This window comes from Chenopodium quinoa, unplaced genomic scaffold, assembly GCF_001683475.1.
Source record: "Chenopodium quinoa cultivar QQ74 unplaced genomic scaffold, ASM168347v1, whole genome shotgun sequence".
NCBI lineage: Eukaryota > Viridiplantae > Streptophyta > Magnoliopsida > Caryophyllales > Amaranthaceae > Chenopodium > Chenopodium quinoa.
The window spans coordinates 444,996-588,580 of NW_018743434.1; the positions used below are offsets into that span (position 1 = coordinate 444,996).

General features: G+C 36.6%; 12 protein-coding genes and 1 pseudogene across 14 annotated transcripts; 6 read left to right on the forward strand and 7 right to left on the reverse strand.

The window, feature by feature from the left end:
- Positions 1–491: 491 nt before the first annotated feature.
- LOC110739099 lies at positions 492–1,163 on the forward strand. The gene has a single exon (XM_021919552.1). The coding sequence runs from the start codon at positions 492–494 to the stop codon at positions 1,161–1,163; it is 672 nt and encodes a 223-aa protein (XP_021775244.1).
- Positions 1,164–11,469: 10,306 nt separating this feature from the next.
- LOC110739146 lies at positions 11,470–16,406 on the reverse strand. Of its 2 annotated transcripts, none has more exons than XM_021919610.1 (6): positions 16,187–16,406; positions 15,842–15,912; positions 14,498–14,603; positions 14,175–14,307; positions 12,101–12,247; positions 11,470–11,883 (listed from the first exon to the last, which is right to left on the reverse strand). In XM_021919610.1, the coding sequence occupies exons 1-6, from the start codon at positions 16,261–16,263 to the stop codon at positions 11,872–11,874; spliced, it is 546 nt and encodes a 181-aa protein (XP_021775302.1). In that variant the 5' UTR covers positions 16,264–16,406; the 3' UTR covers positions 11,470–11,871. The 2 variants fall into 2 exon arrangements, with proteins under 2 accessions (XP_021775302.1, XP_021775301.1); XM_021919609.1 differs by having other exon boundaries at positions 11,470–12,007; positions 16,187–16,400.
- A 1,160-nt stretch (positions 16,407–17,566) lies between these two features.
- LOC110739147 (single-stranded DNA-bindig protein WHY2, mitochondrial-like) lies at positions 17,567–22,908 on the reverse strand. Its single transcript, XM_021919611.1, has 8 exons — positions 22,545–22,908; positions 21,520–21,638; positions 21,322–21,407; positions 21,158–21,247; positions 20,131–20,225; positions 19,968–20,041; positions 19,303–19,391; positions 17,567–17,995 (listed from the first exon to the last, which is right to left on the reverse strand). The coding sequence occupies exons 1-8, from the start codon at positions 22,574–22,576 to the stop codon at positions 17,879–17,881; spliced, it is 702 nt and encodes a 233-aa protein (XP_021775303.1). The 5' UTR covers positions 22,577–22,908; the 3' UTR covers positions 17,567–17,878.
- An 8,579-nt stretch (positions 22,909–31,487) lies between these two features.
- LOC110739148 (RNA-binding protein 24-B-like) lies at positions 31,488–36,978 on the reverse strand. Its single transcript, XM_021919612.1, has 6 exons — positions 36,277–36,978; positions 35,384–35,528; positions 34,132–34,280; positions 33,031–33,063; positions 32,227–32,521; positions 31,488–31,724 (listed from the first exon to the last, which is right to left on the reverse strand). The coding sequence occupies exons 1-6, from the start codon at positions 36,484–36,486 to the stop codon at positions 31,684–31,686; spliced, it is 873 nt and encodes a 290-aa protein (XP_021775304.1). The 5' UTR covers positions 36,487–36,978; the 3' UTR covers positions 31,488–31,683.
- A 4,065-nt stretch (positions 36,979–41,043) lies between these two features.
- Positions 41,044–43,903, reverse strand: LOC110739149 (DNA repair RAD52-like protein 1, mitochondrial). The gene is made up of 4 exons (XM_021919613.1): positions 43,423–43,903; positions 42,831–42,868; positions 42,644–42,738; positions 41,044–41,560 (listed from the first exon to the last, which is right to left on the reverse strand). The coding sequence occupies exons 1-4, from the start codon at positions 43,752–43,754 to the stop codon at positions 41,417–41,419; spliced, it is 609 nt and encodes a 202-aa protein (XP_021775305.1). The 5' UTR covers positions 43,755–43,903; the 3' UTR covers positions 41,044–41,416.
- Positions 43,904–45,019: 1,116 nt separating this feature from the next.
- On the forward strand, positions 45,020–56,627 carry LOC110739150 (annotated as a pseudogene).
- A 1,802-nt stretch (positions 56,628–58,429) lies between these two features.
- LOC110739153 lies at positions 58,430–62,007 on the forward strand. The gene is made up of 3 exons (XM_021919616.1): positions 58,430–58,826; positions 59,618–59,789; positions 61,709–62,007. The coding sequence occupies exons 1-3, from the start codon at positions 58,634–58,636 to the stop codon at positions 61,800–61,802; spliced, it is 459 nt and encodes a 152-aa protein (XP_021775308.1). The 5' UTR covers positions 58,430–58,633; the 3' UTR covers positions 61,803–62,007.
- A 97-nt stretch (positions 62,008–62,104) lies between these two features.
- On the reverse strand, positions 62,105–65,764 carry LOC110739152 (probable beta-1,3-galactosyltransferase 8). 2 transcript variants are annotated; one of them, XM_021919615.1, is made up of 9 exons: positions 65,556–65,760; positions 64,278–64,562; positions 64,117–64,181; positions 63,766–63,959; positions 63,436–63,693; positions 63,251–63,338; positions 62,977–63,102; positions 62,755–62,864; positions 62,105–62,607 (listed from the first exon to the last, which is right to left on the reverse strand). In XM_021919615.1, exons 2-9 carry the CDS (start codon positions 64,524–64,526, stop codon positions 62,459–62,461), a joined length of 1,239 nt encoding a protein of 412 aa, XP_021775307.1. In that variant the 5' UTR covers positions 64,527–64,562; positions 65,556–65,760; the 3' UTR covers positions 62,105–62,458. The 2 variants fall into 2 exon arrangements, with proteins under 2 accessions (XP_021775307.1, XP_021775306.1); XM_021919614.1 differs by having other exon boundaries at positions 63,436–63,959; positions 65,556–65,764.
- Positions 65,765–93,351: 27,587 nt separating this feature from the next.
- On the forward strand, positions 93,352–95,142 carry LOC110739106 (GDSL esterase/lipase At1g71250). Its single transcript, XM_021919557.1, has 5 exons — positions 93,352–93,744; positions 93,828–93,955; positions 94,089–94,328; positions 94,556–94,811; positions 94,909–95,142. Exons 1-5 carry the CDS (start codon positions 93,450–93,452, stop codon positions 95,115–95,117), a joined length of 1,128 nt encoding a protein of 375 aa, XP_021775249.1. The 5' UTR covers positions 93,352–93,449; the 3' UTR covers positions 95,118–95,142.
- A 248-nt stretch (positions 95,143–95,390) lies between these two features.
- LOC110739107 lies at positions 95,391–96,786 on the reverse strand. The gene is made up of 2 exons (XM_021919558.1): positions 96,550–96,786; positions 95,391–95,956 (listed from the first exon to the last, which is right to left on the reverse strand). Exon 2 carries the CDS (start codon positions 95,880–95,882, stop codon positions 95,409–95,411), a length of 474 nt encoding a protein of 157 aa, XP_021775250.1. The 5' UTR covers positions 95,883–95,956; positions 96,550–96,786; the 3' UTR covers positions 95,391–95,408.
- A 1,115-nt stretch (positions 96,787–97,901) lies between these two features.
- Positions 97,902–99,507, forward strand: LOC110739101. Its single transcript, XM_021919553.1, has 2 exons — positions 97,902–97,949; positions 98,872–99,507. Exons 1-2 carry the CDS (start codon positions 97,902–97,904, stop codon positions 99,505–99,507), a joined length of 684 nt encoding a protein of 227 aa, XP_021775245.1.
- Positions 99,508–101,731: 2,224 nt separating this feature from the next.
- Positions 101,732–103,284, reverse strand: LOC110739102 (protein MAIN-LIKE 1-like). Its single transcript, XM_021919554.1, has 2 exons — positions 101,938–103,284; positions 101,732–101,854 (listed from the first exon to the last, which is right to left on the reverse strand). Exons 1-2 carry the CDS (start codon positions 103,282–103,284, stop codon positions 101,732–101,734), a joined length of 1,470 nt encoding a protein of 489 aa, XP_021775246.1.
- Positions 103,285–110,294: 7,010 nt separating this feature from the next.
- Positions 110,295–111,743, forward strand: LOC110739108. Its single transcript, XM_021919559.1, has 3 exons — positions 110,295–111,167; positions 111,258–111,335; positions 111,414–111,743. The coding sequence occupies exons 1-3, from the start codon at positions 111,039–111,041 to the stop codon at positions 111,726–111,728; spliced, it is 522 nt and encodes a 173-aa protein (XP_021775251.1). The 5' UTR covers positions 110,295–111,038; the 3' UTR covers positions 111,729–111,743.
- Positions 111,744–143,585: the final 31,842 nt, after the last annotated feature.

A 143,585-nucleotide genomic window follows, 5' to 3' on the forward strand; every position in this document is an offset into this window, starting at 1 on the left:
GTGCCGACGGTGAAAATTCCGGCACAAATAACTTATGACGGTACTTCGGATCCGAAGGACCACATTGCCTCTTACGAGGGGCACATGTATCTGAACCCTAGGTCCGAAGCGACCTGGTGCAAATATTTCACGACCACTCTTAAAGGTGTTTCACAAGCGTGGATCACCAAGGGAGTAAAGGAAGGCTCGATAACCGGTTGGAAAGACCTTTCCAACAAGTTCAAGAGCAAGTTTTCTATGGCGAACCGCCGGGAGAGGACAATTGCAAAACTGATGAGTCTGCAGCAAGGGGAGGACGAGAGCCTCCGAGACTATCTGACTCACTTCAGTAACGAGTCGTCCAGAATTACAAGTCTAGATTAAGGGCTAGCCGTTTTTGCACTGGGAAACGGGCCGCAAGCTGGAAAGTTCCTTGACTTCATGGTCATGCATCCCCCGCAGATCTTGGAGGAAGCTCTGGATGTTTCCGATAAATACATCTGAGCCAACGAATGGAACAAAACCAAATTCTAGTCTCAATCCGGGGCTGGGAAGACAAAAGGACAGCAGTCCAAAAGCCAGAGGAAAGGGAAAGAGAAAGCTCAGAACCATCCTCGGCTTCCGAGCTGAAGAAAGAAAAAACCCCATTTGAGGGGAAATACGAATCATACACTCCTCTCGCCCTTCCACGTACTAAGATCTACAGCATAACAAAGGACGAGCAGAAGTACAAGAAGCTGAGGCCACTGCCATTGTGGCATCAGCAGAAAAACAAGGACCGATGGTGTAAATTCCATGAATCTCCTGGACATCACACCGAGGACTGTATCCAGGTGAGGGATCAAATTGAGGACATGGTCCGAAAAGGTTACTTGAAAAAATATCTCGCGGATCGCTGCGAAGTAAAAAAAGCCGAGAAAGATTCTCAGCAAGAACTGGATTTCCCCCGTAAAAAAGACAAGTTGCAGGACAAAGACAATCCTGACATCCTTGTCATTTCCGGAGGAACAAGCTCTCGGAAAGCACGAAAACGTCATTTGAGGGGCTTAACCCATCAAGTGAACCGAGCACCCCAGTCTCTGGTGCCAAACTTTACGTTCACAATCGAAGACTTCCGGGGGGTGGTATACCCCCAAGATGACCCTCTAGTAATCGTCACAGGGATCGCAAACCACAACGTCTAGCGAACTCTCGTCGACAGCGGAAGTGGCGCGAATATCCTTTTCTAAGAGGCTTATGACCAGCTGAAGTTGAAGACCAAGCACCTGACTCTGGTACCCTACCCGGTATCTGGATTCAATGGGTCTACAACATATCCGGACGGGAAAATTACCCTTCCTGTCACCATCGGCAGAGACCGAGCAGCCCGAAACATCATTGCCGAATTTTTGGTCGTGGACGTTCCGTCTGTATACAATGTGATTATGGGGAGACCTATAATTCACGAGATCCAAGGAGTAGTCTCAACATACCATCAAATGATCATATACGTTTCAGACGAGAGTCACTCCGAAAGAATTCCCAAATGGAGGCCCGAAGATGCAACTACCTCAACCCATCCAAAATTCGTCGCGACGACAAGGATGATGAGGAAAAAGAAAGAGAAAAAGACCGATGCACAAAGAATCCTAAAGGCTTAAGTGCTTTGGCCCAAGGCGCCCCAGCTCGAGAAAGATCTTAGGGGAAAGAAAAAGTTGGTTCCTCATCTGAGCCGAAAGACTCAGAACACCAGCAAAGTCTGGGAAGCTTACTGATATTGACAGCAGGCCAGATTGTGAAGAGTCCAGTGCCAAAGCAATGGAGCTGGACCAGCAGACTGAGTCAATAGAGTTGACTGAGGGAGACCCTGAAAAATGTGTCAGCATCGGCTTGGACTCCATCCGAACGTACATGTTGAGCTTATCCAACTTCTTCGGGACAACAAAGATGTGTTCGTTTTCTCGGCAGCGGACATGCCCGAGATTGATTCGAACCTCATCTCTCACAAGCTTAATGTTGACCCCACCTGTCGACCGATTAAGCAAAAGAAGCGGAATTACTCGCAAATAAGAACCGAGACATCGTAGGCGAAGTAAAAAAACTCCTGGACGCAGGTTTCATTGAACCCTGTCAGTATTCGGAATGGCTGGCCAATGTGGTGATGGTTCAGAAGGCAAATGGCACCTGGAGAATGTGCTTTGATTTCATGGACCTAAATAGGGACTGTCCAAAGGACTTTTATCCCTTACCGAGGATCAATAAGCTTGTCGACTCGACAAGTGGGCATGCCCTGCTTAGTTTCATGGACACATTCTTGGGGTATCACCATATCTTCATGCACCCCGACGACCGAGCAAAAATGGCCTTTGTTATAAGCGCCAGGGTGTATAATTACAAAATGATGCCCTTCGGATTGAAAAATGTGGGGGCAATGGCTGGTTGATCAGGTCTTCGCCGAGCAAAAAGGCTGCAACATGGAAGTCTATGTTGACGATTCAATCGTCAAAAGAAAAGAGGACAAAGACCATGTCGCAGACTTGGCTGAGACCTTCACCACCCTAAGGAAACACTAAGGCTCCGTTTGGTAGGGCGTAAAACATTTTCACTGAAAAGTGTTTTCCCATTTTACATTGTTTGGTTTGGTGTAAAACATTAAAAAGTAAAACTTGGGGTGGAAAATCATTTTCCACCTTATTGAAAACATTTTCCCCCCAATTTAGAAGGAAAACATTTTCCATTACAAGTGGAGGGAAACATTTTCCATCACAAGTGGAGGGAAAACATTTTCCCTCACAATTGAATTTTCAGTTCAACCAAACAATGGAAAATGCTTAAAATGGAAAATCATTTTCCATTCAACCAAACAACGGAAAACTTTTTTGAAAATGAGTTTTCCATTGTAAAATGATTTTTATGGAAAATCATTTTACATTGAAAATGTTTTACACCCTACCAAACGGACCCTAAATGAACCTGAATCCGAAAAAGTGTGTCTTCGACGTGAAGTCAGGCAAGTTCCTCGGCTTCATGGTCAGCAAAAGGGGGATTGATGCCAATCCCGCCAAAGTGCAGGCGGCGCTCGACTTTCCCGAGCCGAGAACAAAGAGGGACGTTTAGCGTCTCACCGGGAGATTGGCTGCCCTATCCAGGTTCATCTCCAGAGCCTCGGACAAGGGGTTGCCCTTCTTCAAAGCGCTGAAACTCCCAAAAACCATGGAGCTCATCTGGGAAGGTGAGCAAAAAGAAGCCTTTAAGCAGTTCGTGAACATCTGGCTTAACTATCGACGCTGGCACGCTCAGCCGAAGAAGAAACTTTGTACTTATATATGGCAGTTAGCCCGACCACTATAAGCGCGGTTTTGTTGAGAGAAGAAGAACAAAGTTCAGCAGCCGATCTACTTCGTCAGTCACACTCTGACGGATGCCAAAACTCGCTACCCCCTACTCGAGAAAGTTGCATATGTTGTGGTGGTAGCCGCTCGGAAGCTGAGGCCCTATTTTGACTGCCATTAAATAATGGTCTTGACTGATCATCCGCTGGAAAAAGTCCTCGGCAAAGTTGAAAAATCTGGTAGGCTAGCAAAGTAGGCCTTAGAGCTCACTGAGTTCAGCATCAGCTACCAGCCGAGAACAGCCATCAAGGCTCAGGCCTTAGCGAACTTCTTGGCCAAGTGTTCTTACCAGGAGACACTAGACGAGGAAAAGAAAGTTTGGACTGTTTTCACGGATGGATCCTCCACCATAAATGGTTCAGTGGCAGGGGTAGTCATAACCTCGCCCGAAGGCAAGTCCTTTGAGTATGCACTGAAATTCTCATTCAAAGCTTCAAACAACGAAGCTAAATATGAAGCAGCAATCACAGGCTTAAAGCTGTGCATAACATTGGAAGCCGAGCATGTCTGTCTACAGACAAACTCTCAGCTTGTCGCAAATTAGATTCGAGGCGAATATAAGGCCAAAGAGCCCTCAATGATAGCTTATCTCGCAAAGATCAAAACAGTTATTGCGAAGTGAAGAACTATTGAAGTCGAGCTGATCCCAAGGGGTCAGAACGCACAAGCCGATGCACTCTCCAAACTTGCAAGTTCAACTTTAACTGAGCTGAACCGATCTATATGTGGAGGTGCACCGAGAAAGAAGTGTGGACGAAGCGCCTGAGGTTTGCTGCGTCACACAAGAGCCAAGCTGGATGGACCCCATCCTAGCTAACAAGATTTGGGGAGATGTCCCGAAGACAGGAATTTGGCCTCCAAACTGAAACGAATCAGCTCAAGTTTCATCGTCTTTAAAGGAGAATTGCTGAAAAAATCTTTCTCAACCCCACTACTAAAATGCGTGGGACCAACAGATGCTGACTACATCCTTCGGGAGATCCACCTTGGCATCTGTTGAAACCACATCGGGGGGAGAGCTTTAGCCCATAAGGCATTAAGGGCAGGGTATTATTGGCCCACCATGATCTCAGACGCTATGGAGCTGGACAAAAAATGCGAGAAATGTCAAAAATTTGCGCCAGTCATCCATCAGCTTGAGATCTTCAGCCGATCCTGAATCTGCTTTCATTCGCCCAATGGGGGCTGGACATCTTGGGACCCTTTCCTGATGCCCTGTCCCAAAAAAGATGGATGATAGTCGGCATCGACTATTTCAGCAAATGGATCGAGACTGAGGCAGCCTCGAACATCTCAGAGCAAACTGTAAGGAAATTTATCTGTCAGAATATCATCATTCGCTTTGGGGTTCCGAAGGCTCTTGTCTTTGGTCATGGAAAGCAATTTGATAATTTGCCGCGGAAGCGGTACACAGACCAGTTCGGCATTAAGTTGACATACTCGGCAATGTGTCATCCGCAGAGCAATGGTCAAGCCGAAGCTGCAAACAAGCAAATCCTCAATGCTCTCAAGAAGAGGTTGAAGATCAAAAGTCCAAGTGGACAGAGGAACCCTCTGGTCACTTCGGACAACTGAAAAAGAGGCTACGGGATAATCACCTTTTAAGCTGGTGTATGGATTCGAAGCCGTCCAACCTGTGGAAATTGGCACAGAGAGTTTGCCCATGAATCTGTTCTCAGCCAAGGAAAATGAACAACTCATGAAAGAATCCCTCGATTTCTTGACGAGATCTGGGACTCGGCTCGAGACAGAATGGCTGCATATAAGCAAAGGATCAGCAAATTTTACAACACAAGAGTTCATGCAAGACTTCTCAAAATTGGTGATCTTGTTCTTCGGAATGTTGCAGCTGTGCAAAAAGGACACATTCATGGGAAGGCCCCTATGAAATTTATGATGAACTTCAGCCCGGAACATACCGACTTCGGCAGTTGGATGGAACTGAGCTGAAGAATCATTGGAATGCTGATGTACTTAAGAAATATCATGTGTAAACCCTTTGGGGCGGAACAACCTATGTATGTGCATCTTCAAATTAATGAAAGACCTTTGAGCCACCATTTCCACCAAATTTACGAGTTGCTATTCTCTGTCTTCTTTAAATTTTTGAAAAAAAGGTTTACCTCGGCACTGTCCTGAGTGTAGCCTAACAGGGGCTTCGCGCTTCGGATTGCCGAGGAACCAGCCTAATAGAGGATAATGACTTTACCCCCGAACTATAGCCACTTGTTGGTATTGTACTTCGGATGAGTTAGTCCTGGGGGCAAAGAGGTCGTGGACTAATCTGAGGTATAGCCTAAACATTGGCATTGTGCTTCAGAGGAGTTACATCTGAAACATTGCCAGAATGATGGCCTTGTGCTTTGGATAGTCATTCCCTAAGAGAAATTTTTAAGAATCGAGAGATGCTGCTCTTGGAGTCCAAGACTTTTGAGCAGCGAACTCATAGATTCCTCAAATAAAAGAAGAGAAAAGAGAAAGCCGAAACTCCATAAATTATGTAGTCAGCGAACTCATAGATTCCTTCTTTGCTCGGGCTTCGGCTTCAACCTGACGAGCCAAAAAAAGCAACCTCGGTAGGATGGGCCATAATGCAGATACGGGTCGTTAGGATCCATGGACCATTCCTCGGCTTCGTTCCAGTTAATGTTGGGATCGGCATGGAAAGCAAGGTGCCGAGCTGTCTGGAAGCTGTTGTCAAAACCCTTGTCATATTCATCTTGGGTGTAGATTTTGACTTTTAGCAACTTTCGGGCTGCCTCAAGGTCAGCTTGAGTCTTGGCAGCCCCTTCGCCCTGAGCCTTCAGCTGGCTTCAGACGTCATTCAGCTCATCTTGGGCCTGGGAAAGCTCGGCATCTTTGGCTTCCAGCTCAAGCTCAGCCTCAAAGAGCTTCGCATCCTGAGTTTCCAGCTCATTCCTAAGTCCTCAGACTGCTTCTTCATAGCTTCGGCTTCTGCCTGGGGAGCCTTCTCTTTGAAGTCCTTGACCATCAGACGCCAAGTCTCAACCTCTCGCTGCACCCTCTGTTCAATGCGGGCCTTGAAGTTGGGAATGTCTGCAGCCCCGTACTCCTGGACCAGCGCTTGACCCTCGTCTACCGAAGGGAAGACGGTTTGCTCCAAATCCTGGCAGAAGGTCTGAAAATTGGCAGTCATGGCATCCACGTCAGCTCTAAGGGCAGTGGCCGCATCTTCGGCATCTAGCCTCTTCAGTTCAGCAATCTTTGCTTGGCATTCAGCTTCCTCGGCCTTCTCTACCTTGGATTTCAGCCCATCGTTCATCTCCACAGCCAAGAAGTGGTTATGAACGACCTGCAAAGTTGAGAAGCAATAATTAGCCGAAGTAAATAAATAAATAAATAAATAAATAAAGGGAGATAGAGAGAAAGAGTTTAAACTTAAGTGAAAAATCTTAAGTACCGAAAGATTTACCTGCATTAGCAGCCTCTGATTTTTCAACAAAGGGATCCGAGACCCTAGCAAGTGGCTCAGATGCGCCAGCGCCAGCCCCAATGGTCCAAACCCTGACCCTCTCCAGGTCAGATATGCTAGAGAGGTTGTCGAAGTACTCCATGGCCGAACTACGCCTAGACTCGAAGACGTTCCTGGCATAGTCGGGAACAGGCACCAAAGGGGCAAAACAGAACCCCATCTCCGTAGACTGAAACATCTTGAAGGATTCAATAGCCGAAGTTGAAGGCATATTGGTGTTCTTGGCCTCCTCAGCTTTCTTTTCCCCTTTAGCCTCCTTCAGACCATCAGCATCCAAACCCTTGAGGTCTTCATTCAAAATTAGCACTTCCTCGTCCTCAGGGTGGACGAGCAGTGCATCAGCTTCCCTCTGAACCTCGTCGGTAAAGGGCTCGGCCACGTGCCGAGGAGTGGAGAAAGGAGCCAAACTAGAAATTTCAACCTCCTGAGTCTCAGGAGGAGCTTCCGGCAGAGCCTCAACCTCCCCAAATGACTCAGGAGGAGGAGTCTTCGTTAGATTATCTCCCTCGGCACGAACCTCGGAGGGGGAGGAGTCTTTTCTTTCCTTTCCTCTGGCTTGTCCTCCTCATGCCGAGGTTTCTTGGCAAGGACAAGGGCAGGTTGAAACTGCCCAGGGTTAAGAACAACCCTTCTTCTCTTCGGGCCGGACATCTCTTCATCTGAAGAGGATTCTTCTCCAGCCGGCTTTCCTCTATTTCCTTTTTCTTCGTCAGACTGCATCTGAAGAAATAAGGGGACAAAGAGCAATATGAGTACCAAGTCAAAAAAAAAAAAAAAAAAAAAGAAAGGCAACATCAAGACAAGTCTGGAAGGCTCACCGAAGTCTTCAATAGGCGTTCATCTTCAGCTTCCCTATCCTCTTCTTAAGCTTTCTCCTCTGCCGCCGAGGATCAGCAGCAGAGGTAGAAGGTTCAGCAGCGCTTCTAGAGGCATCGACAACTCTTGCCGCCCTCACAGCAACAGCAGCAACAACAGCCTGTTCTGCAGGGCTCAGAAGGAAGAAAGGGTCACGTTTCTTCCACCAGACCTTCTGTGCCTCGTACTCAGCAACACTGACTATTTGAAGCTTAGTCTTGCGCAAAGAAGAGGGTCGTTCTGATGACTCAGTTATATCGGGAGCGTTCTTCGTCACCCGCCTTGCAGCGTTAATCCCGAGCCGATTGTAGTTAATACCAGAATTTCCCTCGTGCAACACTGAAAAGCCGAAATTCAAGGGTTAGTCAGCACGAAGAAAGCAAACAATAAAAGAAAAAAGAGAAAAGCAAAGGCCTTCGGCCCCAGCCGAACTCTTTACCCCCTTGGTATTTTAGGCTGAGGCAGACAACGGCAAGCATCTTCTCCTGGAAGATGTAGTGGTAACAGGGCAGCCAAGTTGTGGGCACTTGGGCCATTCAGCCCGTGCCCCTTGGATTCTTCTCTTGCCGAAGAGAGTAAGCAGCTCCTTCTCATGATCATCGAACTCATCAGGTCCGATGCTCCTCATCTGGGGATCAAGCTCGCTCAAGTACCTTGGCCCGCCAAAATAGTTCGGATGGTCCTCTTCGGAAGGCGCCCGAACCCAAATTCATTGGCCCCGCCAATCCTTGTCCAAAGTATCATTCGACTAAGTGGTGAGATGCCCCCTATGGGTCTCAATCCGCCACCATCTAGTGCCATGATGTTCGTCTGATTGTTAGTTCGGCACCAATTTGTGGAGTTTCTGAAAAACATGGAGGCTCGGCGCAAAACCATAAAAGAGGCACACCCAGAGGAACGTCACCATCCTTCGGGTGCTGGCGGGGGTTAATTGGCACAACGAGATGTTGTACCCGTTCAGCACTTCAACAACAAAGGAGTGCGGAGGGAACCGAAGCCCAAACTGCAGCTGCCGAGTATACTTCCCGATGTACCCAGGGGGAGGACGGTGAATCCTATTTGGAGTTGTGGGCATTCGGCACCAATATCCATCTCCCTTCATTATTCCGTAAAAAATTTCAATTTGCTTGGCAAAGCGCTAGAGGGGACTCTCGTCCACCCACCAGTCATAAGGAGGGGTGGTCATCAACCCGAAGTTCTCGGGGACGTTGCCACACTCCCTTGCTCCAGGGGGCAAATCCCAAGGTCCGGGCGCCCAACTCCCGCCTTGGCCGGAGGTGCTAGCCTCCCCTGAATCTCGGGGAGGCGCGAATGACAACGGCACCGCAGGAATCGCGGCTCCGCTAGAAGAAGCTGTTGTCCCAACCTTGGGACGAGGGTTGCGGCCGCTCAAAGGGGGCATCATCTCCAGCGAACGATTGCGTCACGGAATCAGCTGAGGAACTTCCTCCTCCTCATCGACCACCATAGGTATCTTTCCTCGGTCTCGAGCCATTCTCATCAGTGGAAGTTCGAGAAATCGAGAAAAAGGGGTATGCTCTAAAAATCAAAGAAATCCAAAGAAATTTCGAAGAAAATTACCTTTACCAGAAGCGGAATTCGCCGATCTACGAGTTCGGAGCAACGAACTTTGGTTTCAGGTTTCGGATTGCTGAGAATATACGGAAAAAGGAAAGCGGTTTAACAGTGGTGATTAGCGAAGAGCAGAAGAGAATTAGCAAGGAAATGAGGAGAGAGAGTGGGATGAGTGGCTTAAAATGACTTTCTGGAAGCAGAATTTTGGGAGTCCGCGCCACTAAAACCCCCACTAACTCCACTTCAATGCAACCGTTAAACACTTCCTTAATTAACTTCCCATTAAACCTTCCAACTTCCCTAATCACTCTCTAAATAACTGTTATTGCCTCAATAACTACCCTAATTCAAACTCTAATTAAATCATTTACTTCCCTCCATTTTGCAAGTAAAAACCCGGCCCGTCATGCTTCCGAATTGGGTCTGGGGGGCAAGTTGTTTGGGTCCAATTTACTTCAATTGGGCCGGTCCATAAATGATTTAATTACAAAGCCAAAAGCAAGGTTCAACTCTCCAAATAATTGCTAAGTTAGTCAAGGCCCAGTCAACGTGGCAAACCCACTTGATTTAAGGTCCATTCATCTATTGAGCAAAGGTATAAAAGCCTTCAATCTTCTCTCTCTACATTCATTCAATTAAAGCCTCAAGTAATTAATACTCTTGCATAGCTTTCTCTCTCTAAACACTGTATTGACTTCGGCATCGAAGGGGTCATCCTCGGCACAACCACCGAGGCCAGTTTACGTGTGTTTGCTGTGCAGGAAACCCTCGACCCAGTCATCACTTGGACCGAGATCAATCTTCAGGCCACAGAAAAGGACCTTGCCGAAGGTCCTATTGTTTTTACCCGAAACAGACAGTAACAATTAAAGGAATACAAAAAAAAAAAAAATGCAGCAAAGCAATGGTAAAAGAACAACAAAGGTGATGTTTGTAGTGACCCGTGAGAGAGAATAAACATTCAAAGAGAAAAAAATTAAATTTGCGGAAGCTAGATCGAAAACCTAAGCTGTGACACTATGTTAGATTTCGGGAAAACTCCTCAATCTGGAGTGTGTACCATTGATCAATATATATAGAGTTTTATAAGACTCGTAATCCTAGTACGATATGGATACAAAATATATACAAATATTATCCTAATCTGTGACAAATATTATCATAACTATAATATTTATCATATGCATTTACATGTATGTTATGCTAATAGTTTTACTGTAGATTTTATTCCGTTGTTTGATTGATATTTTCATGTTTATTAAAAGGCATTTATAAATAAATCTTTAGTCATATAGTCACTAGATTGTATAGTTTTATTGGTAATAATATGCATCATTTATGTAATATAATGTATACTACTTTTAAATATTTTCAACACAACTAATTAACAATAAATTTTTATTTTCAATTGTAGTTTTAATAATTTTTGCGTTATTTTTTTATTTTTCTATATGCATTGTATTTTTTCTATTCCTCATGAGTTGCCTCATTTTTATATTATATCACAATTAATTATGGAAAAATGATAATTAGAACCGTGCATCGCACGAGCACTAATCTAGTTATGAATAGTGTTAAGCCGATTATATCCCTAAAAATGTCTATTTACATATATACCCATATTTATACATGCAAATCAAATGTGTGACATTTTTTCCCTTTCTTATCACATTTGTAGCACGGTAGCATAGCTTTTTAGCTTTTTAGCTTTTTTTTTTTTTTTTCCCTTTTTCTTTTCTACCTTTAAAATTTTTGAGATAACTCTTATATTTATATATAGTGTTTAAACAATTATACCCTTTAATTTGTTTATTTACTTATTTACCCTTATTAATGTTAGTTTACTAATTTATTGAACTCTAAGAATAGTCTGCAGATATTTATACCCTTAAAAAATTTTGTTTATATATTTTTCTTCTATAATATTATCAACTACTAATTTTGTGATATAAAATCAAACTAAAAGAGATTCCTGAACATGGCTAGCTATGCACGCGCATCACACACATTAGTCACCCTAGTTACCAAAAAAATTTCAAAGTTCATAAGAAGTGTTATGTACAAATTTTAACTATAACTGTCATTACCACCAGCTGAATAGACCGTTTGAGATTTTTGGCTAATCAATCCTCACTTAGGACTGGTAAAAAGTCAAAGAGAGCAGTCCAACATGAATATTTCACTAATTCACAGATATATACGAAGTATATTGCAGTACCAAGTTGGTACTGGATAGTATGATGCTGCAGTACTGGATATATACGAAGTATATTGCAGTACCAAGTTGCCTGATAAAATCCGGCTAGAATTACACATTCATTCAGGGCAGTGGAAGAAAATAATAAGTCCCGTCAAAGTAATAAACAAACTGTGATGTCAACAATATACAACCTTCGCTAAGAGTTCATTGCCTCATCTTTATGATAGAATGTATATGTGCCTTCTCTCTCCATAATTTTGGTTATTTACATATTTGAAATGAAGGGAGAAAATTGAATGGGGCAAGAAGGGGTTTTACTTTAGATAGTTCTTTCGACAGCAATTCATTGGAAACGTTCATCCTCCATACAGACAGCAGCATAAATTGCTCAACAGATATCATTGTTTTTGCTGGGATTCACATGTACATAAAACGCTGAACAAAGATCAGTTCTTTGTGAAAAGAGCACCTCCTGATCAGATCTAGCATTTCAACTAAACAAATCCACGAGCATATAGTCTATACTATCAAGGCCTGGAGAAAAAAACATGGATGGCCTGAATGCCTAACATTCACAGGAGCAAACTACATGTGTTCTAAACATATAATAGATCAGGCAGCCCTCACCTTGAGCCTAAGTTCTTCATCGCCTTTTAGCTTCTTTGGGCTTAGGGGGTCAGAGCTGAATTTCTGCACAAGAATCTTGTAACAAGGCAAAAGTACAACATAAAGTAGGGCCAGGATGAACGGTGCTGCAAGCAGCCACCCCACCAACTGTACACAGAGTTAAAAAAAAACAAAAAAACAAAAAAACAAAAAAAAATCAAATCAGCATCACAATTTAGTGCAAATGCAGGAAAATAACTTAGACAAAAGAACAGTACAAGCATAAAAACATAACACTGAGAAGGCTACTGATGTATAAGTTTATAATAAGGGGAACTTAAGATGTATTAATGTAATGGATAAGGAACTTTGGATGAATGACCCTAAGCAGCACAATAAAGCAAGTTCTATTAAATAATCACGCAAAAGAAAATCCAGTGTCTTTTAGAGTATGTTCTACTCAACTTATTTTAACTTGTCTCAGATAAAAAAAAAAATTCAAAAAGTTCAATAACAGCGTAAAAGGGGAAAAAATAACATAGGTTCAGATAAGTCAAATTGAGCTGAAAAGGTTATACCCCCTAGTGTTGTTTTATTTATTTATTTATTTCCCTTTGGTTGACAACAGCAGAGTACCAGATTTCAGTTGAGAAACAATTGACGACACAAAAGTAATAATGAACAAGTTAGGAAAGGTCAGTTTGAAACTTATTAAAATAAAAAGAACAAGCACTTTGAAATATTAGGTGGTTAAGTGATCATCATCGTCATCATAAGCCTCTTAAATTTCAAACCAATTTGGTATATTGGGATCTGTCATCAAAGATTTCTAATGGATAAAACAGTTATGATCAAGGATAAAAACAGACCATACAAAGAAAAACCAAATTCTGATGACTGAACTTAACCTAAAGAGATGATGTTGCACCAAAAAAACAAAAATTAAGGAAAACATGTCCCTTTAAGCTAAAGAAATAGGAGCATCAACATGAGAACGCCTTGATGAACAAAAGGTTTCATGGCACCTTGAATCATATCTAAAAGAAAATTTATATATCCTTTTTCAATATTTTTTGGATTGGAACTTTCAATACAAGGGGAATATGTTGTACTTGTACTTCAATACTAACAATTTCTTTATGAATTTTAACTGACAATGAATCTAATGAACCCATATGATATATATTATCTATATTTTGCTCTGTAATTGCTCAATTTGAATAACAAGGAGCATATGACTTTGAAAATGAATTTGATAGATAGTCACAATTTTTTATTTTATTTTATTTTTTTTAAGACTGGACCATCAACTAAATGAGATTTTCTAATATCAACCATAGGAATACATTTTTTAGGAAACCTAGGGTTGAGTGTTATCCACGTGAATATGGTTTTAGCAGTGAACTGCCATCAAAGAATGTCTAACAAGTTCATTTAACTCATTAGCTGCCTGTATTTATTGCTTACTTGAGAAAAGCAGTCAACCAAACAACAAATTTCTGGCTATTATCTGGTAGCTTATGTTTACCATTTTGAAGTGATAGGGAGGTTAGATATACGAAATAATCATATATCTAATCTTCAAAACAAAGAAGGGTATTTTATTCCACCTTTAATCCATCCTTTTTTGTTAACTATACATAACTGAATCAATGAACCCAAAAAAGAGGTAACAATACATACTTGGTATCTTTTAAACTGTCACAAAAATGTAAAAGCCATACATACTAGCACTTTGGAATTCGGAATTTAAAAGACCAAAGCAAATGTCTCTTTAAACTCTACCTATATTTCCTATATGCTGCTATTACTAGATTACCAAATAACCCTTTTTCTAATCATCTTCGAGACGGAGAAAAAAGCCATTTGAGATTGTCAAAAAGTCTTTGAAGTTGTGTAGAACAGGCTGGCACTGCCACCTTTCCTTCAGCCTTACCCATGGTAGAAGTTTCGTACTTTCATTAAAGCCACTAGGGCTATGGTATACAGGTGTTGTTTGGTGTGCAAGGTATACTGTACACACCCGCCCAAAATAATAGAGAGAGCAAACAAGTAGAGAGGCGGGAAGAAGAAATATAATAGGTTGAATTCATACCGCATGAACAATGCTTAGTAGAACATCAGTTGAAGCTTGGCCTGTCAGAACCTTCTTCAAAGCATCAGAGGTCAATGGAAATTGAGGACCACCACAGATAGCTTCACCAAGACGCAGGAAGGGTATCACCAAACTACAAAGCATAGAAACTATAATATAGCAGATCACAAAATTAAGGGTACAAATGAACCACAAGGGTGGGTACAAATGATCCACAAAGGTAAAATTATAAGACCAGCAACCCAATTACAGTCAGAAAAACATTGAAGTAGATTTAACCTCATAGGAGATATTTCCCATTATTCATTTTAAAAGAAAATTACCTCAATTCAATGGGAGTAGCTACAAAATTCGCCAGCAGCACACTTGCAGGATGGCAACGTGACCCCAACAAAGGAATAGCAATTCCACATAAAAAAACAGTTACCCCTGTTAAAGTTAAATTTAGCATGTACATTCTCAAATGAACATTACTTAAACTCAGTAGTCGCACTTAGAAGCATGATACCAATAGAGCAATTATAACAACAGACTTCTACTGCAACTTCCAAGGGACCAATCTACTTAATAAATGACTATCTTATTTCAGCAATATATATATGGTGTGTTTACGCGCACACACACACACTAACGCTAAAACATTACCTAAAACGCACATACTCTATTGGAAGCCAAATATGTGAGGCATGATTTATCATTTCAAGACCAATAGGTGAAGGTAAATGGTGAACCACAATTGGTGGTCGAAAATAAATATTTTTTTACTAGTTTAATAAAAATTTCTTAGATATTTGAGTAAAAATAAACTTCCAATAAATTGATACGTGAAGGTAAATGGTGAATACCACAAAATAATAAAATGAGTCAAAAATCCTTTGTGTACAAAAATGCAAGGATTTTGGGAAGAAAGATAGTTTTAAACTTAGATATTAATTCTCTAGTTACTAGTTGTAGAGTTCCAAATGACTTCACAAAGCAATTTAGAGGTAAAACCATACAAACATGCATCTTTGAGCAAAAGAAAGAAGAAAACACTGAGAACATGGAAACTAAAACACATTTATCATCACATTATTTTTCCCTTTGAAATGCGGAGTATATATGGCCCGTATAGTATATGGTAATGTATGGAGGTGATGTAAGAAATGTTTAATCAAGGTTACGCTTTTCCATATCTCTTTTTTTCATAATTTCCAATTTTCAATAACAAGATTAACAACTCATTAACACATGTAGAGGTAGTAATGTAGTATTGACAATTGACTAAAAACTAGAAACATATGAAGAAAACACAGGATTGGAGTTCCATCAACATGGACATTAGCAAGTGACATCCTTTACAAGATTATATAGAAATATCTGTTCCTATCACCCCCCTTTATCACCACTTACCAAACAGGCCGATAGAGTAATACATATCATAGTACCAACAATTTAAATCCACAAAACAACACCAATTACAATTGCAGATAGCTTAACACAAACACATAATCAACTTTAACAACAAGCTATATCCAAAAACAATTCATTTAAACAGCAAAAAAAATACTTAGTACTAAGTATTAAAAGTAGTCATACAATCATACCCAAAAGCTCAAAATTTCACATCAACAGTAAAAATACAAAATTTCTACTCAATTAAACAGGAAAAAGAGGAGATAACATACCACATATTGGGAATACACCCAAGGTAAAACCCAAAGATGTTGAAAATGCCAATTGCTTAGGCTCAGCACCCCTATAATCATTCCAATTACACAATAATTAATTACATTAATCATGATATTAAGCAATATATGCTAATTTCGAAAATGGTCAATAAACCCAAATCAAAGCTTGGGAAATTTGAACTGAAACAAACATTAAAAAAGATTATTTGACATAGATTATGATACCCACCTCAAAAGGGTCAATAATTTGGAGATTATCAAAGTAAAAAGGTCCAAAATTTAAGAAAAAAAATGAGTAGAAAAATGCACAAATAATCACTAAAAATAGATAGAGAAGAAAACCTGCGTAAAATTTGGAGAAGGGGTTCGACGATCTTGTTGTGAAGCCAGGTACCCAAAGCAGACGTCGGATTCCGCATTTCTCGGGTCGGGTCGGGTCGGATCGGGTTGAGAGAGAAAAGATATAGCTAAAGAAGAGTAATAATGGTTTGAGATCCGAGATGGAGTGGAGGCAAACTGAAATTAAAGTTTCCATTTTTGTTCTCACCTCATGTTTATTTTATATTTATTTTCTTGTGACTCACTCTTTTCATTTTTGTTCTCACCTCATGTTTTAATTATTTTTATTTTCATGTCACAATCACTAAATCACATAAGATATTCTATTAGTCAATGGCTCAACTTAGAAATTTAGAATAGTGCGAGTTTAAAATGTACTCGGTATTTTGGATAAATTTTACTACCTTCTATAAAGTTCATTTTATTATAGCTCAACTCAAAATAAAAAAAGTGCGAATTTAAGCAAATTTGGAATACCAAAACCCAGCCTAGCCCTATGCTTGATTAGTGTATTAATTTCCATCTTTGCTTAAAAACTTGAGGTGCACTCACATTTATCTAATTAGACATTCCATTTGTCCTAAATTACTACACATCCTTGACCTGTATTGGATTTTTGTCATCATAAGTTAGTACATTATATTAGTGTATAATGAGGTTATTTTTTAAGTGGATGCAAAGAAAAATGAGAGTCATAAGAAAATAACGAAAAATATATGTTGTTTTGCAAAAGTGTTTTAACAAGTATAAGATGAAGCCAGGTTTCTTTTTGAGAGACAAATAAGTTTATCTTGGTGGCAAAATTGTAAATATTTTCACGTTTAGAGTAAAATATTATTTAAAAAAACTTTTATCTGGCGCCTACCCAATCATGACCCACCTCCATGGTTTCATCTTCTTCCTCCTTCGATCTCCACCCACCTTCACTTTCTTCCTCTGATCCTCACCCATCTTCTTCAATTTCTTCTTCAAGTTGCTTCAACAGAGAACACCAAACCCCGACACCACCTATGTCAAATCCAACAAAAACCCTAAGAAAAATATATAGAAATTAAGGGAGTCATTAACTCTAAGTGAAAGGTATGTGTCGTTTGCTAGTGTGACTTCCCTCCTCTATTGAGTTCACCATTGATGGTGTCCAAGGTGTTCATGAGCTTCTTCGTATTCATGAGTTCTCCAATCTTCATTGAAGTTGTTCTAGAGCGTCTCTTCTTAAAGATGGCAAAAATAACCTTTTTTTAACTTTAGAAATGACAAAAATGCCATGTAATATAACTTGAATTTTCTCCAAGTATAGGATGGCCTAATAAGAAAAGTGTAACAAAACATCTTGGACATATATAAGTGCTTAACATATAGATCTCCTGCCTAAAACATCAAAAAAAAAAAAAAAAAGGGTGGAACAAATGGATTATAAGTCCTTTGACTTAATTTCGCAAGTCATGTACCTTCCATACACACCCCAGGTTTTGGGCAACAAAACTCAAAGAAGCACAAGAAGCATACAACTAACCCCATACCAAATTCAGGCTCTTTGAATATTGCAAGGAAATTATGTACTATATTACATATACTGGCATCCTAGGATAACTTCCTAATCATCATGGAGTTGGCAAAAGGCCTTCCTTACAAAATGAAAATTCGATTAATACAGTCCAAACAAGTCCTATGTTCATTAGTTTGTTGTGTCTCAGTTCATCTGTCCCATTCTGAATCCATGCTCCGCAGACCAACTTTCGTTGCATTCTCCTCCTTAAAAACGGGCGGCTGGCTGGAGTATCGATCCCAACCCATGATGTGAGGCAACGCAAACTACAAAACCAAGTCATATCAAAGGCCAGCAAGAAGCAAATATACTGATGATAGTATTTGCTAACAAAATAGATGCATTCAACAGAACTGCGGCAACTGTCAGTCGTTAAGTTGACGAGCAGTACCATATACTAAACCAGTCACTAGTTGGTCTATGATTCGAGAGATCGTTTGAACTCTTCTTTTGTGAAGAGTTGTAGAAGGACAACAGACATAAGATTTGCAAGGGTGAAAAGAATTGGTTCCTTTTCACAGCTGTTATACTAGCACCAAAGAAAGGGGGGATATTACACCTCAAATATTTGAGTATCATATCCAATATCAACAAATTCGTAAAATTTTGTAATGCAACTCTCAATATTTAACAAAAAATCGAAACCTTCGCAAATTTCCATTACTGCTCCTACATAAATTTATCAGTTACATTAGGACACCGAAAAAAGCTAAAAGTTATTGCTGGTAGTATCTTCAAATTAATTACAGGCAACTAACTACAAGATATCTCCACCTTTGAGTATGGAGAAGAGGAATGAGAAAAAACTTATAATTGTTACCCAGAAGAAATAATTAGCTGCCCTTACATTTATAAAGCTAGACATCTCCACCTTTGAGTATGGAGAAGAGGAATGAGAAAAAACTCATAATTGTTGTCCAAAAGAAATTATTAGCTGCCCATACATTTAAAAAGCTAGACAAACTGAATATCAATAGAAGGGATGCAAGTATATGAAACATCTTACAAAGGTTCCAAGTCATGAGCATGATAATCAAGAAGCGGAAGTCTAAATGGTCATACATTAAACATGAAACCACCTAATCCCACTAATATTGCATATTTCCAAGAAATGATTGATTAGTTTCAGGAATTTGATTACAATTGAATACAGTGACGTGATAGGAGCAAAGAAGAAAATTGAAGAAATGTACGGCAATGAATACTGTCAACTCTGACTATTTTTTGACTGAGATTAACTCTTGAAAATCTCTGAAATTAACAAAGAGATCCCGGCAAATACCTGTTGGTCCACATATCCAACTACTAATACCCATCACCAGATTTTTCTTCTAAATTATAAGTGAAAACTGAGGTTCACTTATTATCAATTAGAGTTCAGATTGTTTAAGAATATGAGAAAGCAAGCAACAAATTTCAAGATGAGAAATGTGCAAAACTGTCAGAGTATGTTATTATTAACCAGGATACAATAATATTTACTCCCCTCCCACCCACCGAGCCACTGGCCACCATCCACACACAAATTTAAAAAATGCGAGGAATTTAAAAGAGGGAGTTTAAGGTCTCATACACTGAATGACGTGCGCATGACAGCAAATTCAGCACTTGTCACAGGAACAGAAAAGCGCTCATTGGTCTTCGTGATATTATTGGTAACACCTAGAAAGATGGAAAGCAGAAGGATCAAATGAATAGACAAACAGTTTTCTAAATAATTGTTGCAAGCCAAGGTAACCTTTAACTCTTTAAGGCAAACATCCAGTAAACTAGTATAATTGAGAAAGGAAATTTATTCAAACCTAACATATTCATAGCACAGTAGTTTAAACTTTAAAAATAGGTGCCTATTACTCCCTCCAACCCTTTTTACTTGCCCCAATTCCTTTTTTAAGAAATTCTCTTTGTTTTTTCTCTTGGGTTGGTCCCACATTTGCCCACCCGTTGATTTTTTATTTCTCAACTATTTTACTTGCATAATACCTCGTGCAAATGGCTATGGGACTAGTAAATAGGGATGGAGGGAGTATACAAGAATTTTAAAGCTAACCTTATATGATTTTTTCTAGCAAACTGTAAACCAATACCACCAGGCCTTAAATATAATTAATAAATACATAAAACCTAATTTGGTTTTCAATTATAGAGGATTCAGAAGGCAACAAAGTATTCATCTACAGCTAACCCAAACTTGTAGGAATGAACAGAGAGAAAAGATACAGTAGAAACAAGACTTACTCAAAGACATGAAATAACCAGTACCGTCTGGACTTGGTTTAATTGATAAGCTCTTTCGCACTTGGCCAGCATTACTAACATTGTCATATACAAGGTAAGGATTAATTTCACGATGCAGTCATGCAAAACATGATAGAAAAACTATTCTATGACAAAAATTAACCTTGTCTGCATAGCAGGATCATGGAAAAAATCACAAGAACCATTAGGACCCAACGCAATCAAAGAGCCAACCTCAGTGGGTGACAATGCAAACATCTGAAGAATCAGACCAAGTCAGTCAAACAATCAAGAGGTAGGAGAATGACAAGAAGAATATGGGACACTTGTCTCACCTTTAACAGAAATTAATAAACTAAATAGGTGACTATGTGACATACAAGATGGTAAAGCAGATCAACAACTAGAATAGTTGAGCTACATGCTCCAAGTCCAAGGTTAGCATCTACTTTGTATACAAGTGATAATGCTCAGAAGATCAGTATATATACCCTTGCTTTCTGACCTATGAAGAATCATATACACTGATCTACTTCAAAAATGATTCTGAATATAAGCAGATAAGTATCAATTGCTCAGCCCGTCAAACCAATATTTCTCCAGTTATTATGGATAGTTACATATTCACTGATCACAACTAATGGGCCAATGAAAGAATAATTTGGCCAATAAGAATGATATATGAATCATGCCACATCAACTATAACTTTTATGAGACATCACAATAATGCATGCTTCTACAATCGCAGACATCACCGTGATATAGACTACAACTACAATTTAAAACCCTGCTTCGATCTTGATTGCAAACCAAGAACAGATCTCTTCCATATGATAAATAGTCAAGAAACTGTAACAGACGATGGGAAATATCATATGCATAATCTCAAAACAAAAAATTCAACAGTGTCCTTGCAGCTTTTCCTAAGACTGCTTGTTCAGCATCCGAAGTAAAGAGGGTTTCATGCCTTTATTTCAGGTAATGCATCCCTGTGAAGACATAAAGCTAACACATACTATGTACTACATTTATTCATCCGTTTTAAACTTAAACACTATGATCCAATCCAAACATAACAGCTACATTGAGGAGTCTATATCTTAGTGGGAAAAGGGATGTATCAACGTATCATGTATATAAGCCTGACAGTAAACTGTTCAATAGACCCGCGGAACAAGCAATTATCTACCTGCTTCCTCTGCCAGTCGTACTTGCGCTCTCCCACAGAAGGAGAAAAGGACATCATAATAAATCCTTGACGCTTAACTCTGATACCAGACTGCACACCAAAAAATTTATTATTAACAACCCCAGAAAAAATTATTAAGAATAGCTTATGTTCATGCTTCATACATCAACTTTACAAAATTTTGGAGGAATGGGTTCAGCAGAGAATGCCGCTTTTCCCTTGTACACATAGTATGGTGCAAAAATGCGATCTGCACGTTGTAAGAAACATCTCAGATACATGAAAGGGCTCATCAAACTCAATCAACCACAATGCAATTCCAAAAGGAAGAAAAAAAAGAATCCATTTGATATTGCTATTACCATTGGTAAAAGTCTTTTGTCCAACTGTAGACATGCCAGCACAGCCCATCAAAGCGTGCAAGCAAAAGACATCTTGTGTAAGATTACTCCGTTTGAGGAGTTGTCCAGGAACATTGCCCCTTAATTTCAGGAGAAAATAGAATAGAATGTCACTAAAAAATTCAGAAATAAAATAGCTTATTCTAATTTGGCAATTGGCATCCTCATAATCAAAGCAGTATTGATGACAATGCTAAGGTAGGGCTCTATTTAATTAATAAGAAAATGATTTACTTCTACTTAATGATAAAACTAAGCCGGAAAAATAAGTAAATAACGCTTGTTCCATCACAAAAAGAGCGTATGAACAAACTCCCCAGTCAACCTCCTTCCGTCATTCAATGCATTACCATCACTCTTTGCGGATTAGAATTCTATACCATCAAGGTCATTACACTAAAATATGTGCTAAAATTTTCTGCATCTGCAACCATTTCAAAAACTTTCTTTCTAGTCGAATCAATTTACGCCGAAATCTATTTGCAAACCCCCTTTTATTTTGGCCAAACATACTCCGAAACATCAACACAACGTACAACAACCTCTTCAGCCACATTCAGTCAGCCCAAAAGTATCCCAAAGCTCCAAATGCATGAAAACCACTTAACCATCAACACAAAGAACAAATTCAGACATTTCAATCCCCATTTTAATTTTATTTATTAATTAGGAGGGAGAGTACCATCAAAAATCAACATCACTCACAAATTATTAACAAATATTTTCTATTAAACAAACAAATACGAAATCAATGCTTAAATAAAATAAAACAAAACAGAGAAATGCACATTCAGTTCGACGCAAGCATAAAACTATAGCAGAAATATAGTCAATTTACAGAGTAATGCTACAATAAACAGAAAACCAAAACCCTAATAGCAGTAAATAAACGGTAGAAATAAAATTGAAAAGACGAATCAAGGAAAAGGGGGGAAAATAGGAACCCTAATTGCAAAGATTGAAATTAAGCAGAAAGTAGAGTAAACCTGGACTTGAAAATGGTGGCTAATTTCATCATCTTGCTTGAAATTTCGGAAGAAAATGGCTGAAGCAAGGGGCCTGTAGTGTGCAGCAAAATAGGGGGTTTTCAGCGGGAAGAGTGAGAATACTCGACTGTCTAAAATTTACAAGTAGACTGTGAATTAAGATTTTTCAAATGTTTGCACCAAAATAAAAATTTAAAAGGTTCTTTTTTAAAATAAAATGTAAAATCTACTTCGTATATTAGGAAGTACTTGTATAATTTTACAATTTTTTTCCCTAACTTCTCCCCAATAACTCTTCAAAATTAAAAAAAAAAAAAAAAACTTTCACATTTTTTATATTATTATTCCCATGCATTAGCAAGGATACACTCAAGTATAGATAAATTAGGAGTTTAGGAATTAGGAGATTTAGGACATTCTTTTTTCAAGATTATTCAAAACTGGATATCTTCGCCAATTCGCCTTGGTAGAACTAGTCCTCCTATAGGCCAATTCGTTTTCTTAACACAAGTTCACTGGGAAAAATAAAAATGCATGAAAAAATGATGTTAAAAAAAAAAAAACTTTATTCAAATTAAAAAAATTATAAATCATGGGATATAATGACAAATAAATAGAGATTGAATAGATAAAGGTTTCAAATTTACGAAAATAATTTTAAATGATAATGAAAAAATTACTAAACACACTCTTGGGGACTTTTTAGTGGTGGTGGCGGTGGTAGCTTCAAGGCTTAAGGTAAGTGGGAAGGGAGATGTAAGGATAATATGGACTTTTCCATCATTAAATATATTCTCAAAAGACTAGTTCCCACTATTCAAGGAACGGTTGAGTAAATCATGCAATAACCATCCAAAATATACAACAACTCAAAGCTATACAAAGGGGCAATCACTCCACCTCAAGGTATAACCAATCGAACGGAAAGACACGCTAAGAAATCTCAATTAGCCATTCAATGTTTTCTTCCACCTCCTTCCACTAAAAGAATTCTCAATCAACTACTATATTTTACTCTCAAGTGATCTGGGAAACACAATCTTATAATCCCATTAAAGGTATGTAATCGGCGAGAGCAATTGTCTTGGCCTTCTGAACGCAATTAAGTTACATGAATGGGAGAGTAATAGTTTTCACCTTGTCTTAGATGATATATATCATGTTAGTGGTTCTCTATAGTGTGTGTCTTGCAGCTTTGTTCATAGGGAGGAAAATTCATGCCTTGGACAATAGAAAGGCGTATTTGGACTATTGACTTTTCGTCTTATATTGTTCCTTTTTTGGAGCACGATTTCTCTATGAATGAAGCTTAGTAGCCCTCTTTTGGCCTTCAAATATAAAATTTGTTCTTCTTTTTTTTTAGGGGTCGTTAAATATCGCCCTCGAATATCTAACTAACGCCCGCAAAATAACATAAAATTACGTACTTATCCTTATAATAACAATTTTTAAAATAATTAATTTTACCTCAATTTCACACTTCATAAGTGCTAGCAAACAGAAGTAATTATAATAAAATACACAGGTAATATAATCACAATAATAATAATAACGAATACGTGAAATTCAAAACCAAAAAGAAAATAAATTCGAAATTCCCAGGCAAACGCCCAGAAATTTCGAAAAACCTAGGTGGAAACGCCTAGTTTTTCGAACACCCTAGGAACTTTCGAAAAAACTAGGCGTTTCTGCCTAGGTTTTTCGAAATTTCTGGGCGTTTGCCTGGGAATTTCAGAAACAAAAAAAAGTTAAATAAGCGTACCGGTTCTGTACGGTCCAACGAGCCTCCGGCGAGCAACATAGGTGGTATTTCTGGTCTTTCGTTGTCTTCCATGGGATCCAACGATTTAGGTTTTGCAAAATTTAAATTATTTGTTTGATTTTGAAAAATACAGTAGTTGGTGGTTCAACGTGATCGTTGGTGGCCAGTAAACATTAGAGAGAACGGTAAAAATTTTTGTGTAGGGTAAAAGTGTTAAGTTAAGGTAAAAATAATTATTTTATAATATTTTTATAACAAGGCTACGTACCTCATTTTAGGTTATTTTGCGGGCGTTAGTTAGAGATTTGAGGGCGACGTTTAGCGGCCCACTTTTTTTACCTAACCCTATCCAGATTTTGGCTATTTGGCTATTAACCACCACTAGGTCAAAATCATATTGTAATTTTCTTTTTTTTTTTTTACCAAATTTGAGTTTTAACCGAAACTCTGATACCATGTTAGATTCCAAAAAAACTCCTCAATTTAAAGTGTATGTTATTGATCAACTTATAGGGTTACAAGAATAGACCTAACTGTGCTAGAAAACCTAGTAAGATGAGTATACAAAATATATTATAACAAACAATATCATATTATAATATCTATCATTAATGATACTTAAAATATAATAAGAGTATTAATCTTAAACTATATGAAACTAAAACTAACCTTAACATACATAGCAATAAATTGAACCAATCTTAAAATTAATTTACATATGATTGTATTTTGTAACGAGCAAGCCCTATCCCCTATTTACTCAATTGAGTAATAATTTTCGTTCCTCAAATGACATTATTGTAAATCTGAACAACTTTTTGAATTTTTTTTTTTAAAATTATTTTTACAAGCTGACTTTGCATTTGACACCGTAGTAATTTCCAATTTGACAACTTTTTGTAAATCTGAACAACTTTTTAAATTTTTTTTTTAAATTATTTTTACAAGCTGACTTTGCATTTGACACCGTAGCAATTTCCAATTTTCCGGCATTTCACTCATCTTCTTCCTGAGGATACAAATTCCACCATGTCACCCATCTTCTTCTTCAATTTTATTTCACCCACCACCCTTTTTACCATTCTGGCACCTTTAATCTCCACCCACCACCATTCAAATGAAAACCTAAAAACAAGTGAGAAATAAAGGGCATAATCAACCTCAAAGGGTAGGGGTGTTATGTTCCTCCATTGACATAACCCTTAGCTTCTAAAATTTCCATTGAAGCTAGCTTCTGACATCTCCATTGAAATGAAATTGCGAACAGTCGACGTGAATTTCCATACCACACGTTAACTCCATTTTCTGGACTATAACCAGACATGACAAATTACCCCCACCTTAGGTGGCAAAATGACCAGTGTGTCCTTTAAATAACATGGATTATTACTTAAATTGAGTAACTTAGATTTTCTCTTTTGTAACAACCCGAAGTATTGCTAAAATTATAGGACGTTTTACCAAATTGAGCTTTAAACGGAAACTATTTACGAAAATGGTTGCGTGGCAAAACTATTTACCAAACTAAGCTTCCAGCATAAAACGCTGTCTCGGACAGCGTTTTACCCCTGGTTTTTTTTTTAAAAAAAATTCAACTACAACTATTTTATATGTTCAACATAAAGCTCTGTCTCAGACAGCGCTTTATGCTTGAACATAAAGCGCTGACTCAGACAGCGCTTTATGCTTGAACATAAAACGCTGTCTCAGACAGCGCTTTATTCTTGAACATAAAGCGCTGTCTCAGACAGCGCTTTTCTGCTGGAAACAGCAACCAGCATCCAGGCAGAAAACAAGCTTCAGCAAACAGCTTGCATGCTGCAGTCCTCCAACAGCCACCACAACAGCCAGCTCCACAGCCCTACCCCACCACCGTCGACCACCAACTCCGCCACTCCCCACCACGTACCACCACCATATTATGGGAGTTCCGTCAACTTTAAGCACTGCAGAAAACTCGAAACAGCCCAACAACAGTCCAACCACCAAATTAACTTCAAAGCACACACGGAGTCATTCAAAAAAGATTTATTATATTAATTTCATAAGTGTTATGTACATCATTATACAAAATAACAGGGAATACAACAGATAATACTAGCCCGACTCATTTATTCGGGGTAAAGGTCCTGCCTCCTGAGTGTCGGCCCTCCGTCTGACACGTCGCCGCCTGTAATGAGTGACGGTGGTGAATGGGTCTCGGGGCGGTGGGGGAGTCAGCTGACTGGACGAGGGGTCCTCCTGGGTACCAGAGGGCGCAGTACTGTGGATGTTGTAATCCTCTGCGTGTCTGGGTGACGTAGGATCACATCCACCGCTGCTCTGGCCGAGATCGAACTGTGAGTTGCCATCATGACCGTCCCGCCGGTGGGCGAGATGAGCGTGACCATATCTCCGTAAGGTAGCGACGCCCATATCTCGCACCTGCTCGACCTGGGCTCTAGTGGGTCCGCACTCAAGGGAGACTGATAGCGCATCAACCATCGCCACCATATCCGCCGCCTGCAGTAATCATCGATCAGTCAGATCTATGGCATACAAATATGGAAATTGTTGAAAAGGAGTAGAAAAATAATAACTCACATATCCGCTAATGATGTCATATGCTGGATGGTAATGTGTGGATGGTGGTGCGTAGCTGGGGTTGATGAAGCGTCGTGTGATACGCCTGTACCACACCATGTACGGATCGTCGGGATCCATAGCCCCTGCATTAGATCACCTCCCCCTTTCCCCGACGATCAATGCCGTGAAGCTGTACACTAGTGTCACACCCCTGTGGGATAGTCTGGCGTAGTCCAAACTGCCTCATGACTCGGTCGGGCAGGTGACTCTCCACAACCTCGAAACAGATCAGGGGGACCCTAGCACGCCACTCCGCCTGATGGTCTAGCAGATGTGGAGGCATGGCATCTACCAAGTCAGGTACATACGGGTCCCATGTCACCTGTAAATACACATCAACAGTAATATTATGAATATGTTAGTTCGCAACAAGTACAATGTTAAAACAAAAAAGCTAAAACTGTATTTTAAATTGTTACCTGGTCCTCGGTGAGTCGGTCTAGGGCGTCTCGGTAATACGGAAGACCCTCGCCGCATGAGCATGTGTCAGCCTGGGTACCACCCACCTAATATCGAACAATGTTTCAGTTAACAACCCCGCGCATTAAATAAAGCCTAACTCAATGAAAGTTGTATCGAACCTGCAACCATATGCCTCATCCGGTGTAGGGAGCGGGGGAGCATCGTACGCCTGGTACTGGTCGTCCTGGTCCTGCTCCCCCCGACGGTGTATCGCAGGTCTGCCTGGTCTGCCTACATGGATATGCTCCCAAGCCCAGAACTGGCACACAGAGACACAAAACTAGCTTCAGTATGAAATATGTAAGTGCGTGGTGAAATAGTTTTTTTGGTACAGAAATAAGTGAGGTACCTGGAGGACAATCAGGGGACCTCCAATCTCGTTAGCACCTACGTGGGATGCTCTGCACAGCTGGCGATACAACGTCGCCAGACAGGCGCTACCCCAGCTGTAGCCTCGGATATGATCCCAGTCGTGGTCCAACAGCTGCATGTAAATGAGCTGGAGATGGCTCCCGCTCTTATTCCCGAACAACACGCCCGAGATGAGGAAGAACAAGTACGCCCGGGCGTATCTCTGAACCTGGGCGTCATCAGCCCCTGGTGGTAGCTCACGGAAAGTCTCACGGACCCAGCCGGTCCTCAACCCGGATCCCCTAATATCGGCGGGACCTGGCTGGACACCAAGTACCCGACCAACCAAACCGACGGGATCGACTAACGCGTGTCCTGTCACCGCAGACCCATGTACTGGAAGGCGCGTAAGAATCGCCACGTCCCGTAACGTAACGGTCGTCTCACCAACAGGTAGGTGGAAGGAGTGCGTCTCCTGTCTCCACCTCTCCGCGAGCGCAGTGACAAGCGCTCGATCGATCTCCCTATACGCCATACGGTGAAAACCACCTAAACCGACAAACTCGACGTACGCCAAAACGCGAGGATCGATTCCCCACCCCACCATGAACCTGGTGGTGTAATGCCTGCAAACGAGCTGCTTTGCCGGATCAACCTGTTAGAAAGAAATTAAGATCATATACCATATAAACTCAACAAGCTGTAGTCCATGAACAAACAAATGCAATATTACCGTCTGATCCCATACGGCAACGCTGCGGTGTGTGCCCTGTAGTGTAAGCACAGAAGGGTCAACGGGTCCAGGCGTACGATCTTCACCGTCCATCGTATCTGTTCACATGCAATTTAACAAATCCCAACAGAGTTAACGCATTAGCAATTAACCAAAATGTTAACGATCAAATGTTCCAAATGTTATCAAATCATTCATAGTCATGTTCGGTTCTAGTGTTAGTGGTTCCATATTTCCCCCACTATACTCGACCCGGGGTCCATCAAACAGAATTTCTCCTCCCCACCGGCATAACAAAACTACATTTTGTGACGCCATATTCTACATAACCAAAACACATTTTAGGATTATCGAAATCTAGAGCGAGGTAAATTATCAACACTGAAATAAGACTCTTCTCACCTATAACAACTTCACTTTCAACAACTTCACCAATTTCAACAATTTCATGAACAATTTGAATTATTTCAACAATTTCAACCTAAACTATTTCAATAATTTCAACAATTTCATCTCTTCTCACCAATTTCAACCATTAACAACTTCAACATTTTCACCATCATCAACTTCACCAATGTCATGAACAATTTCAATAACAATGTACCACATCACCATCAATAATTATCAACAATGTACCACATTTTCATTAATAATTAGCAAAAATTACAGGCAATTGACATGAATTAACAACAAGTAAGAGCAATTACATACAATTCACAATAATTAACCACAATAACTATGCAATTACACTAAATTCAGTTTAGGGCTAACCACGAAATTGAGTGAGTGAGTGTGAGAGGGAGGAGGGCAGCAGCAAGGTGGCGGCAGCAGCGGTGGCGCAAGGGTGGGCGGCGGCGGCAATGCGGGTGTTTGAGTACGGTCGTGGTTTAGTGTGAGAGGGAGGAGGGAAAGCGTTGAGGTTGAGGTTGAGTTCTTGCGCATTCTGCTGAAGTGAACATGCTGATATATGGCCATGAAACGCTGTCCCGGACAGCGTTTCATTTTAAAAAAAAAAACAGGGAATAAAACGCTGTCTCGGACAGCGTTTTACCCATTGAATTTTTTTTTAAAAAAACCCAACTGAATATTTTTTTAAAAAATACCAGAGCATAAAACGCTGTCTCGGACAGCGTTTTATGCTGGAAGCTTAGTTTGGTAAATAGTTTTGCCACGCAACCATTTTCGTAAATAGTTTCCGTTTAAAGCTCAATTTGGTAAAACGTCCAAAATTATAAATTAATTTTTTTAATTTTAAATCATATGTGACACAAATCCAAGTACTAAAATCATGTCCCACATGACACACAAAAGTAATTTATATACTCATTTTTACATTTAATCATCTCATATCACTTTGACACACTCCCTTTATCCCTTAATTTTGCCCCATTTGCTTTTTATTGTCTCTAAGAAATATAATTCACTGTTAAATATCTTAAACTTGTGTTAATGAAGTTATAAGAAAATAAATATTATATTACAAAAAACACACTACTAATTCATATATTATATGAAACAACATACTACGACAAAACTAATAGTTACCATATAAATAATTTATTTTTATGGATTAATGTGAACGAGTGATCAACATTTTTAACCTTTAACTCTCAAAATTCAAATGGAGCAAACATTAAAGGAATAAGGTGGAGTATCAGATATAAATTTGATACATACCAATCTACTAAATTGTGCAATTAAAAAATGATCCCTACATATCATTCTGTCTTTGTACTATCTGATATTCAAGGATACTCATTGTTAAAAGGGACCAAAATGTCAAAAGTATTTCTTCAAATCTCTTAAAATTCAAATAAAGCGAATCCATTACAAAGAAATCATCATCATGTATCAGAAACCAAACGTGTCATTGACTCTTTGCTCGTCTTTTATACAGTAAGTAATTTTCTCAAATAAATTTAAAGTAGAAAAGAGTTTGAAATGGTAAATTAATTCACAATTCAAAAGAATTTTGGCGGGTAACAAAGTTAGATAACAAAACGTGACATAAAGCTAACAGCATAATTCAAAAAAAGTTAGACAGTAAGCAACTTTTTCTCTACTATTACATAATAACAGTTTATATTGTCGTAATTCAGAACATTAGAATATCAAATCTAAACAACTAATAAAAAGGATTAACATTTAATAAATCTTATTCTTAGCAGCACACCACAATCCCTGATTGATGGTGTGAGACCATGAACCTACAAAGGTAAATACATGAAGAGCACCGAATTAAAAGGAGATACCGAAAGTTACTGAGCTACTACATTCATAGACATTAGAGACGAAAAATGATGGATCCCATTCCGCGCCTCCTTTCTTTTGGGTCGAGGAGAGGGGAAGAAGGATGTGTTATGAAGTCGCATTATTGAACTCTATTAACCATTAATAGAGTTCAACGATGTATTAGAATGCTACATGCTGATCAATGGGGAATACCAACTAAAAGAAAAATCTCCCCATGAGTGGTGGTAATAATAATGTACAGTGAAAATAAGGCTAAAATTCCAAATTTAGCCACCATGAGCCAACAATGAAGATATTTTGTCGACTCAAAGATGGATTCCCCAACCGCGGGGAAGCTCCACTGCTAGATGTTTTCACATGTGAATATTCGCTAAAATGATACAGAGGTAAGCAGTAATAGAGCACCCCATGCCCCATACTCGTCGAGCAAGTAGCCTTGACATATGACCTCATCAATAGCAAGACTTGTTAGTTAACATCAAAGTAGGTTAGTGTGACTAATAGCTATACCCTACATCACAGAGCTATGTACTTCCATATGCCTTCACTATTACTGGCACAATTGAAGCTAAACTTGGTAGTAGTTGTCACGCGGTTAGCCTTTCCTGAGGCTAAATGTACGATCAATCTATATGCATCCAACTTCGCTCTCCAAAATAGCCAAGTTGGTTGATGGTTACTTCAGGAGACTTATCTCTTTGATTAAGACTCCTTGAAGATAAATGCAATGAGAATGCATGAATTAATTTTTTTTTTGGGGGGGTGTGATCCCTATGGGGGACCAACAAATGTTTCTCAACCTCGGCCAACTGCCTACACGAGTAGGGAGTCTAGCAGGAGATGGAGATGGTTCATGAGTAAGGAAAAAAGAGAACCATGGTTGGGCCAAATATGGCTTATAACATGCAGAAGGATTGTGCTGATACGAGCTAAACCAGTTGCAGCGTGTCCCATTAACAACGAGGAATCGGAGCCTGAAGAGCCATGGTCATGCCTGTGGAACAGCAAAACACACTATTATAGAAGTCAGTTGACAGTAAACACATTAATAAGTATAAACAGATGTAGTAGGACAGTTCAGAATTCTGAGAATGGGTCAATTCCTTGTCCTAATTTTAGCAACAACAAAATCAAGTACGGATATTTCTATGAACAAGATCGTCGGATTAGTCACACAGATGTAGGGACTGGGACAGCAAGGAGGGACTGGTATTAGCTGGGGTTTCCCTAAAATTCCAAAACAGTTCTTTGCAAATAACAGATTTATTTTTCACTGGTGTACAATTTAAACAAAATTAAGAAGCAAACACGCCATTTTCTTTCCCTTTAATTATGAATTTATGATTCAGGTTCTGCATGCAGTCTTAACTAGTTTACAAACAACTAACAAGACTTGCATTGTAACATGATCACATACTAAAGATTAGAGTAGCAGTCTTATATATGGAAAAAAAATTCAAACGTAATGAGAAAATGATAGTACAAAGACTACAAACCTGATTGCATAGGGTTTGTGGCCGCAGCAAAAGACATGGGAGGACTGTAATACTGCTGAGGAGAGGTAGCAGAAGAAAATGGGAATAGGCCATGATGAGGGTAGTGGAGACCATAGGGCTGTGCCGCAGCAGTTGCATAAGTGGTATTAGCTGCAGCATTTCCTCCAGCAGTATTCACTTGATCCCCAAACTGCAGTTGATAAGGATAGAAGCAGTTCATCATGCCTCCTACAGCTGCCCCGGCTGCTCCATACAGCTGGTACTGATTGGCTACTCCGTGTACTCCATAGTAACCCTGGAACCAAATAAGAGACCAAATAAGTAATATGAGCATTAATTTACTACACTTTCCATCAGAAAATCATACTAATATAGTCTGTTTTGGGATCTCTAGTGAATTATCATCACATTTCCTATTTTGTAAGGGATTATAGTTGTGTTTTCCATGAAACTCTCAGTTGGAATCCATTAGAGAGCGGCAAAAGTTAATGTAAGAAAAAAATTCTAAAACAATATCCTACAGAAATGTTCATCACAATTGAGTTTTATAGCTTAGCTTGTTACAATCCTTAATTAGTTGTCTAAATCAAGCACTTTCTTTGTCTTTCTTTGATGTAACTGTTAACACTATTATTTTCGTCCACAAGAAAATGTCTGACACTTTACCTTATACCAGATATTATCTACTATCTACATCAAATACCAAAAATACAAATCAAAACAATTTTATTGAATTAGAAGCCAATTTCTGAACAATGGTTAAGGTGAAGCAATCTTAGAGAGTGCAGAAAAGTTAGCACTGACCGCAGGGTAAGTGTAATCAGATGAATATGGAGGGTACCTGAAAAGTGTCCAAGAGAAAAAGAAATAAAAATAACGTAAGAGAAAAGCAATGATCTAGCTTATACTTCGTATTAAACAACCAATAAAACTCACGGCAATTTTCTTAGATAAAAGTAAGATGAGAAGGATCGAATAATCAAACTAGATGATGCTTTCATTTTCATGATTATAACTCAAAAAGATCTGTAAAAATTGACAGAAAACGACATGATCGCAAATTAAAATGGCACAACAAAATTATTCGAACAATTGAATGATATACCATTTTTGTACAAGAAAGAAAGAAGAACAAAATTAGCACATATCATTGTTTATAGGGTGTGGGGAACAGATTCATTGATCATCATACAAGAACTGCATTTTGTAATCATATACTTCCTTAGTGCTCTTCTCCTTAAACAATATACTAGCACTTCTTTGCATTGTCCCACTACATGCATATGCATATATAGTAAATAAGCTTATAAAATGAGATATAAAGATAATCGATAATATATCTATAATCAAATTCAACGTACTTATTTTAATCTTTAAGACCTCAAAACAGTAGTATGATACAGTGAAACCATCAGAAGAGATCGTCTCACACTAATTTATAACAAGATTGTATTGTCGACCCCAAAGAGAAAGGCTTGAAGATCATGTAACATACAGTATTACAAGTCATCCTTTAATCATGATTATAACTATCATTAGATAAAATGCTATATTAACTATAAGAGATTTAGCCAAAAGTGATTACAAAAGAACCTAAGTAACTGGGCAATGTAATGAGAAGACCACACATGCTAGTCTTCTCAGTAACGCTGTCAATGTCCCAAAAAAAAAATACAGGAGAGAGTGAGCATGCGGGGTAAAGCTTTAAATTGGGTTATGAAAATGAGCTGTCAAGCATGTGCATCCAACAGACTGAGCACGTGATGAGAGAGACAATAGGACAGACAAAGGGATACAGAAAAAAAAAAAAAATCACTGAAAAAGCAAAAGACAGTCAATTTTACAAGTAGACTACAGTCACTATACTCAAAAAAAAAAATATATAAGGAATGAATTAAATGGAATAATACCATAGAAATGAGCTAAAGGAATCCCTTGTTGGATGGCATAATGAGGAAAGGTAGTGGATGCTGTTGCTCCAATAAAGGCTGCTCCTCCATACCCACTCTCACCACCATTGTTGTTGTTCATTCCCTTCACATTCCTGCTTATTCCTGTTCTCCCAACCAATTTCGTCAGCGCGATTGAAAAAATTTAGGTAAATTCTTGTATAAGATGGTCTCATGGTCAAATTAAGTATTAGTCACATAAAAAAAAAAAAAACAACGTAAAAGTTGCTTTTTATGTATTTGTATTAACTTTTAAACTTTTTTATGTGAGTATTACTGGGTGTATTTATTGGACTATCTAATACAAAACTATGGATAAAAATAAATAGTTACGAAATTCAATATGGGGCAATATTTTATGTTGCCTGGAGAAAGTGATCACCACTATAAGTTTATGATTGGATTTCATAATATGTCGGTAGTTAAATTAAAGGATGCGATAGACATAGAATTAAGATAACACAACATTTAAGAACATTGTTACAGAAACAGGTTAAGACCGGAGAACATGACAATCATTAGCCAAATAAAGCAATTGTTGCAATTTTTTTCCCAACTTCTTGAAAAGAAAAACTTTGCGATTAAAAAAAAAATACAGAAAATGTATTAATGAAAGAACAATATCCCTCTTCCAAGCAATCAAAAGTGCTTGGAGAACAGTCTGGTAATAAGTTATCCAAAATAGCAAAATTGGAGGAGAAAGAAAATTCTAATGTCTCACAAATTAGGTAAGAGAAAGAATTAACTTTAGCTAATCCGGTATCAAATTAATTGTCCATAGATATTCTAGGTGATACATATAGAATTATAGAGAATATATTTAGAGCATTCAAACTCTCTTTATGTCAAATCTTAGCCCCATAAACACGATCAAATATGCATGATTACTCCTATTTAGGATAATAAACAGCATATTACTATCATAGTATCATGTGACTTTTGATTACTTTCTATAATTATCATCATTGTCTCTCTTAAATCAATAGTAAAGTATCAAATATTATAAAACAGCTTCATTCGTTCTCACATTAAATTACGGAGTATAAGCCAATATATCAGCCATTTTATGTATCGTATATCAGTTGTAAAACAAGATTAAACGTGACCTATTATTTAAAATAGCGCAAACTTATAAAACATATATGATTAGTTAATTAATAAATAAATAAAATAAAAAAATAAAAAAATAAAAAAATTGAAGAATGTACCATGAGTGGAGTGGTGGGAAGGAGTGGAAGGTTTAGATTTTTGAGCACCCAAAAAAGCAAGATTACAATTGGCCCTTCTTCCATCAATCACTGGAGTTGCATCAAGGCATGCTCTCATTGCAGCTTCGGGCTCTCGGAAAGTCACCTATTAATTTATTATTAAATAAAAACATATATGCAATAAGTAAAAAGCAAGCAAGAATATCATTCTTTTAATTCCCAAAAAAATTAAAAATATATTCCCTTTATAACCACCAAATGTATATTCAAGTTCAAGGAATCTCGGGAGATTATAACCTACCCCTCTTTACTATGATCAAACATTCTACCGAGCCTAAAAACACTCGGATGGACAGTCGGATGTGCATGTTGGGAAAAAATTGACAAGTTTTTCAGCCTTTTTTATATCACTAACAAGTTAGTCTGAAGATGAAAATTGAAGAAAATGAACTAGAAAGGATCCTAATTCGAGTAACACGAGAAAAATGACCAACTTCAATCCTAAATTGAATAACGGAGAAATTATTTAAACATGATTATTATAGAAAATAAAACCATCTTACGTGTAAATTCAAATTGATTGTGGAGTAAATGTTTTTCTTAATCATCTCAAACATTATTTATTTCATCTAAATTAAAAATTAGCTTCATTAATCTAAATTAAAAAAAAACTAATCACCTTATAAGAATATACAAGAACTTTTATTTTTTATGATAAAAACCCTAGGAAAATATACGTGAATCAAAATTAGACCTTCTGTAATTTTGAATATAAATTACAGAAAACGAAATTGAATGCTGAAAAATTCAGCGAAAATGGAAGGATCTAGATTTTTGGAAATGGTAGTAAATGCAAGTAACATTAAAAAAAAAAAAAATAGTAAGAGACGTACAAAACCATAGCCCTTGGATCTAGCAGTAGCCTTATCAGTAATGACGACAGCTTCCAAGATATCACCAAACTGATGAAAATAATTTCTGAGAGTATCTTTCTGAGTTTCCCACGCTAATCCTCCGACGAACACCTTAGTGTACGTCGTATCGCCGAACTGATTATTGTTTCCGGGTGCCGCCGTTGCGGGTCCGGGTGGTGCTGGAGTCATTTCTGATATTTTGAAGGCACAGGTGAAACAGTGAAATTGACAGCCGAACTACTGATTAGGGCTAAGAGTAAGAGAGATCTGGTGGGAAGGAAAGGGGAAAGGGAGGGAAGATGAGAGAGAAAATTGGGAGGGAAGGGAATTAGAAAAGGAAAAGGTTGGATGATATTACTCTTTCAATTATTTAACTATGCTATAAAAGTGACTTATATTGAAACCACTCTTTCTTTACTTTTGTTGGTTTACGCGCTTTGGTTGGAGTTTGGGTTTTACTCTCTTCTTTTGTTTTTTTCCTTTTTTACGTGTGAATGGCGTGTGCCGAGTTCTCCTATTATACGCTCGGGTGTATCTGTTGTAGATTACAATAGACTATATGTTCTTCATATGATCTAATATGTTCTCCGTTTTAATTTGTTTTTCACATTTGACCAAGCTTTTACCTAGATTGTACACTAATCCTAATATGCATTCTCCAAATACTATATAAACACAAATGAAAAGATCAGATCTGATTTGATCTAATCTGATTTAATAATTTCTATATATATGTTGATATCAATTTAACTAAGTTGAATTGAACATAACATTAGTCTTTTCTTCATATTTGTTAATGTAATTTTTAACCACTATTTTATTAATTATGAATATAAACTAATTGTAGGAAGTTTATATTATAAATTTTATATCAACTAGGGGTACCCATGCGCGCGATATAGGTAGTGTTTTGATAAGATTTATTGCAGTTAGTCTTAATACCTTATGCCTGTTTGCATGACCTTTTATATTTAAGTTATTTGTGCATACACGATTAATGTGTTAAATGATGTGTATCTTTGCAATGTTCAAAAATTTAGCAAGCTACTTTAGAATTAGTGAAGGAGTTGTAAAAAGTATCGATTTCTAGAAAAGCAAATGTTTGCTATATATTTAAAGTACACATTGAGATGATTAACAAGACATCACATTTTCTTGTATTCCATAATAATAGAATTAATTTGAAATCTCTATATATAATACTTAGTAGTGATATCCTTTGAAAAAAGAATACTAAACAATGACCAAATTCCAAATAGAAAAAAGAAAAATAATAATTTGGAGAGAGTAAAAGAGATAGGTTATAATGTAAAACACAACTTTTTATTTACGAATTATCAATCATTTAGCCTTAAGAAAAAGAAGGGATGTGAACAAAGAAATATTTTTTTTTATTTATTATTCATTTTTTTTCTTAAATAGAAGTATTATTTAATTGTAATGTGACAATTAAATCTAAAACCTTGCAACCACTTTTTTGGGATCCCATTTGTCTTGATCAATTGTTTAGGATGAAATAGTCTATTTTCTACATTTCTTACCTTTAATTTTTAAGGATAATTTTTTCTTTTAGTTTAATTTTCTTAGTGTTTTGTCCATTGAGATTTTTTGAAAAACATAAGATGCCAAATACACCTCTCTTTAAGTTTTAATCGGTTACAATTGTGATCATAATAATTATTGTAAATGTCATATAACTATTGTTTATTCTTCTTCTCCGTAAAACAAATTTTTTAAGAAGTAAATTGAAATTATAAGTTATTAATTAATTTTGTTAAAGTTACAAAACTATTGAAGTTATTTTCTTAAATGGGTAAAAACTGAAGTAGACGGGCAAAAATGACCAATTAACCTCAAAAACTAAGTTAAGTGGAGAAATAAAGTTCCAAGGATAAAAAACAATAGATGTTGAATGATTGCATGTGTCAAACAAGCTCATTCGCAAATTCCAACCAAGCTTGTCTTCAGCTCCAATTAGTAAAAACTTGGGCAATTTTTGCTTAGACTTAAACTATCTCAACAACCATTAACCAAAACGCAAAATCTCTTAAATAACTTACATTTTCAAGCAATAATCATATTCATATTCAAGTCAAATTTTGCCGAGTTTATTTGTAATTTAGAGTTATCCCTCCCCTACCCCCCCCCCCCCCCCCCCCGCAAAAAAAAAAAAAAAAAAAAAACAATAGAATTATGGATAAAAATAAGCTTGCATTATAACGAACAAGTATGAAAGATAGGAACCTGTTTAATTACTTGTACATTGTATGGTGTTATAATTAATTACAATGATTTTAACTTTCAATTATGGCTTAGGTCCGTGTCGATAAAAACTTTAGATTAATAGATGCCAATTCGAAGAATGTTTGAGATAGTTATGACAAGACAATACTAGTAATTGTAAAGAGCGGTTGAAACTAAATTCTTTTGTGTGATGCAAGCACGCCTCCAACACATCAAGAAATGTGGTTTTTTTTTTTTATGCCCCTCCTTGCTAGAGCTGCTCATATGATCTTTCGGATTTCACTTTCACGAACCAATACCCTTGTAAATTTAATATCATGAGCATGGACATCAGTTTTCTGTAATTGCAGTCTACGAAATCCAACCGATTCACCAGCCCACACTTGAGTTCCTTAGTTCCTCGGGCTTCATATAGAACATTCAAGTTTTTGCTACATCTACTTCAGCTACACTAAGCTACTATGCATCCAAATTAATAGTATGCAACTTATAACACTAACTATGATTCCACCACTACCATGCTATATTCATGTCCAGCAAGTGTTAGACATCTTAGAAGAATATGGAAACTTACACATTGAGCCTAAAAAATAATGATGACAAGATAATGTATGACTACATTTAAGAAGACCACGAATACATTGAAGCCATGCCTCTCCCTCTCAAATTGTTAAGCCTCTCAATCACATCTGCAAATAAAAAGATACACATACGTATATATCAGCATCATGTGTTCCATATCATATGTTAAGCCTCTCAATCATATCTGCAAACAAAAACATACACACACATAGGTATTGGGTACCTAACAACTTAATTTTAATCTTAATATACAAGATTGTTCTCCCGATCTTAAAATCCATTAAATAATTATATTTTGCACTTGTTAAACCTCATAGGTCAATAACCATTGGGTTTGAGTTTCATGAAATAACTTTTACTTTTTCTCTCCAAGTCTCCTTTTTCCAAGACTCAAACTCAAAGGCCTCAAACTATCTATACTTTACTTTGTGCATTTGATTGATTGAGATTGTATACTTTATAGTACTAGAGTGAGTGCTTGACTTAGGTAATCGATTGATTTTAGATTTAATTTACTACACCCGTTTCATAAATAATAAACTTTATCGCAAATAATATGAAACGAGGGTAACATATCAAATTGACTAGTTGTTTCCGATTATCTAAAGTATTTTACTTTTTAATTAGTGAGAAGATGGTTGATGAAAGAAAAAAGAAAGGAACTTTGAATTAGTTTGTTCAAAAATCCAAAAAAAGTTTTTTTTTTTTAATTATTTCGTAAGTTGGTATGATTAAGTTGGAAAACATTTTGAACCCCCATTTATAAATTTCTGGATTCGCCACTGTGTATATTATTTTGGTTGGTCCTCAAATAATTTTTGTTACCTTAAATGGAAAATTTACCTATACTCATTTACCCATATGATATGAGCCCCACTACTAAATATCTTATTGTCATTCTCTTTCTTCCCGAGTTCCTGTCTCATATGCGATTCTCAACTAAACATTTTTCCTCCATTTTTTTTTTCAAAAGTCAAAGTGTGTCAATTGAAAAAAATTAAAATATATATCTCACTCCAAGCGGTGGCCAGCGGTGGTCACCAAAGGTTGGCCATGGTAAGGGGTTGGTGGTTTGAGGGGAAGGGGAGAGAAAAAATGAGTAGTGGAAGAGAATGAGTAGTGGAAGAGGAGAGTGAGTAGGAAAGGAGATGTAAATTTTAGTCAAAATTGAATACTCGTACTCTTATATTCCCCCATGCCCTATAATAATTTTGCCCAATGTTCGTTGGATTAATCTTCTGAGTTTGTCTCCTACTCCGTATTAGTATAACTATTAACTACTCATAAGAAAGTAGAAACTACCACTCCACTCTTACAGTCAATGTACGGACAAAGCTAAGTAGATTCGGGGTACGTATTCAACCACCATAATTACAAATTAGTGGCGTACCTTTTAAGTGTTAGTACAATCACACTATGAGACCTCTCTAGGTTTTACGTACAATAAGAATAGTCCTATAATTCGTTTGCAATGAATTGTCCCGAAACAATTTAGCTGTATTGAGGTAATCAATTTCTAACATTATGGGACGAAGAAGATACTATAGAAGAGGAATAAGGCAACAATATCCAACACCCCTGAGCATATGAAACCATCTGTGATAATATAACAGCAGTCTTGGTTATCATAGTCATTTGATCCCCATAATTACGTTAATTAGGCAGTGTTTCTGTAATGCCAATGTTAGGGTCGAATCTATCAATGCATATACTCTTGACAACCCCCCAATGGTCCCCTAATGGTCTAATGACGAGACCAAGTTCTCCTTCGCCATGTGACACATTAAAAGGGTGGATGTGCATAAACTACAATATAAGATATAACACTAGTAACTACTCGTAAAAACTAGTCTAAGCAATACTTCACCACAGCAAGACCAAACCAAAAAAAAAAATACTTCTCAACAAAATGTCAAAATCGAATCACGAGAAGAAATGAAGAATATATTGCATGAGCAGTTGAGCATATTAAAAGAAAAGAGGCTAATTAGTGAATTAGACAAGCATGTAAGAGGTCTAGATTTTCAACGAATAACAAAGCAAGCTTTAATCAGACAATGACTAATTGGCTCGTGTTTCTTCAGTACTTTAATAATCGACCAGACGACCACCATCTCCTTCATACAGGTGCATAGCAGTCCAAAATTAAGCTTATCCTCCGGCCCCATATACACAAGGGGAAAAAAAGTCAAAAACCACCCACATAGAAAGAACAAGCTACAGCTATGCAACCTTTACAACCGCAAAAAGAAACAGCCACTGCCCACTGAATATGCTCAATAATGAAACCATACTATGACATATCTTCATGGTAGAGATGAAGCCCAAGTCCCAATCGTGCACATGCTCGACGGAAGGCCATTCCTTCAGCCTTCTGTACGGCGTCTCCATAGCCTTTTTCTTCCACTGAAGCAGTTCCTGTTGATTCCCTATATATCTATTTGATGCAGAGGGGTAATTAATTCAGTACCATTTTCATCTTGAGAGGTAAATTTTAAAAAGGAAAATATATTACGTATGAAAGTAATTGGGACATACATTTTCACATCAAAATGATTTCATTCATGAACAAACTACAATTACCCAGGTATCTTAACAATGTTAACATAGTGGATTAAGCTTGCATAATGCTTATCTAATAATGTAATTATGGCTAACCTTTTTTTTTTTTTTTTTTTTTTTGAGGTAAATTATGGTTAACTTTTGTCTGTTCTTTAACTTACACGAATTCCTTGTGGGGTCAGACTCCGTTTCACAAATTACAATTCTTTAGTTAGGGGCGCACACCATTATGAGGCATGAGAATGTTTGTTACTGAGCAATGTCAATGGCCTTAATGCAGTCTAGAAGAAGACTAGGTTACTTCTCTAATTGGTACAACCCGCATATTATTACTTGACTACTCCATTTGGGAGGCAAGAGGAAGCTTGGTGGTAAGCTCTCAACCTAATGACTTTGAGGGCACAGGTTTGATTACCATCTCCCATACTCGTCTAGTCTTTCCCTCCCCCAAATGAGTGGCATTTTGTAAGTTGGGTAACCAATCTCCAGTAAAACAAGTTATTCACTACTCCATATGTTCCAAAATTGACAGGCTACAACAGAGTCTTATGGTCAAACCTTCTCAACTTCATTACATAACAATTAAAATATACAAGTATATGATCATGCTTTTCATGATAAATCAATAAAATTTTCACATCATAGCTCATTATAGACTTTGACAAGTTACCGATTAAAGATAGAAGCTTTGAGTATTAAACTATTAAAGACTTCTAATGATTTTAAGTTAAATGTGGCATATTTTTATTAATCATAAAGAAAAATCTTGTTGCCACGAATATAATTATATGGAGCAATACAATTTGATATTGCTCCAAGGCAATTGATTTGTCCAGGGAAATTCAAACAGGATGTAACCTTTTATCCCACTAAAAATTGCACCCAACATTGCTAATCCAATCAAAATCATAAGTATAACAATCCAACAATGAATGTCATGGGAGCTAATAAGATATACCTCAGCATCTGTCCCATGAAGCGTAACGCGATAAACAACAGTTACAGACTTGGCATCAGGTGAGTATGTGATATTCCGAACCTCGCCCGACCATTCTGAAATTCATGAAAGTATGGCAAAAACTGAGCATTCAAGGGGGGGAAAAATCACCTAAAAGTTGCTACAAAACCAATGCTTTGTTGAATACCTGGAGCATGTAAGTTCATAATTCGATTCACAATATGCCTGCAATAGTGCAAAACATCAATTAAGCAGCAAATCAAGCACAAAATTCATATATTATCATCAATACTCAAACCTAAAACACACCAAAAAGAACCCCACAATATCCTAATACCCAATAAGTAGACACATTACCCGACAGTCTAACAAAAAACCAATCATTAACAGACCAAACAAAATGTAGCACCATTATAATTTTGAAGAAATTTCAAGTTGACCATACACCTACATTACTCCAACTCATCACTTAACCTCAAGTACCCGTGTTGAATCCTCAACATGAACTAGCCAAGTCTAACTCTTGGACACATACCCATGTCTAATAGACTAAAACCAGCATCAATTGATCAATTTCAAGTTGACCAAACACCTACATTACTCCAACTCTTCACTTAACCTCAAGTACCCGTGTCGAATTTTCAACACAAACTAGCCAAGTCTAACTCTTGGACACATACCCATGTCGAATTAGACTAAAACCAGCATCAATTGATCAAAATTCAGCTAAAAAGCACCAAAAACTGTGAAATTAAAACCAAAAAAGTTGCAAAAATTACCATGGAATATATTTGATAGAAGCCCCATTTTCAGGGCGAACACTAATAAGAGAATCAGGAACTTTTTTGTTGAGTTGTTTAAGAATTTCAGACATGGGTCTACTAATTCCTTCAGTGGGTATTTCACCATATTCTTCTTCTTTACTTTTTCTTCTATCATCATTTGCTGCATTAGAGTAGCATAACTTGTTCTGCAACTGCGCACAGCCACAGCCGCAGGGTTTGAGGAAAGAAGGGGTTGATGATGTTGAAGAAATCTGATTCAGAAATGATGATGATAAGCTGATTGATGCCGTTGATTTTCTCAGGGATTTAAGCATAGAAAGCGCCATTTTTTCTCTACAATTGTAAAACCCTTGGTTGATAATGGATACTTCCGAAGTTTCGATTGCCAAGAATAAGGGTTTTAGGTTTTTGAATTTTGAGTTGGGAGTAACTTGGATTTTCCCTGAGTTTTAGCTAAAGGACAGCGTTTTGTAATTTTGATTCACTTTAAGAAAAAAATAACCCTTATTTAACAAGTGAAACGCTTTGAATTTTTGCACTATTAATTCAATTCACTTTGATTAATATTTGAGACTATACAGTAACTAAGAAAAAAAAATATAATTTTTATGGGTACTTGTTGGAATCGTCTCAATAAATAGTTTATTACGGAGTAATATCAACTGTTATAGTGTTTATTTATTGATAATTAAAGATATCATCCGCCAAAGTTTTACATTGGCATACGTGAACAAGAAAAATGTTTCATCTGTTTTAAATGCGGAAGGAGTAATGCATGCAAATTAGGGGTATCAAGGTCATTTCATTTAATAAGATGGGGAGCAATTCCGTCATTTCATTTGCTTTTAATTACTCCCTTTTTCCTTTATTCTTCCGTTCTCCAATGAATGAATAACCATAGAAGCTTAACAAAATTTCAAAGTGTTGCTTCTTGTAGTGTTTGGCCGACCGTTGTTTTCTCTTAGGGGTTAGCATGACCCCTATTTTATACACTTTGCTATTAGGGTGTCTTTATGTTCAACCGACTAGTCTACAGCCACGAAGCGGCATTGTAGGAGATACTTCCCTTAAAATGCGCCATTGTTGTTGAGAAAAGAAGAATGGAAGGCGAAGACGGAGAGATGTTGGTGATTGTTGTGATGGGTTTTGATGAGGAATAGGAGGTTGTGATGATGTTGTAGAGGCTACGATAGAGTGGTGAGTGTGATGGTTTCCCATTTTAGATTTTTTTTTTTATGGAAAAAAACGGTCGATTTACAGATTATGTTAATCAAACTTATCAATTGGGGTCCTTATCAACTCTGTCTCAAATAAAAAAATAAACTTATCTCAAAAGATTGGGGACTAATGGCATTCTTTCAACTAATAAGTATTAGAAGATTTTGTAAAACTAAGACTTATATGGCTTTTGTTTTAGGTTCGTACTTAACTAAGAACTTTATGTGTTTGGATGGCTATATAATTTTAAACCGAGATTATTTTTCTTTAATGTCAATCAAACATGATAATGAAATTTCATTAAGTTATAATATCAATCTATCATACTTCTTGAAAAATCAAGAATTACCAGAGACTTGCAAATTAGATAGACCAGGTGGGTCTAACCATTGTCCGAGACCAAAAATTAGATAGTCCATGTTATATAAAACAAAGGGGATGCACCGATGGGTCATGGACTCATGGGTGCAAGTGCAAGCGGTTATATAGGAGAAAGCAGACGTTTGAGAGAAACAAAAGAAAAAATAAAAAAAGCGAGGGAAAACAAAAATGCTCAACTCATCTCCTCTTTCTTTCTACACTTTCGCTTCTTCTCCAATTCCTCTCATTTCTTCTCCTCTTTCTCTCTCCTCCATCACTTTAAATCCACCATTTTTGCAACCTTCAAAGCTCCAAAAATGTCTACCTTATTACACTGGAGAAGGTTGTTGGGGCAATCTGCGTTGCGTCGGATCCTCTTTTCCGGCGATGATCGGTGCAGGAAGATGATTCAACCGCCGGCGATCCTCAACTTTCCGGCGAGAAATCAAGAGAGATGCAATTGGGGCGGCGATTTCCCTAATCGTCGGAGAATTATGGCGGAGGTGAATTGCCCTAGGTGTTCTAGGATTATAGATGTATTTTTATCTAATAATCAAAATCAAAATTATGTTCATAATTCGTCGATTGAGGGTGATAATCTTGGAGAATTTGATTTTCAAGCTGTTTGTCTTTGTCCAAATTGTAAATCTGAATTTTATTTTCGTCCCCATAAAATGGATCCTGTTCATGGGAGTTTTCTGGAGATTGGGAGCTATGAGAATGGTAGAAATAATGCTAATAACTGTGTAATCAATAGTGATAATGCTAATGATAACAACGAGAAATTTAAGAATAATGATGATTTTAGGATTTCGTTGAAATATTGGGAGGCTATGAAGAATTCATATATTGGTGGTGGTGGTGGCGGGAGTAGTGGCGAACCGCCTTTGAATGTTGAAAATAAGATGATGATTCACAATCCACCAACTCCGCCTTACATACTGGGGGTTCATAATTCTAGGGGTCATGGTCATGGTCATGGTCGTCGTGGTGGGAAGGGTAAAGATAAGCGCAGTGAGGGAATCAGAGTGATCAAACTGGTTGGGCAGGAGCATATTTGGGGAAGAATTTGCCTACGCCGAAGGAAATTTGCAAGGGATTGGATAATTTTGTCGTTGGACAACACCATGCCAAAAAGGTTTGCTCTGACTGTGAGCTTATTGATATAGATTTTAAATGCTGTTGATTTGTGTTAATTGTTGTCTATTTGAGTGTGTGATATTTGGTTTTTTAGCTTAGAAAAACTTCTAATTTTAATTTGTTACCCGTGGTAACTACGAGTACATCATTTTGCACACTTTCCTTTGACATAGTGATTAATAGGATGTAGGTATAACTGTAAGGTTGGAGGAAGAACAATTAGTACACCATATGAAGTTTACTTTAAAGGGCACTTGTGCTATTAGGTTCTGACAACCAATTAAGGCAAGTTTACATACTGTTAAAATTGTACCATACTATATCACTCCATTGACCTAGCTCTTGAAACAAGGATCTTTCTTAGGGTGTCATTGGTTGTAGTAATTGTAGAAAACATAGTTGTCATTGGACACTTTTCATCACCTATGTACTAGTGATATTATTTTCTCCATTTCTTTGAACAAGTTTCTATGGTTTTATATAGTTGGATACTTGTTTTAGTTTTTCTCATTTTCAGGTCCTTTCTGTGGCTGTCCATAATCATTATAAAAGGATTCAACATGCTTCGATGAAAGGTTTGTCCTGAGAACTATCTCCATTTTTTGTTGCTCCTTATCAAATTTGCGTTTCTTTTCAAGAGTGCAACAATACGTGCTCTGATCAGCAAGTTTTGAAGTTATAACAATTTCATATTTCTTAAGCTATCTGTTGCTGGTTATTGTGTTCCATTTTATGCTTATATGATTTTGACACTAGATCAGAAGTGCAATTACATGCTATGGAGTCAGAGGATGATGATGTAGAGTTAGAGAAGAGCAATGTCATATTGATGGGCCCAACGGGTTCTGGTAATGATTTCTGATTCCTTTCTATTATTGTAAACAATGTTTTTCTTGGCAATTTTAAATACAGAGTAATATATATGTTAAACCTAAATTTGTTGGTTGCTAAATACAAAACAGGAAAGACACTTCTTGCAAAGACACTTGCTCGTTTTGTAAATGTGCCCTTCGTTGTTGCAGATGCAACAGCCTTGACACAGGCAAGATTTCTCTCCTTCGTTTATTATAGGGGTTTAAGTTGACTATTTTACTACAATTTCGCATACTTTGGGTGGTCCAAAAAAAAATATTATGTGCCTAATTTCATATCAGAATGTTAAACTTTAACTTTGGAACTTGAGGTAAAGATTATATTGAAAAAGGGTATGAATAACATAGGTAAAAGAAAAAGTAGAAGTCGACAAAAAAAAAAAAAAAAAAAAAAAAGATACCTCACCGATGCTTACACTTTTAGTACTCCTATTTGTTTCCTCCCAATTTATTACTCCCTCTGTCCTTTATTATAGTAACCATTTCTCATTTTTAGGGGTATCAAGAAAAGAGGAGTATCAGAGTATATTATTGAAAAATTAATAAAAAAAAACTATAAAAGTGCAACAATTATATTAAATTAACTCTTTAATCTGTTTTCAAGGAAAATAATAACAGCATGCTGCACAGTTAATCATGCATAAGCGTTGAAATGTAAAAAAAAAATGTTTTCAATGGATAATTAATACATTTAGGCACAAATTTTTAAAGTGAAATGAGGTAAAATTTGGGATAACATTAGTTTTATGAGGGTATAGTAAAAGAAGTATGATTATGGAGGAAAGATTCCAAAGAGGCACATCATTTTGAAACACCCAAAAAGGAATACAAATGTTACATTATGGGATGGAGGGAGTACATCCATTTCCTCACTATGCAAATATAATTTGAATTGGGGAACTAGTGCAGGGTGGGGGAGGGGGGGGGGGGCACTATATAGTATATGGAGTCTTGACTTCCACATTGGCGTTGGAATCTGAATCCCACATACTTTATCCTCATGAGCGAATTGTGATGTTTAGCTCAAGCCTCTTGGCAGCATTCTTATCCCAAGGCTTGCTGGCTTGGTACACTAGGGGATTATAGGGAACATCTTGCCCAAACTTAAACAATCATAGTTCATATATATTCAAATGAACGCCTATTCTTATCCCAAATGCTTGTCAATTCACTCTTGTCCAGAAGGGTGATGGACTGATAGGTGACATAGCTGAACTCATTTCGGTTGAGTTCTAACCTTAGGAATGAGGCACTAACTTCATACCTTAGTCCAAAAGCTACCCTAGGTGCAACAAGGACAATAATTTGAATCCGAGGCATTTGATGTGCAATTGCAAGGGCCACAGGATGGGTGCCCCCACTTTATTCTTTTCTTTCACTACTCCCCTCCCCCAACCCAAAAAAAAAGAGCATGATAAGACGATTAATAACTACCTCCATTAGTTTTTCCATATTCTTTTATGGGTGTTTTGAATAAGTTGTTCCATTTCTCTTTATGTTAAGTTATTCCTCCAAAAAAAGACCTGTATATCCGTAGCAATAATATAAAGTGGGTTACATGGGTTATGCTATGACATGGGTGTGTATGCAAAATGCTACCTTGGCACATAAACTAATGAGGAAAAAAGAAAAGAAAATAAAAAACAGAGGTATTAAAATTTTCTTGTTTTTGTAAAATATGTAGACCATATTATCTATTATGTTTCGCATAAAAGTGTGCCTCACATGCTTGATGTGCAGCCTTTGTTTTGTAATTGGAATCACTTAATTTTTTTGGCCTCTAGCTCCCTATGCTTTATAAAACTGAGTTTGTAATACCTTTTGTAATTTTTATTGTCTTGGATTCTCTAGCCTCTTTCAGGGTTTTATAAACGTGTGATTCCTCTCTTTGCAGGCTGGCTATGTTGGAGAAGATGTCGAAGCAATATTATACAAGTTGCTTATGGTATGGCTAGGTTGCCACAATATTGAAGTTTAAAGTGAATCTTTCATTAAATGGCTTAATTTGTTTCACTTCAATTACTTGCAGAATCATGTGCATTGTTTTTAAACTGTTTCTTTGGAAAAAGGTTTTTTTTTTTTTTTTTTTTTTTTTTTTTTTTTTTTTTTTTTGGGGTGGTGGTGATGGTGCATGAACTTAAAAGTACCCTAGACAGAGCTTATGGACTCCCATTAGTTTAAGACAATGGGATCACTGTACTTGTGCTTCTATACTTTTATTCTTCAACTTTTTGAGTTGCTAGTTCATGGTCTTATGGGATGGATTGAAGCCAATTTATGGTAGTATGAGTAAGGTCCGTTCTGCCTGCAAAAGTGCTGACAGTGCTCGATTTGATATTTATGAAATTTCATTTCTTAGTGCTTAGACTTCTTCAATGTCTTTTACTGGTTTTGCCTTGTTGGTGAAAGACTTTAAAGCTGTCATTTTTTTTTTTTAATTTTTTTTTTTTTTTTTGTTTTCTAAATTGGAAGTGTTTAAAAATTGTAAATTTGAATAAGTGAGGTTGTGCTTGAGCAAACAAAAGGATTTTCTACTCTTCGTGGGGAGTGCTCATGGTCTGGACATGCACAATGGAAGTGTAAACACTAAATATTCGCTAGACTGACCATTAACGTATGAGTGTTGCTGGGTTAGGAGGTTTTTGGATTCCCATAAAGAAATTCTTGCCAGTCTAGAAAGGATTGAGGAGTAATTTTGTGATGGGGTAAAGTTTGAAAGCAAAAGCGAATTGTCAGCTGGTTGAGAAGCTATGATATGATAGGAAATTATCAATCTTATGTTCACATTAAAATGATTAATTTCTCAATTTATGTAAAATTATGCATGTTTTGCAGCTACATGCAGCTGTTCCATTGCAAATCAAGTTTCTTGTTTAATGTATTCCCATTGAATCTGTACTTATAAGGCTTAATCTTTGTGTTTTTGTTTATTATGTATGTATGTATGTATGTATGTATGTATGTATGTATGTATGTATGTATGTATGTATGTATGTATGTATGTATGTATGTATGTATGTATGTATGTATGTATGTATGTATGTATGTATGTATGTATGTATGTATGTATGTATGTATGTATGTATGTATGTATGTATGTATGTATGTATCCTTCATCATCTGTTTGTAACTTTATTCATCAAATTTCATCAGTCTTTTAACTATTGTCCTCCTCTATAAAGAACTCTTATATGATCTGTAAAAGTAATTTTTAAAATGCTCAGGCTGCAGATTTCAATGTTCAAGCTGCTCAGCAAGGAATAGTCTACATTGATGAGATTGATAAGATAACTAAAAAGGTTATTTGATTTCCGTAAAGAAATGCTCTGATATTTCTATGGTTTCATGCTCTAAATTTATTATAAAAGAGAAGTTGGTGATGTACAGGCTGATAGCATGAATGTTAGTAGAGATGTCTCTGGTGAAGGTGTTCAGCAAGCCTTGTTGAAGATCCTCGAAGGAACTGTAAGTGATTGGTTCCATGTTAATCACTTGTTATTTAATTATGGTGCTATGGTAGTTATAACATCTATAGTTTCTAACCCCGGTCCTATGATAATCTAACACTCGGGTTTGGCAAAATTACAAATACTAGATGATAAACTTTAACAAATTTTGGAATGGATTTATAGGGCAAATGATAAAAAGGTGCAGGGATGGATTGAGAGAGAAACAGCAAAAAGACTCAATTGTTGACTTAACTTAATTTTGAAGTGTGAAATAAATTTTAGATTGACAAGATGGAGAAAGAAAAGGTTTGATGGGATGAAGAGACAAAAGGGGAAAGATAGCTATTTTATTGAAAAGGAGAGGGACTTAATGATTTATTGAGCACTCGGAGCCTCGATATACATGATAATAATGTATATAAGGTTTTTTGTAAGTGAAGGGTTGATGTAATGATCTTGCTATTTATACAGTGGTTAGCTGTTTCTTATATTGTTCAAAAAGACACCATTGGGTTTGAGTTGAAAAGGGAGGAAGAGAGCCTAACCTTTTATTATTATAAACTGTTTGCACTTTTTTCTATCCTGTGTGGCATTGCCATTGATGTTTGTGGCATTTAACTCTTTGTCAGATTGTGACTGTTCCTGAAAAGGGAGGAAGAAAGCCTTCTCGTGGAGACCCTGTTCAGGTACTTACCATTGAATTATCTTTCATTAAGTGTTTACTTTTCACACAATTTCAATGATACTGGGGTGTGGGAAGGCTTTCGGAGAGTGGCTGTATCACTTGTGTGTGAGAATAGTTTCCATAGCTTGTGATTGTTTGTAGGGGTACGAATGAAGAACCAACATAGCAGGAAAGACATCAGTCAACATAACAAATGTGGAATAAAACTCTATTAAGGGAGGGGGGCGGGGGACCTGGTCAAGCCAACTTCAAGGTACGATTTTTGGGACTTGGAATGAAAATGCTTTCGTCTTATCAAGGGTTTTGGACCAACTTCCAGTTTATCAGCTGAAGCTGCTGTAGGCTCCTTAATAGCTTGTGCCACAGTAGTAGTGTAGTACATTGGAAAGAGGGAAAGAGCGGATGTAAGATTCAGGTGTATTGTTTAGGTAGAGAATTAGCAATTTAGGACCATAGCATAGTTTCATATGTACGAAGTATGGTACATTTATCTTCCTTTTACTGAATTAGTTTTGTATGCTTGAATTGATTAGTTAGTATATAAAACTTTCTCATCAACCTGTCAAATCTCTTTTCCTTTTTCTGGTTTTATCTTTTGGCGGGGTAGGGGATCACTTTTGCAAAATATAAATGTGATCCTAGTGGAGGAAAGACTGAAAATCAGGCATTCAGTTATCACTGTTGCTGTATTTGAAAATAATATACCTTTGACAAATCATGAAAACAGGATTCACTTAGCTTGAGAAGTTTCACGCTTGCTGGCTCTCTAATCATGTAGTAAATTGTTTGCTTCAGTAAATACATAAGTGAGAATATTCAATCCCTTTGAGTCAGTGTTGTGGTTCAAGACACCTATACATGCCATAGTATGTACACCGACACACAGATCTTATTGACTTAAAAGAAGATGGAGCCCTCTTGTTTGATTGTGTCAACTGTATAAAGCATAGATTTCCAAAGTATCCATGTTCATGATTTTAGTAACTTCTTGGGGGCAAGTCTTGCCATATTATCTCTGATTACAGCAAGAATGGAGGTTAGAAATAAGAAGTGAATATGAGTTGAAAGATGGTGTGATTTACAGTCTGTTAGGTACTTCGAATTTTATTGGGTTCATTTTTGCATTAAAGATCACGCGTGCATGTTTCATATACCCTCAACCTTGAGCATTGTTTAATAAAAAAGTTTCTGGTCATTAGCATTGCCATTGACTCATTTTATCCTTGACTATAACCCCTGAATTCTTTAGTTTACTGTTTACTCTGGATTGGGGGATCCTGGATTTCTGGTTGCAGATGTTTGTCCATAATCCTAGTATTGGCTTTGGGTCTGTAATAGACTAACCTAAGGAGGGGCAATATTGGTAGTCTAGTATTAATGTATTATTAGGTTAGAGTCTTTAGCTTTAGTATAAGTAGAGAGATGGTGAAAAGGAAAAGATAGGCAGAAATTTATTAGGGAAACCTAGAGAGAGTTATGGCCTCAAGCCATTGTTGGAGAGTTGTGAGCTAAACTCATTATTTGAGAGTAATAGCCTCAAGCTATCAAACCCAACTTTTGTAATCCTTCTCTACTGTCAATTAATATTAAAGCTTTTCATTTTGTTATTTCTTCTTATTAAATCAACTTAATCAAAAAGCCAGATTATTTAGTTAATCAAGAATCGATTTTTCTGTGAGTCCGATCTGTGAAAATCAGTTCATTACAGGGTCCAAGCAGCTTTTCTCAGGTTTACTTCTCAGTATAAGTGTGTAATGACAAAACTGTAAAAGCTTAATAAACTGCCATGCTCCTGTTATGTTTCGTGTGTCATGCTCTTGTATTTTCTGTATAGTAATTGATGAATGTCTCTCTGTTTCCACTGTCTGACCCCTTCTCTTTGGTTTCACAGTGATCTGGATTCAGGCTACTGCTAATTGCTATACTTAAAATCATCTAGTTATTTGAATGCCCTATTAAACTTCAGCATGCCCATTGGCTTTTTGCAGATTGACACTAGAGATATTCTTTTCATCTGCGGTGGCGCCTTTGCTGATCTGGAGAAAACAATTTCGGAGAGGTAATGTAATTGAAAAGGGAATATATTGCCAGAAGGAGATCATTTGATATGTTTTTTTTTTTTTTTTTACTTAATTTATATCTGTTTTAAAATTTGATTACTGCCAGACGACAAGATTCTTCAATTGGTTTTGGTGCACCTGTCCGGGAAAACTTGAGAACTGCTGGTGTGGCTAGTGCTGTGGTGACTTCAGCTTTACTTAAGACTGTGAGAAACCACTCCCTGTTACGTTGCAAAGATTTAATTCTCTCTTTTACTATTACACAAATATGTGCAAACTTTAACTTATAAGCTGTCTGCCTTAATCATTTTTCAGTTTCTTTTGGTTTGGACTTGCCTTTATTTAGAAGTAGTGATATAATATTAAGTTAATAAATAATTTTCTTACTTTCAGGTAGAAAGTGGTGATCTTATTGCCTATGGTCTCATTCCGGAATTCATTGGCCGCTTCCCAATTTTGGTCAGTCTATCATCATTGACTGAGGACCAACTAATGCAGGTAACATTCCTTATGAGTTGTGATAACATATGATGATGTTATTATGGTGAATAATTGCTTGTACATACAAAGATAACTCAATTCCTTTGTGAATATAGGATCTTTCCTTGTATATGAGCTAAAAGTTAACTGAACTAATGTTCAAAGTTTCACCTATTGTTTTCCCTCTCCCTTTTCAAAGTTTTAGCACTTGGCCTTTTTATAACATGTTGGCGAATTAGGTAAGCTCAGTACATTTGTATGTCTAGTTTGTTTGTAGGCCTTTGAGATCCTGTCATATTGACTGGATGTTATCTATGGTGTTATTTGTTCTACCTGTCTATTTATGCATGGAAGATTGGAAGGGCATATAATTTTCTTTTGAGAATATGTCTCAGTTTCTGTTTGATTGGGAGGAAGTGTTGATGCTAGAAACTGGTATGGCTTACAGCACTAACAATGGCAGAAAATAAGAAGAAAAATGCTTATTATAGTATTAAGATGAGAATTACAGCTAATTGAACGATAATTCCACTTTCGAGAGGTGGATTCTCTCCCAATATGAGCTTTCGAGAGGCTCACTCTCTCCCAATAACAAACCTCACAATATTCAACATATTCTTATTCTTCCTAATGAGACCTATTTATAGAAAATCACTCCTAACAAACCTCTAACTTATTCCCCGAGTTACTACTAATTGACTATGACTAACATGCCCTCCCCTAAATATTGATTCCTTGCAATTTACTTTTTACCTTGTGTGTAATCAGTCAATCTTGGCTTGATTGGTGGAAAGTATTTTACTTCATCTGTATACTAAGGATAAGTAGCAGAGATATATAGAAAGACACCAAGGGTGTATCATCCATGTATTTAAGGAGGGTTAAGGAAAATTATTCATGTGCTCAAGCTATCATGAAACTTTGATGAGCGAAGGCTATGCCCTCAAAATTCATCGGTTTCTTTGTTTCCAAGTTTACCACCAAGTTGTCAGTAAAACCATCTTCCACATTTCATCAAGCCGACCTTTTTTAACCTTCTTATGTCTCCTTTTTCTATGATGCCAACTTCATGCAAGATATGTCTTTAGATAGCTTATGTGATTAAATTTTGCTTCTCACCCCCCCCCCCCCCTTCCCAATCAGACAGAGCCTTAGTTGTACGTGCTTCTATTGTCTTTAGATAGCTTATTCCTCATGTGTAATTGTGTAAAGGGTTCAGTTTTGCAGGCTCATGTGTGCACTGAGGTTTTTTGTTTGCTATCTTTGTCTATGAAAAATCCAATTCAAGTAGCTGTTCATTTGCTGATCTAAATTGTCTCTGCAGGTCCTTACTGAACCAAGGAATGCTCTTGGGAAGCAGTATAAGAAATTGTTTACTATGAACAATGTAAGATTTTAGGCACTTATCTTTGTTACCATCCTCCCTCTCTTAAGCTTTTGAGCACATGAATTACTTATCATGAATGATGATCTTGCATATTATGTTAATTTCTCTTATAATTTGCACATACTTGAAAGTATTTTATCTTGCTACACATATAGCTATTCGAAATCATGGCCTTATTCTTCAATTCATTGATTTGTGCATATCTTTTATTTCAATACTTAGGTGAATCTTCACTTTACAGAAGGGGCTCTGAGATTAATTGCCAAGAAATCAATGGTCAAGAACACTGGTGCAAGGGGTTTAAGATCCCAACTGGAAAGTGTACTAACAGAGGCTATGTATGAGGTATGTGGTTCCTGTTAACATATGTGGAATGTGGGTATTGAAAACTGTAATAACCTGATATTTGTAATACTTATATGAAGGCGTGTGCTCATCTGCAGATCCCAGATATGAAGGTGGGAAATGATGAGGTAGTTGCTGTGGTGGTTGATGAAGAGTCTGTGGGCTCTGTTAATTCTTCTGGATGTGGGGCCAAAATTTTTCGTGGAGATGGTGCATTGCAACACCATCTTGCCTATGTTGATGATGGAGTATGTTAATCTAGCTTTTGTAGCGTTGTTGCTGCTCATAACCATCTAAGGCTCTGTTCTTTCAACTGTACTTACTGGACCTACTTTTGCTGAAGTTTGATTTTTTTGTTGAAAACCTATTCTGGCTGAAGTTTGATTGTTTTTACTAAAATAGAACAGAGGCTTAGTAGGTATTTGTAGAATACAAATCATAGCAATGATTAAGGGTCCTATTATTTTGTTTCTGCCATTAGTGTGTTTGATGGACAGAATGTTTATCTGTCAACTGACTTATGCCCAATTGTTTTTTCTGCAGGAAAGTGCTGAATCGGTGATCAAAGAGCTGCAAAAGGGTAAAAGAGGGATTATTCAGACAGGTATTAGCGTATGATATAGGATGGAGTTTGTAGAAGCAGCCAAATCTAGAATTTGTCATACTGTCAAATTCTTTTTCACAATTGTTAGCTTCCTCTTTACTGATCTTGCTTGTAGGGTTTTCAGTCTTTACCCTATATCTTGATCTTCCTAGATCGAGTAGATCTTGCCAATCAAAGATCACATGCTAGGATGTGGTCGTTGTAGTTATACTGTTACAGATATTATTCTTCCTCTCATTCTTATTCATTACCAAGGAATACAGATAGGCAATGGAAGTTCATGTATACTGTTCACCTCACCATATGATATCAGCGATTGGGTTCAAATACAACAGTTGGAGCCCTATACACTCGACTGATTCATTGTCTAGCAGTGAAGTTTATATACAGGCAGTTATTTCTTTAGATTTTCAATCTCTTAGGATCAGACGATCAGTTGTATCTTATTACCTTTTTGTAAGCATTTTTTTGACAACCAATTGTAAGCATTACTGTTTATAATTTCATAATAATATCCAAATATTTCAGATTCCTGCACTTTACACTGTAGTACTGTACTGTACTGTACAATTATTTTTTTCAACGTCAAAATTTACTTAAGTGGCAAATGGGACCCAAAATAAAAGGAAGAAATGAAGAATTCTTTTGTTCTAAACTTTTAATGAAGTGCGCTTATTGAGTTCCACGCAAAGATCTTACTTCCTAGTTCTCATGTCAAGTAAGGCATAATTACAGGTTACATTTAACATTTGTTGTAATTTTATATTTTTGGTATATTAAATTAATATTTGACTTTAGTTAATAATACTTCATTAACTTTGGTACTAGTATGATTGAAAGTTGTCTGTCTTGAAAAGTTGGCGTAGCAGTTTCAAGTTGGGCAAGACATCAAGCATAATTTGGTTTAATGGTGGGAGCTTGAGCTTTTAAGTATTCAGGTTCTAAGTTTGGTTACCTCTACAAGTGCATGTGGGAATGCATCAGTTCGTAAATGAACTGACTTTAATATACGTGAGATAGGTGGGTCAGCAGAATTCATGCAATCATGCACATTAATCCAATCAATTATTAAATAAGAAAACGAAGAAAAAGGTTAATGAAATGACGATAAAATCATATACTATAATTTGATGCTTATAAATTAGTAATTTTAAAATGAACTCAATTTTATTTTATACATATTATTAGCAATAAAAAAAATTAAATCATACAAGTCAATGTGGAGTCGAGAAGTAATATATATCTTTATCTATGTTTTTTTTTTTTTTTTTGAATACTCTTTATTAGTGAAATTGGTATAATGTTCATAGGTCACTTTCCACAATCCACTTCATTTATTTGTGATTTAATATTAATAAAATTGGAAAAAATTCATGGAAATAATCCCACCTTTGGGTCATTCGTTTTTAATAATCCCACCTTTGAGTTATTTTTTAATAATCCGACCTTTACCCCCCATTCTTTTTTATTGGTCCCAACCGGTCATGTAACCTGTTATAAAAGGTTGCATGACACGTGGCGACCTGTGATTGGCCAAAAATAAAAATAAAAAAAAAACAAAAAAAAAACAAAAAAAAAATAACAAAAAAAAAATAAAACAAAAATCAGCCAGCCACCATGGAGGCAGGGAGCCAACCCAGCCACCAACCAGCCCCCTCTTCACTCACGCACCACCCTAACTTACCCTCAACCTCCACCATCACTCACCGCCCAAACTCGAATCAACAACAGCAGCCCAGCAGCTCGCCACTGCTGCACCTGCTCGTCACCCTGAAGCACCACACCACCACCAATCGCACCCTCATCACCTCCCATTTCTCCACCCATTCACAGCAGCAAAACCGCAGTTAAGCACCACCATTTTGGCACACAAACAGCCTCGCAATTGGCAATTACGCCCATGCCCCAATTCAGCCAAAGAATCAAGGACTCTTGAGCAGGCGCTCAGCTATATCGAAGCGGACACTCCTATTTGTTCAATGTTTTCAACTTTGAGACAGGAAGTTCAGAGCGGTAGCTTCGAATGGTATGAGCATCTGCTCCATTTTCGCGTGAGAAATTGTACAAATTAATGAAATTGGACGGCCACGATTCCTTTAATTAATCCAAAGGCAGAGATTTTGCTGATGCTTGTTGATGATGTAGCTGATTGAAGGTGATGAATGGTGAAGATGATGGTCGATGATGATTGAATGATGATGAATGAATTAGAGCAGCCAAAAATGAATCGAAGAGGAGGGGATTAAGGAGTCTGATATTTTTTTTTTTTTTTTAATTTTTATTTTGGGCAGCAAATTGTGACACGTGTACATTAATAAAAAAAAAAATTACCTCCTCAACCGGTTTCAGGTAAAATGGGACCAATAAAAAAGAATGGGGGTAAAGGTCGGATTATTAAAAAATAACTCAAAGGTGGGATTATTAAAAACGAATGACCAGAGGTGGGATTATTCCCATAAATTTTTCCAATAAAATTTGACAATATAGATAATTAATTTCCCTACATTATGTACTCATAAAAAAAAAAAAGAAAAAAAAAATAGTGTCAAACAAACCTCCAAAGAAGAGCAGTAATAAGAATGAAAAAAAGCAGAGTCCAAATGAAATGAGAGGAAGAAGAAGAGGAGAGAGAAACAAGTTAAGTGATCAGACGATGAGTGGCGCAAATGACAGAGACGCTGACAAAGGGTTACTCTGGAAACTTCCTGAAATCCAAACCAAGGATTTCGGCAAAATCGGCCCTGCTTTCAGCTTCGGAGCTGGCTGTGGTTTCGGCTTCGGTCTCGGAGTTATCGGCGGTAATTCCCTTTCCATTCAACAATATTTTAATTCTGTAATGCGATTTAATTGTTAATTTTGTGCACTGAATTGTTAATTTGAGCTCAAAAATTGAAATTGTTGAAGGAATTATTTTTGTTGATTATTTGAAAATTTGCTGAATTTAATGTTTGCAAGCAGATTAATTGAGAATGGAATATGCAAAGGTGATATTGTGTTTGATTAATTTATGTTTCCTTAAATATTGTGTCAATTTTTTAGGCCCTAGTTCTTGATGGTAATTAAAATTTTAGAGCTTAGCATGTGAGATACTTGTATGTGTACCAGTTCTCGAATTTGTGTATTTGGGTTTTATGACTACAAGTATTCGAAATGAATTTGTGTTTGGATTACGGGTTTGATCATTTTCATTTTAATGGTTTAATGCCTTAAGTTGAAGTGCCCTTGAGGCATGGTTGTTCACAATTTTTATAAAAGATCAAGGCCATAGTACGGAGGCAAGGCGCGTCTTTTTGTAGATTGGTTGTTCATACCTATGTTGATGTACTAAAATTCCAATATGGGATACTTGAAAGGTGAAATGAAGAGTCCGTGTGACATTAGTTGGATGTACAATTGTACACTAATACTGAACTAAATTATTCATTAGAGCAAGACTATGCTTTGATGATACCATGATACTAGCATCTTTATGATACAAGTTGATGCTTTGTTGCTTAATGCTAGCCATAAAAACTATTGGTAGTTAGGAGTTATAAGTCTGTAATATCTAGATTTTTTGCCTTTTCCTAATTTCTGTTTGTTTTCTCAGGTTTTGGCATTGGCCCTGGGATTCCTGGACTGCAGTTAGGTTTAGGCGTTGGTGCTGGATGTGGAGTTGGTTTAGGTTTTGGATATGGAGTTGGCAGAGGTGTTGCTTATGATGACAGAAAAAGATATTCTAACATTGGTAGACCTTTTAACGGTTCATATGTTCCATCTCAGTAAGTATATCTTCTTTTCTTTGTCCTGAAATGTTTATCTGGCTCAATTATCTCAGTGTTTTCTTTGTACTGAAATGTTAAATTGGTTTCTTATTTTGCTTTTAACTCCCTCCAAACTCCAAATTGATTGAGGCCAAATCAGGCTGTAGGACAAATATTGTTCGAATTTCTTTTCATTAGCGAAAATGCATTTGTTGAGTGTCATTATTAGAAGCCTTTTCTGATGTACCATTTGAGATTGATTTTGTTTGGTTATGAGTATTGAGATAACATAATGAAGAAATTGAAAAACACTGTCCAGTGTAGTTGTCTATTTCTTTATTTGATATTGTGATCAAACAACTCGTGCCTTGGGAAAAGAGGGGTGTTTGCAATATGAAAGCTACCATGTCTAATATTGTGGAGGTGGTAAAGACTGAGCTTCCTGGCTGAATGTTATCCAATATCAGCAACTTTTGAATCCCAATTTTATCTTGTGAGTTGTGACCGGAGTGATGCAATTCTAGAAGATTTGGGGTTCTAGAAGATTAGCTGTTATTTTATCTGGATGGCTAGACAAAGACCACATCACGTATCCAACTGCTCACTATTTTTGAAAAGATCATCAATCCCAAATTGTCCTTAAATTATTAATACATTCTCCTTTTAATGTTATGAAAGGAATAGGTCACTATAGGGGTCTAATGTGTTGATAATTGACATTATTTGGGATTTTTGTCAATTTAGCCAGTTAAGTGTTAAAATCTTTAACTGGCCTGCTAAAACATATAAAGGAGAAGACTGTTGATGCACCTCAAAACTGCTGTCACTATGTGCAAAGATTATGAGTCGATATATTTACTATCGTTCCTTCTCTCCTAAGTATCCTGACTCCTTTTATCAGGAGCATAAATCTTCTAGTACTCATCCTCTCTCTTTACTGAAAATAGCATCCCCATCAATTGCATTGTTGTTTCAATTGCTACCTTTTTCTTTTCCTTAACTAAATGCATATCACTCTTAGATATTTATCCTCCAAACTGAGAATAGTGCCATCATCAGTTGCCCAAGCACCATAAATTGCAGTAGTTTGTCAGAATTAAAAGATCTGTATATCCCTTGAACATAACTTGTTTCTAATTTGGTGAAGCATCTCTTCCGGTTAGCTTATTGATGCTTCAATGCTTTTCAAAGGCTATAACCTTTCTAGCATGAGTAGATTCTGCAACTTTCTTGAATATTAGGTATTTTTCTCCTTGAAAAATCTGATTAACAGCTGTAGCTCTGTAGTCACTTACTGACTTACATATTCTTTTACAAATGAAACTATGTCCAGACTAAGCAAGTAGTAGTAACTATTAGTTCAACATCTCAGCTTCTGAAAGTTTTATTGTTGATAAACAGATCACACATTATGCTTCATATTCTCTGGAAAGCTGAGCTATAACTTTTAAATGGGGTCCAGAATATTGTCAGGACACATTACTAAATAGTCTGGTCCTCAAATCTGATAACTGTATTTGCATTTGTATCATGAACCAAAGTCTTCACTCCCTAAAGCTACCATAGAAGAGAGTATATTAATTTGTCTTGGATAAATTGTATAGTACAACCATATGAGGATTCTCTAAAATTTCTGTAAATTCTATAAATGGGAGGAATGTGATCTGCTTTTTGGCAACACTTTGTAGGCTAATTGTTCTAACTTATGATGCATAATGTGTACATTGTGAAATTATGATATTAGATTTGTATCCAGCTTTAAATTTTTGGAGTGAAAAGGTTTTCTTCTTCAGTATGTCAGGCTGGGATTAAATGTTCACTTGGTTAATGCTTTAAAAGATATAGCAGTTCAAGTTAGCCTGATTTATGGCCTAAATTTTCATACCTACCTTTGTCGCATTAGCCATTTGGTTAATTTTGGTATGTGTGCTTTCCAGTAATGAGGTAGGTGCACTGGTGGATGAGCTTGTCATCAACACCAAGAAGCTGATGGTAGCAGCTTCAAAGGAAATGGACAAATGGAGACGTTAGACAGAAGCATCCCAGGTCTTAATATAGGTAAAACCTTATCATGTCTTCTAAGTCATTGATTCTGAGGTGGAGCACATTTAAATCCTCCAACAAAAATAATTGTAGAGCCTTATACTTGTATATTGTTGAAATTATATTATGTAATTTTCTGCTAATCTTGGTTCAAATAATTCTATTCCAATGTATTGAATTCACAAATCTTTTCTTTATTTTGTTCTTTTTTTTTTTTTTAATTTTTTTTTAAGATTATTTTTGCTGTGCTTATTTATAAATAGGTTACTGATGCAAATAACATGAAGAAAAGTAGCCAATATGGCATGCCTCTTCACTTGTACTGCCCCGAATTGTGTCATATTCTTTTTTGCTGCTTAACTATTGGGTTAATGGGGTTATGCAAGAAAATGGACGCCTTTGTTCAGCTTAGATAACTAGTCTGCATATTTCAGGTCTTGAGACATGAATTATCAGAGGAAATAATGAAGTACTCGGATTATGTAAATGTATTAACCCCCTCGCTCCCCTAAAAGTACTCCAAAACAGAGAAGGCTTCCATAATACAGATTAACAAAAAGGTACAGTAAATAAATTTTGAGCACCCACTTAAGTTTCTATTCTACCTTCCTGTATCTACACCTTGATAGACCAGGCTGGTAGTCTCAGAGATCTACATTCCAAACTGCAGCATCTCCTTCTCCACAGGAATCATGTACGTCTTTCATCCTCTCGACTGATTTGCATATTCCACTGCAAGACCAGTCAAATGAAGCTACACATACGTTTCCTGCTTGTGATTTCCATTCACAGTCTTTGACATGTTTGAAAATGAGAATTCAAATTAGATGTATGGTAAAACAAACTAATAATAGGGATTCATGGTCAATGCTTGTTCTCAAAGACCATTTCGAAATTGCTTAGACAATTATCAAGGAACAGAGGAGAGGTAATGGCATACCTGGAGGTGTTCCACAACACATGGAACGATCATCGACATGTTCAACTTCCAAGCCAAATAACCAGGCACCCAGAGAAACATCTTCATTAGCATAGCGGTGTAGAATGGGTCTGTGGACATGATAAATCATGTTGTAAAATAAGATGAAATATCAGTTGCTCGCTGCTAATACTCCGTAGTATGAGTACTGTAGTTTAGTAAACTGAAAACTATATAACTCACGCATTAATAGATATGTAACTCGCAAGGTCCCTGGAAATGGCGTAGATTTGACCAGTAGCATGTCTGAAATATTTGTTTCCCTCTTCTCCAAATTTCCAGTGTTCTGGTTCATGATACTTCACACCTCTGCACACAATGTAAGAATTATAAGTTATTAGATGAATTTTGTGAACTAGCTACAAATTTTGTGATACTGATTTGTGCATGCTCTGTTTTCTCTTCTTATTAATTTTGAAATGTTGATGTTTATGCATATTAGTACAATAATACTCACTTCTGAGATAGAACAGGTCCAGACTTCATGCAGCCAATATATATCCTGGGTTTTGATCGGTATCTTGCTAGAGAAGTGACTAATGTGCCTACAACAGTTTTGCAGGATTAACACACTGCGTTAGAATCTGAAGATGTAATCGAATATGAATGTGAGAATCTAATAGCAGTATTTATTTTACTGACCCAAATTTAAATGAACATCATCATCGATTTTCATATAAAACTCTGCATTCCATAGAGAAACTGCTGTGGAAAAATACAGTCGCGTCTTGGTGGAAAGCTCATGGTAACCTTCAACATGGTTGAGGCGAAGGAAGTCGTCGTACTCTGCTTCTTCTGCATCAATTGTTTTGTCAAGAACTCCTCCAGGTGTTGCACTGTGTCCTATCACAAACCGAATCACTATGCCTTTTTCTTGCTCCAATTTCTTTAGTTTCTCGCCTGCATCATGAACTAAGCTGATAAGGTAATTGTATAACACAATAATAGTTCTAACACACTTAAATTTCTCACCTTGAGGCATCCATGTTTCTCTGACAGATTCTCTCCGTCTTCTGCTACTGAATGCAGTGTTGATTCCAATCACCACGAAAGCCTTCTGTAGAGTATGATTAGATGCCTTTTCACCTGTTATTTTGGGGTCTGCTTGATTCGTCCGAGCTACAGCTAGCTCCATTTCCAAAGCTGAGATTTTCTTATCCAGGGATCTTCATCATTTTTGTTTGCCAGTTCGATGTATAACAGCTATAGTTAGTTCTCGGAAACAAGATTATTCTTAGGATAAAACTAAAGATAAATGTCAACTTCAGGTTCTTAGGATAAAACTAAAGATAAATGTCAACTTCAGGAAAAAAAATTGCTTACTGAATTGCTTGGTGTGTCTTAGCAACTTCCCCCATAATATCTCCAGGTTTTCCTTCAACCAAAATCTGATTAATTCATAAATAAAAAAAAAAAAAAAAAACAAAAACAAATTTAGCACTCAATATCTAGCTGCTGAAAAAACCATAAGCTGCTCAACTTACGCGCTTATTATGATCCACATTCTTCGCCATTGCTGTGGCTTGGAGCTTCTTAGTTTTAACGTGGGCAGGGATGAGTGCAACCTGTTCTTTAACCTCCGATTTATGACGGCTCCAAGTCTGACTAGTAAAGAGTGTTCCCGCCAGAAAGCTGGCAATGCAGAGTAACACTATAGCTTTCCCAGGAACAGCTTTTCCTCTCATCTTTTTGGATTCGATATCAGGCTGCATTGGTGACACCATTACGCACATAATCAATCTTAGTCCTGCAACCAGCTTCTTTTATTCCTGTCAAGTTTCAGTTTTCGTAAGGCTATCAACTTAGCAGTATCACTACATTCGTACGTGCAGTTAATTACTGTATAATGACACCTCCAAATATGCTATTTACCTACTTCAAATTAATTATTTTTATGAAATAGCTTTATTCTTAGTTTCTTAGTACATATCTATCAATAGGCACTTAAATGGAAGTCAATTTACTAAAGTATAATGCAAAATTATGGGCAGGAAAATGGAATTTCTTGTATAAAGAAAATACTCCCCTTTTTTTTTTTTTTTTTTTTTTTTTTGGTAATTTAGTTATGTACAATATAACCAAGGACATTTACATTTTACAGATAAAATATGGGGTTGTTCTTTTTCTTTTCAGGTTTACCCTAACTCATAAATTTTCAGTTACCCATCAAAGTGCCATAAAAGTTACATGATCACTATAGTTTGTTGCATGAGATAGAAGCAAGTGGCCTAAGAAATTCCAGTTTTGGCCTAAAAGAATTTGTGGTAATTTTGCTAGTTAGTAGCAAGGTAGGTAAATATTTAGTCTGACCTTTCTTCCAAGGATAGTACTTCGAATATAACTCAGAGGTAGGAACAATAATTGAAGTGATCATGGTAGAAAACATATAATTACAAATAGACTAATAATTTATATTTGCCGAGAAGTTAATTAATTACTCTCAATGCAAGAAAAATGAATTACACAGAATAAGGTAAAGAAAACAAAACATTCGAGTAACGAGCCAGCAACAAACATACTATGTATAATAAATAATTTTAACATCTATATGCTGTAACTTTTTCTCAAGGTCAAATAGGAAGATTAAAAGAAACAAGACCTTAAACTTGAATTTATTAGAACTGAATATCATTAAATTTGTCGTACATAGAGAGGAAAATCAAAAGAAAAGAAATTAAAATTCGACATAAGATGAAATAGCCTATAGGGAAAGTAAACATCCAAAAAAAAAAAAAATACTAGTAAAAGGAAGAGTAATATACCTTATCATGGCTGACATAATGACTATACTAGCAACAGACTAGTAGACATTCCTCTTTATATACGTAGTATTTAATTTTTATACATTTTTCCCCTAATTTTGCTGAATTTTCTCACAAGCTATTTTCTTACAAAATCTTCTATTTTTCAAGAAAAATTTGTAGATGAATAAACAATGAGCTTGAATATCATGGTAGCTCTCATATTAGATGGTCGAACTTCTGCTGCTAGCTAGGGTGGTAGTTTACTCATGTGGTTTACATGGTTTAACAAACACTTTTTTTTATATTTTAATTTAATATTATAGCCATTCAACTTCAACTTCCTTTATTTGTGGCTTTGTATTTCTTTATTTAACAAGCAATTGGTTATTTCAAGAATTTTTTTTATTTATTTTTACGAAGGCTATTTCAAAATTTTGAATAAATTCTCATACAAATTTTCATCAGTTTGGTGCAAAATTCTACTTTTTATATCCCATAAAAATAAAAGCTTGTCATATTAATTATAAGTTTATCACAATAATTAACGTATATAGTAACCGTAAGGGTTGCATGTAAGTAGTTAAAGATAGAAATATAATAAGTAAAATAAAACATTAATTTTGACAAAATGACACATGATTTTTATCATATATTCATAAATTAATATTGACTATATATACCATTACTCTAGTACAATACCTCCAATCATTACTATTTATCTCTTTGCTTAGATTTTTGAGATTAAATGTTGACTCTATATTCACTCCAAATATTTGATAAAAGAAAATTTTTATGCAATTAGCTCTATAAAATCTATAAGTATATTTAAATGAATGTTAGTTAAATTTCGACTTCAACAAAGGTGATAATATATAAATGTAAGAGAAACATAAGCAATTTTCTACTGTAGGACTTGACTGTAACCCCTTAGAAAATTACCTTTTTGTATCGATTTTTCTAACAATTGGTATCGATTGTATTTGCTACCAAAAGCTTTCCCAACGAATGGTTATTCGATATAATATTCGCCATTACCATAGCCTTTAGTAGTGGTTTTCGATATCGCTGGGTTGCCCTTAATAATCGATACGGAAAACTACATCCAATCGTGGTGATTATTGTAGCGATTATAACTGTTATAAATGTTGGAACTCATTTTCTTCAAAAAAAAATCATACATATGATCTTTACAAGATTCAAACATGTAACCTCAAGCTCTAATATTAAATGTTTTTCCAATATGATATGACATATTTTATGTATTCTTTGTCAAACTATATTTGTATATCTAGTGTAGAAAAGACTTTTCGTATTGATTATTGGGTTTTAGTGGCGATTGTAAATGATGCGATTTCTCATAATTTTATAAATGTACAAAAAAAAGGGTTGATATGTATTATTATGTTTTTTGTATCGATTTTATATTTATGGGATTACCATGGCGATTGTAAAAAAATACGATTTCCTCTACTATTTCACAATCATACGTGCATATTGTAACGAATGTACAATCACTACAAAAAATCGCTACGAAAAGATAATTTTCTTATAGTGGATCTAGCCAATAAAGTTTGCATTTTTGCTAATTATAGATAAAGCTCTTAGGGATGCTCATGGAAGTTTAGTGTGAAAATATAAAGTTATATCAAACTTTAATTACACAAATCAGACACATCATACCTTTGTGGCTAACTTAGAGAATAAATTAGAAATAAAAGATCGAGGTTTTGTTGAGAAAGAGACATATATACAACAAAAGCATAGATAGGAATTGGGTGTAATAGAATTGGAATTTGTCACGTTATCTAGTCCAAGATTTCAAGTACTGGTCAATTCATAGTGAAATACCGAACCGTTTTTATTTTTATTAACATATGCTTAAGCGAACAAATATTACAAACTAATTTCGCCCAAAAAAAAAAAAAAAAAAAAATTTATAAACTAATACGGAATAGTGTTAAGCACAAAACTAAAATGAGCTAAGGAAGCTCTTACAAGCTAAGTACACAAAGAGAAATACAAACTAATATTTCTCGCATTCGTTACATGTCAACACTAGAGAAAATATTGTACTGTCGTATTTGTGTTAAGAAGAAAGCAAATAAGCAACAAAAGATGATTTGTCGTCTCAAATCTTCCATGCATGATGCATCAAACATATGTCATACATTCTTTATTTTTATAGCATGAGTTAAAGATTTAAAGCATTTTTATTCAATTATACAAACATGTATGCCGACTCTCAAATAAAAGTGTCTAGTCTGCAGCTAATAACCCGAACCAGGTTAATCTATAAGTTAAAGATAAGTACCTGTTTTACTAATAAATAGGCCGTTCTTCTTACCCACCAAACCTACCAATTAAAAAAAAAAAGGAAGTTCAATTGGAGAGAAAAAAGGGGAAAAATAAGAAAGGGAGGGTTTTAATCAACATGTGAGACTCACGTGAGGGATTAACGCTGGAAAATCATGAAACCGACTTAAGGTTTTATCTCACGGAAAAAAAAATGATTTTAAATGTGTTTTCACGAGAAAATTTTAATTAGATGATTGTGTATTTTCAAAAAAAAAAAAAAGGTGTTATAAAATATGGTTTCTAACAAATTTATATATGCCATAATGTGAAACCCCTTATGCACGGGAACACACCATGTAAACTTGCAAAGCGCCCTCTTTTTCTTTGGCAATTAAAAATCAATCTCAAAACAACCGTGAATATAAACAAGTATCAAATTTTTAGTTAAATAATCTATCATATGTCATCATAAAATTTGATTGGCATCCATCATGATAATTTTCGAATAAAATTTGTAAATTGATTAGTTAATTATCAGAACGATAAATAAGCTGCTTATATATTATAAATGAAAAGAACAAGCTCTTTATTTTATTTATTTATTTATTTATTTATTTCTAAGCTTGTTCATGAACATTAGCAAATTAGTAGTTCATGGACATAATCAAACAAATTAAATCAACTTATATATATGAACTAGCTTAGTAAAGCGTTGTTCATTTATTTAATTAGCAAACACAAACCAGCTTTGTCGAACTCAATGAGGTGGTCAGTATTTTCTATTTGCTTTGATAAGCGTTGTTCATTTATTTAATTAGCAAACACAAGCGTATTTTCTATTTGCTTTGATAATCCGTATTAATTAATCATTTATTTAATTAGCAAACACAAACCAGCTTCTATGTGTTTTACGATAGCAAAAAAAAAAAAAAGTAGTTTTTGAATTATTGTTTCACATTACCGTTTTTCGAAAATTTTATTTTACTAATTCAACTACTGATTTGCGTCAAACTTTATTTTGACTATTGTTCAAAATCCGGCAATGAGGGTATAATTTGGTCTAAATTTGTCATCAACAAATTCACAAGATTGAATCCACGAGTAATTTTTTGTCTAAGCGTTAGCTCATTCTTACATTGATCAAGAAGGATGTACATTGCGCCGTATCCACCTACCTACAAAGAATAGAGGTACTATTCTTTTATACTTTCAATGAGGTTTGTTATCATTAAATGTTGCTATTGTCTAAAAAATGTGATCAGCCTGCAACGATGACGAATAATGTGAAGGAAGACCTATGTGCCGCGCTCTACGTGTTGTGTGCAAGCTTTGTTGCGTGTACTGCGTGCAGATTCAAATTTGGAAAGATATGATCGAAGAGAAAAACAAGAAAAAGCAGGCAAGATACGCATTACTACAAATTAATGATGGGTTGATAACAACCAATTGTCCTTTGAGGGGAAGACCTTAGTGAAGGGCTTTTGTTTTTTTTTTTTTTTTTGAGGGGAAGAGCAAAGACTTAATCATTCATAGTTAAAGTATCCATGAGTACATAGGAGGAGATTTCTACAGGCACACAATTTTCCCAAACTACGAATTTGATGGTTAAACACTAGACTGTAACACCCCAAATCTCCCTCTACGGAAATACTAGTGTAATACGTATAATTATATCGTAGAGATAGACTTAGGCGTATTACCGCCGCGTGATTACGCAAGACTACTAAAAATACTTAACTCAATAACAAAACTTGGAGCGGAAACTCAACTTTCTTTTATTAATATTTATAAAAATAGTAACATTGTTATGAGTACTCAAAATAAAGACAAGACCAACATTCCTAAACTAGGTGAAGCAAATACCGGAACTCCCATATGCTCATTCATGACTCCACTTGAAAATAGTCAACACTTACGGTAAACAGGGCGAACCAAAGCAAATAGAAAATACGGATTATCAAAATATGCTAAGTACGATAAGTACAAGATAAGTAAATTCAATTTATTTGCAAACATGCTTTTAAAACCAATTCCAATAATTAATCCAATGAATTCCAAAACTCATGTTTCAAAACCAATTCTCAATAATTCAATAATTCGATGAAACGATTTATAAAACCAATTCCAATAATTCAATATTTCAATAATCAATTCAATAAAACCAATTCCTTTTTTAAAAAACCAATTCCTCACGCAAGTATGCACACCCCCAATCTATTCTCCTTATACACTACAAGAAAAAGGCCACAAATTTCCGACGGACACAAAATTCTGTCGGAAATCCTATATATTCCGGCGGATTTATATTCCGTCGGAAATTTCCGACGGAATTCCTACGGAATACAAATCCGTCGGAATATATGGGCATTCCGACGGAATTATTTGTCGGAAAATGTATATTCTGACAGAAATAAAATCCGTCGAAAGTTTCCGACGGAATATTCCGTCGAAACATAAATTTTCCGACAGAATTAAAATCCGTCGAAAATTTCCGACAGAATATTCCGTCGGAAAACTAATTAAATAATAAAAAAAAACTCTCTTTAAAACCTAAGAAAACCCTAAAAACCATACTCTTTCTCTCTCCCCGCCTCCCTTCTCTTTCTCTCTCCTCTCTTCTTTCCTCTTCCCCTCTTTCTCCTTCCTTTCCTCCCTTCTCCTTCATCGTTCGGCGCACGCAACCTTCCACTTCCCTTCTTTCTCCTTCCTCTCCTCTTCCCCGTTTCTCTTTCCTCTTCCCCTCTTTCTTTTTTTTTTTCATTTTCTTTGGCAATCAAAGATAATTTCAAGATATTCAATGGCAACTCATGAAAATCAAGGTTTTCATGTCAAATTCGACCATGAAAACTCTAGATCTAGAGTTTTCATGATCGAATTTGACCTTATAAACCCAATTTTGACGTTTTTTTTTGTTCAAATTAAGGTATGTTTCTTTTTTTTTCCTTCTAAATTTTGATTTTAATTAATTTGTTGAATTTTCTGGTTTTTTTTGCAATATATGGTGTTGGTGAAGTATGGATTTTTTTTATGTTTTTTTTTTGTGTTTTTGGTGGTTGTTTCGGTGGTGGTGAGGTGGGTTTCGGTGTTCTTTTGGGTGGTTTCAGTTAGGTGGGTTTTGGTGTGGGGAGGTGGGTTAAGGTGGTAGTTGGGGAGGTGGGTGGGTGGGTCTGGTGAGGTGGTGGAGGGGCTGGGCGATGGGGGCAGTGGGTTAAGGTGGTAGGTGGGGTTGTGGGTTTCGGTTAGGTGGGGAGGTGGGCTGGCGATGGGGGCAGTGGGTTAAGGTGGTAGGTGGGGTTGTGGGTTTTGGTGAGGTGAGGTAGGGTTGTGGGTTTCGGTGAGGTGGGGAGGTGGGCTGGGGGATGGGGGCAGTGGGTTAAGGTGGTAGGTGGGGTTGTGGGTTTCGGTGAGGTGGGGAGGGCGATGAGTCAGGTGGGTGTGGGCTGGTGGTGGGTCAAGTGAGGGGTGGGGGGCAGGTGGTAGGAGGCTAGTGGCGTGGGCTGGTGGTGGGTCAGGTGAGGGGGGGCAGGTGTGGGGTGGGCTGGTGGTGGGTCAGGTGAGGTGGGTTAAGGTGGTAGGGGGCAGGTGTGGGGGGGCTGGTGGCGTTTTTTTTTTTTTTTTTATTCAATTTTCCGACGGAATTTACCTTTTTCTGACGAAAATTTCCGTCGGAATATTCCCCTTTCGACGGACTATTCCGTCGGAATCCACTTTAGCTCCGACGGAAAATTCCGTCAGAACTTTGCGACGGAATTTCGGTTAAAGTCAAAACCAGCTTCGACAGACTGTATTCCGTCGGAAAAGTGTCTTCGATGGAATTTCCCTCGGAAAACGTCGAATTTCCGACAAGGGCTGTTCCGAGAGACAGTTTCCGACGGAAGGCCGTTTTCCGACGGATTTTTCCCTGTTTCCGACGGAAACCGTCGGAATTCGGCCGTTTTCTTGTAGTGATATTGCAAGGCTATTCTTGAGGAAAGACTCGGTCATACAAAGTCCAAAGCCTTATTAGCCAGATCCGCATAATGGGATTACTAACAACATGCTTGTAAAACTTTAATAAATAATTCAATAAAATTCCTCTTTGAATAAAATCAACCTTTATAATAGGTTAACTCAAAACTCCTTTTTTTAATTCAACGTGCTTTCAAAATCAACCTTTTAATAAATACTTGAGAGTTAAATCTCATATAAATAACTTTTCAAAATCAGTAGTTCTTCCTTTGAAAAACCTTTTTAAAAACTCTTTAAAACAATCCAACATACTTTTTTCTAAAACCAAATTCCTTTAAACATAATGAATAATTTCAAATCATTCAAAACATGATATTAAAATCAATCCTTTAAAAATACATTTATTAAAACAAATATTAAAATCAATACCTCCAAAGATATTTTATTTCATAAATCATGATCCAAATCAATTTAATTCAATCACCAATAAAATCATATAAAACATGCTATTCAAACCAATCACTTTCGAAGGTATCTAGCCACCTAAATGTACCTTGATTCCGAATATCAATCAACACTTCGCACTTTCAAAGTTCAATCACGAATACACCTTGCAATTAATGTAACCATAAGGTTATCACAACATCTTTAGACATAAAGCCAAATCTAATGTGCATGGACTATAAAACTCTCTTAAAAATAATAATTTAATAAAAATTATAACTTTGAAATAGGTATTTATATTTTAAAAAAACTAACTATTGAGAAAATAAAGGAATAGGATTAAAGATAATTGAATTTGCGTTGGAAAGAATAGGCAGAACTTGAAGAGGTCATAACTTCTTTTATATAACTCCAAATTGGGTGATTTTTGAGCCTAACCTCAAGGATTTTTTGAGAGGAACAATGTTCTATGAAATAGAAAAACCCTAAAACTGACCAGAAGTTCCCGAAAATTGGCTCCAAAAATATTCGGGCAGATTTTCTTTCAGAAAAGAGGAGAAGAAAAGTAGGAAATGGTTGAGGGAAAAAAAGAGTAATAGAGAAGAAGAGAATTGATTTTTTGGTGTGAAGAATATGAGAGGTATAAGGGGGTATTTATAGGCTAGCTCATGCAAGAATTATAGTAGGAGAATGTAGGAAGAATTATGGTAAAAAGAAGGGATATTCTATTTGGTGGCCTCGCGGTTTTAAAAATTCTACATGAAAGAAGAACTTTTTTTGCTCTTCAGTGGCACCAAGATTTAGAAAAATTGACCATAGTGGCCTTTTTTATATTTATGGCTAACCTTTTTAGTTAAAATGGTTAACCTTTGATTTTTTTTTTTTATTAAAAAATTATTTAAATTATATTTTAAAATAATAAAATTAAAAAAAAATTAAAAAAAAAGTTAAAAAAAAAACAAAAAAATTCACAGCCATCTCACAAACCCTAACCTTGCCGGAATTCGGCCAGCCACTAACTCCCGACCACTAAAACCACCTCCCAGCCAGCTCTTGACCACCGAAACCAGAAAACCCACAACCTTCGCCCGCATCGCAGCCCAAACAACCATCATAGCCGCCCAGCCCGCATTTCTTCACACCATAGCAGCACACGCAGTCGCACAACCCCAACAACAACCAACATTGCAATGGCGCAACTCCAACAACAACCAACAACCAAAGCAGCGCGCGACAGCCACCAATCAAGAATTGCAACCCCAACAGCCCCGTAAGCCCGCAACAACTGAAATCCCTGCGTGATTGTTTGTTGTGGGGAAGCGCGGTGCCGGCGATGGGGGGGGTCTGACGTAGGTGGGTGAGGGTTGGGGACTTGGGCTGAGTCGACAGTAGGAGTACGCCGGACGTGGGTGTTGGTGGGGTTGTCGTGGGTAGGGGCTGGGTTTCGGTGGTTGGGGGTTGGGCTGGGAGGTGGTTTCGGTGGTCGGGTTTTGGTGGCTGGTCGGATTCCGGCAATGTTAGGGTTTGTGAAGTGGCTGGGAATTTTTTTGTCTTTTTTTTTAAAAATTTTTTATTTATTATTTTAAAATATAATTTAAATAATTTTTTAATAAAAAAACCAAAAGTTAACCATTTTAACTAAAAAGGTTAGCCATAAATATAAAAAAGGCCACTATGGTCAATTTTTCTAAACCTTGGTGCCAGTGAAGAAAGTCCAAAAAAAGTTCGTCTTCCATGTAGAATTTTCAAAACCACGAGGCCACCAAATAGAATATCCCTAAAAAGAATTAAGGAATTACTTGGAGAAAAGAATGAAAGAAATATGGAAAGTTTTGATATTAAGGTGATTAAGAATAATAGAATTAAGGAAAGTGTGTTGTCATGAAAAATAATATGGCAAAAGAGATTACTTGGGGAATAATCAAGGAAGATATAAGGTAGCAAAATAAGATGATCAAATAATATTTAGGAGATGGAGAAATAAAATTAAGAAAAATAAGAGATTTTAAGGAAATAATTAAAAATACAATTTTCCAAAATAAATCACCCAAAATTTGACCATGAGGGACGAAAATATTGAGCTTTCATAGCTCAAATATTTCGATCCTATTAGTATATTTTAGGGAGTTATTTTTCTAGATTTAAGGAATTAAAAATAATCGTGTAAATAATATTTATTGTATAAAATAATTAATTACAAAGATACCAATTATTCACTAAATAAATTAACCTAGAAAATCAGATTTTCCACACTAGGAAAATCCAAAAATCTTAGTCAATAGTTAGGAATTTTTTATTAATTAAATAATAAAATGTATTTTTTGCTTTAATTAAAATATTAGAAATAAATAAATAATCCAGTTTTTAAAATAAAATAAATGGATAATAAATCTTATCCAAAATCCAAAATAATTATTGAGTTTTAAAATGTATTTGGCGCCAAAATTCAAATACCATTTTGGCTCCAAAATTTAAATAGTAAAATAAATTACTAAGATACTCCTTTTAGAAAATAGTATTTAATTAGAAAATACGTTTCAAAAATACGGGGTATTACATAGACCATTCTATAGAGTGAAAAAGTTAAATATGGTCCTGTTCATTTCACCTTACAAAAATAATAATATTTAGTAAAATTAATTTCAGTTCAGTAAAATTAATTTCTGTTCAGCAAAAATAAGTTCAGTTCAGTAAAAATAATTTCATTTCAGTAAAATTAAATTCAGTTTAGTAAAAATAAAGTTCAGCAAAAATAATTTCACTTCAGTAAAAATAATTTCAGTTCAGCAAAAATAAGGGGAAGTGAAGGGGGCTTATTATGTTTTGACTATAACAATAATACGTCCTCGTAATTTTGTACTTCTAAAATTGAGATGATTCCAATGATATTTTCATTAATGTCAAATTTTGTACTTCTAAAATTGAGATGATTCCAATGATATTTTCATTAATGTCAAATTTAAGTAAGAGAATGAAGTGTTTCATTTCAACCATAATAAAATAAAGTTGAACTAATTAGTACACATTAATAAATATATAAAGTACAATAAAATTAGTTTTTTCATCTCAAATTCATATCCCACAAATTCATATCCCACAAATTCATGTATATACACCTAGACCTAGAAAATGGGTCGTTTGGGTCGGGTATGAGTCGAGTCAATTTCGGGTCGGGTAATTTCGGGTTAGTTAACATTCGGGTCGGGTATGGGTCAGGTCTGGTCATTTCGGGTTTCGGGTATGATTCAAGTCAGGTTTCCGGTCGAGTTCGGGTCGGGTCAATTTCAGGTCGGGTCATTTTAGGTCAGACCATTTTCGGGACATATGTGGGTCGGGTCAAAATCAGGTCAGGTCATGTTCGGGTTGTTCCATTTGTGGATCAAGCTCAAATCAATAATTTTGTTATTGTTATAATAAGAACTATCAAATCGGTTTATGAGTTGAAGATGAAAAATTTGAGTTATTTTTTATACCAGACATTTTTAGTTCAATTATAAAGTAATTTTAGTTTGGGACATTTCGAACATCGGGTCTGTTCGGGTCAATTTCGGGTATCTGGTTTGTTCGGGTCAAACGCTTCGGGTCAATTTCGAGTCGAGTCAGTTCGGGTGTCGGGTCAGGATCGGGTCAACTCTATTTTCGGGTCGGGTCAATTTCGGGTTTTGGGTCATTTTCGGATCGATGATTTTGGGTCAATTTCGGGACATGGGTCGGGTCATTCGGTTCGAGTCATTGGGTCTGAGTCAAGATTTCAAGTCTATATATCTAACTAAATTCCTTCATCTTCTTCTACAGTTCCACCCTCACTCTCTCTTTCTTTTAAGTTTTAACAATGAATTTCATTCGCCTCAATGTTCATGAAACAATTAAATTACTTCGTATTTTATATCAAAAGTTACAACTATAGAAAAACATACCTACGTATAAAAATAACTTAAATAACAACACGTGCATCGAACGGACCAAAATGCTAGTTTTATTAAATTTGATTTACAGTGGAACAGAATCACGATAATGATCATGGAGTGGGTATTTTTGTAACTATACCATAGCTTATTTTAAAAAGCATGATTAATGACTCGATCCACGACTTAAAAATGACCCGAACCCAAACTTACCCGACCCGATCTATACCCAACCCGAACTGGAGTTGACCCGAACGTGACTCGATACTCAAACGTGACCCAATACAATTGTACCCAACCCAAAATTGATCTGATATTCGAAGTGATGACCCGACTTGATTTTGACCTGAATTAATTGACCAGAACTATAATTATATAATTACCTTACAATGTTTTTATTTATTTATTTATATTTTTTTATTACAACAATAGCACTTATAATGCTTCTAATACACATGGTTGTTGTGGCCAACTAGCAAGTTTAACTGTTCAAATCAACAACAAAAAAACGTTTTTTGTAACACAGTTTTACATGATACGAGTAGTGTGTAATTTTGTGATTCACAAAGATTTCCACTTTATTCATCGAATTTCTATGTCTACATACATGCTGTTGAAAATTGACATGACTCAAAATAACCCGATCTGAACTTAATTCGATATAGTTGACAATTGGACTTGAAAATTAACCCAACCGAAATGGTCCAACCTAAAGTGACTTGATTCAAACCCAACCTGATTATTTGTTGACCCAAAATTTAAAGTGACCCAACCTGAACTTAACCCGATTATTTGTTGACTTAAAAATTACCCGACCCGTTGCCATGCAACCCGAATGACCTGTTTGTCAGGTCTAGTAGGAGGTCAAATATTATTAAAAAATAGAAAATTGTGATAAGATAATATTTGTATCCCTTCATGTGAATTAGGGTTACAAATAAGAATTATTTAATTTATTTCGTATTTGGTATAAATTTAGTAATATATGACAAAATTAATTTAAGTTTAATTTTTTTTTGAAGTAACTTACATGTAAATTAGCGTAATGGACGTTTTTTTTAAATTTTTTTTTTCTACTTTTAGCACCTTACTAGCTAAGATCTTGTGCAAATTAGGGTGAAAAAGCTTAAAACCGAACCTAACCGCTAATCTAATCGAATTAGTAATGCGGTTTGGTTTTTTATTTGTTAATATGGTTCAATGCGGTTTGAGAAATTAAAAAATTGCAGTTTGTGGTTTGTTTCGGATTTAGCATTTAAAAAACCGAAAGACCGAAATTATACCGAAATATAAGCCCATATCCAAATTATAGCCCAAATTTGATTTTCAATTTTATTATATAAGGCTAAAAACAAGTTATGTTGAATCAGGCCCAAAAAAGGTACAAATCAAATCTTAATACATTAGGCCCAACAAATTGCGGTGCGGTTTGGTTTTTGTTTTGAAAACCAAATTAAAAGCAATGTGGTTTGGTTTGGATCAAATAAAAATATGGTGCAGTGCGGTTTGAAAAATCTCAAACCTATTACGGTTTGGTGTTAGCTTGGGATATAATTAAATCACACCCCAAACCGAACTTTCACCCCTACGTGCAATGTACGATTTTACTAAAATTTATAAAAAAAATTTACAATAATTTGCATGTAATTCAATATTTTTTGTACAAAACTCTTTATTATAATAAAGTTCATATTCATTAAATATTATGATTTTTGTAAAAATAATAATATCTACTTAAAATTCTATATATAGTTGTAAAAAATTATATTGATTTTGGGAGGAAAAAATATCATTACATTGAAATTATTATTTTAATACAAAAGATGTGAGAGTTTGTAGCAGCTAGCTTAGAGTTAGAGAGATTACCATAGATTGTATTAGTAGGCAGTGCCGGGGCTAAAATTGCAAATTATTTATGGGGTCCTGTTCAACTTTTTAAAATGGGGTCTTAAATTTGAAAGAGTAAATAAAATTTATATATAGGAAAAATTGGGAAGACAAGACCTTGGATACACAAGACCTCCCACTACACCAACTACAATTTTAAGATATTATGCCTAACTTAATTATATATATCTAAATTTTGGTGCCCCCAAATTTGGGGGCCCTGTTCCGTCGACCACCTTGCTCCGGCCCAGAACCGCCACTGTTAGTAGGATTAAGATTTGCCTGGTTCTTAGCAGCCTCGCCAATGATGCGATTGCTTTCATTGAAGGCTACACAAGATGGTGTTGTACGGTTGCCTTGGTCGTTCACAATGACTTCAACTTTATTATGTTCCCAAACAGCTACACAAGAGTATGTTGTCCCGAGATCGATTCCTACCGCTGGCCCAAAAACTTCTCCTCCATTCTTGCTCATTTTCGTGCTATTATTTATTACTGCAGCTAGGTTTAAGACATTAGTACTCAGTTAACAAATTAAGTACAAACACAACGTAAAATAAAAAGTCGGAAGAGTAAACTACTCTATTTGTCCAATATCTCACAATCAATAATCCAAATTAAAACATACATGTGAAAGGACCAATTTAACTAAAAGATTAACTAATGTTTGAAGCTCATAATTTAGTTTTTTTATACTCTATTATATGGTTCATATCCCTCATGCTAGCTCTTCATATTATGTCAAAGGAATAACTTAACAAAAAGTTTAAGCTTATAATTAAAACGAGGGCGTCCCATTACTCACTGTGAGAAACGTTTTTGTTTCTCAAAACGTTTCTCACAGTGGCAGTTTCTTAAATAAAATGATACCACTTTAGTCACGGTGGTACATTTTATTTACGAAATGGATGATAAAATTGTACCACTTTAGTCACGGTGGTACATTTTATTTACGGAATCGCCACTGTGAGAAACAAAAACGTTTCTCACAGTGAGTAACAGAGATTTACTGAATTAAAACTCATCATACACCTTCAAAAGAGAATTGGATGGATTATACATGTAACAATAAGAAGAGTGTTAGATGACTCGAAAATTTTAACAAAATAATTTAAAGAACTTACAATTTAGAGGCTGGTGACAGGAAATGACTTTTAAAATGTACTTAGAGCGAGACTAAGGAAAGGAACTTTTTATAATGAAATCAAGTAGAGCAAAAATTTAATGACTTCTTGACTCATTCATTGACTGGGCAATACCTTTATTTATTTATTTATTTGTGTATGTGTGATTCATAGAGTTATTTTGAATTTTCTTTTAATTTGAGATAATGCTAAGGCTATATTCGTAAATTAAATAAGCAAGATTGGTTTGTTTCTTACAAATTCCACATAACAATACGAAATGTTTGATGTGACTCGCCCCTTACAAGATGTATTTTGAAAACTATTCCATTCCTTAATTCATACTTTCATAGTACCGTACTTCTAACGTTATTAGGAATACGCGTTATTACCAAGATTGTTTGTATTCACCCATCACGTTCATGAACAAGACTCTTAGAGTCAGTCTCTGGTTTTTGAAAAAAAATCCCTCAGAAATTTCGATTTTTTCAACGGAAAAACGTGTCCGTCGGAAATCAACCTATTTCTAGTAGTGCGCTCGGGAAACCCAACTTAATCATCATACATACGCTCCAAAAAGACCATTCAATCCTATCATAATAAGCTTTGCTCATGTCAAGCTTGAGACCCAAAAAACTAGGGTGTCAACGGGCGGGGCGGGGCGGATTTTGGCATTCCATCCCCATCCCGCCTCACATTTTCATCCCCATCCCCATCCCCATCCCATGTCGGGTCTGAAAATAATCCCCGTCCCCCCCCGCGGTCCAACTCTAAAACCCCCCCGCCCCATCCCCGTCCCCGCCCCATACCCGCCAAACCCCCACCCCATACCCGCCAAACCCCCACCCCATCCCCGCCAATTCCCCGCCCATACCCGCCAACTTAGTATTGAGTAGTGTCAACGGGCGGGCGGGCGGATTAAAATTCTAGATTAAAACCCTAATAAAAATTCTAGATTAATGAAAATTTGGAGGTCATCATATTCATACATTATCATACAAAAAATAACAGTAATCAACTACATTGCATTAGATTGAAAGTATCATAGAAACCAGCTCAATCAAATGAGAAAACCGCAATCGAACAAATGGATAATATCAAGCAATACAATTTTCGATCTGGTTCGCAAGCACCTTTCGTCACAATCTTATAAATCACATTATGCACAAAGCTAACTTAGGTCTATAATCAGCAGGAGACTCACACCGTCTTTTTTCATTAGGAATCAATACAATGTAAATCTGATTAATAATCAGACCACAATATCAATGTAAATCTGATTAATAGACCCAATATCACCTCCACTGTTCAAAATATCTAAGACTAAATCAATTATATCCGGACCGACAATATCCCAAATTTTTTGATAAAAATGAGCACACATACCATCGGGTCCGGCGCTTTCGTGGGGTGCATTTGTTTAAGAGCTTAAGTGACTTCATCCGCTTTAAAAGGGTCTGCTAGAACATTAAAAAAATCGAATCCGAGACACGTGCCTCCACCAGGTCAATAATTGGGTTTGTATCAACCTGACATGATGAACCAAACAGATCCTCAAAATGAGCAACAAGCACTCTTTGGCAAAGCCGCCAAATTTCTCCTTGCTCTAAGAGCCAAGCTTACCAGCTGTTCTACAAAGATTCACTTTCACATCTCCCCCCCCTCCTCCCATCCCAAGCTTCTCTGATGATTCTTACACATGAATCTTCTTTGAGCCACATCTCTTCAAATCTAAAAATTTTCTTGATCTTTTTCTTCTTCTCAACATGCACTTGATCTTTGATAGTGCATTTTTTAATATTTCAAAGGTACACGGAATAATTTCGCCTATTAATTTACTCCACGGTTTTAAGTGAGAGGAACAAATGGAATCTAGACGGAAAGTTACAAATTCGGGCCGAATGTTTAATAGTTTGGGTGAGATAGCCAAGCCCACAAAATCTACCGGGAAAATGTTGGCGCAAAAATCATTTCCCGCCAAAAAACCCTAATTCACTCGCTTCTTTTTCCAGCCTTTCTTCTCCATTTATATACTCCATTTTTCCTTCCTTTATTTCTTCAACCTGCATTTTCTCTCTCTTCTTTCCCTCTCTACTGTAATCCATTTTCATCGATAACCCAGAAAATTTCTACTTTCTTCTCTGAACAAACAAATTCAACCAAAAATGGAGTCTTGGGAATCATCAGTTCCAGTAGTAACAACTCCCAACAATAACAACCACCCTCCTTCTCTCTCCTCATCTTCTCTTAATACTCCCATGGTTGCTACTCCTGAGCCCCGTCAGATCCGCATTGTTAAATCCAATCGCGCTGCTTTCGATTCCGGGTCGGATCGTCCCAAGAAGGCCAAGATCAGTTGTGGAGTTTCTGGGATGCCCAATGGATTATTGCCCCAAAAGTATGTTTGATTCTACTTGCTATCATTATTTCTTTCATTATATGTGTGTTTTTTTATTCATTTAGTTCACATTTTATGAATGAGCTATTTTTCAGGAGATTAAATTTTGTTAAACATATTTCATCCGAACTTGTTCTTTTGATCTGAATTGAATTGAAGATAAGTCCTAGTCTCAATGTTTTTTTATTTTTTAAAAGATGCAAATATCTAATGCAACCCTTTTTTTTTAGAAAAGAAAAGTGTTACACTTTCACTTCTGTCAAATCACTACATATTTTAATAGTTTTTCTATTTTTTTTTAATGTGCAACACAGTTTTAAGACACTTTTTAAAAAGGTAATTAGAATAAGGATGTGTTCAATTTACCATATTCTAATTAATCTGAAGTTATTAAATCTAATCAAAACTTACTTTATTTGTCAATTGGCTTGAGTAACTCTTATTAAAACTTAATTACACGAATCAAACTTAGCTTAAATTATCTAAACATATAAGACTTTAAATAAGTGAAAATTAGGTGAACACTACATGCCCTAAGTAAACGAATACATTTTTTCAAAATAATTTTAACACTGGGAATAAGGAAGGATTAGGTATTCGTGTACAAATCATTTTGATTAACTTATCGCTTATATAATCTAATTCTCATGGCACATGCTTTTTTTTCCCTTAAAAAATAAGTATGTTCCATAAGAATGAGCTACAAAACGGAGTAAAAAAAAAACAGATGAAGTATTACATACATCTTTCTCTTCTTATGGTTCTCAACTAAAACCAAAACTTTTTTTTTTCTCCTCTCACATCCCTTGTTTTTTTTTAATAAATCAACTACCTTACTTATATCGTATTATATTTAATTTAATTAATTTATCTAAGAATATTTGTCAATCAAAGTCTAACATTTAAAAAAACTGAGAGAATAAAAGACGAGGTTTAATATTTCTTTTAAGAAATTTACTTTAAATTAACACGGTGCAAACTTAATATCTCGCGTTCCTCCGCCCAAGTATGATAACTAATTAGTATAAATTTCACAAACTATTGCGTCAGTCCGTACCGATCAAATGTTTCGTCAGTACAACAAGTTTTTGCTTTATACCAATGATCGCTCCCATCGATAGCGTTGTTATTGGCGGTGGTATCGTCGACGGCGAGAAACTCATTGATTGTTGATTATATTTGTCCATGAGTTATGCTTGAATTGGCTTGATAATTGCTTGAGATTCTCGGATATTTTAAAAAATGCCCAAAAAAATCGATTTAGGGCTTTGTTGTGTGATGTATAATTGTTGAAATTGATTGTACTATGTGATTGTATGTTGAATTGTGAACGTTTTGATAACAAATTGATGTAAATGGTTGAGAAATGAGCATGTTAGCTTATACCCATAAGCTTAGTATGTGACTTTCAATGGTGGTTCCGCCATTGTTGACCTTTAATGATAGGAAGACAATTATTGTATTTGTTTATTTTAAAAATAAAGATTACTAAATAAAATATGTACTTGTATAATTTTATTCATTCATTGCCTAGATGACATTATCTAAAGGCTGGATGATATCATGTATTGTGTCTATAATATTATCTATACGATGGATGGTATCTCCACTATTGTTTTTTTTTATATCCTCTATTATTTTTATGATATGAGTATCTTCTATGAGTTGGATGATATCCTCTATTGTTTTGATGATATCCTCTATTATTTTATGATATCTGCTATAAGTTGGATGATATCCTCTATTGGTTGTATGATATAAGCCAGATGATATCATCTATTGTGTATTTGATATCAACTATAGACTGGATAATATCCTCTATTGGCTACATTATATCATTTATAAATGTGTTTATGATATCCTCTATTAGCTGGATGATAGATATCCTTTATTGGCTATATGATATCATTTATAATTGTGTCTATAATATCATCTATAGGCTGGACGATATCCTCTATTGGCTATATGATGATATCCTCTAACAAACTGTAGTATCCTCTACAAAGATAAATTGTGCATATCCTCTATTAAATACTACATATACTATAACAAACAATACATATCTTACAACAAAAATGTATGTATCCTCTATTAAATAACACATATCCTCCAACAAGTAGTACATATCCTCTATCAAATAATAAATATCCTAATCAAATACTGCATATCATATATACTTGACGCACAAATTGTTTAGTGCGGCTTGCCGCACCCAATACCTTCTCTATAAATTTTCAGTCCTTCCCACCAGGGTTGTTTAAGACCGAACTATATATGATCAAATTGGTCCGAATTGAAGACTGAAATTTGCAAATTAAAGAATTGGAGAATTGGAGATTGAACAAGTTTTCCTTGGACCGATAAAGCAAGTCAAAACCCGAACCTGACTGGTTGGATCAGTTTTTGATATTTTCTATGGACTATATTTTTAAAAATTATTATATTTTGAAAAAAAAAGAAAAAAATTATTTATTGCCTATTTGGAACGTCTATAATGAAACAACTAATATTGTAAAAAATTGTATAATGTGGAAAAAGTATAATGTGGCCATGCGGGTCCACCTATTTGAGATTCTAGCCTAAAAAACAAAACGGGGTAATGCTACAAGCCTACAATTTTGGAAAAAAAATATCATTATATATATATATATATATATATATATATATATATATATATATTTTAAGACAAGCTAAGCATATATTAATTAGATGATAAACGGTCTATAAGTACATATGGAGCAATTTCATGGGGCAAGAGTTTTCCCAGATTTGCTCAGAACTATACGTAATAAGCTTAGTTAGAGCATGCGCGACACAATTGCCGTCATGTTTTACATGAGACCAGAAGACAAACTTGAAGCTAGATCCTAAGAAAAGGATATCCTCGAGAACTTTGTCCAAATTAGCAGAACATAAAGCACTCTTCGAAAGCTTGCATTGTCAACAATTAGCTTGCAATCGGTTTCCAGAACAGGATCATCCAGCTTGAACTTCTTGCCCAGCTGCAGTGCAAATAATAAGGCCTTGCCTTCCGCTATGTCAGGAGACCAGTAAGCACGATACCTCCTAGTGGCCTTAAAGAGCAACCTAGCGCATTGTCTCTTCCCACCACACCCAGGCCTACCCGGCCCATCCCTCATCAGAAAGGAAGCATCCGTATTGATTTTCACCACCCCAGCAGGTGGCGCAGTCCACTTGTTAGGACTCTTGGGGGATCGTAAACCAGTAGCCGCATAAATACGTTTAGCATAGCTTCCTCGTTCCTCCACATACCTCTCAACTCGGCCAATGATGATGTTGTTGGGAGTGCATTTATTCTGAAAAACCTTCAAATTGTGCTCTCCCCATATACACCACATAAGAGTCATACCCCTTTGCAAGGTCAAGGCATCAAGTTGCTTCCAGCTTACAATCAGCTCCCTAATCGAATCAAACCCCTCCCACTTTGACATAGCAGCGCAACGACATGCATCCCACAAGTCATGCACTCTTACACAATCCACAAAGGCATGCTGAATGGTCTCCTTCGATGAATGACACCAAGGGCAAGTTGCATCCTCTATCAAATGGTGATGCTTCAAGAGACTTCGGACAACAAGAGTACTCGTCAGATCTTTGGGTGAAACATTTGCCTTCCATATCTCGACCCAAGCATGGTGAAACAGGTCAAGATCACACCCCTTACGGAGAAGGTAAGCGGTTTTTACAGAGTACTCGCCTCCCTTAGAGAAGGCCCAAGTGAGCTCATCACATTTATTCGTCTCACTGAGAGGGATGGAAAGAATGCAGCGAGCATCCCTCTCATTAAAATTATTTTCGATGATCTCATGGTTCCACTCAAACTTCTCTGAATCAATAATGTCACTAGCAAGCTCCAAGTTAGAAACCTCAGCACTCTGTAGAAATCTCCCTGAATCATCAGCAACCCAAGGCTCACGCCACAAATTAACCTTCGACTCATCACCAATCACTACTAGAAATAGGCCATTTTTCGACGTCCGTCGGAAAATTTGAGTTTTCCGATGGAATTTGGGTCTGTCAGGAAATTCTGTCGGTAAAGGTAAGTTACGACGGAAAATCCCTCGGAAATATTCCGACGGAATTTTTTTCCCTCGGAATTTACTGCTTCCAACGGAATATTCCCTTGGAAATTATTTTTCGACGGAATATTCCGTTGGAAGCTGTAAATTCCGAGGAAAAAAAAATCCGTTGGAACATATACATTTCTGATGGAATTAATTCCGTCAGAAATTTCCGACGGATTTTTAACCATTTCCGACAGAATTTTGATTTAAAAAAAACAAATCCTAACCCTAACTCCCCCCTTTACACTCCGCCTCTCTTTCCTCATATCTCTGTCCTCTCTTTTTCTCTTTCTCTCTCCTCTCTTTTTTCCTCTTCTCTTTCTTTCTCCTCTCCTCTTTCCTCTTTGTTTTCTTCTATCTTTCTTTCCCTTATCATCTTCTGTTTTCTTCTCTCTGTCGCCTCTTCGCTTCTGTCTCTCCGCCCTCCATTTCTCAAGCCAATCAACAACAACAACGGCTACCGTCAACAACAACAACCATAACAATCGTCAACAACCACAACCACCGTTGACAATGACCGACAACCAACATCCACCGCAGCAACAATGGTGCAGCAACAACCAAGCCTTCAACCACCGTCGCGAGCCACCAGTCTCAAGTGTAGATCTAGTTAATTTTGTATGTAATTGTAATGTTAGTTTATATAATTTATTAGACAATTGTATATATATATATTTCTTTTAATTTCGTTGGTTAATTATCGTTTTTTTTTTAATTTTTTTAATGAAATTCTGATTAATTAGTAGATCTACTAGTTTTGATTTTTTTGTGTGGTATGTTTTGATTATGTTGTGTTAATTTTCGTATTTTTGGGGTTAATTTTTGGTTTTTTTTGGGGCTTTTCGTTTTTCTGGGGTTGATTCCTTTTTTTGGGGTTTTTTGTGTTAATTTCAGTTTTTTGGGTTCATTTTTGGAATGGTGGTGGTGTGTGGTGGTGTCGGTGGTGATGTGTGGTGGTTTCGGTGGTGGGTTGTGGGATACAGATTGTGGGTAGTTGTGGGTTCAAGTAAGGGGGGTGGGTTCAGGGGCTGTGGGTTCAGGTAAGGGGGGTGGGTGGGTTCAAGCTAGAGCTGGTGGTGGGGGTGGTGGGTGGGTTTTTTTTTTATTTTTTTATTTTTTTCTATTAAAGCTTTCGACGGAAATTTCCGTCGGAAGGTAGTAGATTCCGACGGAATTTTCCGTCAGAAAAGGTATATTCCGTCGAAAGCTTGGCTTGTTGCGAGGAATTTTCTGTCGGAACCTTGCGACGGACTTCCCAATTAAGTCAAACTTGACTCCGACAAAACATAATCCGTCGAAAATTCCGTCAGAAAGGTCCATTCGGACGGAATATCGCGAAATTCCTACAAAGTGTAATGCGACGCTGCTTTCCGACAGAATTCCGTCGGAAATGGGCAATTTCGACGGAATTTCAAGGTTTTCCAACCGATTTTTTCCGTTGTTGATTGGCTGTTTTCTAGTAGTGAATTTTCCAAATTATCCGATCCCTTCTTTAATGAGTGCTTTGGCAGACCAAATACCCCTCCAAGAGAAACTACCAGCATAACCAAGTGAGGAATCAAGAAACTCACTGTGAGGATAGTATTTATCCTTGAAAATGCGACCCAAGAGAGAGGTAGGGGCCTTCACAAGGCGCCACGCCTATCGACCTAACAATGCATCATTAAATACGGAACCCGATACCTTCGAGACACTTAAGCGTACACAGTGACTCCCAACTTTTCCAGTGAATTTTCCTTTTAAAACTGTCTGATCCCCACCAAAAACGTGCCATAGCCGATTGTTTACGTTGAATAGTATCTTTTGGGAATTTATAAACACCCATTAAGTAAGTCGGAATGGATTGGATAAGAGATTTCAGGAGTACTTCCTTGCTTGCTCTCGAAAGAAGTTTTTCCTTCCATCCCTGTAATTTCTTCCAGATCCTATCAACCACCTCCTCAAAAATTGCTTTCTTGGATCTTCTGACGATGGTAGGAATACCCAAATACTTCTCATGTCTGTCAACTTGTCGCATATTTAGAATGCTATCAAATCTTCTCTTTGCTCGGCGCTTACCCCTTTAATGAATGAGACCTCCGATTTTTCATAATTAATTTTCTGTCCGGATGCTTTTTCATACTGGTTGAGTATATCAACTACAACTGAGCATTCCTATTGGTAGGCTCGGGTAAAAAGTAAGCTATCATTAGCAAATAAAAGATGAGAGATTTAAGGCCCATTGCGACTAGCCTTCGCCCCATGAAACTCCTTCATCCGTACTTTATTTTGAAGCATTCTAGAGAAAACATCTGCAACAAGAATAAATAAGTACAGGGAAAGAGGATCCCCTTGCCGGAGTCCCCTAGATGGTAGTACCGGACCCCAAAAACACCACCATTAATAACAAAAGAGTACGAAACTGAAGACGCACAGTCCATAATGAGATTCACCAATATACCATCAAACCCCATAGTCAAAAGCATCTTTCGCAGAAATCCCCACTCAACTCTTCCGTAGGCTTTACTCATATCGAGTTTTAAAGCCATGAAACCCTTCTTCCCTTTACACCTATGCTTCATAGTATGAAAAATTTCAAGAGCGATCAAGGCATTATCAGTAATCAAACGAGAAGGAACGAAGGCACTCTGATTTTCGGAGACAATATTAGGTAGGACAGATTTAAGTCTGATAACAATGCATTTTGACACGAGCTTGTACAGAACATTACAGAGGGTAATGGGGCGATATTCAGAAGTGCTACGAGGACGCTTCACTTTTGGGATCAACACAATGTTAGTATTATTTACACGACTCGGGGAAGTAAGACCATGAAAAATGCTACTAACAAAAGCATACACATCAGTGCTAACAATATGCCGAAAACGCTGATAAAATATAGTATGCATACCGTCAGGACCAAGCGCCTTGCAGGGGTGCATCTGTTTTAAGGTCGTGAGAACTTCCTCCTTTGTGAAAGGCCTGGTAAGCTCGGCATTAACATCCAGAGAGATGCAAGGACTGATAATCTGGAGAACTTCTTCCATGGTGATGTCCTAGGGGTCGGAAGATGAGAACAAGCCCTCAAAGTGGCGCATAATGATGCTTTCAATTTTGTCATCGTCGGTTTGCCATTCGTCTTCATTATCAAGAATTCCACGAATGAAATTGCGCTCTCCCCATATACACCACATAAGAGTCACCATCTTCCAAGGAGCGTTTCAGAGAAGTGAAAGACACATTCTTATTGGTACTAGAGCTGCTGTCATTCCAAGGTAACCTTCTCTACCTAGGCACACCTTGTTTCTCCAACATGAGCTAGTCATCATTAACTAGTACAAGAGAGGAATCCTCTCCCACCCTTGCATTGAAAAAGAAAAGCTCCCCTTGTCCCTGCACCGCATGTTAGATCACAAGAACCTCAAGAAAAGTAACCATCTGATCATGGTTAAGGGAAGATTTGGGTTCTTTAATAGTTAGGTCAGAGGTCTCATTTAATTGTTTCTCCTCAGAGCGCTTAGTCACAAAAGAAAGGGACTTGGCAGCCTTAAATTTCTCCATGTCTTCAATCTCCTTAGTTCAACCCTTCCTCGGTGTGGCTTTGAGCAGAGCACTCCACCCCAAGTTTGATTATTTGTCATCCTCTGACACCCTGTGGTTGGCAATATCTTTCCGAGTGCCCCATGATGCTGCAAGCAAAACAGAAGAAGGGCAGCCTCTCATAGGTAAAGTCGACCCGCAATTCTCTCCCCTTTTGATCCTTGATAGTCTGGTAACGTCACAGGGGTTGGGTGGTGTCAAGCATAACCCGAAACCCTGCGATATCTTCCTTTCCCCAATTCATCTTCTTCAATTTCAAGAATCTCCCCCATACCTTCAATCAAAGCCCTAACATGTGCATCCAATCTGCAATTAAAGGAGAGGTTCTTTATTCGCACCCAGATTGGCAAATTCTTAAATTCCACTTCTTCGCGTTGTTCGCTTCCTTCAATTTCATTCAACAGCACTAACATATTGTCAAAACACCATGGGAGACCCTTCAATACCTTCTCCATGTCTTTCCAATGAAAGAATTGGAAAGCAAATAAATTAGGTTTTAGAACCCTAATTGTAATCCCATGAGTAAGTGCCCAAACTCCAGTAATCGTTTTCTTAAATGCCTCAACGTTATACGATCGTTCAGTCAACAATTTGCCCAAGAGCATTAGGGCTAGATTGTTTTTGTCATCATCGCATTCAATTGCGCCTAGGTCAATAGCAGTTTTCTCCTCCTCCTCAATGCGAAGGTGAGAGCACAATTCAGTAATCTCCTCTGCCATAGCGCGAAAACATAGCAAAGCCGATTGAAAACTCACCGAAAACCGGAGAAAACTATCGAGCGATAGAGGACACCCTTTTTTGCGAGAGAGAGAGAGAGCCCAATCTTTCAAGGGAGTTTTTCTGTATGATTATCTATATAGTTCTCATTAATATAATTATATTGTTGAATATGAACATGACATAATTTTAAATGAATATTGTGTTTGCCCTATTCTAAATGCATCCCAATAAGGCTCCGGGCCCCGATGGTATGCATGTTCTATTTTTTCAATCTTTCTGGCATATTATTGGTCCTGATGCCGGGTCTTATGTGAAGAAGTGGTGGAGGGGGGGGGGGGAAGTGGAGTTACATGATATTAATAATACTTGCATTGTTCTTATCCTTAAATGTAATGATCCGACCCTCATTTTTTAGTGTAGGCCTATTAGCTGTTGTAATGTCATTTATAAAATTATCAGTAAAACAATGGCTAATAAATTGAAGGGTTTTTTTTTGAATGGGATTATATCTCAAAATCAAGGTGCCTTTGTTCCGAAAGGTCTTATTTTTATAATGCTCTAGTGGCTTTTGAGATCTTCCATGCTATGAAGAGAGGTGGGAAAGGAAAGGAGGGTAGTTTTGCTTTGAAGTTGGATATGAGTAAGGCCTATGATAGAGTGGAGTTGAACTTTTTAGAGAAGGTGATGGAAAGAATGGGATTTTCTTCTTCCTGGATTGGTAGAGTTATGAGTAGCCTGAATAGTGTAAATTTTTCTTTTAAAATAAATGGGCAGATTTCAGGTTATGTGACTCCTACTAGGGGTCTCCAATGGTGATCCCATATCTCCTTATCTTTTCTTGTTGTGTGCGGATGCTTTTTCAACTCGGATTAGTAAGGCGGCGAAGGATAATCTTATTCACGGTGTTAGTGTGTGTAGAGGTGCTCCCCGTGTTTCTAATCTTTTCTTCGCCGATGATAGTATCCTTTTGCTAGGGAAAATGTTCGAGAATGCTCTGTTACAGCTAATATAATTAGCAAATATGAGAGAGCATGAATCGGATCAATATGTCAATTTGAGTAAGACAGAAGTGACTTTTAGTAAAAAGGTAAGTATGAATCGTCGGCAGGAAATTATTTATACATTGGATGTTTGAGAGGTGGATAGACATGAGAAGTATCTTGGGTTACCGACTATCATTGGTAGATCGAAAAAGGCAATTTTCGCAGGGCTAAAAGAGCGTATCTAGAAGAAATTACAGGGTTGGAAGGAAAAGCTCCTCTCAATGCCGGGTAGGGAGATTCTTATTAAAGCAGTGGCACAGGCTATACCTACCTACATGATGAGTATTTTCAAAATTCCGGATGGTCATATAGATGACATTCATTTGATGTTGGCTCGATTTTGGTGGGGCTCCTCGGATTCTATAAGAAAGCTACATTGGCAAAAGTGGGAGTTCTTGTGTAAGCCGAAGAAGTTTGGAGGTATGGGGTTTCGTGATCTACGTGTTTTGTAATACCCTGTATTTTTATACGTATTTTAACTTAAATAAGTATTTCTTAAAGTATTTAAATAACTCGAAATCAAGCGTTGACTGGCTGTAACAGGCGAGCAGAAATCAAGCAGTTGTTTGTGAAATACACAGATGGCTGACCGGCTATAAAAAGTTGGGCAAGAAAGGAGAATTCTGGAAGGTACACAGGCGGTTGTCTGATAAGTACACAGGCGGTTGTCAGATATTCTCTCTCTAGAACGTTTGTCTCTCTCTCTCTAGACTTTTTAAAAATGACAAAAATAAGGGGGGGGGATAAAACCCTATTTATAGAGGGGTAAATTCAGGGGCATTCCTGTAATTTCCACTAGAAGGTGAACAGTTAAAACTGTTCACCAATGCCTAAGTGACAAGTGTCACAGGCGCCACGTGGCATGCCACGTCACACCTGTGAGGGGCAAATGTTTTGGGTAAAAATACCCAAGCCACGTGGCCCAATCAGAAGGTGATACGTGTCACCTTAGGAGAGGTTCAAAATGAACCAATCCTTAGCTGACACGTAACACTCCCAATCAGTAGGGAAAAAGATGGCCTTCAGGGCCCAATTCCCGAGAAAAGCCGCAAAACGGCGCAACCCCCTAAATCTAGGTCAGAATGACCTAGATAGGGGCACATTTACCAATGACCCTATAAATAAGGAGATTCACCCCACTTTGGGGACACGTTCATTAATTACAAGACTATCAATTCTCACACATCAGAGAAAACCCCTGATCTCGGAATCCGAGAAGATTTACCTTTATCTTTTCCGCACCTTTTTCACTTTCTCCGTACACGTTCTAACTTGATTGTCGGAGGCGGAACTCCACCCAATCGAAATCTCCGTTGTTTTGCAGGTACAGACGCTGGCCAGTGTTGGTGACGTAACTCTCCCGAGGGACACAGAAAACCCTGAAACAGTACTCTATTTATATTCTTGGCCAACTTATGAATGAATACAAGCTTAATCTTACAAATATTTCTCAAGCCGTATACACCTAGAATGAATAAAGAGTTAAAGACTTACTAATCTTTATTGTCCGTTAAGGTGTACTTTCAACGAGGTTTGTTATCATTAAATGTTGCTATTGTCCAAAGAATGTGATCAGCCTGCAACGATGACGAATAATGTGAAGGAAGGGCTGTGTGCCGCGCTCTACATGTTGTGTGCTGGGTGTTGTGTGCAAGCTTTGTTTCGTGTACTGCGTGCTGATGCAAATTTGGTAAGATATGAACGAAGAGAAAAACAAGAAAAAGCAGGCTAAGATATGCATTACTTCAACTCATCCTAAGTAACACCCTCAAATTAAGGAAAAGTGTGAGAAAATGCTTGCTATGCATTCTGTAGTGCTTAACCCGTTTTCTTTCCTCGTGTTTTCCCTCTCGTTTTTCTTGTTTTGAGGTCATAAAGTGTGTAAAAGCAAACTTGTTAATGTATTGAACACATTTATAGCATTTTAGGACTATTAATGATTATCCTTAAACTTAACTAAGAAGTCATTTTGATGGGTAAATTGTCTGTTTTGACTATAAAATTAATGTCCACATTATTTGTACTTCTAAAATAGAGATGATTCCTACTTCCTCCGTCCCTTATTGATAGTCCCTTATGGCCAATTTTAAGTCCCAAAATAATAGTCTCATTTGCTTTTTTCAAGTACCATTAATATTAATTTTTTACCAAAATGCTCTCCAATTTGCAACAATATTTGTGCAAATTTAATTTTTCCATGTATTTTTATTACTTTTTCTCTCTACTTTTTTGCATATCCAATATAAATTTATCTTTCCAATGTACTTTTACTACTACTTATTTATGTTTATTAATTCCCGTGAAAATTGCCCATAAAAGACTGTCAATAAGGGATAGGGGGAGTATGATATTACCATTAATGTCAAATTTGTCCTCAAGTACTTATCTCGTTTTCTACTGCCTATAAAACCATCACCCTGCATTTTGACATAATCACAACACTTTCACTAAGATAAACTCAATTCACAAGAAGTTACTTCTTTCAATGAGTACCTATTTTTCCTCCCAAATAAGGGTACTAATGAAATCCTACTACATAGCAATTTTGTTCTTAATGCTAAACTTAGTTGTAACAAATTCTACTAAGTTACCTTCACAAGTAGATGTAGGTGCATCTCCTGTTTCAGCCATCTTTGCATTCGGAGATTCAATAGTCGATTCAGGAAACACCAACTATCTTGCCTCCATTGCAAAATCAAATTACTGGCCTTATGGTTGTGACTTTCGCCAAGGCCCATCCGGAAGGTTTTGTAATGGCAGGACCGTGATTGACATACTCGGTAAGCTATGTGCATAATCTGCCGTATGATATATTATTCTTCACATTTTTTCTTAATGTCACTTAATTTAATTTGTTTAATAGGAGAAAGGCTAGCCATACCTTATCTTCCAGCGTTTGCAGACCCCGCTGCCATCGGCTTAAGAATTATTAGGGGTGTCAACTATGCTTCAGCAGGTGCTGGTATCCTTGATGTTACTAGTCGACATTGGGTAATTTCTACTTCCTCCGTTTTTCTAAGATACACTCAATTTTTCATTACCAGATCTATATTTTCATGAATAGTTTCTTATGTTAGCTGACCTCAAATCATTTTGGGACTAAGGCTTTGTTGTTGTTATGCAGGGTAATCGTTTTAGCTTAAGCCAACAAGTATTAAACTTCGAGAGGTCTTTGGATCAATTGAGGAACATGATGACCGGAAGGAATATGACTCAATATCTGGAAAAATCTGTAGCATTTTTGGCATTTGGAACCAACGATTACATCAATAACTATCTCATGTCTTCATATGATTCTAGCTACAACTACAGGCCTCCCGAGTTTGCCAATCTTCTCCTCAACAGTTATGCTCGTCAGATTTTGGTATACATACTTATACTCTCGTCCTGATTTAATAGTCACATATATATACGGTTAAAAATGTCAAATTTCCTAAAATAATACAAGTGGTTGTTTAAGCGATACAATTTCATATAAGGTTGAACAATGTCAATTATTTTGGACACCAAATTAAGAATATAATGTGTTTTCTTGGATTCTTTAATGTAACAAATTAAATCTAATAACGTATACACCTTTCCTTTGGTAAGGCGTTATACAATGTCGGATTGCGAAAATTTTTCATAGTAGGATTAGCGCCTATTGGTTGCACACCAAATCAGAAGGCAGCAAGACAAGCACCTGAAGGGAGATGTGCGGACTATGTCAATCAGATTATAGGTACCTTTAATGAAGGGCTGCGATCACTCGTGACACAGCTTAATGCTAATCATCCAGCCGCAATCTTTGTTTATTTCAATGCATATGGTGCTATGGGGGATGTACTTAACAATCCTGCTGCCTATGGTAAGATTTCTTAAATCATCTAGTTGTAAAAATATTGACCATAATTTATTATGTTAACCAATTAGTCTAATACATAAATTTCGATATGTAAATGCAGGATTTTCGGTTGTTGATAGGGCGTGTTGTGGATTAGGAGAGGTTACATGTTTGCCAAACGCAATTCCTTGTCCGAACAGGAACCAGTATCTGTTCTGGGATGCTTATCACACCACAGAAGCCGCAAATGCTATACTAGCTCAACGTGCTTTCGCCGGACCTCCTTCTGATTGCTATCCTATCAATTTCCAGCAGTTGGCTCTTATATAATCTTAATCAACAATTTCAAACATATGCTTTGTTTCCTTTAGTTTCAGTACCTGGCTTATGATATAAAAGACTTTTGTACCCTGGAAAGTAGTTTTGAGAAAACTTTGAGATGAGAAATTAAAAATAAAACAAGCTTACCATTAATCCAAACATTACATTGTTTCGCACATAAAACAACATAGTTCATTCAATATTCGTAGTCAATTCCAACATGATCACAAAAAAGCTCTTAGCCAATTTTTCTAACACACAGATTGCAAACCTTAAGATGAACTTGGCCTTAATCTTCTTCTAAGTCACCAAATGCGCATTGAGGGCAACATTCCATTTTGTTTTCAAGTTCTCTGCTGATTGTGGATCACATAACTCAGAATACATCTTAGCAACAAGGAATGCCTTAATGCTACCATAGGTAATCAAATCATCAGAAAAATCACCATAACGAACACCATTATTCCATAGAATGTGTCTAGGCTTCACCACCTCCCTTTCTGGCCCAAGTAGTGTCTTAGACAACTTCCCTAAGTCAAGCTTCGTAAACCCTCCACTGTATTTAGGATCTCCAAATTTTTCTTGCATAAAATCTCTGATCTCAACTTGCTTAGAAATCAACAGATCAGTATCGCTTTGGAGCTTCTTCAAAACAGTGTCTATCCCTAACCCCACAACAATGGTTCGATCACTGCTTAGGAAGTCTTTAAGAAATTTGGGTAGTTCGCAGGGTTTAAAACCTTCTTTAAGATGAAAGCTATCCTTCGGTTGCATCTCAATTTCCCAGAGAAGACATTGCTCACCCACACATAATATGATTAAATCATATGGAGCATTTTGTTTGTACCCTGAAATTGTGAAATCAGACCGAATCACAAAAGTTTGTTAATTAATTTAAGCTACTATCATATAAAGAAATCACATACAATTAATTTCACATAACAATCAAGTTAATCTCATAGAAACCAGCACTAAGTCTCAATATAAATAATCAATCATGGATTCATATGATATCATATTCTGTTTTTCAAGGACTTTTGATAACTATCCACTCATAGAAATATATCTTTATCTAGATAGTATTTAATAGATTAATTATCTTCTCTTTCTAGACTCCAAATATCATCATAACGTGTACAAGAAACCATTATATTACAAGAAAATGAGCAAATAAATCAATCCCACAATTAGTCCGAAAAGATCTCATATACTCGTATAATTACACATCATATACTCATAAATTACCCTAAAAGTTTAATCAACCTCGTTGACATCCACATTATTCACATATTTTTCTATAAAAAATACCTATTATGGTGCTATAGAATATGCTACATTTGGTTAAGCTATATTCTTATTATATGGTAAAAAACTTTAAACAACAGATCAGATAGTATAAATTCATGATAAAACATAGAATTGAAAGGCAGGATTTGCGTACATTTAACCTGCTTAGGCTTAAGGAATATCTGTGCTTCACCATCAGAATGGTCGACTTTCCGAATTGCGCAGAGGCTAACAACAAGGGGTTGCTTCTTGTTCCTGTTTCGATGAATCTTTTGAACATGACTGACCCACTCCTTCGCCTTCGACTGCGACTGCTCCGCCCATAGATAGAGTTTCCTTGAACATGTAGCCGTGATTTTGTCTTTCCCATGGTGATCAAATATGTGTTGCCTTCGCGTTCGATGTCAATGTTCATGGCCATCTTTGCTGTTTGATTAATTTCCTGCAATATTTTTGACAAAGAAAGAGCAAAGCAGTAGCAATTTAGCATCATACTATAATCGAATAAGAACAAATTAAATACTGCAGCAAATTTCTGACTAGACATCTTGCTCAGACAGTGGCAACTTCGTTTATGAATTTCTAATCAAAATCACTTTCGAAACAAACAACCGAGTAAAACCCTAATTGATTAATGCTAGGCGATCTTCCCAAAATGAACCTCATTATTTGTACGAGTTGCATCAAAGAATGATAAAAAAACCTAAAGATTACATACAGTTGAACCGAACAAAAACAAGCATCGTGAAAATTTCTGAAGAAACTTGAAAAACTAGGGTTTTACAACGACATAGTTGATGAAACAATTGGGCGTAAATTCAACAATTTTGATGCAATTGAACGTAAATTGAACAGTATATCAGTAATTTCTGATTAGAGTGTAATCAAAACCCTCGAAAATATAAAGAGAAATGTACCTGCAAATTGATGAGCGAACAGAGAAGAAGCTTCGGTGAAACTTGTCAACTCTTGGAATTTTTTACGGGTGTCAATTTTTTACCAGTGAAATTCTGTATCTGAAATGAAATTCTGGATTTGTCAAAAAAAAAACAAAAACAAAAACAAAAAAAAAAAAAAAAAAAAAAAAAGTGAAATTCTGGAAACCGCTTTTACTTCCACCTATAGAATCTACTGGAAGTCTGGAGAACGCTGCGGCGCTAATTATTTTAGGGCCTCTAAAAGCCAACATGAAGGGGGAGGACCATTGGGGGTGTTAAATTAGAGGTGTTGATTAAGTGAACTGCTATTCGTGGGTTCGTAAATTACAGGGTGACGCTCCATTTTTAGGTAAAATGACATTTTTGCTCTTGTGCGTATTTTTTCTATATAAGGGTTCACCATGAGTCACTTTATTTACCGACAAGCTAAATAATATTTCCGAGCCCACCACTTGTGTTAAAAAAATCCCGAGCCCCAAAAATTCTCGGTCCCACCATTGTACGGTAATCCCGAGGAATTTAAAAATCCCAAGGTAGAAACGGAAAGTGTACCGATCGGTGTTTGACGATGAACAACGACAACGTTCACACGCCGGAGGGTTCGTTGGAAGAATCTGTGAGTTTTTCGTAATTTTTTTTTTTTTGGAAAGGGGACATCCGCCCAAAAAATCCGGATGTTTAAGTGCGGATCCGCCCAAAATTTCCAAATCTCCCACTTAACATCCGGAAATTTCATCCGGATTTCAACATCTGCCTGAAATTTCCGGATGTTAAGTGGGAGATTCGGAAATTTTTGGCGGATCCCCACTTAAACATCCGGATTATTTGGGCGGATGTCCCATTTATATAATTTTTTTTTATTTTTTACGTAATTGTCTTTTTATTATTTTTATTATGAATAATAGTTATATTAGTTTATATTATGTATTATTTGTTAAAATTATGTACTTATTATTATTATTATGGTTATTTTTATTATTAATTTTGTTAATATTACTAAATTTTTGTTATGATTATGATTATTATTAATATTATTATTACTATTGTTGTTATTATTATTAATATTATTGTTGTTGTTAGTATGATTATTTTGTTGTTTGTGGATGTTTATTATTTTTATTGTTTTGGTGCGCATAAATTGGGTTGCGTAAATTTTGTTGTTTGTAATTGTTTTTTATATTGTATTATTGTTATTGTTACTTTTTTTTGTTAGTATTACTTTATGTGAATGTTAGTTATTGTTATTATTATTATTATATTAGTTATTATTTGTTAATGTTATGTAGTTATTATTATTAGTATTATTATTGTTATTGTTATTGTTATTATTATTATTATTATTATTATTGATACTATTATTACTATTATTATTATTATTATTATTATTATTATTATTACTATTATTATTATTGTTATTATTATTATTATTGTTGTTGTTGTTGTTGTTGTTGTTGTTGTTGTTGTTGTTGTTGTTAAATTTAAAATACTAATCCTTGCACGTTTTATTTGTTTGTGTTGTAATTTTATCGGATTCGGAGGTTGAAGACGGCGATGACGTTGTGAATTACAGTGCACATTTTGTGACAGACACGGTTTTTCTAACGTTTGAGGATGCAGTTATATGGGCGGATGCTGTTGCAATAAACCTGGGATTTATTTTGGTGAAATCGTCTTTCAACAAACAGAGGGATGGTCGACCATATCGATATTTAATATGTGATCGGGGACGCAGGAGTAAGGCGAGAGATCTTGAGAACGCAATTCGGAAGGACACCAAAACCAAGGGCATTGGTTGTTCTTTCTACATCAAGATATGTTATGAGTTCATCACCAATACTTGGGTTATCCGGGCGAAAAATGATGCAACTGGGACCCACAACCATCCAATGATTGCGTATCCAGAGGGTCATCGTAAAATTAGTGGGTTGAGCCCGAATGCGAAGCAGGTTGTGCGTGACATGACGAAGTCTAAGGTTGCACCGCGTAACATCATGGCGACTATTGCGGAGCAATTTCCTGATGATCATCCAAACATCAGACACATCTACAACTGCCAGAATGGCTTCAGAGCGGAGATGTCTGATGGGAGAGGAGTTGTTCAACAATTTCTACATTTGGCGAGACAGAGTCAGTATCTTTACTGGGTCATGTCTGATGATGAAGGCGTTTTATAGCACGCCTTTATGGCGCACCCAGTCATGGTAGACATCCTACGGACGTACCCATATGTGATCGGCATGGATTCCACTTACAAGCCTAACCGATACGGGATGCCGTTCTTTGAGATAGTTAGTGTGACACCGACAAATCAGAATTTTCTTGTCGGTTACGTGTTCATGCGCAACGAGTGCACGACAAGCTATCGATGGGTTTTGTAGAGGTTGAGAGACGTGATTGGGTATGATAAGGAGCCGTCGGTTTTCTTGACAAACCGTGAGCTTGGGCTATGTGCTGCATTGAGGGAAGTGTTTCCAGGGACCTCGCACTTACTTTGTCGATGGCACATTAACAAAGATGTGGAGGCTCGGGTCATTGCTATGTTCAAAAACAAGAATATCGGTGCGTCTTTCAAAAACGGAACATGGAAACGTATCATGGACGCTGCAACTGAGGACAATTATGAGGCCGCTGTAGATATAATGAAAGATAAGTGGGCAAGTTATCCAGCAGTGATACAATATGTAGAGAACACATGGCTTTGTCATAAAACGAAGTTTGTGACATTTTGGACAAACCAAGTTCTACATTATGGCAACACCAGCACTTGCAGAGTTGAGAGCCAACATTCGGTCGTGAAGATGTGGTTTGATTCCTCAACAGGTTTGGTGTTTGGTTATTGTAGTTCAAGTATGTACTTTGTTGTAGGTATTTGAGTTATAAATCATAATGGTTTTTTTTTTGTAATGTGCAGGTTCTTTGGATACCGTATGGGCTCGAGTTCATTGCCACATTGGTAATCAGATCATCGCAATTCGTAATGGTTTGGAAACTTCTAGGTCGAAGATAGGTCAAAAGTATCGACAGTTGCCACTGTCACGTATAAACGGGAATGTGTCTCAGCATTGTTTGAAGGTTCTCGATGAGGAGACAAGGAGGATGAGGGAGCTGAGTTATCAAGTGCACGAACGATGTGGATGTGCAATGCGTGTGACCCACGGTTTGCCCTGTGCTTGCCAGATACATGATTCGCTAGTTGCTGGGACATGATTGTACATTAGGCAAATTCACCCGTTCTGGAGGACCTTGGTTATTGGTGATGGTGATGACGGGACGGTGCCTGGCAATGACTCGACCGCGGACGCCGCACATTTTCGTTCTCTGATGGATGAGGTAATCGGTAGTGATCCTGCTGTTCTTCGAAATGTGTCTCGCATCATTGAAGAGGAGCTGCATCCGGATCATTTTGATCTCAGAGAGCCTGTTGTAAACCACCAGGTTCGTGGTCGACGAAGAAACAATGATACAAGACGTGATTGTTCTTATTTTGAACATGTAAACCGCCAATACACTGAACGTGGTGCACGGCAAACATGTACGATTAAGTGTTGTGTTTTTCGCATAAGTCAGCATTTACTAAACTATTAACTGAACCCTGAATTTGTAAATGACATTAGCCTAAGCCATTATCGACACTCGCTTCCAGGGCCGATGTTGCCTTACATCACAGGATGGAAGGATGTCATAGGCGATGGAAACTGTGGGTTTCGTTGTGTGGCCGAGTTCTTCTTCGGTGATCAAGGGCGATGGTATGACGCTCGAGAAACAATAGCGAATGAGGTCCTCGGTTATCGAGCCCTTTATGAGAGGATTTATGGGCTTGGAAGACTTGAGATTAATGTGGAGCGTATTCGATGGGACAGTGGGGCGGTTGATTCCCGTCATTGGATGGCTGTAATTCAAGATTTATTTCCTATTATGACTTGGTTCAACGCAGTGGTTATTATTCTTGGTGTAGGGCAAACACCAACCTGCTACTACCCATGCCTCACGATATTGCCGTTGCGGGCAAGAAGGGGGGTCACGGCACCGGAGCGAGAGTTTGTCATCGCAACAGTTGGGGGCTCACATTTTATTTGTATTGAACTTGCACCAGATTCGCTACTTCCCCTGATTGCAGGTTGGTGGACTGAGAACCACGACCCAAGTGTTGACGGTTGGGATCAGCGTTACGCAGCTAGAAGGAACATGTGGGATGCCTTAATTAGATACTGAACATATTTTTGTACTTTTCATTTATGTTAAACAATTGTAGTTATGTAATTTGTAACGAAATTAACTTAATTAAACAAAGTTTCAACAAAACCACAACAATAGTTGTTCAATCCTTAAAATACATGACGAATAAATAGTATATGTACGAAATGCGTACAAGTCAAATAAAAATTACAAAAAGCAAGTTCACAACCCCATCATCGCCCTCCAATCAGCTCGTAGCGCCTCAGCCATTGCTCTTGTATCACGCGACAAGCTCGGATACTCCTCCAGTGTCCTGTTGATGACCTCCATGGACCGACCCATCCACTGCAATTAAAAAAACAACATATTAAATAATTCACAAGTTTTTCTAATCATAATTATAGTACAAAAAAAACACGAGTACTTACATAATCCGTGTTAATTCTCTCTAGCAGTGCGCGACTCTCATGTGATGACGTAACTGGAGAAACACGAGGATGAGAAAATCGGTACAGCCACTGCATGTAACCAGGACCGACCGTAGGAGCACCACCACCAAGTCTGCTGAGGGCACCTACCACGACACTGAAAGATACACCAGGGACAAACCGAGTCCACATCACATATGTCATCTCTGGTGGAAAGTCAACTCGATACATCTTCAAGTTCGTCGGTCTCTTTGCCTTCTCAGGCATGATGATGGCTTGTGGAATGCCCTGGACGTATCCAAGTTGTCGAACCACTCGATCAGGCATATATGGCTCAATGATGCTACGATACTGGATGCAGCTAATGAAAAGAGTAGCAAGCACGCGTCGTGCTGGATCAACTCTGTACGGTAGCCAGTTAACTTCATTGTCAGTCAGATGATCCAACCTAGCACGAAAAGTGAGGAGGCGCTCCATGCTCTTGTTGGGGCACCCCAACCCGACATCCCAGGCGGACGCACGAGGAACAGTAAGCTCTCTGGTCAAGTTCCTCTGTTGAGGCCGAAAACACGGAAAGTACTTGTAGATCCACGCCTGCAGAACCGTAAGACAGCCGGCGATAGAATCAGTATCTTTTCGTGATGTTGTACCCAACTGCCGGTACATGTATGCTAGCATAGCAGAACCCCAGGAGTACTCATTAATCTGAGCATCCTCAATAAAAAGCTCGTTGAGGAAGGCAGGATGAGTACGGTTTCCACTCTTGTCCAAAAACAAACATCCGCCAAGTACTAACCACAGGTACACCCTGTAATGGAAACTGAAGGGTCTCTGCGCCTCCAAGGTCGACTCCATTATCCTCTCAGTCAGCACCCCACTACCCTGCCATACGGTTTTAGTACCGCACTTCTCATCCAGCTCTTCCACAGTCATATCCAAGGTAATCGAGCACGCGTCCCGTAAAATGTCCGTGCAAGGCGTAGTGGAAACCATGGAACCATCAACACGAATCCCTAGAATACGATACACATCATGCAGCATGATCGTGATCTCCCGAAATGGCATATGAAACATGTTCGTGTCTGGCTGCCATCTCTCAACAAAAGCAGAAATCAAGGGCCAGTCAAATCGCCTGAACATGATCCCGGGTAAGTGAGATAGACCACTGCCATCAATCAGTTCCAAGTGCTCCCGCGCAAGACGACCTCGCCAGTTACCCAATACAGAACACAACTGTGTCCTGCTCAAACACCGCAGAACATTTCGCTCCTGTCCACTCCATATGTAGGCAGCCACGTGACCCCTAAAACTAGGAATAACAGTACCATCCTCAGGCCCACCTGACATCGGCTCCTACACCACCCATGACTTTGACGAGCTGGTAGAAGCTTGAACTGGTTCACTACTACTAACATATCTCCCATGGTCACCCCTATAAACGGTATGATAATCATGAGGGTTTTACTCTGAATCTCGACTAGCATGACTAGCTCACTCGTCGTCCTCATCGTCAGATATAGGCACTCTACCCGACGAGTACATGGGGGCGCTCCCATCTGATTGGTGCTCCCCCGACCAAGTACCAGCAGTCCCATACTGCTGCTCATGATGAAACGGTGCCTCCGAAGGTCCTGCACCACCTAACTCCCTCTTAACAGACGCATTCAAACGTCTTGATCTTACATGATGAGGACCATAACCCTCAATCTGCATTAAATAAATAAGTACAGAATCATATTTCAATAATAATTCAAATTCAAAAATATCAAATCAAAACTATAATAAATCAAATCAAATAAACAATAATAACAACATTACTAACAATAACAATAATATTATTCTTACAATACTAATATACTACTAACAATAACAACACACTAATAACACACTACAAATAATTTCAACACAATAATAGACCAAATCTAAACTATAATTAACCACAAAATTGCCAAAATTAAAATGCAACAACGACAATACCACAAAAAAAAATAACAATAACAATAACAACAATTTAAGTCACCAACCATAATACATAACAACAATAACAAATACCAATACAAACCAAATAAATTTTACATAACAATAAACACAATACATAACAATAACAAACTTATTAAAATGTAAATCAAGAATTATTGCAAAACTAAAACTCATGGAAAGAAATATTGCAAAATAATAATTTTTGCAAAACTAAATCAAGAAAAAATACATAACAATAATTATTGCAATACTAAATCAAGAAAAAATACATAACAATAATTACTGCAATACTAAATCAAGAAAAAAATTATTCTTTTAATGCCACAAATCAAGGAAAGAAATATTTTTAAAATAAAAATTAAAAAAAAATAATGCAAGAAATCAACGAAACCGAGGGAAAAAAGAAAAAAAAATTAAAAAAAATCTGGAAACCACCACTTCCGCATAGAAATTCTGGAAGTGGCTGAGAACTTCCGGAAATTTCAGGCGGAAACCACCACTTTCGCCTGAAATTTCCGGAAGTTCTCCTTCACTTCCGGAATATCCGGGCAGATGTCACGGTTTCCAGATTTTTTTTTTCAAAATTCAAAACCTTAAAAAAAAAAACTCACCGGTTCGCAGCCGCTAACGCCGCCACCACGACCACCAAACGTCAGCCTAATTCTTCGTCCGTCTCCCATTGTCGGATTCAACGCTTGATTGCTAGATTTGATTGTGTTTGAGTAACCTTCAACGTTTTTGGTTTTTTTTTAAAAAAAAAAATTCTGATTTTTTTTTTTCAAAATTTCAGATTTTTTGGAAGGTTTTAGAGAGAGAAAGTGTGAAAGAGTATGGGAAATGTCTCGTAAATGTCCTAACTTAGTTTATCGAGTATTTATATACGGAGGGCTATTTTGGAAATTCAAGTATGAAATGCGAACGTTACCTAGTAAATTGCGAACGACGTTTAACAACACCCGTTGATTAATTTGGGTGTCCGGATCAGATTCGATAAAGTCGAGTCTATTTTTAAACTTGACTCATACTCATACTAAATAATTATGTTCATGGATTGAAATCTGAATTGAATAATTTTTAGGTCGGTTTTGGTTTAAGTTGGGTATGGTTTTGACACCTCCTTGTTGAATAACCAGTTCAAGAAAAGATAGAGTTATACTATGTGACACAACACGACAACATGATTGAAACTAATGTGAGTATCAAAATAATGAGAGAAAACAAAAAGTTAACACGATGGAAAACAACCAAAACACTACTCGTTTTGATGAATTAGGGTATGTTCTGATTTACTGAACTGAACTAAATTGTTTATTAGAGAAGGAAATTAAAAACTGAAATGAACTGAACTAAACTGAACTGAATTGAACCAAAATTAAGCTGAAGAGAACAGACCCTTAGTTATATTATGTGAGTATCTTACCTTTTACATAATATTTAATTGATTTCGTGAACAAAAATTAAATACTGAGATGAGAAGCTGTCGAGGAGTACTTGTTTTTTTTTTTTCGGGGCCAATGTCAATTTAGGGCACCCTTAAACTATTATAATATGTCATATATTGCCTCACTTTTTAAGACCCAAGTAAAGTTCTATTATTCTATACTTTTGAACTTTCTTATCTTTAAAATTTCTCGTTTTTACTTTCCTTGTTTTTGTTATTACAACAGTATAGTAACATAGACACATAGTGGAACTCATGAAACAAATGGATTATTATACATACCCACTTATAATTTAAGCTTAATATATGTTGACATAATTAATTTACAAAAGTTAACAAGCACCCCTAAAGCGTAAAATAAGAAAACATAAGCATAGTAATTGGCTAATGCTGATGAACATCATAAAAGATATAAGAAAAAATAATAATCCCTTGAATAATTTATAACATCCTAAATTCTAAGCCAAAAATTATTAAAGAAAAGAATAAGAAAACAAAGAAGTTTTGGGGCTCGGCTTCACCAAAAAAAAAATAAAAAAAAATTTACATGAGCATAGCAATTGGCTAACGCTATGACAAAGCGAAGACATTGAGCTAGCACACTAAATATGGGCGCAGCTCGATCTGATCTGATCTGCAGGTGCAACAAATTCTGCGGGTGTGGAAATTCGAAGCTTGGACGTTGCTAGCTGATGTTGCGGGCGTAGCTTGTACTGTGGTCACATGGATGTTTTGAACACATTATTATTTCCTCCGTTCTATTAATATTGCAACAATGGACTTTTTGCATTATTCATCACTTTTGTTTGAGCATGTAATATTATTTACATGTTAAGCAAAATATAATCGTATGAGATCTTGTTAGATTCGTCTCATAAAATATTTTCACAATATCAACTTTTTATAATTTTTACTCTTATACAATTATTGATATTTAATATATAAAATGTGCTTTGGAATGCGTAATTTCATCCTTGTTGCAATATTATTGGAACGGAGGAAGTATCTTTTATTCTAGGAAGCATATATAGGTGTGTGACCTATTTAGAAAGCTCTACAAGTCTAGTTTTTCAACCCAACTTGAATCACTTTAATTGGATTTGTAGATCAAATTAAAATTATGATCAAAAGAATGAACAATGGTTGGTTTTGAGTTTTTGACACTTTAATTTGTAAACTAACGTCTATCTTCGATCTTAACTCAAATTCATTCATTCCCGAAAGGTGCATATATAGCGACCCTGGCCTTGTGGATGCTATTTGCATTATTCGTGCACCAAACTCCTCAAAGTAACATCCACAAACATAAAATCATTGGAATTAAATTTAAACATTTCAAAAGTATCCAAATGATTGTTAAATCACGTGATACATTAAGAAAATACAAAAGAAGCATATTAGAACACAAAAACGGTCGACTTATGAAAATGCGACCTAGAGGAGACTAAAAGACCAAAAAACAAATATAAAAATCGTGCCTATATAAATATAATTCATCGGGTGCACAAGACCCATGCACTTCCTACTATAGCGAATAGTAGTTTATCGTCTTTTAATACTATTTTAACCTGCTTAGGCTTAAGGAATATATGTGCTTCACCATCAGAATGGTCGACTTTCCGAATTGCGCAGAGGCTAACAACAAGGGGTTGCTTCTTGTTCCTGTTTCAACTTCAATTTACTATTAATGACTTTACGTTTATGTTATAGATCTAGTGTTTCTCGTAATAATGAGAGTGATACAGTATGTAAACCATGAGGATTCAAAGTTTCAAACATTAACTTAAGCTTGCTTTTGGTTGAGTTAGTTTCTAACAGAGACAAGAGACAACTATCCTTGCTTCAAAAAAATCAATAAAATTGTTTGGTGTCAAAAAAATTATAGACCTTAAGTTTACATGAAGATTTTTTTAAACTTTTTGATATGACAAAAGCAATGTACTGTGAGAAGTAAACTATTGCTTAGAGAAAGTCCAAACATTGTAATTTTTCTATGAAAGTTACTTTTGATAAGCAACAATTTTTTGTCTATCTAAACTCTAGTTTAGTGATCAAGTGATACGATTATGTGAATATGTGACTGAATGATTTGAAACTGTTTTTAAAAATTATATCAGAAGAGCACTTACATTACCGTTAAGTCGATTAGTAATGAAACTAATAAATTGCATGGATGTGTAGGTTTTCTTGTTCGTTCAGAGGATGAAAACCCAAATGAATATGAATTCGTTGAGAGAGTGCCTAAACCATTATTGGTGGATAGGAGAGACGAGGAAGAAATGGATGTTACCGCAATGGAGAAGATGATCAATGAAAGGTATGGCTCTAGAAGTTCAGTAAGCTATGATGAAGACTTTGACGAAAAAATCATAGAGTTGGAGCAGCAGAGTTTGTTGCCAAGTGTTAGGGACCTGAAACTATGGTTGGTTAAATGTTTGGTAAGGAAGGCTATAAATGATAAGTCTTTACTCATTTATTATGCTTAATCTTTGTTTACACCAACATATGAAAGCTTAATGCATGTGATGTGTGTTCAAATGTGTGTGAAGCCTGGTCGCGAGAGGGAAGTTGCTGCTTTCCTTATGCAGAAATCATTGGAGAAAGATTCTAAATCAAATATATTATTAGTTGTTGCCCTTGATCATCTGAAGAGTTATATCTATGTTGAATCATACTATGAGACTCATGTCATGCAGGTTTGTCATTTTGTTTTCAGCTAAGTAAATGGCCCTGTAGTCATGTACATAATTGATGCTGCTAAAAATCTAATTTGTTAATGTATATCTTTTGTCATAATTAGGCTTGTAAGGGAGTGCGGAATGTCTTTGCTAGGAGTGTAACAATGGTACCTCTGAAAGAAATGAGGAATGTCCTCTCAGTTGAGCCACATGGCCATAAAGAGGTTCATGTTTCGAGAGGATATTGGGTAAGACTGAAACGATCAAGTTACAAAGGCGATCTTGCCAAGGTTTGAATTTGATGTCCTTCTGTCTCAGTGACTCATTATATTGTTACTTCATGTTTTGTTACTTGTTGCATTCTCACCTTTGAAATATTTGATTATATTGTTATAGGTTGTAGATGTTGACACTGTAAAGCACAAAGTTACTGTGAAAGTTACTCCTAAGTTGAACGCCTTAACTTTGTCAGATAAACAAGTATGTACTTAATTATCTTTACAATTAGTACTTCAAACATAGGGATATTCTAAAGATTGAGATTTATTAACATCATTTTGGCTGCTCTTTGCTTTCCTCAGGAAGGTGTAGCTTACTTGTATAAGACAGTTGCTCTGAGTTCAATTGTCACAGGAGATATACATTCAAGTATACAAGAAGTTGAAAACTTTTGAGAAATTGGAGAAGCTGATGCAGATATGGCGACTTTGTTTAAAGGAAAAAACAAGGGATGTTGGATAAGGGGTGATGCAGTTGTGGTGGTGAAAGGTGATCTAAATAATTTGAAGGGCTTTGTTGAGTACGTGGAGGGAGATATCGTTCATATTAGACCTACTGAGAAGATACCTTTGGTAAAAGTCCATTCAATATATCAATTAGTAAGAAAAATGATGAATACATTCCTGTTTTGATGGCTCATGTTATTCTTTGTGGCAGAAAACGGTTTCTGTTCACAGAAAGGAACTCGCCAAGTACTTTGAAACGGGGTGTCAAGTGAAGGTTATAAGTGGTCAGCTGGAAGGTGCAACCGGTATAGTTGTAAAGGTTGATCAAAATAAGCTTGTCATTCTATCTGATGCATCAAAAGACCTTGTAAGTTAAACATCAGTACTTGTTCAAATTGCAACATTTCTGATTACTCTGACTTACTTGGCATGAAGCAGAATTCACATATTATATATGTATTTTCCCCTTTGCAGATTACGGTGTTTTCTGCACAAGTTGTGAAATCTAATGAGACATCAGAAAGCAGAACTAAGTTTGGGATTGGTGGTTGTAGTATTCAGGAGAGACCTGTAAGTTCATTTGGCTTTTCACTTGCTGAATCTCTTCCCCTGTCTTTTTTCCGCAGTCCTTAGGCTCTGATGCCTAACTATCATCTCCAATTTTTTGCAGCATAATTCCTCAGCCTCGAAACCTCTACCACAGCTTGCCTTTTCATCCTACAAATTGCTTCTTGGAAGTCGTTCTTCATCTACATGTATGTTAATTTTTTGGTCTAAAGACAATTATTAGATTTCAAATGCAAATTTTATTTCTGAAGTCATTTACTTATACTTCATGTACTGATAATTAATGTTGTGGCACTGGCACAATCGGACGAGTGACTGGAAACACTTTAAAAAGACATGATTATTGGCAGTAAACTGAAAATACTCCATGGTCCTTACAAAGGATATCGTGGTTGTGTTGAGGGTGTCAATGGACAGAATGTGAGGGTTGAGTTAGAGGCTCAGATGAAAGTGATTACAGGAAAGTTTGCTAACCATGCACTAGTATACTTCTCATATACTTTTTTTTTGAAACCATACTTCTCATATACTTTCTGCTTCATATTTTGCCTAATTATGTACTCTTATTTGCAGTTGAACGAATCCATATATCTGACAAAGTGCCTGTTTCAAACACCAGCTAGTAAGTTCCATTCTAATGTCACTACTCTATCTCCTTAATCTTCGTTTTAATAGGGGGCACCCCCATTACTCAAAGTGAGTAACAGGTAATGTTACTCACAGGGGTATAGGCGACATTTCACATATTATAAGTGACTTGGTGGATGGGTGATTAGGCCTCATTTCGCTGACGTGTTTTACTTGTTTTACCAATTGTACTGATGTTAGGTTTCTCACAATTGACGCCGTTAACATTGGACGTTTATGGAGTTTCATGAAAACTCCGAAACCCTAGTCGAAGAAAGGCACGAATTCTGGGTTTTCAATTCAACTCCGTTGAAGCTCAATTGGGCTTCTGGGCGGAACCGAACCCGAAGAGGCTCGAAGAGGTCCAACTCGAATTTTGTGCGGAACTCAAGTTGACGAGGTCCCAACTCGAATTGTTGGTGTATCCAGGTTCTTTCTGATTCAATGTAATTTCGAACTGGCTTTTTGTTTTTCTGTTTTTTGAATGTTTTATGTTTGGGGTTCGATGTTCTGTACGTCGATTGTCTCTGTTGACAGAATTAATTCGATGCTAGGGTTGCAATCCCAGTTCGTATTTGTACCAGCAAAGGTAAAAATGGTAATAGTTTGACTTTAATTGTTAACTTGTGGAATTAGGGGAATATAAGTGGTAACTAAAAAAATGGAATTGTTGCGATTATGTTTGTTAATTGGATATAAATGGAATAAATTAATAATGAAAGTTGTGGAATTTGCGGAATATAATTGGAATTCTTAATTACGGGTGCAATTATGCTACTCATTCCAGCATTAAATTTGATGGAATGAGGTGAATTATGCATTCATTAGTGGTCATTATTCGTTCGTTCAATGTGATATTGTGTTATGGTGTGGAATCGTGTCAAGATTCGATTTGCTTTGATTGGTTATTGTGGGTATTCTTATGTGACAGATTATGAAAATGTCAGCGGGGAATGGTAAGCGTTAACGTACAATGGTGAGGGTTTTTTTTTTTTTTTTTAAGATATTCTTTAGGCTGGGGATGTGATGATGTTTTGAACTGTGGTTTTATGGGGATGTGATTATCTTTTGAATTACGGTTAAATGTTTTGTGATGTTGTGGCTATGAAGGTTGGGGCTGAAGATGAAGAATGGTATGGGGGGTATGGGCTCAGTAACAAGAGTAATGTATGTGAGCAGAAGACCATGCCTTTGTATCCAGAATTGTTTAAGGTACTACATTACGGAATTCTGCGTGTGTGAATTTGCTTTGTTTACACGATTAAGGAATCATTGAATGAATTTAGTTTCTGGTGTGCTTAGGATGACGGATTAAGCTATGGAGGGGCCGTCAAAGGTAGGGCGAAGGTGATGGCTGAACATTCAAAGGCCAGAAGTCGGGTAAGTTTGCTTGTTAATTAAGTTGTCAGTGGGTGTGGGATAGGAACATTAACTTAATTACTGTAATTTCATTGGCAGCCTCCTAACATGGGTTGCCGCATCGAGTCATTTGGGCGCATATGTCAGAAATTTGATGACAGACGAAGACGTTGGGTTTGTGAGATGGGATTTGGCAGTCTTTCACATCTTGCTTTAGATCTGCATTTACCAAGGCAATTGGCATACTGGGTCATGACACGGATGGATCCAATCAGTAAAATGCTTAGGAGTCCCAACGGACTTGAGTTTCGGTTTTCAAAGAATCAGGTTCGGTGGGTACTAGGGATACCAATGGGTTCTAGGACTGTTCCTAGTACTAAAACCATGACCCAACATGATCGTGTGAAGGTTTAGAGATTTATTCTCAAGTATGGTAAATTGTGGGAGTCCAAGTCTGGTAGACAATCTGGTCAGGTCTACACGTCTGTAGGCATACCATTAAGTTCAGATATGATGAATCGATTGGAGGGGTACCTTGATGCTGGAGAGGAAGAGGAATTCAAGACGTTGTTCTTGATAATTGCTTTAGAGATGGTGTTGTGTCCCACGCAGTCACCTCGACTTGCGTCTGACCTTCTACCTGCCATAAGCTGTGATATGGAGGCAATTAAGTACGATTGGTGTTCTTTAGTGTTGTCGAAGTTGCTGGAGAGCGTACAAAACGGGATGCGGCGGGTGTGCAATATTTGCCATGGTATGTGTTTCAGTGTATTGTGGCCTATTTTTTTTTTTCTTGTGCTTTTGTGGTTTAGTAATTGCTTGTTTTTCCTTTATTATTTGGAAGATATTTTACTTGGATCGGTTGGATAGGGATCCTATTCAGTGGGATGTTTTTCCAAGAATTAAAGTGTGGACAATGCAGCAGATTGGGAAGGCAGCAAAATCAGACAAATTGCTGTCTGGCGACTACGGGAAACTAGGGGTAAGCACTTTTGTATTTGTATTATATTGCAAAGTATGCATAGTGTTGTGCTTCAATCAAATAAGGTTTAGAGTAACCTTTTTCCATTTGTATTGGGTTGTGTGGTTGAAGCTATTGGATGTTGCTTACGGTGAACAACACCCAAGGGATGCAAGGGATAGTGTTGGACCCTACAAGCTGCATCGAATAATGTGAGGTTTGATCTTAAAGTAGTTGTTTCACTTGTGTACTTTGAATCTGAATCTGTCGTGACTTTGTTTGGATGCAGATGGATGATTTACCAGTGCCTGGGGTTAACTTCAAGGCCAGGAAAAGGAGGGGCCGAATGCCCGAGCTAACAGATCAATGAGCTTAGTTACACTTGTATTTCTATTTGTATTTCTGCTTGTATTTCTATTTGTATTTTTTTTCAGTGTGGAATGTTCTGAATAATCTTACAGGATTTGGATATTGTTAATTCATTTCAGTTTGGAATGTGTGTAATAAGGGTTCTAGGATATGGTTATTATTTTCAGTTTTGTTTAATACTCAAAAAGTGTCAGTTGACGAAATATTATTCCTATTGTTTGTTGTATTAATAATACTCCCTCCGGTTTTTTTCATTGCAACTTTTGCCATTTTAGTCCGCTTTAAATTAAATGCAAATTTCTATTTTATTTCTATTTTGGGCAAACAAAATCCCTGAAAATTACTATTTTACCCTTACTTTCCCACTACTTTCCCAAGTGGTGGGCAAAACTTTCTCTCTCCACACACTTTAATCACCTTTAATTAACCCCACTACTACATGCCCCTTAACTTTTGCCTCGTGAACCGCAAATCACACCAAAGTTGCAATTAAAAAAAAACCGAAGGGAGTATAAAATATTATTCCAATTGTCAGTTGTTTGTTGTGTTGTATAAATAATACAGGGTTAAGGTCTTGAGATCATTTTCAAGGCTTTGTAAAATAATTCGTAGAGTGTTTGTTATATATTAATAATACAGGGTAAAGGTCTTGAGATCATTTTCAAAGCTTTGTAAAATAATTTGTAGAGTGTCTTCAAAACTAACGTTTGAATGAATCAGTTTTGTACTAAAGTGGCCTTAAATAAAAAGAAATCAATGAGCTCAGTTATTTGTGTTTCATTTAAGGGTTAAGGTCAAGGCCTTGAGCTAAGTGAATATTTCATCTGAATTTGCCTTTTTAAAATAAAGACGATTGTAACTCAGAAAACAAACTTTGAAAATATTAGACTTGAACAATACAACCTGCATATTAGCAATGGATTTGACCTCCATCAAACATACAAGAAAAGCGTACAACCCACTCCCAAGTCAAAATCACAACTGATATAAGCTTCAACCACAAAAAATCATAGTATAACCTATAAACAAGAGTTAACACAACATGGTCAAAAGCTTGTTATAGCACATATTATCTCCCCTTGTTGAATTCCGGCAAGGGTGAAGGGTCAATAGGGTTATGGAATAATAATAAGAATACTCTAGAAGGGAGGGGGGGTAAAAAAGAGTATGGCCAATTGCCGCAAGTTTTAAAGTTCAAGGTGTACCTGATTTAACTATTCAGTGTCAAGGCATTGAGATGTAATTCAAGGCTTATAAACAAGTTGCGTAAATAAAACTGAAGTTAAAAGCGGTAAAATAAATCAAAAAAGCAGTAAAAGAGACGGATATTATTACAAAGTTCGGTAAAAATTGTCGACGTCTCCGCCTAGGTTGTTCAAATGCGTAATAAACTGATTTAACTTTTCATTGTCAAGGCTTTGAGATTTACTTCAAGGCTTAAAAACAAGCTGTGTAAAAAAAACTGAAGTAAAAGCAGTAAAATAAAGCCAAAAAGCAGTAAAAGAGACATATATTATTACGATGTTCGGCAAAAAATGCCTACGTCTCCGCCTAGGGTTGTTCAACCCGTAGGTTTTTAAACTTTTTTTTATTTCTTCCTTTAGAGCCCTAAAGCACTTACAAGATCACCTATCTTCTACCCGTAATCACCCGATTACACTTTAGAAACAATTAGTAAAAGAATTCAAAATAGGAAACAAAAAAATGCCATGGAGGAACAATGATAATATGCGTGACTGTGGCTTCTGTTGTCTGGATTGGTGTTCCGCTAAAAGATCTCATGACACTCATCTAACTTTTCAATACATCAGGCTGCTCGGGTGAGAAGATACAGGTCCGATTCCCGTTGTAACCAATTTTTGGCTTATCGAAACTTGAGGGAGATATAATACTCTTATCTTCACCGTTTTGATTGTCAACGGTCTGTAAAATTCACAAAGCCATACCCTAAATTACCTCTCCTCCTATGTTAATTACCCAAATTCAATTAAAGGAAATAAAACCAGAAAAAGACAAGAAAATATAGAGAATAAAGACGCGCTTGAAATCAATAAGAAGATAAAGGAAGTCAAACTCCGAACGAGCCTCATCACTTCGACGCTTCTCATTCTCCTCACGACAATGCTCGTCTAACAGCCGTGGCAGCTCACCCCGACTGCATAAATTCATCTTTGCTTTTAATCTGTAAATAAAACCTGAAAAATAAATAAAGAGAATCAATTGTACAGGGCCAAACCGGGATGTTAAAGATCATCAGAGAAATGCAATCGCGAAACGGGTATATGACATTAAACGGGAATGCAGCCCTAAGTGGGCGGTAAATTCTGTCCAAGGCTAAATACTAGCGAGAGACCGATAGCGAACAAGTACTGCGAGGGGGCTTATTTGAATAATCTGCAGCTTCAGTATCTCTCGAGGGATTTCTTAAGGTGGCGTATAACGTCAATATGTAGAAAAAACCAACCATAATTAAGGAAGTGAAGGAGGTTTTAGAGAGGGAGAAAATGGGAAGTTTGGGGAGAGAAATTTGAAATAATTCAATAACTAAACAAAGAGAATTAAGATTTAACAGGAAATGTACTTTCTTTGATGAGTATTGGAAAACACCAGAATTTTCAAGTTTTAAACAGTTAACTCTTAATTGATAAATCTTTAATTTTTACACCAAAATCGCCAATCACAAACTTATGAAGTAAACTAAAAGGTTCACTTGAATATCGATCCACATATATTCGATTGGACTTAAATAAGAGTGCATCTTCTTAGGGGGAGCGAAGGTGTGTTACGCCGCATTTGACACTGAACGTTGAAATTACAACAGAAATATTCAGCCTATTGTTAAGGAATTTCTGCAAAGCAGATATTTAAAACACAAGCAATTCGGTTTTGAAAGGATTAAGTTTAAATATGAAACTTATCCCTTGAAACCTATATTCTGATAGAATTTGTGAAAGATATTTAATCTTCTTAAAAGATATTGAAGGATCAATAAGGTGATGAAATAGTAACAAGTATACTCTATAAGGTGGGGTTGAAAAGAGTGTGGCTTATTTTCGCAACTTGTAAATCTCAAGCTCTTGAAATCAGTTTCAAGGAGGAATAATCTGATTTCACTATTCAGCATCAGGACTTTGCGAACAACTTCCGGGCTTAAAAACAAACTTTGAAACTATTTATAGTAGAACACTTGTTGAAAATCCCAAATACTGTTATCCAATACACAACTGTCCAACAGACACTGCATAATTAAGCGACGAATACAAAATTGTTTCTGATCAGCATAATTCAAAACGATGCATTTAAAACTAGGTTATCAAAATTCAAAAGTAAACCAACACAAGGTTTCAAAACACAAATGATATCTTAGTTACCAACATCACCATCATCAACATCTGTTAACACAGTAATTTGGAAAATCCCCTGACCAACATAATGGACACTGAGAGTATCACCATGGTCAACATCATTGTCCGCCACAAAGTTCTCCCAACCAGAACACATGAACAGACCACGACATTCACAAAGATCAGCATCGAGCAATTCCACACTCCACGATGGCCCTCCCGGACCACGTTGAACATGAATAGGAGCCGAAAAACCATAAGCAACAGACTTCCAACGTCTAGGAAGAGGCTACGCACAAGGAAAACAGCACAAGAACTAAATTAGTCACACACATATAATTATTCTACAAATAAAAAGACAAACACACATACGCAAGTTAAAACCAGAACCAGAGCATATCTATGGTGATTCTTATATTTAATTATGCATTCCAAAGGATCATGAACACCACCAACCTCATTCCGTTCTCCAGGACCTCCTCCAACACCACCTTCATCCCTCTGTTCTATATGACCTCCTCTAACAACTTCATCCCTCTGTTGAACTGCAGCCCCGTCTCCCCCATATCCTCCCGAACGATATAACAGCTTCAAGTGTGAGCTCTCAGTCCAGTAAGGTAAACAAATTGCATAATGAGTATGACTAAATTCCTGTAAATTTCACCTAGGAAACCAGTTCCATTTCCCAATTAAAAAGCACTCCGACACGTACTCTTCCCTCTTCGTTTCCTACTATTCTCACAAATCAGTAGTATATTTTTTGTCCACTAATCCCAAAATTGCACTCAAGTATTTACCATCAATTACTAACGGAATAAGTATTTGTTTTCTTTAATCAATTTTTATAAAAAAAGTTTTTTTTTCCTTTTTTTTCGTGCTATTATTGACTTAATTATTTCATCACTTTTTTTTTCGTGAATTTGATTTTTAATTGATAATTAGAATTAGAATTGATAATTAGAATTGATAATTATAGGTGACACGACGTTATGAAAATTTATCAATAGTATAGTAGTTGGCATCGTGATTTTAACTTTTAAAATGCTTGATTACATGTGAATTAAATCGTGATGCGTAGATGGTAAATAAATTAAGACATTAACCTATGACAAATCCATTGAAGACACAACATCTGACGAATATAGTCATCCAATTACGTTACACAAAAATCGGCCCCCAAAAGAAAATTTTTCAAGATCCACACATATAATTATTCCACGAATAAAAAGACAAAGACACATACGCAAGTTAAAAGGCATACCAGAGCATATCTGTGGTGATTCTTATATTTAATTATGCATTCCAACTTCTCATCAACATCATTAACGTTCCGACGAAGCTCTGCAACGCGCTGGGTTCGCAGCCGTTTCAACTTGTCCAACAAAACCTTGGCTTCTTGTAGCTTTGCCGTATGTGCCGCTGTCATGGTATCCAATTCTTCTGCCTTGACCTGCCACACGGTGCGAATTTCAGCCAATTCACTGAACACCAATTCAAGCTGCGCAAGCATTGACTTCACTGTTGTTCTCCATGGTTTCGAGGTTCGTAGGATAGGAATAAGGGGAAAAGATTTCTAACAATTAACTAGAAGGTGCGGAAAAAAAAGGATAATGAAGACAAAGGAACTGAAAAGACAAGTAAAGGGGTTTTTTAAGAAGAAGGTGTGATGAGAATTGATAATTCTGTAAAATACAATAAACGAAGCAATGTTTTTGAAAAGCCACATTTTTGAAAAGCCACCTGTAATACATCATTATTGCATAGAAAAGACAACTGGGTAATAAGTAAGCAAATGCAGACATTAAAAAAAACTTTTCGTTTCTCTAACTTGTTTCTTCCTCGTTTCCCGGTTTTCCTCTTTATTGCAATTCATGCATTTGTACTTATTAATCCTCCCATTGAATTGTCAAATCAAACCTTTTCACTTCACCCTTTCAACTTCGAACTCCTCCTCAACCGTCACCTTCTTCTGATACTTAAACCCAATTTCTTTCTCTATCTTCACCTTATAATGTACTCCGTATCATCAGTGGAAAAATGTATGATTTCATTTATCACTTAGTAATATTTATAATAAACGTCGCAACTCTTCACATATGCTCGTATGTGTGACCTCATAGGACCGGATTGTTACTAGTAGTAAAGTAATCGCATTAGTTCACAAATCACAGTTGGTTTCTAGCAAAACATTATGATTACCTAAAATAACCGATTACACTTAATCTCCATATTTGTCCTAAAAAATTATGATTACCTAAAACATTATGTTTACTTATACATTTGGGTGATTTTTGTACCACTTTAGACACGAACATACGAATTGTTCAGGGTGGATATAAACTTGTACCACTATTGTCAAGGTGGTACAAACCCCCCCCCCATTTTGTACCACTCTCGAAACATGGTGTCACCCTTTTAATTTTGTCCTCGCTTAAGAATGAAACATACGACTTTATTAACGGTGGTTCATTAATTGGATATTTAGTACCACTGAGGTCTGGGTGGTACAAGATCTTTTACAAAATGAACCACTAAGATAACATTGGTACCAGTAAAGGCTGGGTGGTACAAGAGCTGTTATGATGAGAAACAATGGAAAAAGAAATGGATTATACTTCCACATAATAGCTTATATGCAAAATGCATTCTCTGAACATAGTCCAACACTACACTTGTAATATTGTATCAAAAATAGACAAATAGATAAATATAATACAACCAGAAATAGCTTAGAGGGGTGAGGGATAGCACTGAGATTAGATGTCGTCAGTAGCAGCACCACTCATGATTAACGGCACGTAGCAATAGTGGAGAAATTATTAATTGAAGGGGTTGTAGAGCTTTCGTAAGCTCTTTAGGTGTTTTTTTTCCCCATAAATGCATCTTAAGATCATCATTGCTTGTGCACCCGATCTTGCAAACATCATACCATGGTTGTTCGACTTTTCTTTTTTTTGAAAGGTTGTGTTGTGCATTTTAACTCACTGGAACCGGTGTTTAAGCAGCAGCTGTGGTTGGAGTAATCAAGGGAATAGGGTGCTGGAGCTTTCATAAGCTCTTTTGGTGTTTCTTTCCCCCCAAATGCATTTTAAGATTCTCATTGCTTGTGCAGCTGATTTTACAAACATCACATCGAGTTTCATTGATTTTTCTTATCTTTACAATCCGATTGTCAGAAAATAAATCAGAAAAAAACAAAAGACAGTGGATTCAGAATTCACAAAAATTAATGTAAGCGAATTAATAAATTTATAGTATAGTTATTAATATTAAACGTTCAAAAAAAGGAAATGTTGATAATATTACAGTACACAATTCAGAAAATTAGCTTCACTAAAAGGAGACAGGGGTGAAGTTATTTTATCTAAGCAACTACCCATAGTTTACATATGTTATCAAGAACAGATAAAACTCAAACATAAACCCTAAAATCCATTTAAAAAAAGAAACAAACGTATTCGATTTTCACAGAAAACGAAAACATATATACCACAGAATAAGTAAGAGGGGCAGATTGTTTTAGAACCCAGTTTGTTGAAGCAGCACCCAGGTCCGAATAAACAGGTTGTGCTCCAAAACCCGGAGTGTAACCATAATTAGGAAGAGAGGAAGAAGGGTTAGAGGGAAGATATTGAAATTGATGAGGGTAGGAGAATGAAGGATTAACAATTGAAGGTGACAATGCTTGATTATTTGGATCAGACATTTTTGTTTTTGGTAATTCCCGATTTAATATTGTGAAAAAATTTGGGAGATTAAGGAAGAAACTGTATGACCATTTCACTGCAAAATAGTGAAGTACCACATCAGTGTAAATATTAACCTTGTTTCCCGTGAACTCTGGCAGTGTAAGGTCATTGTCAAACTGTCAAAAGTATTTGCGCTTCAGAAAGATACGATTTTGTAATGTCCCTTTACCACACCCATATTTTCAAAGATGACACATGCGCATTTGAAAATCGTATACGTAGCGTTGGTAATGCAATTGTGATTTGTGAACGTCTATAATTGTTGGAAATTAAACACGTACTTTAAGACGACTATTTTAGTTTCTATGTTAAAAAAACAACTAAGATCACGAATGGATGAGTAAAGATCACGAATAAAAATCACTTAAGAGGAAGAGAGACCATTTAAGTGTTAGAAAAATAATTATGGGAATGAAGGATTAGGGACGTGATTACACTGTCCTTAAAGCAATTTTAACCCCCACTATGATTGCTATGGGTTACCGGTTAATATGCTTCCAAGATTTTCCCTAAGTTCGAGATCAATTAAAGCAATGTAATTGAACTCCCTAAGAGCACTTTAAGAACAATTAGAATAGAAAAGGAAGAAGAAGATAAAAGTGAAGTGTAAGTTATAAATTTTGGTCAAAAAATAAGCAGCCTTTTAGTCCAAGAGTCACCATTTCCAAAAAAAATAAGATAATTTGACTTTTAATGAAAAGTCATTATTATCAAAATAATTAATTAAGATAATCTGACTTTTAATGAAAAGTCACCATTATCCTAATCAATTTAACCGTTGGAAAGTTACCATTTACACTCGCTCGATCGGGCCAAACTCGCCCGGTCGGGCAAATATATGGACAAAACTTTAACTAGGCTCGCTTTCGATCGGGCAATCCATACTTCAGAAATTAATTTTGCTCTCGCGCCCGACCGGGCTAACTTAGCCCTATAGGCGAGCAAATTTTATATTCTAAATGTATGTTCCCCCGATCGGCCCGTGGTCATAAACCATGACACACATTAAAATTTCTTATGTAACTAGCTCCAAGCTAAGCTTTACTATTTAACCAATGTGGGAGTTTCTTCCTAATATCAAGTTAAATAGAATAGAACAACTTATAGCCAATCTTTTCTATTTAACCAATGTGGGAGTTTCTTCCCAACATCAAGTTAACAGGATCTCATGCATATAAATTATACGTATCACATAAAGTAGTATATCTTACCCTCGATGCGTGATTTCCACAAAGTAAGAGGGCAGTTAGCTTGTTTATTCAATTAGAGATCTTTATAACGTCAAGTGTCATTCCTCTAATATTGGTCCACGAGCAATGACTGAATCTCTACGTACGCTCTTATTAAAATGATTAATGGAGGTTATTTGAGAGACAAGTTTTTGTGATTAGTGAAAAAATGTTTGATTTTATTTATGTCACTTAGTCATATTTCTAAAAACCATCGCAACCCTTCACATATATAGTCATTTGATGCACGAAATCATTTTTTAAGAGATCATGTTGAAAAAGTTGATGTTGGAACACCATATTTGGTAATTTTTGTACCTCTTTAGACACGAACATCCGAAATTGTTCAGGGTGGTATAAGAGATGTATTCAAAATTGGACCAATTTTGACACGGGTGGTACAAAACCCCCTTGTTTTGTACCACTCCCGAAACATGGTGTTACCCTTTTCAATTTCGACTTTGCTTTTGAAAAAAGTGGAGGGGGGAGGGACTCGTTGTTTTTCATACTTGCCCAAGTTTGAAACTATGGTTTTTTTGTATTTGTACTTTGGAAATTTATTTAGATGTTTTTTGTACCACTTTAGACACGAACATACAAAATTGTTTAGTGGGTAACAAGAGATGGATATTTGTTGTTTGAACATGTTTTAGTGGTATATTTTTTTCTCATGCACTGTACCATTGGAAACTTGGTTACACGTATTGATAATTGAGGTGGTTACAGTGTACATTTTCATTATATGTCGGGTGAGAGAGCAGATGTTTTCTATTCAAAATAGGATCTGTTTATATCTCCTGAGCATTTTCACATTATATATACTAAGAGATTTGTTTGATCAATACAGCTATATGGTAAACTACACTTTGTTTGTGTGCGTTGTTTCGAACTGTGAAACATATCATTATGTGTAACCTGAACACAAAGTTCACAAATCATAATCTACAAGTTTGAAAAAGAAATGTCATTAATACAGATCATATGCATTACACAGGACCGGTGAGCAGACCACGTAGTATTTCATAAAATACGCTTATTTCCCTAATGCATTTACAAGTCATACAAGTTACTGTACTTTCCGCATCCTCGTCGTAAAGAGGATCCCATGGGTTTAAGTTCTTCTCGTGCTGTAGTTTTTGTTTGCAGAATATGTTCGGCTGTGGCATATAATGTACAATCATATGATTGCGCATCCAATTATATATCGCCATCTCACTTAACTTCCTCCTGCACTGGACTATCCCTGCAGATCCGATGCTGTTGTAGTGTTCTCCAAAAGCTTAACACCCCTTTCTTCTTCTCCGGTGTATATGTATATAAGGCTTAGTACATATGCTGCCATCGAATTATGCAACTCAGTTGCTCTTACCAACATCGTCAATCGTTCGTCTAACACCATGGTGTTAAAGTATTGTCGCTACAGTAAAGAGAAATGATAAAACACTGACTATAAGTCTACAACATAAATTATAACGAATAACATTCAAAATTTACTACTTTAGTTACGGTGGTACATTTTGTTTACGAAATGGATGATAGAATTGTACCACTTAAGATATGGTAGTACATTGTATTTACGAAACTGCCACTGTGAGAAACAAAAACATTTCTCATCGTGAGTAACAGAGATTTACTGACAAAGTTCCCAATAAATGAGAAAGAAGACGTACAAATCCAAACTCAATCAGAGCTTCAAGATGTTCATTCTCCACGCACTTCATGAAGAACCTCTTCGCCGCTTCTTGGTGTGGCGTCCACACTCGTGTTTCAATCCAAGGGAAGTGAACTTGTTGAATGACCCCCTTTTCTTCGGCTATCCGTCGTAGGGTTTTACAGCTATTATCAAGTTATACGGCAGAAATTAGATTATTACATTCTCTGAGTATATGATGAGAAACACAGTGCATGTTACAAGTATAAGTGTACCTTAATTTGCACCGAAATAAATCAGCAGGAGATGACTTAGCAACGCAACTTAGAATGGTCGCCAACACTTCTGGCGGAAGGATGTCAACTAAAGAAGTTGTTGCGCTATTTGCTTCTACATCCATTTTTTATTTTGGCGTGGGAGATCGCTATGTTCGAATAGAAGGAAGTTCAATTTTTTGCAAAAATTGTTTGACATATAAATAGACTTATCAGTGACGGTTCACCTCCATGCATGGGATTGGATGTAGTGGGTTGGGAGTTGTGTTGATGATGGTGGATAATTGAATTAGTGGAGGAGATTTATAAATCCGGCGAGGATTTCTTGGAAACTGCCAATTAGAAGTTACGCATGCATATAATAATTAATGGTACATATCTTAGCTATTAAATGTACCACTATACCAAGATTTCTAGATGGACAGGGTAATTAAGTTATTAATGTATCTAAAACATAATTTAAATGGAATAATTTGTCCTATAAAAAAGGAAAAGTTGAATGAATAGATCGCAAATTATGAGATTGTACTATATTTTTTTCTTCTTCTTCCCTGCGGGAAGATATTGATAACGTGGAAATATTGTGCTCAAATCATTAATAGAAAGAATGAAATGATTCTGGTGATATGTTCGAGTAATTAAACGTATTACAATTAGTTAACTATATTTCTTGTCGCCCGAAATTTCAATCAAAATCGCTTTATTTAAACTCTGATCATATGACAATGAGCCGCTAAAAAGGGAAATGGATTACTAATAACCAGGGTGGTACAAATACCTGCGTCGTAGGATAACGTTTACATCACCCAACTAGTCAACTTACTAATAATTAATTGCTAGTCGAGTAACTAATTACTAAGGCGTCGTAGTACACTAGAATCTTAGTGATTTGTAAGTCAGGACGTTCGTATATTTACGATCACCGTAGAGCATTGTTGGGAACTCTCAACGGCAATGAGCGGGTTCAGTCCCAGTTTTTGCCGTAACACCTACATGTACCAACAATATAGTTCTTCTTACTGACTAAATCTTACTCCTTCAATTCTGTATTACAATCGATGTAGGTCGTTAAATCTTTTTGCCAATCAAACGTGTCAAGTTTGAGGTACGCCTTATTATGTGATCCAGGGTACCACCAAGACAGGTTTTGTACCACCAAACTTAAAGTGGTACGTATAAACTTTCAGAATGAGCCACTGTATAAAAACTTGGATTATTAATAACCAGGGTGGTACAAATACCTCCGTCGTAGGAGAACATTTACATCACCCAACTTGTCATCTTACTAATAACTAATTTCTAGGCAAGTTACTAATATCTAAGTCGTCGTAGTACACTAGAAATAATGTGACTCGTATTTCAGGGTGCCACCCGCTTAGTGCCGTTGAATAGTTTGCAAATGCGCTCTATGGTCAAATATCCGAACGTTTTGATTTGCAAATCACTAAGATTCTAGAGTACTGTGACTTAGTTATTAGTAACTTGACTAGTAATTAGGCATAATTAGTAATTACTAACTTGACTAGTTGTTAGCTATTAGTTACTTGACTACTTGACTACAAATTAGTTATTAGTCACTTGACTACTAATTGATTTTTAGTAACTAGTCGGGTGCTGTCAACGTCCCCCTATGACGCAGGTATTTGTACCATCCTGAATAGGTATAATCCATTTCTTTTACCCAGTGGTTCATTGTATAAGCTTGTTTGTACCATAAATACTTCAGTGGTACCAAAGTTTTCTTAGTGGTACCCTTGATCACATGACATTATATAACAAGTTTTGTACCTGACTATAGTGTACCAAAGTTGTGTTAGTGGTACCCTTGATCACATGACACGGTGTACTTGAAACTTGCCATGTTTTATTAGTAAATTGTTTTAACAACCTACATCGAATCAAACACAAGATTCCGGGATTGCGATATATACTCACTAAAGAGAACTGTACTATTGATACATGATACATGTTGCGGGATAAAATGGAATTGAACCTGCTCACTGCCTTTGAATAGTTTCTAACTGTGCTCTACGGTCATCGTAAATTCCGGCAAGGATGAAGGGTCAATAGGGTGATGGTATAATAACAAGTATACTCTAGAAGGGGGGTTGAAAAGAGTATGGCCAATTGTCGCAAGTTTTAAAGTTCAAGGTCTTGAATGATGTTTCAAGGTGTGCCTGATTAAACTATTCAGTGTCAAGGCTTTGCAATTTACTTCAAGGCATATAAACATAAAATTGAAGTAAAAGCAGCAAAATAAAGCAAAAAAGCAGTAAACGAGACATATATTATTACGAATTCGACAAAAATTGCTGACGTCTCCACCTAGGGTTGTTCAAAGGCGTAATAAATTGAATTAACTATTCAGTGTCAAGGCTTTGAGATTTACTTCAACGCTTAAAAACAAGTTGAGTAAATAAAACTGAAGTAAAAGCAGTAAAATAAAGCAAAAAAGCAGTAAAAGAGACAGATATTATTACGAAGTTTGGCAAAAAATGCCTACGTCTCCGCCTAGGGTTGTTCAACCCCTAGCTTTTTAAACTTTTTTTTATTTATTTCTTCCTTTAGAGCCCTAAAGCACTTACAAGATCACCTCTCTTCTACCCGTACTGACCCGATTACACTTTTGAAACATTTAGTAAATATTCAAAATAGGAATAAAAAAAATGTCATGGAGGAACAATGATAATATGCGTGACTGTGGCTTCTGTTGTTGGGATTGGTGTTCCGATAAGAGTTCTCATGACACATCTAAACTTTTCATTACATCAGGCTGCTCGGGTGAGAAGTTACAGGTCTGATTCTCGTTCTAACAGAGAGAATGATGACACCGACTTCCATCTAGATGGGATTAAGTTGCCTGGACATGATTTGGCCGTGACTGAAATCTCTGCAAGTGATGAATCTTTCAAATAATTTAACCATCCGGATTGATCAAAATTACAGGTAGTAAGGTCAGATAAGAGCATTGCAAGTGACACCTTATTGATAAAATTCTCTCTCACCAAGTACTTGTAAATATAGCATCTCTTTCCAAATCCAAGCACATCATTTTGGTTATATCTCCCTCAAGTTTCGATAACCAATTTTCGGCTTTTCCATCTTAGTTATTAAATTCTTCTGCTCTAATACTAAATCCTCTTTCTCTTTGTTTAGGACCTGAATCATTTCATCTTTCTCTCTCAAACTTTCCAATTTCTCCCTCTCTAAAACCTCCTTAACTTCCTCAATTATGGTTGGTTTTTTCAAGATAATGACGCTATAAGCCACCTTAAGAAATCCCTCGAGAGGTACTTACCCAAGACCCCAATTTCAACCATTTTTTCACTAGTCACCCCAAAAACCCAAAATTGGTAGCTAAAGTTCATCACACATTCAAACATCACTTCCGATCTTGGTTCTGGCGTGACCACTAGTAACCAAATAAACCCAATTAGAAAAAATCAGCTACCAGAATTAAATTCAAGGAGTTTAAAGCACAACTTTGATAAAAGTATTAGAAAACCCCATACCAATTTACAAAAAAACAAATACCCAAAAGAGTAAATGATTAAATTACTCGAAAAATAGAATAAAAAGTGAGAAATTGAGGTTCAAAACTTACAGTAAATGGGTATAAAATCTTAGGCAGGGTTTTGAACCCACAAACTCGTGTTTGGTGGGAGGTAAAAAAAACCACCGGGCTGCAGCTTTAATTATTGACATATATCACACAAATGTTCTATTTAACCTTTTTCCTCTTTTTGTTTTTTTAAAACAAAAAAAAAATTTCAATTTTTTTAAAAAAATCAGTGGGTTCAATGAACCCACATTGGATCCGCCCCTGGCCGCTGCAGATTATTGAAATAAGCCGGAACGTGATAACAGCGTCCTTGACAAGGCCTTCATCTTCGTCGTTTTGATTGTCAAGGGCGTTGTTTTCACTGTTCCAGCTTATTTCAAAGACCTGCAGCGTCAGTATCTGTTGAGGGATTTCTTAAGGTGGCGTATAGCGTCATTATGGAGAAAAAAACAACCATAATTGAGGAAGTTAGGAGGTTTAAGAGAGGGAGAAATTGGAAAGTTTGGGAGAGAAAATTGAAATAATCCAGGAACTAAACAAAGAGAATTAGGATTTAACAGGCAATAGACTTTCTGTTGGGCGCCATTGCTAAAAAGAATGAAGCTTTGAGGTTGAGCTGAAGGTGAAATAGGTGGAGACAGGAGAGAGAGAGAGAGAACGGGGGCTTAAGTAATCGATGAAGTAACGGTTTAAGAGGAGTGAGAAGGTGAAAAGGTGGAGTGAAGAGTTGTGATTTGTCAATTCAATGGATGAAGGCAATAAGTACAGTACATATGCATGTATTTGGGAATAGGGACGCAGGAAACAAGGTTAATAAATTCCTTGAAAATCGAAAAGGTTTTATCAAAAATATAAGTTATTTCCAAAAAGAATTTTTAAAAACCTTATTTAATAAATATCCATAGATATATTCATCAAATATTTTGTTCCTATTTTGTATTCACTGCCATTTTTCTGTTCTAATATTCATCAAATTTTCTGTTTTAGCTTTTTAAGTTGTTTTTTGTCCCCTTCCTTTTTATGGAGTTCATACCTTATTTTAATTGATTAATTTAAGATAAGTTACATTAGAAATAGTACTTGACTATTAATTGTAATTGATTTTTACTATTACAATTAATTTAGGATTCAACTATTTTAAATTAGTCAAAATAGATTGAGGAATATCATGAGACCAAGGTTCTATTCATATTTGGTTTTAAATTAGGTCAAACATGTGTACATAGACAATTTAGTACATGGTTATTGTTATTGGGATTTGATTGTTGATAAATACAGATTCTTCTTAACAATGACATATTAATCGTAATTTCTAAAACGCAGAGATGTATAGTAACCTGCCATGTCATATTGTTACTTTTGGAGATGCATGTAGACATACGTTGGTAGGTTATTTGGTTTTTGTTTTATATATTACGTACGATTTATTGTTTTTTTTCCCTGTTTGTAAATAACTTTGTGAATATTGTAGGTACTTCCAGAGGAATGGACTTCCTTGTTGGCTGAAGTTTGTAGTCATTTGGAAGTTCTTCGAGGCCCTAACAGTCGTATATGGCCTATGCAGCTAGTGAAGGTTATTGAAGATACCAAAAATAATATGTGTCTTGATATTGGGTGGGAAAGTTTTGTTAATGAAATTTTTTTGGCTGATGGTGAGATAATGTTTGTTTATTATGCTGTTAATAGAATTTTTTATGTCAGGGTCTTTTCTCCAGCTATGGTTGAAAGACTTGCTAGTATTGAACCTCTTCAAAAAGATGAGGATATATAATTTTATGTAATTTTATATTTGGACTTTATGAATAAATCATTATTAGAGGTAATTTGAAACTTCAATATATAATTGACACTGTTCAAATATTTTGGCATGTATTTCCAAAATAATAATACACCACAGTGGTCTATTATTAGTTTTAAAAATAGATGTATGAAAATGTATATCTAAATAGTTAGCTTTGTTGAGGGGGAATGTTTAAACATAGGCTAAATATTTCTGTTGAAAATTGAACGTTGTTTTTGAAGCCCAAGTAAACCGCAAGACCTATTCAAGTGGACGTTTTTTTTGAACCCCAAGTAAATATCTCTGTCTCTTGTCTCATTTTTATTTGCTTCGTCTTACCTTTTTTTTTGTAGTTTATATTCTGTCTAAGTTTCAAAGGTTGTTTTTAAAACTTGAAGTAAATCTCGAAGGCTTTACTCCTTGATAGCAAAATCCGTTTATTCCGCTTGAAACTGATTTCAGGACCTTGAGGTTTATAGTTTGCAAAAAATTGGCAAACTGTATTCAACCCTCCCTTCTAGAGTATACTTGGTACAATTTCATCACCCTATTGATCCTTTGAAAACAATGTTTAAAAAAGTACAGACCGACAGAAAAGTGCAAAAAATAATTGTGTTACGCCGCATAGTATTTTAAGACCTTGACCCTCACGTCAGCGTTAGAAGTAATGTGTAGAAAAACAAGAAACCTGGACTACAACCACGTCACACATGTCAAAGGATTGATTTCTTATTTTACGAACTACAACAGAATGACTACATATAGGCGCGTAGCAGTTATAGATTTACCATGTATATAGGAGGGCGCTTCGGAGTTTACTATTTTTTTTTCCATTTGATTTTTTTCTACAGTGGTACTTAGATGTGACATTATGTTACAGTGGTACATTGATATGTACCATTGTGTTACAGTGGTACATTTATGCGTACTACTTTGCATGAATACATAAAGTGGTACCCTTTTAACCATTATATTTTCCAGCAAAATTCCTTCCACTTCGGCCCGTAGGAAGAGAGACAGAAGGGTTAGAGTAGAGAGATTGAAATTGAGGAGGGTATGACAATGAAGGATTATGAATTGAAGGTGGCATAGATTGCCCAGGAACATAAGGGTGGTGGGTATATGGTCCTTGATTGTTTGGTTGATATATTATTTTATTTTTTTTGGAAGGAAGGAGGAGGTTAGGAACGGTTGTAGTTGTAATTGTTTTTGGTAATAGTTATACTTGATTATAATATTTATTTATTATAAGTAATTACTTATTACTGCCGAACAGTGAAACAGTACATCAATGGCTTTTATTATGCGCATTTCCCACTTCACATGGCACTGTGATGTCACCGTGAAAAATATTTGTGCTGTCATGATTTTTTGCTTCTGCTTTTCAGTAATTGTGTCATTATCATTGTCATTGTATTGTCTTGTCAATTTGTCATTGCTTCTGCTTCTGCTTTTTCCACACTCATAATTTCAGATATATCACACCCATTTGAAAATCGTATCTGTACTGTTGGTAATGCAATTGTGACATTGTGGATTACGGATGGCTATAATTCATGGAACTTGACGATGACAACTGAGACAAAACCGCAGACACCTCAAGCTAACTACTTCATAGAGTTTTTCTTAGATCATTTTTCTGAATTTTATTTAATTTTATACAATGGTAAGATTTTAGAATTATATGATACAATCACTTAACGAAAATGTACGAACTAGCTGAAATATTGATGATAACATGTGATATAATTATTATTTGGGAAATTATCAACAATACAATCCGGTTTTGACTTTTATGAATTATACACCTCATTAAACTTTCATCACCACCAGGTATTTGTTGACATCGTTTTAAAGGTTCGTAGGCTAAAATTACTGCATTGCGCCACTCATTTAATTTCCCTCCAAAATTACCCTACCATTTTTCCCTCCTAATTGGCGAAATTCCCCCTACTTTATACACTTTCCCTGTTTGCACTCCCCCATTCCATTTCACGTTCTTCCTTTTCGCTTCATTTTTATTTCTCTGGAAATTCAATGACTTCATCAGACAGGGTTTCCATCTTCAACCAACGGAAATGGATCGCAACTGCCAAACTCCAAGATCTGCAGACATTGGGTTTTCTTACGTCACTGAGAGGTTCAATTCGCAGTTATCGCAGATATAATCTCAAGGTCTTGAGATCAATAAACGGATTTGAAAAGTGAGAGGTTTAATTCGCAAGTTCCACATATTTAATCTCAAGGTGTTGAGACAAGACACATAAACTATAAACGCAACAGACGAGTATGTTAGCACATCACATACTGGTCTTCAAAACTACAATATATTATGACAAATAGCATTACACTCTCCCCCTTTTTTGACATTACATTAAGTCAATCAGAGAAGAAATGTGCAACAAAAATCAAAAACATTGTTTAGTACAGACCAAATATTAAAAAGGTTCAAAGAAAAAATGTTGACCAACACAGCTTCAAGGCCTTCATTTCCAGGATCGTTGAAAGCGAACATTATCCCTTGCCTTTTTACACCAGCGCCCATGAGCATCTGTGAAGAATTTGTCCTTCATCATCTCATCAATCCTCCGTTGCTCCTCCGCTTCCCTGTACTTCTTGACCACCCCATATTCCTCAACAGTAATAATTGTAGGTTCGGTCTTCTAGGGTCGTAAAATAGGCCTGTCCTTCACACTACGTAAACAATTCGATAGAACATTGGCAGACTTATCTCGCGCCTGCTGAGCAGCATCTTCATCTAAGGGCATTATGCTACCAGTAGCTGTGTAGGTCAGGGCATTGAGATAGAACATTTGATTGACCTTGGCATTAAAAATTGCCAAAAGTTCATGAGTATGGTCCAACTTTTTTCCATGCTCTTGAATTTCAAGCATCATATCACGACGATTTTCATCTTGACCGAATTCGAGGGCATCAAGACGAGATTCGAGGGCATCAAGACGAGAGGAAGACAAAGGAGGGTTAAAAATGGCTTTCTCTTTCCCTTTCCCTTTGGACAGAGACGGTGGCAGGGCAGACATTTCATCAGCGGATAGCTCAGATCGGAGCTTCCATGTACCATCAGGAAGACAGAAAATCCCGATTTTGTTAAAAGATTCCATACCAATGTTAGGGGTTCGGTTTCTTTCGACTTCCTCATTCCCTAAATCAATATCAAAGAACTCAAATATTTTGGGAAGCAGATTGGCGTAAGGAAGGGGAGTATGGCGGCGTGGCGAAGAATAGCAGTGAACCATGTGGTTCAAGATTATGTTAGGTAAATCGAGGGCGTAACCATTAAGAAGCAGGAATATTATTTCAAGGGTTTGATCTGTGACGAGTTCTCTAGAAGTTGTGCGGGGAATAATGCATCGAACAAGATATGTAAAGATAATTTTTGGTTCAAGTTTCAGAGAGGAATGAGTTAATTGCCTTGATTGTGGAAGGTCTGGAAGCAAATATTGTTCTCTTGCCTTAGAAACACATTCGTGACGAGGGGTATGAGAGTCTGTCCATAAATCAGGGCTAGTCTGTAAAATTTGGGCCAACGTAGACGGATTCTGGATTATTTCTTTCCCTTTGACAAGGGTTTTAAGATTAGCCTCCCCTCCACGATTCTTGGTAACAACCATGTTTATGAAAAAAAGACGAGTAAGACGCGGGTATGCAATGTCAGAAAGAGATGACATTTTATATAAAGAAGACTCTCTAAAGACCTTAAAACAATTAAGAGTAGCAGAATCAATAAGGTCAGTATTCATAATTGCAGAAAAACAAAGTCGGCGAGAACGATACCCATCTTTCCAATGACCCAGTGTTGCGTAATTTCTTAAACCACGACGAAGGAAGGGAAGAATTTACCTCGGGTTAAGTAGTACATTTGTGAACTGGAGACCGTGGAACTAAGGAATCTGAGGAGGACTCCGATTGGGATAAAGACTCGGAAGACGAGATCTCGGTAACCTTCTACTTAGAGGAAGAAGGGGTTCGAACAACTTTTGAGGACGAAGGTTTCGAAGCACTAGTCTTTCTTTTGGGCGCCATTGAAGCCGAACCACAGAATAACGGTGTTTTTCCCAAAAACTTTAGATAGATGAAATAAATTAGAAAAATTGGAAGAAGAGAAGTGACGGATGAGAGAGAAAGTGAAACGGGCTCAATTGTAATAAAGGTAGGACTTCGAAAAAGGCTGGATTCCAAAAAGGTCCTTACGAAACGACGTGAGATAGGGAAGAGGAGAGAATCAAGGTTTTGAATAAGGGAAGATAAAGAGAAACCAAAAGGCGGAGAGAGATGACGGTAAACACGTGACCAGACTAATTAAGAAGTGAAATAAATACCTTTTCGAAAATCAAGGACTCTTAATTTCTTTTTGAAAATCATAAAAACCAAAAATTTCAAGGTCCCTCTTTCTATTTAAACTACCCCAGCCACTCATTTGAAGCTTTATTGTTCTTCTCAAATTTCCCTTTTCCCTTCTTTTGATTTTCGCTTGTCAATGTCTTCTTCTAGCATGGGTTCTTCAACCAACAGGAGTGGAAGTGGTTTGTGGTTCAAATCAGTAAACTGCAACTGTGACCCCTCAAGAGCTGCTGATATACAATTCTCAAGCTCTGTTTCAAACCCAGGAAGGCCCTACTACAAGTGCAGGTTCTGTGAATTTTTCATGTGGGTTAAGGAGGACCAGTTTGTGTGTGACACAGCAGGTAGGGTGGGTAACACACCCGAAGCTACAAATGTTCAACTCCTGAGGAGAGATTTAAACGAGTTTATGCACAAAACAGATGAATTTGCTGACTTTGTTCATTTTGTGGTTAAAATTGGTGTTGTCATGTATTTGGTGTTATTATTGGTAGCTTTGAAATAATGTGATGCATCTGTAATCTGCTATTTCATATGAATAAAGCCAAGTATGTTCTGTTTTCGGTAATATAGTTGCTGAATTTCTTATTTGAAGTAGAACTATTGTTGTATTTTATTTTATTTCAAAGCAAAAATAACAGAAACTACATGCTTAAGCTTGGAAGACCAATTTGATTGTCATTAGCATAATTCAAGATGCTCCAAGTAAAAATAGATTACCAAAAGCTACTGAACAACACAAGGTTTCAACAGACATAAACCAGCATAAACCCCCTACAGACATAAAAAACACAGTCAAAAGCGACTACAGACATAAACCCCCTACTGACCAACACAATTAAAAGCTACTGCAAAAATAAACCAATAAAAGGTTTCAATAGACAATTGATTTCTTAGTTACCAGCATCATCAACATCAACTTTTGTTAACACAGTAACATGGAAAACCCCCTAACCAACGTAACGGACACTAAGCATATCACCATGCTCAACATCATTGTCAGCCACAAACTTCTCCCAACCAGAATACATGAACAGACCACGAGCTTGACTAAGATTACCACCGAGCAATTCCACAGGCCACGATGGCCCTCCCGGACCACGATGAACACGAACAGGACCCGAAAAAAACAGAAGCAAAAGACTTCCAAGGTCTAAGAAGAGGCTACGCACAAGGAAAACAGGACAAGAACAAAATTAGGCATACACATTCCACGAATACAAAGACAAACACACATACGCAAGTTTAAAACAATACCAGAGCATATCTGTGGTGGTTCTTATAATCAATTATGCATTCCATCTCATTATCAACACCAGCAACCTCATTCCGTTCTCTAGGACCTCCTCCAACACCACCTTTATCCCTGTGTTGTACATGACCTCCTCGGACACCAACATTCCTACGAAGCCCTGCAATGCGCTGGTGTAGAAGTCGATTCAACTAGGCAGGCGAAACCTTCATTTCTTGTAGCTTTGTCGTATGTGTCGCTCTAATTGTAGCCAATTCTTCTCCCTTCACCTTCCACCAGGCACGAATTTCAGCCAATTCGGTGTACACCACTTCAAGCTGCGCTTGCAAGTCACTGACTTCGCAGTCATTCGCCATGGTTTCGGTGTTCGTAGGATAGGATTAAGAGGAAAAGATTTGTAACAATTTGGATTAACCCTAAACCCTAAGCTGCGTTAAAAAAAAATTGCCAGAGAAAATGGAGAACTGAAAAGACAACTAAAGGGGTATTTTAAAAAACAGGTCTGATGAGAATTGAAAATTCTGTAACAAAACAGTAAAGGGAGCAATGGTAGGAAGAGAAATAGCCACATTTTTTAAAAGCCACAAGTAATCCATCATTACTGCATAGAAAAGACAAGTGGGTAATACGTAAGCAATTGCAGACAATAAATTGTGATTAAAATGTAATTAAGTTGTTGGTACTTGATCACTTCTTAGTTTAATCAATTTAATGAGAATCCCACATTTTTCCAATAATCACAAAAACTTCTCTCTAAAATAACCTCCATTAATCATTTTAATAACAGCATACGTGGAGATCCAAAGATTGCTCGTGGACCAATATTAGAGGAACGACACTTGACATTATAAAGATCTCTAATTGAAGAAAGAAGTGTCGTCTTACTTTGTGGAAATCACACGTCGAGGGTATGATAGACTATTTTAGGTGATTCGTGTAATTTATATGCATGAGATCCTGGTAGTTGGTAAGAAAATGTTTCTTGAAATTCCGCTACCTGCATCTATTTTCACCTTATATAATTGCAAAAAAAAAAAAACACGAAAATTTGTCCCCCCCCCCTCTCACAGCAGTGAAGTACCTTAACGAACCCATAATGACAACTGTCTTCTACCCTAAAGGTACAACATTTGCTTTGCCCAACAATTGCATGCTTCTTGCTGTATTTATAAAGATTGTTCACAAATCATGTGCTAAAAATCCTTTGCAGCACTATCGTACTAAGCATATTGATGCACGACATCATTTTATAAGAGATCATGTTGAAAAAAGGTGATGTTTCTATTTCTTTTATCTCTCCTACTTATTAATTAGCTGATATTTTCACAAAATTGAAGTGAAGAACGATTCAATTTTATTCGGCTGGAGTTGGGGATGCTAAATAATAATGCATCTTTGTAGAGGCACACTCTACATATCTTATTATTTATTGTGAATCACTGAGGGGCACGCTGCACAGTATGTCAAGGCCTTGACCCTTATGTCACGTCCTTGATATACATCGTCAGTAAATAAATATTGGAACAGCATATCTTTTTAAATTGTATTTTGAAAATAAACGATTACAATTAATCTCCATATTTGTCACAAAACATTATGATTACCTAAAACATTATGTATACCAATTGTTGTATTTGGGTGATTTTTGTACCACTTTAGACACGAACATACGAAATTGTTCAGGGTGGTATACGAAATACATACAATATTGTACCACTTTTAGCACAGTGGTACAAATTTCTCCTTTTGTAAACCACTCTCAAAACATGGTGTTACCCTTCTCAATTCCGAACTGCGAAACATATCATTATGTGTAACCTGAACTCAAAGTTAACAAATCATAATCTACAAGTTTGAAAAAGAAATGTCATTAATACAGATCATATGCATTACACAGGACCGGTGAGCAGACCACGTAGTATTTCATAAAATACGTGTATTTCCCTAATGCATTTACAAGTCATACAAGATATTGTACTTTCCGCATCCTCGTCGTAAAGAGGATCCCATGGGTTTAAGTTCTTCTCGTGCTGTAGTTTTTGTTTGCAGAATATTTTCGGCTGTGGCATATGATGTAAAATCATATGATTATGCATCCAATTTGAAATCTCCATCTCACGTAACTTCCTCCTGCACTAGACTATCCCTGCAGATCCGATGCTGTTGATAGTGTTCTCCAAAAAGCTTAACACCCCTTACTTCTTCTCCGGTGTATATGTATATGAGGCTTACTACATATGCTACCACTGAATTCTGCAACACCGTTGCTCTTTCCAACATCGTCAAACCTTCGTCTACGACCAGGGTGTTGAAGTATTGTCGCTACGGTAAAGAGAAATGCTAAAACAGTGACTAGAAGTCGACAACATAAATTCTAACGAATAAAATTCACCATAAATGAGAAAGAAGATGTACAAATCCAAACTCAAGCAGAGCTTCAGGATGTTCATTCTCCACGCACTTCATGAAGAAATTCTCCGCCGCTTGTCGGTGTGGCCACGACATTCGTGTTTTAATCCAACGGAGGTGAATTTGTTGAAGGACCCCTTTTTCTTCGGCTATCCGTCACAGTATTTTACAACTATTATCAAGCTATACGACAGAAATTAGATTATTACATTGTCTGTGTATGTGATGAGAAACAAAGTTCATGTTGCAAGTATAAGCCTACTTTAATTTGCACCGAAATAAACCAGCAGGAGATGACTCAGCAACGAAACTTAGAATGGTCGCCAACACTTCTGACGGAAGGATGTCAACCATAGAAGTTGTAAATTTTCTCCTATTCGCTTCTACATCCATTTTTTATTTTCGTAGACAAGAAGATCGCTTTGTTCGAATAGAAGGAAGTTAAGTTTTCTGCAAAAAGTGTTTGACACATAAATAGACTTCAAAGTGACGGTTCACCTTCATGCATGGGAGTGGATGTAGTGGTTTGGGAGTTGTGATGATGATGGTGGTTAATAGAATTAGTGGGGGAGGTTTGTAAGCCAACGAGGATTTCTTGGAAACTGCCACTTAGAAGTTACGCATGCATGCATTACTTAATGGTACATATCTTACACAATAAAGGTACCAATAAATGTACCACTATACCAAGATTTCTAGATGGACAGCGTAAGTTATTAATATATCTAACACATGAATTAAATTGAATAATTTCTCCCATAAAAACGGAAATATTGAATGAATAGATCGCAAATTATGAGATTTAACTATTTCTTTTTCTTCTGTTTCCCTGTGGGAAGATATTGTTAACGGGGAAAATGGTGTCATCATTTGCGCATAAAAATTCGTTTTGTGCTTGTACCCCAAAAAATCATTTTGGCTCGAATCATTAAAAGAAATAATCAAATGATTCTGGTCATACATTCGAGTAATGAAACGTATTACAAGTAGTTAACTATATTTCTTGTCACCCGATAAAAGCACCGTATTTAAACTCTAATCAGATGACAATAAACCACTGGAAAAAGAAAAGGGTTACCCCTCATCATCTTCATCTTCATCTTCTGCATCTTCGTCATCCTCATCATCTTCATCGTCGTCGTCCTCATCATCTTCATCCTCATCATCAGCATTCCCCTCTTGATTCTGGTCCTCCATCTCCTCATCACCATTACCATCATCAGATCCCCTGGAAACAGCCACAGCACCACTCCTGTCATCCTCGATAATCCTCTCAACAGCTTGGTCATTTCCAACGGCCATGTCATTTCCGGCATAACCTGGCATTGAACGGATTGCGTGAATTTCCCTCTGAAGGCGTGAAATTCGTTGTTCCCGGAGCTGGTGCAAACGGGCCGACAAAACCCTCGCTTCTTCTAGCTTTGCCGTATGTAATGCTCTAATCTTTGCTACTTCTTCTATCTTTTTCTTCTCCTCTGCATTGATTTCGTCCAACTCTGAGTACAACTTTTGAACATGCCCTTTTACCTCAATCACGTCCCAGTCAACCATGGTAGCTTCTCTGACAACTAGAGACAAAATTGAAAGGGTAAATCCATGTTTCTAAATTGGTACAAAACAGGGGGTTTTTGTACCATTATCACTAAAGTGGTACGATAATGTCATCCATTTATTGTACCACTATGAATAATTCCATATCATTGTGACTTTAGTGGTACAAGAATCGCCCAAATAAATTTATAAATTAAAATCATAAACCCGACATCAATGGTTTAAAATTTGTGCAGAAAGGAAAAAAAAATATTTCAGTCCTTTCCCCCTCCACTTCTTTGACAGGAAAAGACAAAATTGATAGGGTAAATCCATGTTTCTGAAGTGTTACAAAGCAGCGGGTTTCTATACCACTGTGATTGAAGTACTACATTTCATCATCAATATCATGTACCACCCTGAACAATGTCGCTGCATCGTGACTACATTGGTACAAAAAGCCCCCACTTAAATTTCAAGAATTCATAAACCCGAAATAATTAGTTTCAAATTTGGGAAAAATGGGCAAAAAGTATAATCCAATCCCTTCCCCCTCCGCTTCTTTGACAGCCAAAGACAAAATTGATAGGGTAAACCCATTTTTCTAAAGTGTTTCAAACAAGGGGGTTTCTGTACCACCGTAAAAAAAGTGGTATAATTTAATCAGCCAATTCTTGTACCGCGTTGATCAATTTCGTATTAGCGTAACTAAAATGGTACCACATGCGGAACGATATTAAAAACACCAACAAAACAGAAACTAACAATAACACCACATAGTACAAAAAAAAAACACATTATTACAGAGAAAGACCAGGAAACATAATAAAAGCGTCCCAAACCAGTAAACGGCTATTAAGAAATAGGAGCAAACCTTGGAGCATAATTCACTTGGCGTGGTTTTTTTGAGGTTTTCAAGAGGATTTTGAAGGGGAATGAACAGGTGTTTTACTCTTCGAACGAAGCATGGAAGTAAAATGAATACGGTGATGAACCGGAGTAATTAATGGTTCCAATTCTCGAGGGGAGGTAATGATGGCGTTTCATTTAAGAATTTTAATTAAACAAGTTCACTGTTGTTGGTTTTTTTTTTTTTTTTTTTGTGGGAAACCTTACCAATTTCTAATTGTATCAATATGGGTGTGGTAGTTAGTTATGTGTAACCCCCGGAAGTGCCTTGATGATGTTTGCAAATCATTGTTCTAATTCAGACATCAAGGATCGCAATGGAAATCGTAAATAAACATTCATTGTTCAAATTCATTCATCAGGGATCAAAATGAAATTCGTAATTAAACAGTACATCAAGGATCATTATGAAAGTCATAATTACACATTCAATCAACTAGCTGATGGTGTTAGGTTATTGGTGAAACATCAATCAAATAGCTATTACCCATACACTATCAACCTTTGCACAAATAGGACTGTTTAGCGTCTCTGAAAAATGGGAAAAGGATTCCTCCAAAATGGTACAAGTGCAACCATTACGTAAATTAAAATAACTATGGAGTAAAAGTGGGACCAGCCAACACAGATTCAACCCCATCGTACTTAACAAATAGGAAATAAAACCCTACAAACCCTCCAAACCCTATATCCTAAACCCTTCAAACCCTAATGGCTAAAACCTTACAAATGATCAAACGCTGCCGGATTAAATTTTTATGCAAATCGAGTAATGTAACTACTTTTTGGAAATAGTAGTCCGCCTTGTATTCTAAATTATACATTTAATAATTGACATTATTTCGCTTAAATAATAGCTTTGTAGTTGATTGAAGTCGGGTATGTGGTAGTTGAAGTAGTGAACCGTTCATGTATTATTATCTACTTCAGCATCGAAAACCAAATGTTACTGTTCTTCTCGCAACGATCGTATTGTGTCATTCATTGCTCCTTTGGATGATTACATTAGTGCAAGTTGATCGAAGTTCCGATGCTCCATTCATTGCTCTATTAGTTGTTTAAATTGTCCAATTGAAAATCATGTAACGATATTAGACAATTGTTGACTCGCTCATAGTTGACCTAAGCACCGTTGTTAGTTTCTTTCCCTCGTCGTCATATAACGTGGTTAGATTTATCTAATCTACTAGATCGGAATATACTTTTATTTTTCTCACAGTGCACTAGTGTGGTACGTTTTCTTTGATTAAAGGATCCATAATATAAGAAAACTTGTTTGTTACAATTGATTTAATAATTATTTGATATTTAATATTTTGAGGAGCATTTCAATTTTGTACTATTCCAATGAATTGCTCCAATAATATGGTCTTAACTCTTGAATATGGTTGCGGGTGTTTCTCCTTTAAAATTGTTCTTCTAGTTGAGTATTGGTTTCAACAAGTTTAAGGTTCGGGTCCCATTCCAAATTCAACATAAGATTTCGGGCTACTATCGACTGACAACCTTTACATATTAAATTACATATTTTCTTAGAAAAATAAATACTAACTTCAACTATACTTGTACATTTTTTAAGCCGACTCAAATTACCTTCGTATTCTAGTGCCAGTTATTTATAAACCTGATAAACGCAAATTTATAACCCCGAATATATATACAAGTTGAATTATTGAATTCTTCTAAGCTCCGTCGAAGAATTATTATTCCGTCACAGTTGCATTGCATTACTAACATTGCAGATAGGATTTACGAATGGGTATATGAGATATTTGAAACTATGAGTGTGGTAAAAGGACACAATTCCTAGGTATTCAAATATTGTTGACAATGACAACTCAATGCCAAAGTGTCTGAGACATTTGCAAGCAAGTCATTCAGACTGCTGTTGTCCAATTTTCTCTGCCAATGATGGTTAAGGCACAACAGTGACGGTTGACGTCAGTTGACAGTGAGCAGACAACAACCGTCATAAAATTGGATACGTTTGTTGAGACTTGTTTGGCCCCTATGAACGTATGTGGCCCCTACGAAGTATTTATTTATTTTTTCCTAAAAACTGTTTCAAGTACAACACGAACCCGTTACACGAAATGAAGTTCAATGACTATGTCTATTTTCACAGGCATACAACAAAAATGACCTTGCATGTCGTTTTTCACTGTAAGCAGAAAGCAAGTAACTGACAATGGTGAGCATGGGACGGGTACCCGTACCGGGGTAAGTATTGGTGACGTGACCTACAGTATTTCACAACGGAAGTTCCGACCATTACACTTGCTTGTAATCGGGGAAGGTGATGCAGATCTGATGAAATGAGAAATGGAGGGCAATGGATGCAGAGCATAGTTAGATAGTGAATTTATTTGTCATGAAATCAATTTCATTTCTTTTAAACTGATGCGTTAGTTCCCTACTGTATCTTCTTGTCAAATAAAGCACATCGTCTTGGAAATTGTACCAAGGTAGTCACTGTGTTCTGTTCTTTCGGTGGTACATTTGACGTCTGTATTCAGTGGAACCATTTGCCTCATATATATAAGTAAATATACCACTGTACATATTGTTTAAGTTTTTACCGTCAGTTACGGGGGTGACCTTTAGAATGTACCACCCTGAACAGATATCATCTATTTCCTTATATAGTGGTTCTTATTATAAGCAGATTAGTACCACCTTTACAAAAGTGGTATAATATTTTTAGTGTTCAAATTGGATTAGGAATGTCGTATAACAATCCACAATGACCGTGTCATGTGATACAGGGTACCACTAAGACAACGTAGATGCTAAGTGGTTCAAAACTTCAAATTGTATGTTAGGGTAAAAAGTTATACAATACGTACACTGGTGCATTTAGTACTGTAATTGAGGAAAACGGTTCAACTAGGGTACCGAATTCAAATGTATCACTAGACTACCGTGAATACATAGGTACCATTTCAAAGACGACTTCTGCTTTAATTGACGAGACAATACACTGGGGAACTGATGCATCAGTATAAAGGAATTTGAAACGACTTTTATTTCATCACTTTCCATACTCTGCAGCCACTGCCTTCCATCTCTCATTTCATTTCATCTCCATCCCCTTTCCAAGGAAAAAAAATGGTCGGAACTGTTGCGGAGAACAACACTAGCTCAGGGCAGCAACTCTTACCCCACCCACGACAACCGATATTATACTTTCAGAAAAAGCCGGCGGGGATGCCCGAAATTAACCTAAACTTAGTAAAGTATTTTAGGAACAACTACTGCTTTTTAAATGGTATATACCAGCCTGCGCAGTGCATTAGAGCACATCTCCTCCAATCAATGTGCTGCCAAACTAATGGCATGGTGTTACAAGATGACAGGGTGATGTCGGGCCACCTTCCTCTGTTAGAGGACTTGGTGGGTTGCTACGACGAGGGAGCTTGTCATGCTGTACTGGCTCATACACAGGTTCTATTCCTTGCCGTCCCTTCTTACAGTACCACCTGAGATAGAGGAAGCAATTGACTTGAAGCCCAATCTTAGTATCGACTCCATAGTTTCTTAAAGTTTACCCAGGATGTGGCGCCACATATTTTTTGGCTCTTTCACGGAAACCCTCCACCTAATGACAGTCGATACTAGTAACACCCACCTCTTTTTCCAGGTTGAAGCTTTAACCTTTAATCTCAGGCTTAATCATCGCTGGCCCATTCGTAAACGGTACCATCGTGTTACGTATAAAGGAGAGCATCTTTTTGCGGCCACCGAAGAACAGTATGGCATACTCGGTCGGGGGTCGCACATTCTAATTTGGAACGCCTGAGGGTGCACAAGGCCGTCCTTTGCGGAAAATTTCGCGGCCCTACACGAAAATTTTAACCCGATCTTAGTCATCATTTTAGAAGCTCGTCTTGGAAAACATGAGGCTACAAACGACCTCGTTGATCGTAGCCTCCCTGGTGAATATGAAACAGAAACATGTGGTCTGCGGTCAAGGCTTGATGGAGTTATAATGTTCTGGAAACCAAATATTCTAAGGGGAAATTTCTTCCACATATCCAGTGACCCGAATAGGATTGTTTTTGAGGCTTTTTTACAAGTAATTTGATTGACTTATAATATTGTTTTGATTGTAAGTTGTTAGTGCAGTGTAAGTTATTTAGTTGACTAACTGTTGTTTGGTATTGCAGGCTACAGGCTCCAACACCACCACCACCAACACCAACATGGCCTCCGCAACAAATTCAATTGAACAATGAGCCTAGACTGTTTGTCCCTCGATTGTGTTTTGTGAATGCTTATATTAGCTGTGAAGTTATTACGAGTAGGGGGGAGCCGTGTATAATATGCATGCTTTAATTTCTTTTGTAATTGGCAAATTATATTATGTTAACGGTGCAATGTTGAGACATGATGTACAACTCAAAGCCTTGACATTGATTAGCGAACCTTTGAAACTAGTTTGTAGTTCTTGAGAATCCTTATATCCAAAACGATTGCTCCTTCAACAACTTATCATTGAAACCAATTCGAACACTAGAAATTATTACGATATTAACTTAAAAATGAGGGTGCCCCCATTACTCAATGTGAGAAACGTTTTTGTTTCTCACAGTGGTAGTTTCGTAAATAAAATGTACCACTTTAGTCACGGTGGTACATTTTATTTACGAAATGGATGATAAAATTGTACCACTTTAGTCACGGTGGTACATTTTATTTAGGAAACTGTCACTGTGAGAATATTTTTACGTTTCTCACAGTGAGTAACAGAGATTTATTATCATGATTTACTTATCGTTTACTTAGCATTCATAAAGTACTCAACAAAGAATAAAATTAATGAAGCAAATACCATGATTAAGCAACTACCAGACCAAACTATCACACAAACACGCGCCCTAAGCCAGCAT

What these genes read in the sequence shown, in the direction of transcription:
- LOC110739099 (XM_021919552.1), top strand. Translation starts at nt 492, where the DNA reads ATGGAACAAAACCAAATTCTAGTCTCAATCCGGGGCTGGGAAGACAAA.
- LOC110739146 (XM_021919609.1), bottom strand. Translation starts at nt 16,263, where the DNA reads ATGCGGAATCCGACGTCTGCTTTGGGTACCTGGCTTCACAACAAGATC. An exon ending in CTTCTCCAAATTTTACGCAG is followed by an intron (nt 15,913 to 16,186) that starts GTTTTCTTCTCT and finishes GAATGATTATAG; the next exon opens with GGGTGCTGAGCCTAAGCAAT. An exon ending in GCTACTCCCATTGAATTGAG is followed by an intron (nt 14,308 to 14,497) that starts GTAATTTTCTTT and finishes TATGCTTTGTAG; the next exon opens with TTTGGTGATACCCTTCCTGC.
- LOC110739147 (XM_021919611.1), bottom strand. Translation starts at nt 22,576, where the DNA reads ATGATGAAATTAGCCACCATTTTCAAGTCCAG. An exon ending in ACGACTGGCAGAGGAAGCAG is followed by an intron (nt 20,226 to 21,157) that starts GTAGATAATTGC and finishes CTGATTCTTCAG; the next exon opens with ATGTTTGCATTGTCACCCAC. An exon ending in TGGTTATTTCATGTCTTTGA is followed by an intron (nt 19,392 to 19,967) that starts GTAAGTCTTGTT and finishes CCATCTTTCTAG; the next exon opens with GTGTTACCAATAATATCACG.
- LOC110739148 (XM_021919612.1), bottom strand. Translation starts at nt 36,486, where the DNA reads ATGACTCCAGCACCACCCGGACCCGCAACGGCGGCACCCGGAAACAAT. An exon ending in TAGCTCATTTCTATGGTATT is followed by an intron (nt 33,064 to 34,131) that starts ATTCCATTTAAT and finishes CTTTTCAGGTAC; the next exon opens with CCTCCATATTCATCTGATTA. An exon ending in CACAAACCCTATGCAATCAG is followed by an intron (nt 31,725 to 32,226) that starts GTTTGTAGTCTT and finishes GCTGTTCCACAG; the next exon opens with GCATGACCATGGCTCTTCAG.
- LOC110739149 (XM_021919613.1), bottom strand. Translation starts at nt 43,754, where the DNA reads ATGGCGCTTTCTATGCTTAAATCCCTGAGAAAATCAACGGCATCAATC. An exon ending in TCTATCAAATATATTCCATG is followed by an intron (nt 42,869 to 43,422) that starts GTAATTTTTGCA and finishes GCACTATTGCAG; the next exon opens with GCATATTGTGAATCGAATTA. An exon ending in TTCATGGGACAGATGCTGAG is followed by an intron (nt 41,561 to 42,643) that starts GTATATCTTATT and finishes TGCATCAAATAG; the next exon opens with ATATATAGGGAATCAACAGG.
- LOC110739153 (XM_021919616.1), top strand. Translation starts at nt 58,634, where the DNA reads ATGAGAGGAAGAAGAAGAGGAGAGAGAAACAAGTTAAGTGATCAGACG. An exon ending in CGGTCTCGGAGTTATCGGCG is followed by an intron (nt 58,827 to 59,617) that starts GTAATTCCCTTT and finishes TTGTTTTCTCAG; the next exon opens with GTTTTGGCATTGGCCCTGGG. An exon ending in GGTTCATATGTTCCATCTCA is followed by an intron (nt 59,790 to 61,708) that starts GTAAGTATATCT and finishes TGTGCTTTCCAG; the next exon opens with TAATGAGGTAGGTGCACTGG.
- LOC110739152 (XM_021919614.1), bottom strand. Translation starts at nt 64,526, where the DNA reads ATGTGCGTAATGGTGTCACCAATGCAGCCTGATATCGAATCCAAAAAG. An exon ending in ATGTGGATCATAATAAGCGC is followed by an intron (nt 64,182 to 64,277) that starts GTAAGTTGAGCA and finishes TGAATTAATCAG; the next exon opens with ATTTTGGTTGAAGGAAAACC. An exon ending in GTGTTGTGGAACACCTCCAG is followed by an intron (nt 62,608 to 62,754) that starts GTATGCCATTAC and finishes AACATGTCAAAG; the next exon opens with ACTGTGAATGGAAATCACAA.
- LOC110739106 (XM_021919557.1), top strand. Translation starts at nt 93,450, where the DNA reads ATGAGTACCTATTTTTCCTCCCAAATAAGGGTACTAATGAAATCCTAC. An exon ending in GACCGTGATTGACATACTCG is followed by an intron (nt 93,745 to 93,827) that starts GTAAGCTATGTG and finishes TTTGTTTAATAG; the next exon opens with GAGAAAGGCTAGCCATACCT. An exon ending in ATGTTACTAGTCGACATTGG is followed by an intron (nt 93,956 to 94,088) that starts GTAATTTCTACT and finishes GTTGTTATGCAG; the next exon opens with GGTAATCGTTTTAGCTTAAG.
- LOC110739107 (XM_021919558.1), bottom strand. Translation starts at nt 95,882, where the DNA reads ATGCAACCGAAGGATAGCTTTCATCTTAAAGAAGGTTTTAAACCCTGC.
- LOC110739101 (XM_021919553.1), top strand. Translation starts at nt 97,902, where the DNA reads ATGAACAACGACAACGTTCACACGCCGGAGGGTTCGTTGGAAGAATCT. An exon ending in AGGGTTCGTTGGAAGAATCT is followed by an intron (nt 97,950 to 98,871) that starts GTGAGTTTTTCG and finishes TCGGATTCGGAG; the next exon opens with GTTGAAGACGGCGATGACGT.
- LOC110739102 (XM_021919554.1), bottom strand. Translation starts at nt 103,284, where the DNA reads ATGTCAGGTGGGCCTGAGGATGGTACTGTTATTCCTAGTTTTAGGGGT. An exon ending in AGAGAATTAACACGGATTAT is followed by an intron (nt 101,855 to 101,937) that starts GTAAGTACTCGT and finishes TTTTAATTGCAG; the next exon opens with TGGATGGGTCGGTCCATGGA.
- LOC110739108 (XM_021919559.1), top strand. Translation starts at nt 111,039, where the DNA reads ATGTTTTGTGATGTTGTGGCTATGAAGGTTGGGGCTGAAGATGAAGAA. An exon ending in TGTATCCAGAATTGTTTAAG is followed by an intron (nt 111,168 to 111,257) that starts GTACTACATTAC and finishes TGGTGTGCTTAG; the next exon opens with GATGACGGATTAAGCTATGG. An exon ending in ATTCAAAGGCCAGAAGTCGG is followed by an intron (nt 111,336 to 111,413) that starts GTAAGTTTGCTT and finishes TTTCATTGGCAG; the next exon opens with CCTCCTAACATGGGTTGCCG.